The sequence below is a fragment of the Cryptomeria japonica genome, chromosome 4 (genome assembly GCF_030272615.1).
Source record: "Cryptomeria japonica chromosome 4, Sugi_1.0, whole genome shotgun sequence".
Lineage (NCBI taxonomy): Eukaryota > Viridiplantae > Streptophyta > Pinopsida > Cupressales > Cupressaceae > Cryptomeria > Cryptomeria japonica.
In genome coordinates, this window is record NC_081408.1 from 595,122,326 (window position 1) to 595,266,504 (window position 144,179).

General features: G+C 37.6%; 1 protein-coding gene across 7 annotated transcripts; it reads left to right on the forward strand.

Moving 5' to 3' along the window:
* Positions 1-15,571: 15,571 nt before the first annotated feature.
* On the forward strand, positions 15,572-106,994 carry LOC131042958 (UDP-N-acetylmuramoyl-L-alanyl-D-glutamate--2,6-diaminopimelate ligase MurE homolog, chloroplastic). Of its 7 annotated transcripts, none has more exons than XM_057976304.2 (8): positions 15,594-16,441; positions 23,221-24,388; positions 45,339-45,455; positions 45,653-45,828; positions 77,978-78,123; positions 105,740-106,006; positions 106,112-106,143; positions 106,678-106,994. In XM_057976304.2, the coding sequence occupies exons 1-6, from the start codon at positions 15,650-15,652 to the stop codon at positions 105,756-105,758; spliced, it is 2,418 nt and encodes an 805-aa protein (XP_057832287.1). In that variant the 5' UTR covers positions 15,594-15,649; the 3' UTR covers positions 105,759-106,006; positions 106,112-106,143; positions 106,678-106,994. The 7 variants fall into 7 exon arrangements, with proteins under 7 accessions (XP_057832288.1, XP_057832289.1, XP_057832287.1 ...); XM_057976301.2 differs by having other exon boundaries at positions 106,770-106,994; XM_057976300.2 differs by lacking the exon at positions 106,678-106,994 and adding an exon at positions 106,344-106,671.
* Positions 106,995-144,179: the final 37,185 nt, after the last annotated feature.

Consider the following 144,179-nt stretch of genomic DNA (forward strand, 5'->3'; position numbering starts at 1 on the left):
AAGTCAGTATGAATCAAATCAAGCACATCATTAAATTTATCATGTATGTTGTTACAAGAAGTTCTAACTTGCTTTCCCAATTGACATTCCTTACATACCGAATTATGAGGCTTTATAATCTTAGGTATATCTCTAACTGCCTTTGTTGAATTGATCTTAACAATACAATCAAAATTAACATGACACAACCTCTTATGCCATAACCAACTCTCATCAATATGAGAAACCAAACATGTCTTATTACCAGTGTTCAAGTGAAAGATATTACCTCCAGTCTGAGTACCGGTTGCAATCTCCAAACCAGTTCTGTTAATGATTTTGCATTTTCTATCTTTGAACTGAAGTTGGAATCCCTTATCCACCAATTGACCAACAATTAAAAGATTATGCTTTAAACCTTCTACATAATATACATTATCAGTATTATGCTTGCCATCCAGAGAAATAATACCTCTACCTTTGATCATACATGCTTTTTTCATTCCCAAATCTGACTTGACTGCCATTGTATTCTTGCAGGGACATAAATTTTCTTTTATCTCCAGTCATTTGATGTGAGCATCCACTATCAATTACCCATTCATCCTTGTCTTCAACTTTTGTTGTCAGGGCCTTTTCTTCATTCTTGATAGTCGGTTCTGGTTCATCTTACTTTAAATAATAGAACACCCATTCCTTTCCATTGTCGGATCCACTAGCAGAGTCTCCAATCGGTTCATCCTTTGAGTCATCACTTACTCCTTCCTCATCCGCTATGTATCACAGTTTGTTTTTCTTGAATCTATATTTGTTATGATTAGTCTTAAATGGTTTCTTAACTCTTTCTTCAAATCTTGCATTCATTTCAAGATATCTAGATGCAAAATGACCAATCATATTACATGCAAAACATTTAAAACATGCTTTTCCTTCATACTTACTTACTGTCGGTCATTTAGGTACTCTTCTAGCAAATAAGGCTTCAAGTTTCTCAAATTATTCATCCTCTTTCCTCATATCTTCCAATTCTTGTACATATGGGGCTTTCCAATCACTTTTGTCGATAGATGATGATGCATGAAAAGCAGGTTCAAACTTTGCAGCTCCAGAGGGTCCAAATTCTTCAAGCTCAAAAGCAGATAATTTCCCAATCAGAATGTCTTTGTTAACTAAAGTGTTTGCCATTGTTCTCAATTCATTAATTGTAGTAGCCTTCATCTTGTAAGTCGGTGGTAGGACTCTCAAAACTTTAGAAACTATTTCATCTTCACTCAGAGATCGTCCATAACATTGAATTCCCATGACAATCTCATTTACTCTTTCCATAGATGTAGTAATTCTTTCATTATCTTCCATCTTCAAGTTCTCATACCTTACCCGGTAACCATCAAGTTTAGCAATTTTGACAGTATGGTCACCTTCGTTTAGAGTTTGCAATTTATCCCACATAACCTTTGCAAATGATTTATCAGTCAATCCCATGATTTGTTGATCAATGAGTGCACACAGGAGGGCTTCTCTAGCTCTGCAATCATTTTCAATATTTTTGTCCAAGTCTGCAGGAGCAAGATTGCTAGATGCCGAATCATAAGGTGCATATCCTTTCTCAGTGATCTCCCAAATATCCCTGCCAAGACATCTAAGATGAGTCTCCATTCGAATTTTCCATATCCCATAGTTTGTTCCATCAAGCTTAGGGATTTCTCTTCTAAATATATTTGTCTGTGGATTTGAAGTATTAGTTGCCATAGGATCTACCTCAAGCGGCTAAGATTCTGCAAAAGAGGACCAAAGCTTTGATACCAATTATTAGAATAACCGGTGGACAACTGAGAGGGGGGGGTGAATCAGTTGTCAACAAATTATATTAATCAAACCACTTTATAACCTTTAACCGAAGCACATAAACATTGAATACCAGAATAGAAGAAACAGATACCGGTAAGCAATAAAACTTAAGAATGAAAAAAAGAATTAACACAATGCAACAATACCACATAACACCATGATTTGTATGTGGAAAACCTAGTAAAGGGAAAAACCACGGTGGAAAGCCTACCCACAATCAGATAATACTTCTGCAAAAAGTATGTGATACAATAAGGGGCTTGCACATGCAGGAAGGCACACTGCCTAGAGCATACTGCTCATTACAAAGGAGTCTCACTGACTACAGAGAGGTTATAACCACCTCAATATAAGTGGACAACAATCCAAAAGAATGAACTTTCAATGATAGCATCTACCACGCCTGATTACAGTCTTGGTTAAGCTCAATACTGGAGGCCTTTGATCTCTTACATAAACCCAATTCGATCACCTATGATTGACCAAATCTCCTTCACATATGATTTTTCATTCCATGACCATGATCATGATCTACAATGAGATCTTACATCAATATATACAAACCTTAAGGCCTAAACCAATTAGGTCGGCCACCTAAAAGATATTACAATAAGATCATTTCATACATTCATATTACAATGATATGCCATGTCGGCTTTAAACCAAAACAACATTAACCAATCTATAAATCATCTTGGTAATGTGTAGAGAACATGTTACATGATACCGGTCCATAACCTAGATAGGTATCGGACCTAATTAGATTCTCCATGCCAAAGAGATGTCTCCAATCAGTCAAGGCATGAACAAAGATCACCTTCTGCATCCTAAATTCCATCTAAAAGCCGCACCAACACCACTTATGCATCCTGTCAAAGATTCTCAGTAAAAGCTCTGTTGGTAAAACCTTAAACCCTTACCGATATAGGCTTACTAGAGTGTATGATAGAATCCAATCATCAATTCAATACCAACTGACCAAAACATACTCCAGAAACATCAAACCAAACATATTCCATTGATCCAAACATGTCGATAGTATCCAACTGATAGTCCCTTCTATCGGTAATACTAGTTCTTCTACCGGTAACCAAAATCTATTTGTAGGTAACCAATCATAACAGCTAGTGTTGACATCAATGACAAAACATCAATGCAACACATAATCAATTCCTTCATATTGACAACAATCACTTCTCCTAATTTTACTCTGGATTTATATGTAGTCAATGATGCTCCATTTGTGATTGAGTAGTGTGCTCTAGGCTGTAAGCCTTCCTGCAAGTGCATACCCCTTATATTTTGTAATATCTCTTCATATGGTCAGTGGATTAATATTGTGGGTCACAAATCCCATCGTGGTTTTTCCTCTTTGAGGTTTTCCACGTATAATTTTGTGTGTTATGATTCTCATTTATGTGATTGGCTTATTGGTTGCTTTACTTCTTTCAATTTTGTATGTACCGGTATACCGGTTGGTGTATGCATGTTTTAATAAGGCTAAAATTGATCCTTTCCGTATAATGTTGATTCACCCCCCCTCTCAATGTTATTGGATTCCAACACTGATCATACCAAATCAGAATCAAAGCCAAAACCAAGATAAACACCAATTCTAACCAAGATAGGTCCAACCGGGATAATAGAACCATATCCAATCGGGATACAATGTTGACATCAATGACAACACTTAACCAAATCTAGAAAATGCCAACAATCTCCCCCTTTGGAATTGATGGCAACATTGAATGTGAAAAACATCCAAGTGTCGAGGAATGCCAACAATCTCCCAAAAGTTGATCTCAAATGTATTTCCCCAGAGATTAACTGATTATCATATGAGCACCATCTCTCCCAAAGATTTGACTGTTTTTCACCTTAATACCATCTCTCACCCTTTGACATAAATGACAAAGGATGGATACCAAACCAAAAATACTGAACCAAACAGCTGACTACTCCCCCTGAGTAGTAGCATCATCTCATCAATCTGAATCAAAGAAAACATCTGATAAGCTTACTGGATTGATGCATTCATGCATCTCTAAGTCTCTTTCAGAGGGTTGGTAACCCCCAACTGATCTATGAGATATTCAAAATTATCTTTAGGCAATGGGTTTGTTAGAATATATGCAATCTGCTCCTTAGTAGGCACATAAACCAATCTGACTTCCTTTGCTTCAACATTTTCTTTCAAAAAATTATACCTTATAGAAATGTGTTTTGATTTGTAATGAAATACTGGATTCTTTGACATATCAATAGCAATAGTATTATCACAGTGAATAACAATAGGCTCATCATAACTTATCCTTATATCTTTCAACATTTGTTTTATCCATAAAATCTGAGTACAGTTGGTTGCGGCAGTTATATATTCTGCTTCAGTAGTAGATAATGAAGTACATGATCGTTTCTTACTAAGTCATAAAACAAATTTCTTTCCAAGAAAGAATGCACCACCGGTGATGCTCTTCCAGTCATCCACATCTCCTGCCCAATCAGAGTTTATATAGGCACATAGTCTAAAATCATCATTCTTTGGATACCATAACCCAAGGTCTGTTGTACCTGCCAAATATTTGAATATCATGTTGACAACAATATCATGACTTCCTCTAGGATCTGACTGAAATCTAGAAGAAATACAAACAATATTCATTATATCAGGTCTAGTCTGAGTTAAGTACAACAATCCACCAATCATTGATTTGTATCTACTTGGATTCACTTTAGGAGATTCATCATCCTTTGACAATTTGTAATCCGTGATCATAGGAGTACCGACAAGTTTAGAATTCTCAAGTCCAAATTTCTTAAGCAATTCCTTCACACACTTAGTTTGACAAATTAAAATACCTTTATCATTCTGTGTAATCTGCAAACCTAAGAAAAATTTCATCTCACTAATCATAGACATTTCAAATTCATTCTTCGTATCATCAGTAAATTTCATGCATAGGCTTTCTTCTCCTCCGAAAATGATATCATCCACAAAGATGTCAATAATCAATATGTCATCATGCTCAATTTTATAACATAGGTTACTGTCAGCATTACCTTTTCTAAAACCAAGCTTAGAAAGATATCTATCCAATCTAGCATACCATGCTCTAGGAGCCTGTTTTAATCCATATAAAGCTTTCTTCAATCTGCAAACCATGTCCTTGTCTTCTGATAAAGAAAATCCATCAGGTTGCTCAATGTAGACTTCCTCCTTAAGATCTCCATTCAGAAATTCACATTTGACATCCATCTGATATACTTTGTAGTTATTGTGTGCATCACAGGCAATTAATACTCTTTCCGTTTTAATTCTTGCAACTGGAGCATAAGTCTCACCATAATCAACTCCTTCTTCCCATGAATAACCTTTGCAAACCAATGTAGCCTTGTTTCTTACAACTTGACCTTCCTCATTCAATTTGTTCTTGAAAACCCATTTAGCTCCAATAATATTCTTATCTTTAGGTCTGGGAACTAATTCCCATGTCTTATTCTTTTCTATTTGATCTAATTGTTCTTCCATTGTTTTCATCCAATTTTCATCTTTACTTGCTTCAATAAATGATTTTGGTTCAATTTGAGAAATCAAACATACCTCTTCAGTAGCTAGCCTTCTTCTAGTCATCACACTTTTGCTTTTATCTCCAATGATTTGATCTTCAGAATGATTTAGTTTCACATACTTGGGAATCTTTGAATTTTATTAATTTACTGACTCTTTCTACTATTCAACAGGCACAGTAGAATTTTTTGATGTTGCCGGAGTCATTGATTCAATGCTTTGAACAAATTCTTGCATTATTGGTTCTGGTCTGATAAATTCATCTTCTGGTCCAAAGTCATATGATTTGATCTGATTACTGCCTTGTTCATCCACCTTAACATTTATGCTCTCCATTATCCTATTCAATATTTTGTTATAACATCTATATGCTTTACTCTTAGTATAATAACCTAAAAATATTCCTTCATCACTTCTAGGATCAAATTTTCCTGATGCATCATCTCTTCTAATGTAGCATTTACTTCCAAAAATTCTAAAATATCTAACAACAGGAGTATGACCAAACCATAATTCATAAGGAGTCTTACCGGTATCACCTTTTATGTGTACTTTGTTGAAAGTGTATATTGTTGTATTGACAACTTCTCTCCAATAGATATCAAACGATTTAACTTCAGTCGTCGTTGTCCTTGCCACATCCAATATGGTTCTATTTTTCCTTTCCACCAATCCATTCTGATGTGGAGTTCTAGGTGCAGAAAGTTGTCTTTTGATTCCATTCTTCTCACAAAATTTGTTGAACTCACCAGATGTAAACTCGCTGCCTTGATCCGATCTTAATCATTTTATCTTTAGTTTTGTCTCAGTCTCAACCATAGCTTTGAAGATTCTAAATTTCTCAAGAGCTTCTGATTTTTCTTTTAAAAATGCAACCCACGTCATTCTAGAGTAGTCATCAACAAGTAACATAAAATATCTATCACCTTGAAAACTTTTAGTCCTTGCCGATCCACACAAATCAATATGAATAAGATCAAGAATTTCATTAGATTTATCATGTATGCTTCTGAAAGAAGTTCTAACTTGCTTGCCCATTTGACATTCTCTACATACCGGATTATGAGGTTTGACAATCTTGGGAAAATCTCTGACAGCCTATGTTGAATTGATCTGTACTATGCAATCAAAATTTACATGACACATCCTCTTATGCCATAACCAACTTTCATCAATCTGAGCAATCAAAGAAGCTTTCTCACTAGAGTTCAAATGAAAAATGTTTCCTTTAGTATGGGTTCCAGAAGCAATTTCCAATCCAGATCTATTGATGTTCTTGCATTTTCCATCCTTGAATTGCAAATGAAATCCTCTATCCACCATCTGACCTACACTTAGATGATGCTTAGATCCTTCAACATAATAAACATTATCAGTATTAGTCTTACCATCCAATGATATTGTTCCTTTGCCTTTGATCCTACATGCCTTGTTGTCTCCAAATCTGACTAGTTCGCCATCAAATTCTTGTAGTGATAGAAATTTTCTCTTGTTATCGGTCATGTGATGTGAGCATCCACTGTCTATAACCCATTCATCCTTTTCTTCAATTTTAGCAGCCAAAGGCTTCTCCTCAATAGGAGTTGCTTCAATGACAGGTTCTGGAGAATCATCTTTGATAGCAATAAAGACTCAATCTTTACCATAGCTTCCATTGCCGATTCCACTTACAGGTTCATCATCATCATCAGAATACCAAAATCATCATCACCAACATAATAACATGATTTATCCTTATTCCTTCTAAATCTAGGTTTGTTCTAATATTTTAGATTAGGCTTATAACTCTTCACAAATCTTTCATGATTCCTAGCATCTCTTTCAGGGCATTTAGAAGCCAAATGACCAATCTTATTGCATGAAAAACATTTAAAAGTCACTTTTCCTTCATACTTACTTCCAATCGGTCCTTTAGGAATTCTTCTAGCAATCGGGGCTTCCACCTCTTCAAGTTCTCTATCTTCCCTTTCAATGTCCTCCAAATGTTTAACATACAATTCCTTCCAATCTATCTTCTTCTTACCGGAGGCAGATGTTTTAAATGCAGTTTCAATTTTAGTAGCACTCTAATCTCCAAGTTCCACAAGTTCAAAAGTAGTCAATTTCCCAAGTAATGTATCTTTGGTAATAGGGGTACTTGACATTGTCCGGAGTTCAATAATTGCAATAGCCTTCATCTTGTAAGTCGAAGGTAGAACTCTCAGAATCTTTGACACAACCTCATCCTCACTAACCAATTTGTCGCAACATTTGATTGCCATAACAATTTCATTCACTCTATCCTTGAAAGAATTGATCTTCTCATCTTCTTCCATCTTCAAAGTTTCATATCTTACCCAGAAACCTTCAAGTTTTGCAGTCTTTACTACTTGGTCACCTTCGTAAAGAGTTTCAAGCTTTGTCCAGATCTGCTTTGCATTCTCCAACTCTATGACATTCAATAGCTTTTCATCGCTTCTTTTGCTATAACATCATTTTCAGCTCTCTTTTGTTCATCAGTAAGTGTCGGTGTTCTAGAATTAAGATCATGAGGTATATACCCTTTCTCCACTATCTCCCAAACTTCAGCTCCAAGACATCTCAGATGAATCTTCATTCGCTCCTTCCATATTTTATAATTTGTACCATCAAATTTGTGACTCTCCTTCCAATAGAGGTTGAATGTAGAACTAGATGTAATTACCATCAGATCTCCCCAAGCAGTTAAGCTTCTGCAGAGAGGACCTCGCTCTAATACCAATTGTTAGACATATCTGATACCAGGAGTAAACTGGGGGGGTGAATCAGTTTACCATCAGAAATCAAAACTATTGCAGATCAAAACCTTTAAACTAGAGCACAAAGAAACCAACACAATTAAAGATAAAATAATGAAAGCACAATACACACAACACCAATATTTTTGACGTGGAAAACCCATTAAAGGGAAAAACCACGATGGAAAACCCTACCCACAATCAAAAAATACTTCTGTAGCGGTATGTGAAATAATTACAATGGGGATTGCACTTGCAATCAGGCCAACAACCTAGAGCTCATTGTTCATCACAAAAGAGAAGTCTCACTGACTTACAAAACATCAGACTACAATCTGGAGAAAATGAACTGTGAAAGTAGCATCCACTAATGCTTGATACAGTTCTAGTTAAGCATAAATGTCTGCCCTGCAATACCAAATCCTTCTGATCCCTTTGTTGAAAGATATGAATTTATTCGCACATAAACCTTTGTAGACATAACCTTCAATCCCAAAAACCATACCCAATTACATGAATAAGCTACCTATAAATACAAATCATCAACCTTAATGATAAGGTCGGCTAAACCCTAAACCCCAAAATCCATAATTACAAAAATTACATCACACGGTAGCACCAGACCAATATTATGATTTACATTACATAGCATGGACCTAATTCAAATATTAAAACAATTATATCTGTTGGAAATTCCGTTAAGACCAAAATCCAACACGTTTCACCAACTGGTAGAAACCCTTAATGCAATAACACAGAATGTCTAACCGGATCCAAATAGGACCACCATAACAGCACGCCAGCCAATGCAAAGTCACCAAACACTCAGGACATGATCAAGAAGCACCTTCAACATGATATAAATTGATTCCATAAGCCAAACCAAAATTATCTGATCAAAACATCAAATATCACTAACCGGTACTAAGAAATATCAACCAGGAACATAAGCGATAGTTACCAGAGCACCAAAACATGAACCAACAAAATATGGAAAGCATATAACCATCCATAATAAGCCTCCAAAACCACATGTAGGGATTTGATCATACCATATCAGATTCAAAGCCAAAACCAAGATAAACACCAAGTCTAATCGGGATAGGTCCAATCGGGATAGCAGAACCATATCCAACTGAGATACAGTGTTGACATTGATGACAACACTTAACCAAATCCAACAAAATCCAACAGACTTAGGCAAGCCCCTATTCCCAACCTATTTCCCTTTCTTTATGTGTGCAAGAAACAAGTATAGAGCTATGATCTTCAGAATAGGCATTATTTGCAAAGACAAATCAACCCTCTTTGGTGTGCGGAAAGTGAGGAGAACTAGAGTGACAAACGCTCCAATCCCAACATTTTTGGAGCTTTTTTGGGGATTGGGTCCAAATCTGCATATATTGTTCAGATCTAGCTACGTGCCTCAATTTGATGACTATAGCTCACTGTTTCCACATTTGTACCTTCATTTTCAACACCTTTCCCTAATTTCAACAATTCAAATCATAAAAGAGGGCAAAACAATTTCATCCCTTGAATCCAATTAGTATTTTAGTCCTTATCATTACTGGTTTGTGACAAAATCTATTGGATTCACCCCTCTTTTGAATGTAATGGTAAATTAGCAGTTTTCATCTCTCTCTGATGGTGGAAACCCTAATTTTCTACCCATTACAGACTCAAAAACCTAAAAGATATTTTCTCATTTGGTTCTTTGCAAATCTAAGGATTTATGTCCTTGGATCTAACTATTTGAACATTGATGCTCAAAATAATGTCAATTGGGGTTTTAACTTTAAAAAATAAATAATGCATAATAATCTTGAATAATGAACATCTTAAAAATATATCTTGTTTAGCATATTCAAATGACCTAGCGAAATAACTACTATTAAAAATTGAGACTCTTAACATTGATGGCGACTTCCTCTACTTTGTTGTGTACGCTAGGGCTTCGACTCTAGCCACATTTTCTCTATGCATGGAGTTTTGTTTAGGGGTGGTTGTCTGTGCAAGTGGCTTGTAGGGGCAATAGTGTTGGGGGAGTTCAGGTTGGGGTCTTTCTCTAAGGTGCTTGCCAGGGTTTTGGTAGTGGTCTTGCTACATGGGTAGATGTTGTGGACTGTGAACTCCTTTATTAGTAGAGTGCACTCACTCTAGTGGGTGCTTGGTCTTTTTGGAATGTTTAAGAGATATTTTGAGTGATATTTGTGGGAGCTTGCTTTGGTATGTGGAGGAGTTGTGAAGGGTTTTTGGTAGCTTTTTACTGTTTATTGAGAGCCTTTCTATGTTTTGACTCCACTTGTTCATGCATGTCTGGTTTGGGGATTGGTCTAGTCCAGGTTTGTATGAGAAGGTTTTGTGTTTTCTTTTTCCTTTTTGAGGCCTTGCATGACTTTGCACAAAGGTTCTTTGCTAATGCAAATGTCTTCGTTTAAAGATGTTGTGCTAGGAGGAGCCTCACTTCCAAGTATGAATGAAAATCTAGGCTTGGGGATGAATAAATCTAGCTTTTAGGACATCTCTTCCCAAAATGGAGGCTTTCATCCCTCAAAAGTGAACGGTTGTCTAGCAAGGAGTGAACACAAGCCCATGCTTGTGATTCAACAAGGCACTGTAGAGGAAGATGTCAAATACCTTACTAATCATGCTTTGACTTGTAAGTTTATGGGGATTTGTGTCTCACTTCCCTTTCTATAATTGTGGGCCCACCACACCTGGAGTCTAGAGGGTGAAATGAAGGTGATGTTGGTTGCAAATAGTTACTTTTTAGTGGTATTTTGAGTATGTCTGATCGAAATAAGGCTTTTGAAAGAAGGCCCTTATTTCTATAATCAAGAGAGCATTTGTATTAAACCACGACACATGGGATTTAACCCAATAGAGGATCTACCTTCTAGAGTTCCAGTGTGGGTGCGAGTCCCTTGGTTCCTGTTAGAGTTATGGAGACATTGATATCTTCCATTTGATCGCAATGCTGCTTGGTAAACTAGTGGGCCCATCACAACAAACTATATGCTCAAGTATATATTGAAATTGATTTAAGTAAGCCTTTTCTATAATCTATAGGAATTCAACTAGGATCCACTTCCTAGATCCAATATATTGGTTATGAAACCCTCCCTTGTCAATGTCAAATTTGTCATGAATATGGCCATTTGTAGAGAATATGTCACATTTCTAATCCTGTGGTCCTTCTAGTAATGCACAACCTTGACAACCACCCAAGTAGGACAAAGGGAGAGCTTCTATGGTGGAAGACAAGGAGGGTTTTATCCCAATCAAGGCCAAAAATAAAGGAAAAGGGCAAAAGGAAAATCTAAAAGATAGGCAGAATGATGAGATGTTTAATAGATTTGATGTTCTTGGAGAGTTAGATTGGTTTGATGAGGCCTTGTTGGGATGCCTATGGGTTAGTAACTATTGACTTTGGAACATATAGCTATTAAGAAGGATAAAATTTTCCCTATTGTCTCTTAGGGTGGAAACTTGAATGTTTAGATAGACACAAATACTCCCTTGCTGACCTCAAGTGAGGTGGAGACAAGTGAGTGCAAAGAGGTGATAAAAGCTCCAAGAATAGCTAGCTTAGTGAATAATCTTGAGAAGGACTCTCGAGAGGCTGGTAAAGGAAAGGGAGCCACATATGCTTTGGGGTTGCAACAAAAAATTCTCAAAAAGGGGGTTGTGAAGAAGTCTTCTAAGGTGGGAAGGAAAAAGTGAAACTAATTGGTGAGAGGTGGGTGGAGTTAGGTTTAGTAAAAACCATTGATTCCCATTCTCCCCATCTCAAAAATGATTCTTCTCTCATGGAATGTTAGGGGTATTAATAAAATTATTTGGCAAAAGGCTATTTGAGACTTAATTTGATTCCATTCTATAGACATTGTCTTCATCCAGGAAAGTAAGATTTATGTTGAAGGTATGTGGAGTCCGGGTTTTAAAATTTGGGCTAGAGGCCAGTGTTAGTGCATTGGGGCTCAAGGAAACTTAGGTGGTGTGGCTTGCCTCTGGGACCCACACAAGGTCATCTATTATGGTGGATTTTCAATAGATCCTCAATGTCTATGATTGCCTCAAGTTTAGAATCTAGTTAAGTAAAGCTCCTCACCAATGTGTATGCTTTGACTGACATGATAGGAAAGGCTCTGGTCTAGTGCGTATCAGGATGGTTAGGTCCCTTTCTCCATATCTCCCTTGGATCCTTGCTAAAGACTTTAATGTGGTGCTAAGCATGGATGAAAAAATGGGTGGTGTTGGAAGGCTTGAGCAATCTTCTAGGCTCTTGAAGGAGAATGTTGATCATTTGAATTTGATGGATATAAAGCCATATAATGGTATGCTCACTTGGAATAATGGAATGTAATAACCAATATTGTTGTTTCTTAATAAATTAGTTTAGAGTATGGAGACTATTTTTTTCTTTAAAGGGTTTTCCTAGGATACATCATTGTGTTACGATGAATGGTTTTATTGTGCTATTTCTTTAACTGACCAATTATTTTAGATTATATTTTATGTTCATTTTTTCTCTTAGATTAGTGTAGAATGTGTTTTTGCACTTTAACTGCCTTTCTTATATAACTTGTTCATTGCAACATAAGCCATCCTCCTAATAAAGGACGCTGTATGGACTACAAAAATGAACAACAATTAAAGGTAAGCTAGGAAATTCAACCCAAACCAATATATTAAGAGCTTGGTGGTCAAGGTCCCTAGTCCATTTAAAAAAAAAAAAACTAGTAATGATTTTCAGACATGGTAAGGACCAAGCCTAAGTGCATTGTCCTCATGGTTAACTTCTAGAAAATGAGCAAAAACCATGGTGAAATTTTGGATTATATTTAGTTTAGCTCCATAAGGGACCCTAGCCCTCGAGCATGATTTTAGATGAGATTCATCATACTAATAACCTATGAGTATAAGTTGTTCTAACTACTTGCAAGCATTGTCAAAATCTAGAACCAAATAAACAATATTTAGGGGAGGTTTAAATCCTCAAGATGTACCTTTGGTACACATTTCTAGAGTTTCTTTTTAGATGGCACCACAATTCACTCTAAAACATCCACTTCAATAATAAGAGTTGAATAAATAGGTTTTGGTGTTATATAAAGACAATTAACTACATAAAGAGTTTACAAGAAAAATTAACAGCTTCTACAATAAGTATAGAAATTAGATAAATATCCCACTACACTATTAATATGAGGTGTTATTGATAAAATTTTAATAAATAAAACATACATCAAAATCAAACCAATTCCCATATTTGGCTATTCTTCTTTCTTAAAGCAATTTATTTTCTCTACAACTATATATAACTTCTATATGAAACTTAATATACTTTTATGTAAATATATTTAACATTTAATAAATCTCCTCCAAATGATAATCACTAGTGTGATTTCCATTAAAAACACACATTTGATTCTAAAAGCAATCTAATAGTATATAATACATAAACTCTAGAAAACTAATGTCAACAATTCTAAATAAACTCCATAAGAATCAAATCTTGTTGAATGTAAGACTTCATTAAAAAAAAAACACCTTAATCCTTAACTTTGATTGCTAATGAAATGGTGACAAATTGAAAAAACGACCTCAGGTTAACATAAAACCCTTTTTGGAGAAAAAATTAATGGAAATCAGGAGAGTCGATTATTTCTAGAATATTTACGCCAAAGGCGTCTCTTATATGAAATGGATGGCCTGCTTTTTTCAAATCCACGGTGGAGAATTGCTTGGAGGTACTGCAAGACGATTGCAATAATATTGGCCCTTGATCGATCCTAATGAATGCAAGGTAAACGCTAGGTCTTTGACACAAAATTCATTTATGATCCACCCCCTGTCACACACAAGCTGCTTTGCCGCCTCCTTTGAACAGATAAAAGCCCCTTTGTAATTAATGTTGAAGGTTTTGTCCCAATCTTGTTCTGAAATCTAGCTAGGGATGAATATTTGGTGTCCATTACGATTACGTGAACTGGCCCAAATGCCTCCTCTGCCTTGTTAAGGAGGCCGATCACTCGAGCCAGATTTGAGATGTTAGCCCTGAAGGCAATTGCTTCTGTAACAGGGGCGCTAGAGTTTATTGTGGCCGCCACTTCCTATGCCTTTTGTGGATTTGAAGAGTAAACGAGCAGGATTTTGGCTCCTTTGAGGGCCAGGTGGATCACGATCTCTCTTCCTATGCCCCTTGATGCCCCTGTCACAATGGCTACGTGCCCTTGCAGAGGTTGGGGTTTCTGCTCTTCGTCGGCCATGGCTAATGAGGTCGATTGTTTGATCATTTCAATTGCAGTTTGATGTATAATTTATAATCGATTTGAGAGGAGGTGCAGATGTCACCGCTAACATTGATAGTGTAAATTTAATATATGAATTGATGCTTTGCTCTGGTCTTTGCCTAGGGAAAAGCTTTTCTTGATGGGCAAGAATATAAAGCATTTGGTTATTCAACTATATGAGGGAACAATTTTGATGGGTTAATTTGCTTGGCAGCTTGTTTGAATTAGAAGTCGGGTCAAATTGGCCTATCCAACGAACAAAATGGTCTTTATTAAACATTTATTTCTTATTTATTAATTAAATTAAAAACAAAACACAACTATTTGTGATTTTTACTTTAATTAACAAATACCAACTAAATGGGCATTGATTGGATAGCCATTTCAGAGAAGTTCCATGGTATCAAAAATTGTAATGAAAATTAGTTTTTCAATTAATTAAATAAACTCAATCACATATTGTCATGTTAAAAAGTGTATATCTAATAACAAATTGCATTTAGTTTTAGGTTCTTTTTGATGGAATATATTGATACAATTATATATTAATAAGTGACACATTCTTGTATTAAGTTTGATTTATAATTTGATGTATATCCATTTCACATTCATTTGTGGTTAGAGAGAGAGAAGGGAAGAAAAATATATAAAGAGCTCTCTCTCTCTCTCTCCTTACCTCTCATCACATCTCTCTCTCTCTTCACCCTCTATCTTTCCCAATACATATATCTCTCTATGTCTCTCTTTTAATCCCTCTCTCCATATCATTCCCTCTTTCTATATATCCACTTCTCCTTTATGCCCTTGACCCCCTCTCTCTCTCACCTTCTATTTATATCTCTCGATCTCTCCACCCATATCTATGTCTCATTGTCTCTCTCTTATTACCTTTATCTACCTATGCTATATTTCTATCTCTTTCTATCTATATCTTTCTCTACCTTTGTCACCTTATCTCTTTATCTCTCTCCCTCTATCTATATATTTCCCTCACTCTCCCACTCTACTTACATGGATTAAGATATGATTTGTTAAATGATCTATCAATCTACCTCATACAATGCACAAATGTATGAAAAAAAATCAGACCACTTTTTTTTAATTGACCTTCCACACCATTTCGACGTACCCATTGCACACCAAGGTGCAATTGCTAGTTTACTTACCGTTGTTTTTAAACGTTGCCTCATTACAAGCGTATGAAACACAGTTATACTCTAAATAAATGTTCGCTGGTTTCAATTTTTAAAAACCCAAAACCCAGGAAAATTTTTATCCATTCCTCTTCAATGGCATCTTCTTTTTCGTTTTCTGCGCCTTCCATTCTCTTCACGAATTCTTTGAAGCTAATCCCTCGCCAATGCTGTATGTGCTCCACGAGGGGTCGAATCCGCCTTTCGTCTGGTTCTCTCGGTTTTCATTCTAAAATCAAAGCTGCCGCGGGTTCGAATCGCAGGGAAAATGCGCTGCCGAACCCCGCCGACTTAGAACCCCCGGAAGCATCCGACGACGAGGAAGAGGAGCTCACTAAATTCGGCCGCGTGGAGGCCCAGGCCGCCAAGCTACGTAAGAAAGAAGCCGAAGAATACGAGCGCAAGAAACATATATTTCTTGCTGCTGTTGCCGATGAAGAACAGACCGCCGTGGTGGAAGGAAACGATCCCGAAATTATCAGACCCGAAAAGGAAGATTTTGGGGACGATTTCTTTGCTGAGGTGGACAAGGCCGTTGCGCTGCGAAGGAGCGAGCTCATCAAGGAGGGAGTCCTTAATGTGAAACAACCTCAACAGAATAAAGAAATCGATGACCTCGAAGAGGAGGAGGTAGGTGATGTCGAAGAAATTGAGGAACTGCAAGACTTGGCTGCCATTAATGAACTCACTGAGGAAGAAGGTCAAGAAGTGGAAGGATTGAGTCGCGATACAGCAAAAGTCATAAGCCAAGATGTTATCTTCAATGAAGATGAGTTTCTGGATCCGCCCGATCTTCAGGCAAGAATAAATTCATTACTAAGGTGTTTAGGTATCCGCAGGTCGAAATCTTTTTTTATTTGGTGTTTATTTTTTCTCTATAAATTTTTGTTTATGGGTAATCTTCACTTCACTTGTCAGCACTATGGGATATCACTTTAGTCAAATTCATTCTGAACTTACGCGGATTTGGGTTTTAATTTGAGATCACCGGAACTTGGCAGATCCGTTTCTGGCTCCGACTCAGGAAAGAGCAAAATTCCTGTAAGATTCGCAAATAAAAAACAATTAAAAACACTTATAAATATGTAAAGACAATTGAACACCCACCCTTAAAATATGTTTCTCATCTTAAATGTCATTTGTTGTGCACAGTTTTTCCTATATCTTTTTCCAGAAGCATCATCCTAATGATTAATTTGTTTTTTAAAGAGTTTTATATCAAACCCAAATTTGTTTGGCTATCTGATATTGGAGCATGAGTCATAGGCTGAACTTCTTCGGCTAAGAGTAAGGACTGAGGGGTATCTATTTTGCCAAAATTGTTTGGAGCACGATCCTCACTTCATCCCTTATGATGTCAGGGCCTTGCACTCAGCAAGACTTGATTCCTTGTGGGTTCATTCAGAACCATTCAACTTTACTAACAGATCAAGAACCCATTGACTATTGATAAATTTTGAATATTTTTTCACAAACTAAATGCCAATTTTATTAGTCTCAAACAAAAATAATAGCAATGACAAATATTGTCACCATAGGCATGCTATTACCAACATTCACTTAGAATGAAACAAAATTTTATTGAACCTTGGTTTCTACTTACTTAACATACATGATACAAATCCCTACAAATGGAGCAATATATTCTCTCACTGCACTGAGAGACATTTTACAGTAGTAGCAAAGAGTCTCATGTCATGTACATGAAAATCTTGCGATTTAAACTTGACAGCCACTTACACTTCAAATTATTAATATCTAATAATAAATATAATATTAATAATGTCATTTGATAGTAAACAAAATATTGTGATGACTTGGTCTTAAGCAAGTCTTAAAAGAATCTCAAAACTAAGTTGCTGGTTCCTGTACGGGCATGGGGTGCTGGTATGTTAGTAGATGGATTTTTTTCTTGGGCATGACATGGCTAGGTATGTCTATATATATATATATGCAAAACATTAAAAAAATATACAAAATTGTAAATACATTTGATACAGATATATCATATAATATTATATTTCAAATCCTTGATATTATGACATCTCATCATTGATCAGTGGTAGTGACAAAGATAAATTTCAACTGATAGTTCAAATTTCAATAATAAATATTATCTCATATATCATATATGTCCAAAACGATTCAAATGAAAATCACCACAATTACAATATTTGAAAATAATAAAAAAAAAATTGTATCTTGGTCTTCAATCTTCATCAAAAGCATCTAGATCAAAGTCATTGTTTGGTTCAACCTTATTTCAACCACAAGCAAATGGAGTGCCACTCCTTTGAGGTACATCATGTGTTATCATCCACATTAACTCTAGCAAGCTCTACAATAGATGCATCCAAGTTAGTACTCTCAGGGGTTATATCCTAATTCTTCATTGCCCCTTCCTTGTAGTCATCTTCCTTATGCGATAGGAGATGGAAATTGGAAAAAGTACATAGACCATGTCTTAACCTTTTTTTTGTAGCCAATTGGTTATGCTTCACTGAGTGGATAGAGAAATACGTACTTCAATTCTATTGAGTTGAAGAAGAACTTGAACCTATTGAAATTGGAAAGAAAGTTAATACAAATAAAAAATAAAGAATGCAAAAGAATGGTAAGCACTAAAGTCTACAAATGTTAAAAAAACTAAAATAAAAAATGCTTACTTGTGATAGAAACTTGATTGCAGGCGGTTGGAGGAACAAATAATTTTGCTTGTGGAGGTACTGTCATGTATGATCATCTTCATTATATTGGTAACCTGCCAAACTTTTTTCTAACATTATCAACCACTTGTGGATTTGAGAAGATTCCTCGGAATGTCAACTGTATCCATTAGCAACTTCACCATCTCTATATGGTGCAGTTCTCCTTGGCAAAGAAAGTATCTTTGTGTTATAATATTGGGGGGATAATGCACATGCAAGGAGATGCAATGGTGTGTTCATTTTTTTCCAGTGGTGATGAATGATTTTTTCCATACTTTGGACAAATGTTTCTTTGGTGTCCTCTTTTTGTGCTATTATGACCTTTATTTTCTCTACATGGAGTTGATGGTATCATAGATTTCCCCCAAACGTGGTTGATTTATATCAGAAAACATGATCATGAATGATCATGATAGGCTTAGTGAAATTCAAAACAATCCACATGAGTTCACCAATCATCATCTGGATTCATTGATTCAACCTTTTGGGCCCTCTCTAAATTTTATTGCTTCCAAATACTCCATTGATGGCTGATGACCATGGCACCCAATGCCTCTCCCATCTTCACAAGTCATCTCAAAATGATTGCATGTGATGCAAATCGAATCTCAACAACCTAATGTTGTGTAAAAAATAAGTTAATAACACAATGAAATGTAAGTAAACATGGCGTAAATTAAATAAAAAATTAAATTTACATTCAACAATTCGAAATTTGAGAAAGTTCAAAAAATACCTTGTGACATATGATTGGTTATCACACACATTTGGATCTCCTCACCCTTAAATGTATACAACTTTCAACCACTCTATTTGAGTGCCAATTGCTTGCATCACCAAATTAAGGGACACCATGGTCCCAAAAATGTGTTCATACCTTTCCTCAACCAAATCATTTGTTGTCCTACAATTTGTTGCATCATCCATAATGACTTGGATAACATGATTAGGACCCACCATCTTGATGGACTCACTAAGGATTTTAGAAATGAATTTTGTACTTTTGACTTGCCCCTCACAATCAACCGCCTTCAAAAACATTGCCCCTTTAGGGGACCCTACAATAGTATTTATTAAAGGTTGGTTTTGAAATCTTTCCATCCATCATAAACAATGGACACTCTTGTTTCAGTCCAAGAATACATTGCCCCTTTAGGGGACCGTACAATAGTATTTATTAAAGGTTGGTTTTGAAATCTTTCCATCCATCATAAACAATGGACACTCTTGTTTCAGTCCAAGAATCCTTGACTGATTTCTATACAATTTTTTTCTGCTCACCTTTTCATACCCAAAACTTGTGTATGCAGAGGTGCGTTATTGATTGCCATCAGCATTTTCTGCTAATATGGTGATTTAACCAAGTTGAAAGGAAGACTATTGGCATAAATGCAATGTGCAATTTTTTATTTGCAATGTTTCTTGTTTCATTTTAAAATGACTTAAGAAGGAGAGGGATCTTCTTTTTGGATAGAGGTCGTCTCCATGAAATGATGTTGGGAGGCCATTACTGAATTTGTAGGTGCCTTCAATGATGTTTCCCTTGCTGTAGGATGATATTAAATTAGATTTTTCATTCATAGCATGAACTTCTTCTTGTTTTTTAATGAATGCCATAATTTTTTGTTTTACCATCTCCTTTTTTGCCTCACATATTTTAATTGCATGCCAACTTATAGCACAAAGTGAGCTTTCACTTGACTCTATGAACTTTTAAACTGGACTCAGCATCCATTACGATCCAAATAAAAGCCCCACCTCTCGGAAGTTGTTCAAGCATCGTAACATGTTTCCACTAAAGACATGTTTGATCATATTAAATTGTTTATTTGTCTTAATGTCCACTGGATTTTAACTAGCGGCCATTTAAAATAGATTGCAATTTGCTGTTATAAGAAATTATAAAATTTTAAATAAAAAAATGCAACCTGACAATATTTATAAACTAATAAAGTTCAAAGGAAACAGCAAAAGTATTAAGAAAAATCTTTTAACTGATTTTTTTAAGCAAATTAACCATCCGCAAAACTTTATTTCAAGCAGGTAAGCTTATTCTTTGTTTTAGGGCTTTTTCATTCTGAAAAATGATGTTCAGCATTAGCCATCCTTCACAAAAGAGAATGATTAGACAAATTAACCATGAAGAAAAACTTCGCATTTGAGGGAAGTGAATCTAATCTTCATTTTTGGCGTTTTTTAATTTCACCTGAAAACAGTGGAATGGTAGCTGCCAGCACCAGTCATAATTCATAGAAGAGGAGTTATTTGAAAATACGACTACAAATAAGAACTTTATATACAGGGAAATGAGCGTAATCATTTGTAGGGGTTTTCAACCTGAATAATTGCTAGCTGCTGGATGTCTAGCACTCCCTGTATAGTCATTTTAATCATACACAATGACTTTGTATCATAGGGATGCGAGCCTAATCTTCACTTTTAGGGCCTTGAGAAGATAGCTGAAAGGTCATCACTATTTAGTATTTTTTAATTATGAATATGCTGCAAAGTGTTTAAACCTGTAGCCATGGGTTAATTTTGAAGAACTCCTTGCTGAACCCAGAAATTGCATTCGTACAGAGCTTCAATGTACATTTTGTCATATGCTCCGCAAAATATTGGACAAGTTGATACAAAAAGCATTCTTTTATAGGAAATGAGTTTAATCTTTATTTCAGGTTTTATTTCCCTGATGAAGAATGGAAAGTCAGGTGAGTGGCCAGAACTGGCCATAATTGGTCAACGAAGGAAGTATAAGGCTAATTAATCAACCTTTTTATATAGGGGAGTAGGACAAACTATTCGTTTGATGTTAAAAAAAAACACTATTTGTTTGAGGTTCCCTGTGCCCAATGAACAAAAATCTGAATGGATGGTTAGCAGTAGTACTACCTGTAAGTCATGAATATGCTATCAATTATTTTAAACTGGTAACTAGTGTCAAAAGTTTACTAAAAGCAAAAAATTAGAAAATGCTTCTTATAAATTACTTATGGTTGGCTCTCAATGTCCATTAACAAACCGGGAAAAGCTTTATTTTAAAGGAAATAAGTCTTATCTATATTTGAGGATTTTTTTTCCAGAAACAATGGAAAGGTAGCTGAATAATAATTTGCAAAAAACAGAATAGGTAGTTATGTTAATTTTGGTTTTTGGTAATATTTGGGCAAGTGTAAGGGCCACCTTTAAGCTGGCATGTATGTACTCTTCTAAAGCAAGGATTTCCTTTATAGACAACAAGTTGAGGCAGATCCAAATATTGTCTTACTAGAACTACGGAAACCATTCAATTCAACCCTTAGCCATTTTGTGAAGCCAGGTTTTTGCTCACTCTCTAATTTCTTATTTAGTTTTTGATCTCTGAATGTCTTGTAAAGTTGCATTCAGCTTAGATGCCATGACCTAGTAGTATCTCTTCTGTCAAAGTTTTCTACAACTTGCACCTGGTCTTGTATTTCATGATATGTCCTACCTAGAGTTGGATGCAGTAATTCACCTTGTTTTTACACTTATATGTGCTTTGCGATTTAAAATCGGGGTCTGTAATATGGTTAAGTACTTACCCTCAGCATCAATCTCCAGCTAACCCCCATAACAACACATAAGGGTGGCTTTAGGTTCATGTACTGTTTCGAGTTTAACTCCTACCTCTTTGTGTCCCCATGGCTACTTCAAGGTACCCTCCCCAAGAGCCCATGGGAGTAGAACCTGGGATTTTAGTGTGAAACAGTGAATCTCATTGTTCCTCAAAGCTTGCCTCAAATCCCATGGACCACTGAATTGTTTGTTTGCTAAAAGGAAATAACATTATTATCTTAAAGTTAAAGTTTTAGATTTCAAAGCTCCCTGTATTGCAGATTTTTAAACATGACTAAACTGCCATATAACATATTTCCCTGTTAGCTGCAAACTGATCTACTAGAGCAGGAATTTACTATGTAGTCAAAGTCAAGCTACCCAAAATATCCCTCGTTACAGATCACTTGAGAATCTGAGATCAACAATTTTTTTTGGCAAAGGTATCCACATTGTCATTCTAGAGGCATAGATCGAATCTGTTGTCTACCACAGATGAACTCTTGGTATAAGAAGAATTGTTACAGTAAGGTGTGTTAATGTCAAGTTGCCAAAATTTATAGGAAGCAGCTATAGGATTCCAGGATTTTTTCCCCTTATACCCATTTGCCAAATAGCTGAATGATGAGCATTAGCCTTAATATATTAACGAGCAATGGAATATTCAAATGGGGAACCATGTATTAGAATTTACTGTTTTTGATCCATTTTGGTGATGCTGGGTAGCCAAAATTAGGCCGTTTGTTTATGTGATGATTTATTGGGACTCAAATGTGTAGTTTCAAGTCAATCTCCAACACCCCTTAGTAGTGAACTGAGGTAGCTATTCTACTTTTCAAACATTGAAATCTGAGATTGAAGGCAAATACTCAAAATGAACAAAATTGCATCTTTGGAGAAAGATATAGTAGGCAGGGATGCATAACAGATCTACTATCTACGACTGTCCTCACATCACCACTGGAGGATTAGTGTAACACCTTTAACTGTGCATTGCCCATGCAAGACTCATCAACTAGAGGAGCAAAACGGTTGACATTGAGTAGCAAGTACAGTTGGGTGCAACTACTTAACCATCCCAGCTAACTTCATATCCTAAGGTCATGGACCTAAGCATGCAACATGGTACCTAGAACTGTTTGCACTTTGGTATATAACCCTATGTATCACTGATCTCCCCAGTACCTCTGATAATGTCATACTGTTCTGAACAGTGCCATCTGTTTAATGTTAAATATGTGTTGTATGTACTATCAAAAGAGTTAATAATCAGGTTTTTTTTTCAATATGCAGATTCTTGAGCCAGAATTTTCCATGACTCTTGCTGAGCTGCTGGATGAGGCCAAAATCATTCCAGTGTCTGTTGATGGAGATTTGGAAGTGGTGATCACAGGCATCCAGCATGATTCACAGGAGGTGAATCCGGGGGATTTGTTTGTATGCTGCACAGGTTCATCAACCAATGGACACATTTACCTGACTGAAGCAGTTAAGAGAGGAGCCTTGGCTATAATTGTTAGTGAAGAGATCTCCATACAAGAGATTGAGGGTGTTAAGGCTATAATAACGGTGGAAGATGGGAATGCTATTCTTCCAGCGCTTGCAGTGTCCTTTTACAAAAATCCATCACAGAAGTTGACTGTAATGGGACTAACGGGGACAAATGGGAAGACCACTACTACTTACCTGATTAAGAGCATCTATGAGACAATGGGTCTGAAAATTGGACTACTTGGTACCATTGATTACTACATTCATAGTAATCTTAAGCTTGACGCTTCTCTTACCACTCCTGATGCTTTAAATATACAAAAATTGATGGCAAAGATGGTTTATAATGGGGCTGAAGTATGTGTTATGGAGGCTTCCTCACAAGGCCTTGCACAGGGACGTTGTGATAAAGTGGATTTTGACATTGCCGTCTTTATGAATTTAACTAGGGATCATATGGATTATCACAAAACAGAGGATGAATATAAGAAGGCCAAAGGGAAGTTATTTGCAAACATGATAGATCCTGAACGGCATCGAAAAGTTGTCAACATCGATGATCCAAGTGCATCGTACTTTATTGCACAGGGCAATCCCGATGTACCTGTGATAACATTTTCAATGGGGAACAAAAATGCCTATGTTCATGCTTTGCAAGTGGACCTTTCTTTGTTTGAAACTCAGGTGCTAATCAGCACACCTGAGGGCAATTTGGAAATATCTTCTGGGCTTCTTGGGAGGCATAATGTGTATAACATACTTGCTGCTGTAGCCGTTGGAATTGCAGTGGGAGCACCATTACAGGATATAGTGAATGGAATTGAAGAAGTTGATGCAGTGCCTGGAAGAATGGAATTGATAGATGAGGAACAGGCATTTGCTGTTATTGTAGATTATGCACATACCCCAGATGCTTTAGGTAGGCTTCTTGACACAGTCAGGGAGTGTGGAGCAAAGAGGATAATAACTGGTATGTATTGGAACACTTTTACAAGAATACTGTAAAAGATAGAAGCAAGCTTATTTTCTTTTTAATATTGAAATCTGGTCAAAACTGTAAATGTTTTCAATTTTCTATTCAATGAGCAAGATATATAATGTTATTGTATCTTTCATGTAATTGTCAATTCACTATATAATAAATCTGATTATTATATTGTATGTTGCAGATGGAGAAAGAGCATTAATAAATTTTGATGATCTTCCAACATTCACCGATCGGTATATATACATGCAAGCAAAGGGGATCAAGTAATACCTTGACCGATCATGTCTATTAGACATGGCCGATCAAGATATTACTTGATCGTGCCTTTTCAAACCATAATCGTATTTAACCGATACCAATCGGTGTGTATGCATTGAATAAACACAACCGATACTAATCGGTATTTTGTGTATTACGATTTATAACCGATGTTAGTTGGTATTTAAGCATTGGTTAAGAACCCGATATTAATCGGGATTTGTTTGCAAGGTTATATATATATAAATCAAGGAATACGATCACATCAAGATTGTATATGTGAATATCAACATAAGTTTGAATGATCATGCATACGATTATCATTATTGGTATAAGAAAAACCGAAAAGCAGAGTAATTATAATAATCATCAGACAAAGGAATGATAAATGAAGTCTTATCATAGTCTATCGATGAGATAGATGATTGAATGAGAGACGTCATTTATCTCTCATTCAATCATTTATCTTACCGAGGCTATCATGTATCAACACTCCCTCTTTGCTAGGGAAGATAAATGAAAGACAACATATGTAGCATCACATTTCTCATGATGGTCAGTATTCCTTATGTCGTCTTATAATCTTACTCTCTAGGGGATCATATCACCTAGACATGTGACATGAAGTATCATCAATCATATGATACAAGAAGTCACATCACCTAAGCACGTGATATGAAGTATCACCTAAACGCATGATACAAAAGTTCATTACATCAATTTGTGATGACAAGATATCACCTAAGCACGTGATATCAGTATTGCAAAGTAAGCAATACCAAGGATAAATACATAAGAGTAATTAAATCCAAATTGTGGTATGTGCATTGACATTTCCAAATGTCTCTACCACAACATAATCATGGCACATCCATGATACACCAGGAATCACATGTGATATCTGGTTTGATCACTATAAGATCGTCACCTTATAATGTCTACATACAAGTGTTCATTATTTGAGAGATCGTCACCTCTTAGAAATGTACACAGGGGGTGGAGCCCATAAAAATCATATCATGACAAAGAAGTTCACACATTAAACATCTTAATGAGTATAGGAGTATAAAGCAAATTAAATTTCAATCATACCAAGACCTTTTCTGAAGTGCTCAACTTTCACCCTGGAAAGTGGTTTGGTAAGAATATCTGCTGTCCGATCTCTTGTACAAATGTATTCCAACTGGATCACATTCCTGTCTACCTTGTCTCGCACATAATGATATGGAATCTCAATATGTTTGGATCTGTCATGAAACACAGGATTCACTGAAAGTTTTATACAACTTTGGTTGTCGCAATGAATAACTGTAGGTTTCATTGGTTCACCGAATAAGCCTACAAGCAACTTCCTAAGCCATATTGCCTCTCGAGAAGCCATGGAGGCTGCAATGTATTCGGTCTCAGTGGAACTCTGTGCTATCGATGACTGTTTTCTGCTGATCCAGGATATCATGGCTGAACCTAAACTGAAACAGCATCCCGAGGTGCTTTTCCTGTTAGTTACACTTCCAGCCCAATCTGAATCTGTGAATCCGTGTAAATCTAGTTAAGCTCTCTCATATTTGAGACCAAGTTTTAGGGTACCTTGTAGATATCTCATGATATGTTTTACTGCTACTAGGTGTATCTCCTTTGGTTCACACATAAAGTGACTCAAGGCATTAACTGCATAATAGATATCTGGTCTCGTATTTACCAGATACATCAGGGACCCAATCATTTGCCTGTATAGAGTAGGATCTGAGGGTTGTGGTTCGGCTGCTGCTTCCTTAAGTTTATGAAGGTTTGTTTCCATTGGAGAGGTCATGGGTCCGCAGTTTAGCATTCCAAATCTCTTCAAAATGTCCAAGGTATACTTACCCTGGTTTAGTATAATGCCATTAGAATTCTGCCATACTTCCAAACCTTGGAAGTAATGAAGGAGTCCCAAGTTCTTCATGTCAAATTCCTTAGCAAGGTCTTTCTTACACTGATCTATGAGGTGATCTTTTCCTGTTGATTAACAAATCATCAACATATAAAATCAATATCAGCATATCACCTTTGTCTTGCTTATAGTAGAGATTTGGATCTGCATCATTCTTTGAGAAGCCTAGCCCTGAGAGATAAGTGTCAATTCTTTCATACCAGGCCCTAGGAGCTTGTTTAAGCCCATAAAGAGCTTTCTTGAGTTTACATACATGAGATTCTACATCATGAATCTCAAACCCTTCAGGTTGCTCTAGATATACTTCTTGTGCAATCTCTCCATTAAGAAATGCTGTCTTTACATCCATTTGATGTACTTTCCATCCTTTTGCTGCTGCAATGGCTAAGATTGCTCTTATTGAGGTATATCTAGCTACAGGTGCAAAGGTTTCTTCATAGTCAATTCCTTCCTCTTGTGAGAACCCTCTGGCTACAAATCTAGCCTTGTGTTTCTCAATGTTGCCATCTGCAGCATGTTTGATTTTGAAGAGCCATTTGGAGGAGACAACAGATTTTCCAGCTGGCCTAGGAACAATCTACCAAACATCATTTTTCATAATGGATTGGTATTCCTTAGACATGGCATTCTTCCATACTTGATGTTTAAATGCATCTGATACATTAGTAGGTTCAACTTTTGAAAGATCATTCATGAGGGCAACGTAGTTGGTAAGTTTGTTAGGCCGTTTGCTTTCTCTGAAGGTTCCTGAAGGGGCAGCATACTTTTGAGCTTCTTCTACAGTTTTGGTGGCCCATAGTGGTCTTTTCTTGAGATTTTCTCTAGGTGGGTTTTGAGTTTCACCTTCATTTTCCTCAAGATTCTCCCTCTGAAGCTCAGGAGCAGGTTCTTCATCTATGCTAGGGGTAGGGATATAGGCTTCAGGTTCTATTGAGCTTTGGGCTCTTTTGAAGGCTAAATCTTCTTCAAAGATTACATCCCTACTCAGTTCAATATTCCTTTGACCAGGTATATAGATTCTGTAGGCCTTGGAGGTTTCACTATATCCTACAAGTATTCCCCTTTTTCCAGAAGGCTCTAATTTTAATCTTTTCTCCTTAGGTACATGAATATAGACAAGGCACCCAAATATCCTAAGGTGGCTGATATCTGGCTTTGTTTTAGTAAAGACTTCCTCGGGGGTTTTATCTTCAAGATGGGAGTGAGGACATCTATTTTGTATATATACAGCAGTGCTGGTTGCTTCTGCCCAAAGATTGGTATTTAGATTTTGTTCAAGAATCATGGCTTTGGCAGCTTCTACAATTGTCCTATTTTTCCTCTCAGCTACCCCATTTTGTTGAGGATTATAAGGTATAGTAAGCTCCCTCTTAATCCCAGCATTTTTACAAAAATCTTCAAACAAATCTAAGGTGTATTCTCCCCATTGTCAGTTCTTAAGGTTTTAATTTTATTTCCTGAGTAGTTTTTTGTTAGTGATTTAAATTCCTTAAACCTATTAAGGATCTCTTCTGATTCTTTACATTTCAGAAAGTAGATCCAAGTTTTCCTAGAGTAGTCATCAACAAATATTACATAATACAAAAATCCCCCTAAAAAAGGTATGGACATAGGTCCACATGCATCAGAATGAACTAACTCTAAAACTTTGCTCGTTTTCCTAGTACTATTTTGAAAAACACCCTTAGTATTTTTACCTAGGGCACATCCCTTGCATGCCCTTGAATGATATTGTTTTAACTTAGATAGCCCTGTGACAAGGCTTCCCATTGATGATAAAGCTCTAAAATTCAGGTGACCTAGTCTTCTATGCCAAACTTCATTAGCATCTGTAGCTTCATGGATTAGGGCTAGGTTGGGCTCTGTGCACATCTCATACAAGTAGCTTTGTCTTTGATCGATGGTTTTAGCTTTCTTGATAGATGAATTCCTTGGCCAAGCCAACACTCTATTGTCCATGAAGGTCACTCTGTACCCATTGTCCTATAGTGCTGATATAGAGATTAGATTTCTCTTGATGCATGGGACATATAGTACTCCTTTAAGTTGCAATGATACGCTTGACTTCAGTTTGATGGTGCAGGTTCCAACTCCTCTGACTAGATGTGTGGAGTCATCTCTGATAGTCACTTCCTCATCATTCTCCTCTATCATGGAGTCTAGCACTTCTCTAAACCCTGTAATGTCTCTGGATGAGCCACTGCCGATCACCCAGGAGTTAACCTTGTTTGATGCTGGGTTTGTAAGTGCTGAGTAGAGTACATACTTCTCGGAGTCATCTTCCCCTTTAGATTTTCCTGCTTTGGCAAATGTGGCTTGTTGTTTGGCTCTTTCCGGACATTTGGCAACATAGTGTCGGAATTTGTCACACCTGTAACATTGAATATGAGAGAGATCCTTCTGGGAGGTATTCTTGCCTTGACGACCTTTCCTCTTCCTAAATTGTTTCTTCTTGCTTTTCTTATTGGAGTTTGTATTTAGGACTTGGAGATCTTCATCTATATTCTTTTGTTTGATCCCTTTCTTATTTAACCTTGATTCTTCTTGGAGACAGTCTGCCCTTAACCTTTCAAACTTTTTGATATTTAGCCCTTGCACTGATGCCTTGGACGAATGTTTCCCATATACTAGGCAACCCGTCTAGAGCAATGAGTGTTAATTCTTTGCTTTGGATCTCATATCCAAGGGTTGCTAGCTCATCCCTTAGGGCTGATATCCGCATGAAGTAGGCATTGATTGACTCCCCTTTGATCATAGCTATATGATTTATTCCTCTCTTTAAAGCCAAGGTTCTACTTGCATTGGATATCTCGAATGCATCTTCAAGTGCTTTGAACATGTTGTAGGCCATTTCATGTTTCCTTATGATGGGCATAATATTATTCCTCACCCCATCAACTATGATTTTGATGGCCTTTTCATTTCCCTCTATCCATGTCGCTTTGTCAGGTTCAATCTCAGGTTCTGTGGTTTCAGCTTTAACAAATGATTCAACTTCATTTTCTCTTAGAATCATCTTGATTCTAAACTTCCATGCTAAGAAATCATTGCCTTCTCCGAGTCTATCTTCGAATCTGATAGTGCTGGCCATTTGGAGAAATGTGATGTTGGATATATTCTTGACTTGAATTTAAATCAAAATCGAAAAGCCGCAGGTTCGATTTTACTATAGCTCTGATACCATGTAAATGTTTTCAATTTTCTATTCAATGAGCAAGATATATAATGTTATTGTATCTTTCATGTAATTGTCAATTCACTATATAATAAATCTGATTATTATATTGTATGTTGCAGATGGAGAAAGAGCATTAATAAATTTCGATGATCTTCCAACATTCACTGATCGGTATATATACATACATGCAAGCAAAGGGGATCAAGTAATACCTTGACCGGTCATGTCTGGCCGATCAAGATATTACTTGATCGTGCCTTTTCAAACCATAATCGTATTTAACCGATACCAATCGGTGTGTATGCATTTAATAAACACAATCGATACTAATCGGTATTTTGTGCATTACGATTTATAACCGATGTTAGTCGGTATTTAAGCATTGGTTAAGAACCCGATATTAATCGGGATTTGTTTGCAAGGTTATATATATACAAATCGAGGAATACGGTCATAGCAAGATCGTATATGTGAATATCAACATAAGTTTGAATGATCATGCTTACGATCATCATTATTGTTATAAGAAAAACCGAAAATAACATATAGCAGAGTAATTATAATAATCATCAGACAAAGGAGTGATAAATGAAGTCTTATCATAGTCTATCGATGAGATAGATGATTGAATGAGAGACTTCATTTATCTCTCATTCAATCATTTATCTTACCGAGGCTATCATGTATCCATAAAAACTAGTGATAACTTTAAGAAACCTCCCTTGAAAAAAGAAATAAAATCTTGGTGAATCTTTCCTTTTTTTTGGAAAAACATATTAATTTTTATAGGTGAATCTTGCCGTTAAAAAAAGATTAATTTTATTTGCAATTTTTTTTTAAATCTAAAGAAATTTATAGAAAATCTTGGTGAATCTTGACGAAAAATAGGCAAATGCATTAATTATGATGGGAAATCTTTACAAAAAAATAATTTCATATGAAAAAAGTAAGGGCTTGAGGGTGGCCTTAAGGTATTATGCTCTTGTCTATAATTTCTTAACATTTAAAATGAAATATTGAATATTTTAAACCCATGAAAATGAGACTCAGACTTGTCACGGACTTGGCGAGGGTGATTTGACATTGGACTCGGGACTGCAAATTTTTTTTGGCGCAAACTCGACAAGTGAAAAACCCAAGAAATTTAGAGATTTTTAAGGATTTAAAACTTGTTTCATGCACCTTTTATTAAATAAACCTTAAAGACGCAATAACATTATCAAGTAGAAGCTAATTTGATCACATACACAAATATACATCGATCACATACACAAATATACATTGATCACATAATTATAAACGCAAATTATAGTTGAAGGAAATAGCACACTTAGATATTTAAATATTGTCAAATGTATACAAAACCCATGGAATATGAAATCCATGACATCAAATGTTCCAAACAAATATCAAAACAATAAATAGAGTTATGTGGCTCAAAGGAGTAAGGTAGGTCCCACTAACTAGTGTGGGGGGGGTTAGGGTTTTTGGATGCAATTTTTTATTGAAAAAAACTTCAAAAAATGTTTGTATTTGTTTTTATTTCGAGATTGAAAAAAAAAAGTTGATTCTGGCTGAGTTTGGGCATCGAGACTTGCTAGATTTGAGCCAAGTTCGTGAGTCTCTCTCTGGACTTGGACGAGCCTGAGTTTGGATCCCTTTTGTTATTATTTGAGATTTTTTTTTAAATTTTGATTCTGGCTGAGTCTGGGCATTGGGACTCGTTGGGTCCAAGCCGAGTCTGCAAATCTCGCTCTGGACTCAGCCCTTGGGACCTGCCCAGGGTCACCCGGCTCGGGACTTGCTGAGTCCTGGTGAGTCCCCGAACTATGGTTAAACCAGCCCTAAATCCTTTCTCACTATTGTTGATTTTATTTATAATCTAACTGTAAGGGTTCTATTTCGAGTTCCATGGAATTTGAACTCCTCAAATACATTTTTTGTCCCATAGAATTTAACCCCAGCCATTAGATCATAGATCTTTAGTGACCCAAATACAATTTCGGGCTTGATGGGCATTGGAGCTTCGTGGGTACATTTTGACAATCCTAGACATTAAATTATAAATAAAATCAATGCTGGTGATAAAAAGTTGAGGATATGGCCCTAAAATAACCAATAATTGTATGATATTATTGGCAAATTTATTTGATTTTCTACTATAACTTATAATATTTAGGCAAATTTTTGAGTTTAAAAGTTTAATAAAATAAATGTTATGATGATTTAACAAGGACTAAAATAAAAATCTGTAAAAATGTGGTGATTCAAGTTGTCTTGCAGCTTGTACTATTGGCCAAATTTTGAATCCCCAATTTCAACTATTAGCCAATTGGTGAATATTCACCACTAAAAAGATCACTGGTTCAAAACTTACATAATTTGTGAACAAGTTGCTAATGAAGGACAAAGACACAAATCAGTCTGTCTAAAAATTACTGCTAGCTAAAATTTCTAAAACAGTATGTGAAAGTCTCAAATGTGACAAGCTGGCATACTGATTATTATATTATCTGCTCTAAATTTGTCAAAGATAGGTTGCAAACTGAATTTCAGAAACTGCTTGTACAACAGATCATGATCAGTTTTGGATTTTACTTGTTCTGTTATCACAATACATTTCCGGTATGTCCCCAAATTCATTGGAAATGTTTGGGGACGGCTAGCTGTTCATGAGATGAGCAGGGGACACCTGGACGTCCCCTAACTGTTCCAAGGATGGCTAGCCCTCCCCTATGGCACAAAAAGGAAAAAGTCTTTTTTAAATTGAAAAACTCATAAATAATAAAAATTAAAGGGGTTCAAGCTTCATGTTACAGGCAGTAATCAAAGCCCACAGGTGGTAATCAAAGCCCAAGCTGTGCAAATATGGTCTCTGGTTTGCAAAGAGCACATTAGTTTACATAAGATCTTACAGACCCTTGTAATGATGGCAAGCCTTTGGTCTGCAGATGGCACTTCAGTTGAAGTCAGATCTTACAGGCCTTACAGATGCCTCCAAACTAACCCAATTATGAAAATCTGGAGGCTGCTAGGTATGTGGTTCAAACTTCATGTTAGGCCCTAGTGGATATGTCTTCCATTGGCAGAGTTTCGTCTAGTGATAACAACTGCCTTGATATATCAGAACATTCTCTCTCCTTGAAGGCATTCTTATTTTTTGTATTCATGATCCAGCTAGGATGTAGATACCATTGAAAACATATAAGAGTGACGAAGAGAATAGTGTAGTTTGTTATGAATGCATATTCAGTCCTATATCAGCACATGTTAAGTCATATTTTTTCACTTAAGTGGCTCTTGTAGACAATATGGTAAAGTTTGTTGGATCTCTGCTCTGATGCACCTAAAACAGTTAATATCTATTCATTTTTTTGGGTTCCATTGGATGAGACAGCCTTTTGCAGTGGCAGTGACTCACAATGACTCACAATCTGATTTTGATTCAGTGTTAGGAGATGCTGATTAGGGACAGCTTCATATTGATATTTCTATATATTTGTTATTTTGTAGTTGAAATTTGCAGCCTTTGGGCATTTTGATGTAAATTTTATATGATATATTGTGCTTTTTGTCAATACATGCAATATTTTTTTGTTAAAACTTCATTTGATTGTCGCTTTCTATGCAATGAAAATATCAATTGAACTCCAATATTATGTATTATGGTTCTATGATATATGATGATTGCCTTGTGAATGCTATCATATGAATATCTGAGATTTTCTCTGTTTTTTAAATTTTCTTTATTTTTAAATAGCTGTCCCATAAAAATTATTTCCCTCCCATCCCCATCCTTGAAACATGTGCCCCCTCCCCACTCTACCCCATCCCCGAAACACGGGGTAACATATTTTTCCCAATAAATCATCTTTTTTGACTTTTTAAGTGATCCCCAAAGGTGATTGTTGCAAATCTAGAAATGTCTTAGTTAGGGAATACATAAGGCTTTTGAAACTATATAATTGCTTCCAGGAAATGAAATAAAGATTTTTTATAAGTTTGGAATGATGGTTAAGATCATCCTTGTTTTGACTCACATCCTGTGTGTGTGGTTGGCCCATTTTCTTTGATGATCAGGCAGTTTTTTGAAGTTGCAGTGATCATTGGTGGCCCATTTTTTTGCTTGGCCGTGCTGTATTTATTAGAATATTTAATTATATTTTAGTCACCTATATTTAGTTCCTTGTTTAATGGCCATTTAGCTTTTTAGTTAATTAGCTTTTAAGCTTTATTTAGCATTTAGCTTTTTCTTTTTAATTAATTAGCTTTTAAGCTTAATTTAGCATTTAGCTTTTTCTTTTTAGTTAATTAGCTTTTAAGCTTAATTTAGCTTTTAGCTCTTTAATCTTTTACTTTAACGTTATGTTCTAATTATAGAACATCGTCTTGTAACCTCTATATATACGTGTATATCGTTCAATGTAATCATCCGATTATTGAATCATTCATTCAATTTATTTTTCAGTATTGTGTGGTTTCTGCAATTTCTTTCCACATTAGCGGCTTCCTATTATCATGGTTCTCGGCTATTACCTAATTTGCAGACTTTGGTAAACTCTAATACTTCTGCAGAAACATTCATATGCTCTCAGCATTTAGGGTTTTCTTTTGTGCGCGGCTTGGTGGGCACGTTGCATTTTGGTCTGGGTGTTTTTTGGACTTTTTACTCCTACATTGCCTCTGCGAAAGATGTTTTAAAGGCTTTATATGGCCCATTCCTATTTATTGCCATGAGTATTGGTCATGTGGTCGTGATCTCTTGCGTGCATGTGAGGATTGTATGTGGCGGTCATGTGTGGTGGTTTGTGACTTTGGTGCTTTGGCTTGGTGTGATTATATGTGGAGTGATTGCTTTCATGCATTTTGTGTCCTATCGAAGTCAGAAGTGCTTTTTGGGCTCTCAAGCTCATATCTTTTTACCAATTTCTTTGTTTCTTGCGATTCTTGCAGCATTGGAAAGGTCTTTCCGAGCACTTTCAACCTTTCCCTGCACATTTTCTAAATTTTGCCCCATGTACAATTAATTCACGATTTTGTGTTTTGACACTTCGATTAATTGCTTGGTTGTTTGTGGCTTCTTTTTGGGCTGCATCATATGTATATACAGCTTTTTTTGTCCTTATGGATCATTTGAGCATCTTTTGTAAGCACTTTCCTTTGTAGATGCATTGAGATTTAGTGTCACATTCATGTCTTTTGGGGATTTTGCACAAACGATGTGCCATCTTCTTGTACTTGCATTATATTAAAAAGTGCCGTGGGGGGTTGTGTAGTGTCCTTGTTGTTTGCCAATCACAGCTTTGTCAAGTGAGCGTCCCTCCATGACAACAAAAGGATCTTTAGTATTCTTGCCTCGTGTGTGTGTAGTTTGGTGCACACCCTTTGTTCAGTTGTAGGTACTCTATTTTGGTCATTTCAGATGTTGTATCATCTCCTTAATGCATTACTTGGTGACATTGTTTCAGTGAACTGTTCGTGCTAATGCTTCTTTGGTTTCTCTTAGAGTGAGTTGAGACACTCTTGCATTCCTATTTTGTGGAGGCTACCTTCCTTAGTTGATCATGGCTCTTTAGACTATTGCACTTGTATTTTCAACTTGCAGTGGTTGAGTAGTGATGGTGAGATCACTCATGCAACTTGCATTGGTTGAGTAGTGTTGTTGGGGTCATTCATGCAGATTCATGTGCCATCTATATTTTTGATTGGATTGGTAGATGTTTTGCCATTGTTGCCATTTGATCATTGTTTGCGTAGGTGTTGTTTGGGCCACTCATGCAGATTGCTGTCTTCTTGATCCGGATCATCATCTAGGAGGTACTTCGGATACGACACCATATTAGTCTTCTTATGATAGTTGTCTATAACTTCTTTTGCTTCTTTGTTGTTCTTCATGGTCTTGTTTTGGGACATTGCTTTAGATGCTTCTTAGTCCTTCATGTTCTCCCTTTTGAAGAGGAGTTTTCTTCAACAGGGTTTTCCTCCTTTTCTTTGGTTGTGAGAGATTGTTTTGCATTGTAGTTGTACATGGGTACCTAATAAGGCGATGTGGTCGGGACCCATTATGCATCTCATATTGCATAGTTTTATTCCCTAAGTTAACACTTAAGGGGGAGGGGGGTTGTTGGAGCAAATTCTTATTTACTCTTGCTTAAGTTCCACTTAGGTAACTTTTGCATGTTTCCTAAGTGCATAGGTAGTTGTAGCTAGGTTGTTGGGTTGTTGCACTTACCCTCTACCTACTCTCTCACCTTATTGATGCTCTCATCTCACCTTTGCCTTTATAAGCAAGGCTCTTGTACATTTGTACTCACCTCAATACATTTGTTTATTGGTGAAATAGTATTCTATCAAGTTTCTCTTGTGTGTGAAGGATGGTTTGTAGATTGGTTCCTGGGTAAGGTGTAAACACCTATTCTAACATCAACAAGGAAGAAACTGAGGAAGAAATTGAAACTGGAGAAGTTGAGCGATGAAATCTGAAGACACCATCAAAAGCACCACCCAAGACACCATCTAGATTTGCTCAAAAGAATCATCTTGAAGATCTAATTATTGGAGACAAGGGCAAAAAAATTCAGATGAGAAGAAGACTTGCTAGTACATTAGAACATGTAAACTTGCGCTTGCTCTCCAAAGTTGAACCAAAGAATTTTACAGAAGCAAGTGAAGACAAGCATTGGAAAAAGGCTATGGAAGAGGAATTGGTTCAAATCGAGAAAAATGAAACTTGAGAACTTGTCCCTAGACTTAAGAATAAAAATGTGATTGGCACTAAGTGGGTTTTCATAAACAAATCAAATGAGGATTGCCAAGTTGTAAGGAACAAGGCAAGATTGGTATATAAGAGATACACTCAAGTTGAACGTGTTTTTTTTGAAGAAATATTTGCTCTTGTTGCTCGTATGGAAGCCATAAGGATCTTCTTAGCCCTTGCAAGTCTTAAGAACTCCAAAGTCTATGATGGATGTAAAATCAACCTTTCTAAATGGAAATGTGGAAGAGGAAGTGTACATTGAACAACTTGAAGGAGTCATTCTATTAGAGAATGAGGATTATGTTTGCAGATTGAAGAAGGCGCTTTACAGACTAAAGCAAGCCTTGAGGGCTTGGTATTCAAGGTTAGACAAGTATCTTTAGTAACAAGGTTTCAAAAGAGGAATTGCAGACAACGATCTCTACATAAAAAATGAAGGTCATCACCTATTGATAGTTGTGGTCTATGTGGATGATATCATATTAGGAATTAGTAGTGACAAGATGTGCCTAGAGTTTGCCTTGAACATGCAAAAGGAGTTTGAAATATCAATGCTTGGTGAGTTATATTTTTTTCTTGGTTTGCAAATTTCCCAATCTGATAAGGGAATTTTTATTTCACAAACCAATTATGTTAAGGAGATGTTGAAGAAGTTTAGGATTGAAGGTTGTAATCTAGTGGGCACTTCGAAGTGCACTCGAATATACTGAGAGGGGGGTGAATCAGTATATTAAGAAATTTTATTCTTTTAAAACTTGATTAAATAATTGCAATGCCTTTTTAAAACTTAATCAACACATATGCAAGCTTTAACAAATAAGGACACCAAAGAACACAAAATTACGTGGAAACCCTAATGGGAAAAACCACGGTAATAAATGCTTATATATGAATATATTTTACAATGTCTGTAGGCAGCAACCTACTATAGGCATCAACCCCTAACTTTTTTTGTGAGCACCAAACCACTGGAAACACCAACTCCAGTTTTGAATTTGTGAGCACCAATCCACTGGAGACACCAATCCCCACAATTTGTAGGCACCAACCTACTGGAGGCACCAACCCCCATTGCTAAGCACCAACTTAGCGAGAGACACCAATCTCTCCTTTAGTAAGCACCAACTTCCAAAATATGGTTCCACATTCAATATGTTGCTTCTTCAACTCTTCTCGCAAGTCTGATTATGATTATGCACAATCTTCTTTCACAAGATTATAAATATCACGCTGTCTTCCTTCAAAATCTACTCTTTACATATCACATATGTTCTTCATATATATCAGCATTTATCCTTTATACAAGGGCTGCATATATTCTTCAATATGACCCTGAATCACACTTAATATTTCTAACCCTTCTCTTAAAAACAAATCATTACTACACACACTCTTCTCTTCTTCATCTCCATTTATATCTTCTAAGATATGCATTCTCTTAAAAGACATGCCTCTTCCAACAGAAAGTGTAGCCTTAGAGACATCACTTTTCATTATCACTAAATAACCAAATCACAACTCTATTATAATGAGTCTTTTCTTTTGAACAAATTGCATTCCATAATAATCACACCATTGTTAATGCTTTGAATTGGCTTTGACCAAGAGTTATCTTGTTTATGAGTAATCACTTCAGATTGCATTCTTTCATGAGATCGCACAGCATTATGTAGATCGCACCCATCGATCATCAACCAACTTGCATTACTTAATGCTATTGCTGTCTGTATTAGATTGCTGCTGTGTATTTCTCTTGTAATAGTCGACCATCTTCAAAACATAAATAATGTTTTACGGTTAATAAAACATTAATCACTAAAACTTGCATTTTCTAATGAAGTTGTACCATTCCATGTAATGGTGAAGTCGCACCTTAACAACTAATTCAAATCACACCTTTTCTTTTTATCAGTTTGCTTCTTAACAAAACTTTAACGAGTTGCATTAACTCTGTCTTGGTAAAGTTGTTAATAAAACACATCGCTGTTGGTTTTATCATTAATAAACACAACTTCAATTACTGCTTATAGTATTGTCTTCGTTGTTTATAAAATTTCTTAATCTCTGCGATTTGAAGTAATAATCAGTCTCTTTCCTTTAATCTGATTGCTCCTTAATACTTCATAATATAGTTCTTAACTTCTTGTCTTTCTTTCTAAATTCAATCGCTGCTAATTAATGATTCTCATTGTAAATTGTAGTATCTTAGAGAATCGTTATCGTAGCATCTTAATGAATATGTTGTTCATTGTCGACTGCTTCTTCATATACATTAATTGCTGCTTTTCAATATATACATTGGTCACTCCTTTTGTTGTATTTGTTGTTTGCTTTTAACATAATTTATGTTACTTAAATGGTAGTAATAAACTTTGGTAAGTCGGCCAACATTATGGATCACTATATTATGAAGTAGGTTTGTTCATTTGTTGTTTATAATTTTGGCTATATTTAAGTTGCCCAGTTTGAGATTAATCACTGCCTTTACATGATACATTATCTCTTCTTTCTATCTTATTTATCTTGGTCATAATTCCGTTTAGACCAGTCTTGGTCGGCTAGAGCCATTATGAATGCTTCACTTCTATAGTTAAGAGTCTTCTATAATTGATCTTTCCCATATCTAATTGCTGCTTATTATATTTATTGCTCTCTCCCTTGATCAAAATAGGCCAGCCATATGTTTTAAGGAATTGCGCTCAATGCTGTCTTTACCTCTTAATAAATCATAGTTGTTTATCACTGCTGCCAGATAATAGTGATTACTGCATTTGATTATCTTATCTTAATTACCAATTGTAGGTAATCTTAAAGAGCCTCTATCCATGCAATTTTTAGTGTCTTGAATATGATCAATGTTGTTCATATCTTGTTGCAATTGTATCAGACTCATCTATAAAGATAATACAAGGAGCATTCTTGAAGCACAAACAAAAGTATTTTGTCTTTTAAACTTATCACTGCATATTGACATCAATGACAATTTTGTCTATAACATTGTCTTCTTACTTTCTTGACATCAATGATTACATGTCCAACACACTCCTATGATTATTGGTTGTAAATTGAGTAAAGATGATGAATCTCTTGTAGCAAATCAGACTATGTATAGATCTATGATCAGACTATGTATATATCTATGATTGGAAGTTTGGTATATCTAACAGCTACAAGGCCTGATATTATGCAAGCAGTTGGTTTGGTGGCTTGGTTTTAGGCAGCTTCAAAGAAAACCCATGTACATGTAGTCAAAAGAATATTGAAGGGGACTATGGATTTTGGATTGTTGTATCCAAGAGGTGAAGATTTCACCCTTAGCATATACGAATGCAGATTGGGTAGGCAGTGTTGATGACAAAAAAACACAAGTGGAGGAGCATTTATCCTTGGTAACAATCTTGTATCTTGGTTGAGTAAGAAACAAGCTTCAATTTCGTTGCCTACAATGGTAGAATATATTGCAACTATAGCTTGTTGCTCACATGTTCTATGGATGAAACATACATTGAAAGATATTAAAGTTGAGTACGAGCATCCTATCTCCATATTTGTGATAATTGAGTGTTATCAACATCTCAAAAAACCCAGTTATGCCCTCCAAGATGAAGCATATTCCGATCAAATATCACTTCTTGAGAGAACAAGTACTTGATCAACTAGAGAAGTTGGAGCATATTGCTTACAAAGGAACAAATAGTAGACATCCTCACGAAGCCTCTTCCAAAAGAGACTTTTGAGTAATTGAGGGAGAAATTGGGAGTGATTTCACTTTCATTCATTCACTAAGTTCTTCAAGGGAATCATGTGTTCAGGGGGAGCTATTCATTGTCTTATTCAATTAGCCCCAGATGCCTTTTGCCATTGATGTCAAAGAGGGAGAAGTAGAGTAAGGGGGAGCATTTCAGTTTGGGGGGTTGTATGACCTAGTTGCATTTAGAAGATTGTTTTTTGGGTTGGCATCAATGATGAAGGGGGAGATTGTTGGATTAATTGTCATTGATGTCAAAAGGCCACTCAGTGGTGTGTGGGTATTAATGTGTGCCAAAATTATGGCACCCTGATCGAGTTTCATATGGCAAGAAAAATTACAAACACCTACATGGGCTGACCCATGTCTTGTGCAAATGATGATGAAGAAAAAAATTAAATAAGATGCAAAATCAAATGTGGATGACCCCCTTTAGAGCCGCCCGTATTTAAGCGAAGTTAAATTAATTCATTTTTTTGATGTGTCCCAAAGAGGGACGACTTCATCGGAATGAGTGCCCACCTTTGGGCAATCAATTTGAGCAATAAAAAATACTTTAATTGCTGTTAGGTTGACCTCATTGAGGCGGCATGGCTGTTGGGTGAGGAGGTGTGCGTGAGTTGTATAAATAGAGGTCATTTGGTGGACAAAAAGTAATTCATTCAATCCTATCTTTTGTGTATGAAGGGCAGAATTAAAGAGCTATTACAGCAGATCCATATCATTTATTTTAGCAGATTTTATGAGATATATTTGATCTCATTCAAGGAAGACTTTAAGGCGAAATTATGCAAAATTGTGCGAAGAATTCATTGAAGATCTTTCCAATAATAAGAGCATATTGCAGATTTGAGTGCAGAATTTTTAAGGCAGATTTTGGTGAAATAGTGAGCAGATCTTTAAAGGTGATTTTGGGCAGATCCAAAAAGAAGTCACAAACAAATTGTTATTCGAATGTTGGTGCCTTTTATTCTAAGAGATCAGAAGGTTGGCGCCTCTCATTCACAGAGATTGGTGTCTCTTGCTGGATTGGAGTCTAGTTGTAGGGGATTGGTGTCTCTTGGGAGTTGGTGCCTACGAAGATTGTAAAATGTTTCCAATATAAGTAATATTTTGCTGTGGTTTTCTCCTACAAGGGTTTCCACGCAAGTCGTGTGTGCATCTTGTGTTCTAAATTGTCAAATCTTATTTTGTGTGGATGCTTTATAGTTGCTAAAGTTTGAAATAAGCAAAAAGTTGGTCTTATACTGATTCATCCCCCCTCTTAGTATAAGTGTGTGTGTTTTTTCATGGTTATAGTCTTCACCTATTTCTGTTCATAGATCTTTAATAATATTCTTTACAAGCATGCGATAATATTTCTTCACAGATCTGCAACAATATCTTTCAGAAGTCTGTTACAAATGACTTTATATATGCTTTTCCATATGAAGGATATTCAATGAATGCTTGATTAAATGAACCCCAAATGATCTTTCTTTTATACATGCTAATTACACCCCTTTACCAACAGTTACAACCCTTTATGTTGATCGGCCAAGGCAGCATATATATTTTTATTTGTTTGCCTAATGTTTGCACCCAAACCAAGGGGGTTGGCCACACCAAGAAAAATATTTTGCAAAAAATTAAAACATTGAGGGGTTAACCCTTTGCAACAACTAATTTTATTTTATTTTGATTAAAATTCCTCAAAGCATGGGCCGATCCATGGATAATTAGCTGTGCAATTTTAATATCTTAAATTGGTTCCTTTTTTGTCCAACAAAGTCTTGAAAGTGGTGCCATAACTTTGGCACAATCTATCCTCCTATCTTGGTCTTTGAATGCCTTTGACATCAATGACAACAATTTCCAACAAATCTTTCATGGTACTTGATTCATCTTATCGGTATTTTTTTTAGTTTGGCATTGGTTTGGAGATCCTTGAGAAACATATAGAGGATTCATCTTTGTTTTTTTATCTTGTTCTAGATCTGTTTCCACAAAGTTTTGATTCATCACCATTTTTTAGCTAAGCCCGAGACTCTTTATTGGATCAACATGGTGACATGTGAGCAGCTGCTCGCATGTTTTTTAGGAATGGAATACATCTTGCATACAACTTTATCTTTGTCTTTTTTGTAGTGGAGAAATTTTTTTAGGCGATTTTGGACCATCTTCAACAGTCAATGTTGAGAATCTACCATTGGTGTAAGAAATTACATATTGAGGGAGGATTGCAGGTTCTCTCTTCTTTTCTCTATTCGGGGAGGGAATTTGTCTTCACATGGGGTTTTATCTTTGTCACTTTTTTTGAGTTAGATTGAGTTAAATCACCTCTTTATTGAGTTAAATCAATGCCATCTTTGCTTGAGTTTGATTGAGCTAAATCATCTCTATATTGAGAGTAATTGAGAGTTAACTTTTACTTATTGGATATGTCATCTCCTTGATTCATGCACCTAAGAAGCGTATATTTTTTATATTATTTTTTGTAATTGGTCTCGTAATATTGAATATCGAATAGCATTATTTTGCTCATTTGGGTTTGTGATTAGCTAATGGGTATTTGGTCTTGGGTCGATTTGTTGTTCATAACAAATTCTATCAGGGATCTCAATATCCTAATCTTCCTTCTCTAACTACTTGACAACTAGCTAACTCTTTAGTGTTTCCCTCATGTCATATTGGGATTCTCCATTTATAGAAATGATGTTTGTTAGTTAGAAGCATGATACACCATCATTTGTGAACTCAACAAGAACTAATGGTCCCAAAGTTAAATTTTGAATTTCAGCCAACTTTGGAACTTACCGCATCACTCTTGGTAACTTGTAGCTTCATTATATCTTGGATCACCATTGTTGATGTACCTTGACCTAGAAGTCTCAAAATTTCACCAAGGCAAAGAGATGGTTCAAGATTCCAAAGTAGAGAATGGAAAGGTGGAGTAGGGACATCACAAGGTGAATTCCCAAACATGAGAATGAAATGCAAAACATCGCAAGAAGAAAGATTCTTGAACATGAAGATGTGAAAGCGAAATGTGGTCAAGGAAAGATAGTTTCAAAAGAGTCAATCAAAGTTAGAAACCTGATCAAGATGATGCAATTTGGGAATATGAACCATCACATCCAAGAATTGAAAGATGTTGATTATCAAAAGATATCTAAGCTGATGTGGTGCCTAATCATTCCCAACCAATCAAGTGGTACCACTTCAACATGTCCAAGTGCATTGAACTCGACTCATTCCAAGAGGAGCAAGTGACATGTGGAGTCATATTTAAATATTATTTAATATACCTCACCTCACTTCTGATTGGTTTGTTCTAGAAAGGGACATGCATCCAAAGTTGTGTAATCATATCATTGGTCAAATATTAAATCTACGTGTCAGTAGTTGTACCCCACATTAGGGTTTTGTTGTCCAAATCTTGGCCATTGATTTCAAATCAATCTGGGCCCTTGGTTGTAATTGGGAAGTTTGTATAAGGCTTTCTCTTCTCATTTGTAAAGACTAGAGGAGAATAATAGAATAGTAGGAATTAGAATAGTAGTAGGAGGAGACAGAGATTGTTGCCAAGGCTATCTTGGAATAAACATATGATTTCATTTGAAGATATGGTGGATCTTTATGTGTTGTTTCTACATGTTGCATGGTTTCTACTTCTTCAAATTCAGTTAAAGTTCATTGATTTTGATAGAGAAATGTGATGAATTCCTTGGTGTTCAAACCATTTGTAATTTGTTGATTGCAAATTGCAGTGCATGGTTAGTCTGAACCTCATTGTTGCAATAGTTCGATTGTGGATGGTCATTTGGATTGCACCAACATTGGGTATTTGAATGGATGTTTGGAATATGAAAATCATTTACTTCCTTTGGAGATCACATCAGTTTTGTGTGGTTATCATGGCAAAGCAAAGCTTCATTTAAGGAGTTTGTCTATCTGAGCATCATTCATTATCATCATTGTTCATAGGTCTAATTTAGTTTAGATTCTCTATCCCTTTCTGTTTGATTTTTGTTTGGTAGAAATAAAGTTAGTTTCAAGTTTCAATGTTCCAGTTAAGCATAAGTCCCTTTGTGATACTAGCATATCACATCATTTCTGTGAGACGATCCAATTTGCATGTCAAGATGTGACTATAGAAACCTTGGGGTTGCCTTTTTTGATCACAAAGTTTAGCATATAAGGTTTCCTTGTTCAAGGGAGGATAGAATACTTAGTATTTTATTCTGTGTTTGAGTTGTCATAAAAAACACATCAAGAATTACTAGTTACAGCTGAAATCTGTTTAACTTGATTAATTTTAAGGGTTAAGTGATATGCTTATTTGAAATATTCATATCTTATATTCAAACAGTATTATTGATCAGGGTTTTTGGCAAAAGGTAGTTTAGTTTTAGAGGTAGGCATCCAATCCTCCAAGTAAAAAATGGTTTAGTTGAATTTTAATTTTTTTTGTTTTCTGAAAACTCATAAGACACTTATTAGAGGCTGATTAGAACAGGTCACAATGAAACTTTTGCCTTTGGAAAAGGCAACGAAGTTTAAAGCTAAACCCAATTCTGCAATTTTTTTGAATTGAATTTAAATTTAAATTTAAATAAGAAAGGATCTAAACTTATAATTCCAATGCCCATCCATGTATTTTTGAATTGAATTTAAATTTAAATAAGAAAGGATGTAAACTTTTAATTAACTCTGTGTTTCTACATACATATATAGAGATTCTACACATGCGTGTTCAGCTTCTTTAACCTTAATTTATCCTCTCTCTCTGCTCTTGGATTAAGACCATGGATTAAGACCATGTGGTACTTATAACTGCTAAGTTTTAGTTTTCTATTTAAGCATGTAAAATTTCCTTTTATTTCATGTGCTAAAAAATATGGCTTCTGTTTCTATGTGGGTTTCACATCCTAGTTCCCTTTTTGCCCCATTAAACTAGAGTTTTACAGAGAGAAATTAATTAGTTTGGCCTAGTGATGTTAGAAAATTACTTAGACAAAGGTTAACAGTCAATTGATTTTACTGCAACTGATGTAATCATTTTCATGTCTTAATGTGAAGTTTTTGGCTGTGGAGGAGACAGAGATAGAGGCAAGAGACCATTAATGACAAAAATTGCAACGGACAAAAGTGATGTTTGCATTTTAACATCCGATAATCCAAGAACTGAAGATCCATGTACGTTTTGTAGTAAACTAGGTTACTGGTCCAATTACACTTTGTTCATATGTAAGGGCTGTCATTTATCCTTGCAGATTAGTGTGGCCTTATTTTTCTGATGCTACATTACTTATCAGAAGATGCATCTTTAGTTATGATATTTAGATTTTAATTAGTTTTTTGATACTGGTTTTGGATTCTCCACAAAATGCCAGTGGACATTTTGGATGATATGCTGGCTGGTGTAGGCTGGACAATGGAGGAGTATTTAAAGTACAATGCAGATGATTGTTATCCACCACTTCCAAATGGGCACAGACTTTTTGTATATGATATCAGATCTGTAGCAGTTAGAGCTGGGGTTGCTATGGGTGAGGAAGGTGATGCTGTGGTAAGTAATTCCTTAATCTAGGCTGCTTTTCCCATATTATAAACATATTTTGGTCTGAGATGTTTTTGTAAATTTGTGTACATCCTACTACTCTCTTGTATGAAACATAACTTACAGTTGCAAGGATTCAATATTTTTGTTTTCTGCAGCAGATTCATTAAATATGCACTCAGCATATGGGTAAGGGAAGTGTTGATTTTTGCATATTGAAACCAGATTGATGACATATGTAACAAATCTAACCTTAGCAGATATGCTCTTCCATAACAAATTTAGAGCTATAATACTGTAAATGATAAGCAATAATGTAAAAGTCATCTACTCTTCTCAATCAGTAGTTTACACGATAAATAAATATATTAAAACTTGCATTAGAGAACCTCTTTTGTTTAATTAACAATTGTCACTCTACAGATTGTAGTGAAATATAACAACATTTAAACAGTTATAACTTTTGCGTTGCTTGACCAAATTTAAAATTTCAAAATGTTCTTGAAAGGTGGAATAGCAAAGAACAAATCCTAGAAAGCATTTCACAAGAGTCCTAACAACATAAGAACAGTTTGTTTTGCAATACAGCTAACTAGTTTTCTATGCAGAACAACAATTGGACAAAATGACAATCTTAAATTATGTTTATATTCACATGTAATTTAGCATTGGTCCTAGAGGGTCAGCTATTTGAGTAGGCAAACTAGAACAAAACCATATATTTTACTTGAAGTCTCTACTTATGAAACATACATTGTAGATCATATTTCATACACCAAGGGCATGAAGATCTCCAAGTATACTTCTTGCTGCTTTAAGATACTTATCCTAAAATTGCAAATACAAATACAAATCAATAACAACTAAATTACTAACAGAGTTTCTATAGCAGTCAAATTCATGCTTCATGGTAAAATAATATGGGCTTATGATGTAGGAGACAATTCTAACACACCCAAAACACATGCTCTGTTACACTATATGAGGGTTACTCCACCCAAGATTCATGCACAGCATAACAAATAAAATTGCATAGAAATTGCAAGAATAGAAAACACTGATTTTCTGTAATGTCCCCATTTCAGACTTACCATAATTTAGTCCTGAGACATCAATTTCAAATTAAAATGAGAATGGTAATATATTAATAAACATAACTTTATTAAAACTGAACACATTTCATTAAAATATTGAATTTAAAAAGAGTAGAACTTATCTTGGCACTCTCTTTGATTTACCCAAACAAAATTCTTCAGCATGTTGTTGACTCCTCTTAAATATTTGTTAACCCTTTGGTAATATTGATTGCTCAAATCACAAACAAAAATTCCCAAATTCCTTGTAAAAGCTTAAGTGGTGTTGAAATTAAAAATACAATCAATATCTCCAAATATTACAAGTGGGCCCCATTCCCTATAGTGGAGCTCCTGCTAAAAACACAACAAAAGTTGTGAAATCTTCAACCTTTTCTGCAAATACTGTTGGAATATTCTTTAATTATAATATTCTGAATAATTATTGGGTGGGCCCACAAAACACTTTGGCAAGCTTCTTCTAATATTAATAAACCTGAATTTCTGTTGAAGTCTTTTTCCTTAAATTCTGATATCTCTGTTAGATCAGAGGCCCCCACGTGGTATTTCTTCCTTTATAATAAGATATGGTGTCCTCCCTGACTGGTGACTTTGTTCCTTATGCAACTGATAGTATGCCCAAGGTAATTGCTCACAAGGAGCAATCTAAAATAGATTCCTCATAAGAGACAAACTTCCACGATCACATATAACTTCTTCCTTGAATGGTCGCACCTCTTCGAGATCAAGGAGACATGTCTCCTTCCAATGTCTTTCTACATAATAATCGGTTTGGTCATAACTGCCGATGCTTGTAATGACTCCTGTAATTTGTTGTTTTGATGCTTATTGATTTAATTCATATTCATAGTTATACTGACTTCATCGAATTGTTAGTATTAGGAATATATCGTATGTCCTACGGTGATCTCATGATTCCATTGAGGAATCTTGTTAGATGGAATCGTTAATAAATAATTCTGACGCATTCTTGTCAACCACGTTCATACATTCGCAGACATAGATACTTCCCTTAAAATGTTTGTGATCAATATTGTCATCGGTATCATTAACACCTACAGTATCCATGTTGCTTAATCACTCCGAACGGTAGTGTTGTGAGGTATTCACACATCGCCCCATTGCAAATGGGGACCCCCACTTTTTTTTTTGCTTTCTAGGTTGTGTAGTCTTTTGCTATTAGCCTTTGCATTAGAGAAGCATAGGCGCTTAAAATGGCCAGGAGTCAGGTGAATAGCCTTGTGTGAAATGTGAAGTAAGTGAGTAAGTTTATAGGGTTTGCATGTCATGCCGGTTAATCAGTAGTCTAGCTAAAGAGTTGAATAAAATTGCTAATAGCGTCAATCCAAGAGTTCAAGGTTGTAGGTAAGCTCCCATTGTTTTAATTTTCCCTTGAGTCTTTTGCTTAAGAATTGGTGTAAGTATGAGTTTGAGCAATTGAATGAATTATTCCAAGGATTGAAATCTTGTGCAATGGAGTGATTAATAAGCCCATTTGTAATCTGCCTCATCTCTAAGTCTTCTCTAGGTTTTAACTTCATGACTCACACTTTTGAAGCGAACTTCATGTTTGAAGGATATGGAGTGAACTTCATGAGTGAGACTTTTGGAGCGAACTTCATGCTTGGGAGATTTGGAGTGAGCTTCTTCATGTTGGAAGTGGAGGAATGAAGGAAATTGCCTACTTCATGATCAAACACTCAAGAGCAAGCTTCATGAGTTCACCATTTGAATCAAAATTCCTACTTCATGACTTGAGCAAGTGGAGCGAAATTCACACTTCATGACTTCACCTTTTGGAGCGAATTCTTAACTTCATGAGTAGGTGATCTCAAGCTAACTTCATGAGGTGGGGTATTGGAGCGAATTTGACCTTCAAGGCTTCACAAGCGAAACGGAAGAAAGGGGATGAAAAAAATTTGGAATCACTCACTTCATGTTCAAGCAGTTGCAAGCGAACTTCATGACTTCATGTTTTGGAGCGAAATTTACAACTTCATGACTTGCCTTCTTGGAGCAAACTTCATGACTTGCCTCCTTGGAGCGAATTTCATCAATGAGCATACACAAGCAAGCCTACATGAGCGAAGTTGAATGAGAAAGGAAGGATGATTGCCTTGAATTGATTCAATCCCAAGCGAACTTCATGACTTTGTGTTTTGGAGCGAACTTCATGACTTTCTAGTTTGGAGCGAACTTCATGATTTCACTTCTTGGAGCGAAATTCCTACTTCACGAGATGGAGTTTTGGAGCGAAATTCATGAATAAGGAACTTGGAGCGAATTAAATCTTCAAGTCTTCATGAGCAAAGTTGGGAATAAATGAATGAAACAAATTTGAGAATATGAACTTCATGAATTCAACCTTTAGAGTGAACTTCATGAGTTACTAAGCTAGAGCAAAATTCTTACTTCATGAGTTGCTAAGTTGGAGCGAAATTCCCTACTTTATGAGTTGCAAAAGTGGAGCAAAATTCTTACTTCATGAGTTGCTAAGTTGGAGCGAAATCCTTACTTCATGAGTTGCTAAGGTGGAGCGAAATCCTTACTTCATGAGTTGCAAAAATGAAGCGAAATCCTTATTTCATGAGTTGAGCAACCCAAGCGAATTTTCTACTTCATGACCTTGCAATTTGGAGCGAAATTTCACATTTGAAGCAACTTCATGAGTTGAAGTATTGGAGCGAACTTTAGGTTTGATACTTTTGGAGCGAATTTCACATTTAAGACAACTTAATGAGTTGATGTATTGGAACGAACTTCAGGTTTGAGACTTTTGGAGTGAATTTCACATATAAGGCAATTTCATGAGTTGTCACTTTGGAGCAGATTATGCAACTTCATGAGTTGCCACTTTGGAGCAAATTTTGCAACTTCATGAGTTGCCATCTTGGAGCGAATTTCATGTTTGGGACATTTGGAGCGAAGTTCATACAAGTCTACTTCATGAGTTGATGATTGGGAGCGAATTCCATTCAAATGAATTTCATGAATCAATAAAAGGGAGCGAACTTTATACAAAATGCACTTCATGACTTAGAAGATTAGAGCGAATTTCATGATTTGAGAAAATGGAGTGAATTCCCTATGAAGGTGAACTTCATGTTTGAAGGATCTAGAGCGAACTTCATGTTTTGAAGAGATGAAGTGAATTTCAGGAGCTGAGAAAGATAAGAGAACTTAATAAACAGGGTGATTGAAACAAGCTTCACGTGCACACCATCTAGAGCAATCTTCATGTTCAAACCTACATGAGTAAATCTCAACTTCATGAATTAGCATGTATGAGCGAATTTCATATCGAACTTCACAAACTCAACATGCAAAGAGTGAACTTCATGAATGGATAGAGGGAAGCGAACTTTATGTTTTGAGCTGCAAAAGCAAATTTCAAGAATTAAAAGCAACTTCAAAGTGCTCCTCCATGAAGGTGAATTCTCTCTATATGCTCTTATTAAACCTATATATCAAGTGTATTTGATACTTGCTTGTTTTTTTTGCAGGGAACGAAGCAGGATACAAGGAGAACATCTTCATGAAGCTTCATCAGCAAACACAAGAACATCAAGGAGGAGAGGATCTCAAAGTGTTTAAAGCCTCTCACTACCTCAATTGCATGAAGAAGACTCAAAATGCTACCAGATCGCAAGAGTGCAAAGGAGAAATCATCCAACTACCTCAAGGCACTAGAGCATAAAGGAAGGGCAACTTACATGATGGAAGGATGTTTTACAATCTTGAATTCCCTTCGGGAATCCAAGAATCAAAGTCAGTACGATGAAGAGATACATTTAACCAGCTGCATCACTCACAAGTATGTCGAAACGAAGAAAGATCAACCAAAGTCATCACAAGACCTACATCGAGCACGATTGAAGAAGCAGATATTTCAGAAGATTTAATCAAAGTTTGCTTCTCATCATCATCATCCCTTTAAGAAAGATGGATAATGTTGAGTATCAAGAAATATCTTCATGATGATGATCTATCAAGCCTACAAAGTGCGAGTTGAGGTGGAATCCTAGTCATCGTCCCAATCACTACCTCCACCAATCAGAGAAGTTCCACATCAGCTCGTCTTGATTCAATGAACTTGACTCACCAGTGATGGCACAAACTCCGAGGCACCTACCCTTGTTATCTATTGGTCCACACTCATTGAATGTAATTTTCTTATTGGCTAAGGAGAGTTTGTTGTAACAAACTCTAATTAGGGTTTTCATTGTAAAATCTTAGCCGTTGATAGAGATTTGATCCTAGCTGTTAATTGTAAATGAGCTCTCTATATAAAGCTCAAGCTCTTCATTTGTAAAGGTTAATAGCTAATAGTGGATAGTTAGTAGCAAAGAAATAGGAGAAGAATAGAATAGCAATTATTGTAGAGTACGAGGAAAAGGCAAAAAATGCTGCCTAAGTTGTAAATGAACTCCATTTTCATTGAAGTTATGGTGAAGTGTGTTGTTTCTTTACAATGTGCATGGTTTCTTGTTGGATCTTCATGTTAGATGATAAATAAATTAGATTGAATGGAGGAATTTGTTGAATGTATTCATGTGGAATCCGCCTAGTCCATACCACTAGCCTCTTACTGATTGTAAGCGTGCCTTGTGTGGTCAACTGGAATGATATGAGCTTAACTACGAATCGTTCTACATTCTTTGCTTATGCATTAACTTGAATGGTGATTGATGTTTGATGGTATTGATTCGAATATCTTTGAAATATCCTTAGAAGATTGCACTGAGCTTGTGTCAAATTGTTCAAGTTGATGGTGAGACCTCGCTCAGTAAGATTCCATCTAATCACTCACTCATCTTCCTACATTCTTAGGATTAGAATAGACTCTCTCAACCCCTCATCTTTTGCCATTTTTTAAAACTCTAGCTAGTTTAGGATCAAAAGCATCACCATATTGTAACATCAAATGATCTAAGTTCTAGTGAATCAAGCATTCAGGCATTCAAATGTAAGTCCCCTTGTGATTCTAGCATAATCACATCAACCAACGGAGCTTATCCACACATAGTGATCCTACATTCATGAACCTTGGAGTCTTCTCAAGTGATCCTTAAGCTAATCTTCAGGATTTGAGAGATTTTGTTCAAGAGAGGATAAGATACTTAAGGTATTTTATTCTGTGTTCGCATGTGCCTAAAAAACACATCAACAGGTCGGATTGCCTTAGTGCTTCGATTTCTAGTGGTCATCTTAAATAATTACGACTAATTGACTAGTCAACTTCATTCTAAATCACCCTTGGATGATATCGATATTAGTTGATGCTTTGATCAATGCTTAGTATTAGTATTCTGACCACTGTTGAATTCTCTTTGTAATATCCTTTGACACACCTTTGCAAAATTGACTCTCCAAGGGACTTAACAAAATTGAGTTATGTTGGTTAATAAGGATTGCCTCAGTGCTTCGATTTCTACTGGTCATCTTAAATAATTATGACTAATCGACTAGTCAACTTCATTTTAAATCACCCTTGGATGATATCGATATTAGTTGATGCTTTGATCGATGCTTAGTATTAGTATTCTGACCACTGTTGAGTTCTCTTTGTAATATCCTTTGACACACCTTTGCAAAATTGACTCTCCAAGGGACTTAACAAAATTGAGTTATGTTGGTTAATAGGACGGGGACATCACATTTTCTATTACTTCAATATAAAGAAATACAAATATTCAAAAATTACAATGCTTAGCCTCATGGGGGCTTTACCAATCTTGCAAGCAAAACTACAACTCCACTCTCACATGAAGGAGAGCTCTTCTCAACTTCAAATTATCACTCCACTTTGTATGATCCACACCACTCTAGATGATCCACTCAACCTTGGATCAACTTTGAATGATCCGCTCAACTTTGGATCAACTCTCAATGATCCTCTCAACTCTGGAAGCTTAAACCTCAATCCTAAGCCCCTACTTGTAGTTCTCTTATGCCTCTTGCAATTCTCATGCCCCCTCTAAGAGAGAAACGCATGGCAATTGAGAAATGCAATAGATAGCCAGTAGATGACCTTTCAACTTCCCAAGGAGGCCACATAAAGAGGTGTCTTTTCAATTTTCCTAAGTGGGTGTCTAAAAATGTGTTTTTTCCAATTTCTATGTAACCATTCAATAAATATGAGTGCATGACTCTTCCTGTTCCTTGTTCCCACATCCAAAAGGGTATTTTTATGATTTTAGCATTATAAATGATAGAAAAAGGTGTCCCTTCTTGAAAAGTATAATTGCTTTTATGGCTTTACACATAGGCCACAAATATTGAATATTTTCAACCCCCTATGCCCCCTTGGACACTTCCCTAGGTACTTGGAGACCCATAGAAGCTTGCATTTAAAAAAAAACAATTTTTTTTTTGGATGATGCAGGATTGCCTTACACTCCTAGATGCTCCTACATCAGCTTATAGGCCTTGGGCAGCATTTATATGCCTAGACAACAACCAATAAGATCATATAGCTACTACATATTGAAGCCACATTCAACAAAAAATAAACTTAGATCAAAGGGCTTGACACAACGGAATGGCTGTAAATTGCCAAACAATTCACAAAGACCAAGAAAAGGTAAACAATTTAGTATTTTATGAATACTTGATGTGATCAAATTTCTGTTTGTTCAACCGATACAAAGAGGTATGATTAGTAGGGTTTAGACCCTTTATAGAAGGGCATTCTGAAATATCCTTTGGCAATAAAAAACAAACAAAAATCTCTACACTAGATGCAGCAAAGAAATTTTTATTGATTTTCAGATTTCTGGAAATAAACTGAAAACAGATTAAACAGATGCATAAAGAAATTTACTGTCTGAAGACATGTTCCACCTTATTACAAATTCACAAAAGCACTCACAAAACATAGTATCCGCTGAAATCTTCATGAAACTTTGAGAACTCGATGACTTCTGGCAGTCTGAAATGAGTTGCAGACTTTCTAAACCCTGAACTTCATGGCTGATTAAGCTACTGTGACCCTCAACAGATGCTGAATGCTGATCCCACGTAGTTATACTAACAAATAGACCTTGGGTGGCCGTCCAAGCTGCCTTTTCCTTGGGGTTGTCGTCCCAGAATTGCAGAGAGAAAGATAAATAAAATGATAACATAAGACAATCCCCCACCTCCCTCTTGCTGGCCGACTTTTAAAGGCAAATAACCCTAAAAAGACTTTCGCCCTAAACTCCTACAAATCAGGCAATTTTCTTAATAAATCAGGCGATGATATTTATGTTTTGCCACTAACAAATATCCAATAGTGAATATTCAGCGCCCCTTCATATGAGTTAGGAATAATTAAATGTCAAAAGTGACCCCAACCGATGACTGAAAAATAGGAATTCACTTAAGTGAAAAGGGCCCCACGTTGTTGTCTCCTTCTAATTCACAAAATGGCTAAGTCTGGGAGACGTACAACTACATGCAGACTTAGCAAAGTAACTTTTAGAGCTTCAACTGAGAGGGGACATTACAGTCCTCCCTTCCCAAGATTGTTGGTCCGCTAGCAATCGTAAATTAGGATGTTGGAGTATCTCCTCACCTTCCCATGAAGCATCATCTAAAGGCAAACCCTTCCACTTTATGAGATACTCCCGCACAATCTTATTCCTCAACTACCTTTCCCTCCAATCTGCAATACCCTCAGGTTTAAGAATCAACTTTCCCTCTTCGTCCAATTGTGGCAATTCAGGAGAGATAACTGTCTGCTGTCCCAATGCTTTCTTTAGGCAAGACACATGGAAAATATTATGGATCCTACTGCTGGCTGGTAGTTCAAGTTCATGTGCAACTTTTCCAATTGTCCTCAGTACCTTGTATGGCCCATAAAACCGTGGTTTAAACTTTTCCGCTCCATTGCTTTTCAAAGAAGGCTGCCTGTAGGGCTGCAAGCGTAGGAAAACCAAGTCTCCTACCTGAAATGTCCTCTCGACTCTATGTCTATTTGCATACATTTTTTGTTGGTTCTGAGCTTGTGAGATATTGTCTTTTAATACTTTGAGAATGTCTTGGTAACCTTGTATGGTTTCTTTTGCTTGGGGTACTTTGCTATCATCAAGAGCTAAATCTATAAATGACAAAGCTTCATACCCATACAAAGCCTTAAACGGAGACATCCCAATAGTCATGTGGTAGGTAGTATTGTAACAATACTGTTGTGACCATTTCACACATCGCCCCATTAAAATGGGCACCCCCTCTTTTTGCTTCTGTTTTGCCTGTTCTTCTCTCTGCTTTTAGGGTTTTGAGTAAGTGAATTGTTTGTCTGGGCTAGGGCTAAATCCTGGGAGTTCCTTTTGAGTGTTTTTTTAAGCCGAGTCCAGTCAAATTTTGAAGGTTATTAAGCATCCTCCCGAAGATTGAGATTTTTGAAATAAGATGAGTCTGTCAAGAAGTTAGAGATGTCTCAGGTTAGGTCTAGTCAGGGTTTTTTTTGAGGGAAAATTCAAATTTTGTCTAAGTGTTAGCATTTTGAAGATGGAATTGTATATTCTTGCCTAGGTAAGTTTTGATCAAATTTTGGAGGCGAGATGATGCCTGAAATAGAGAAATCGCTCCTGTCCTTCACTGGAGGCTCAGGGCGAATTTCATTCTAAGTGCAAGTTCTTGTTTTGGGAAGGCTTGCTAACTGGTTCCCGGCCTTGAAGATGACCTAACCCTGCCTGGTGAAATGATTGAAGATCTAAATTGTGGATATTTTAGCTTAGAAAGGTGAAATCGCTCCTGTCCCTCTCTCAAGGACCAAGGCGAAAATGTTTTTTAGTGCATTTTGGTCTCTGACTTTTTTAATTTGTTTTGTGCAGGGTCTCCAGGGGAGATAATTGGACATGACTGGATGATTTTAAGGATTTTGAAGACTTGAAAATGATAAAATTTGAAGGTTTAAGAAGAATTCGCTCCTGTCCCTCCCTGAGGAACCAAGGTGAAAAGACTTATTTAATTGATTCCTGGCCTTGGTTGATCAAATTGAAGCATCAAAGATATGGTGAAAGATGAAGTGCGGATGTTAGAGCATCCAAGCTTAATTAAAAGCAATGAAAGGTTGGAGCTTTTGGTCTAGAAAGATAAATTCGCCCCTGTCCTTCCCTAAAGGACCAGAGCGATTTTCTTTATACATACCTTTTTGGACCTTTCTCGGACTTGAGCTCTCGTTCATGGCTTGTAAAAGGATGATATCTTCCCCAGCAAAGGATTTTCGAGATGAAAAGTGAAACGATTTGGCCTAGAGGGCAAAATTCGCCCCTGTCCCTCACTGAAGGACCGGAGCTTGAATTTAAAAATTTGCATTATCCTTGCAAGATTAAAGTGATTTTACGATTTGAAGAGGCCAAGGGAAGTGTGTTCTGTCCGTTGAATATAACTTGAGTGGGCCACAAAGGAGGGAATCAACCCAAAAGACAATAGGCGCTCCTGTACCTCACCAAAGAACCAGAGTGATTTTCTAACAAGGCAAATTTCTTGCAAAGGTAAGGCAAGTTTCGTGTTTGAAATGAATGAAAGAGGGCGTAATTGGTCCATTGAAGATAATTTCGAAGGCTAGCAAAGCACAGGTAAGTTCATAATTGCAAAATCGCTCCTGTCCCTCTCCAGGGGACCAAGGCGAAAAACCTAAAGGACTATCTCTTCTCTCTAAATTGGGACGAACCTAGGCCAAGGCACAAGTCTGGAATGATACTTGAAGTGCTTCGGAGTGAAATGGAGTTGCAAGGACCACAAACTTCGACGACAATTGGCTAAAATCGCTCCTGTCCTTCACTGGAGGACCAGGGCGAAATCTCCAAATATGCCTATTTGCCTAACATTTTGAAATGCTATCTCTTGTTTCCAGGGCTCAAGAAGGAGTGGGGAATGATGTTTTATGCCTTGAGGGTAATTGAAGGTTGATGAGGTCAAGAGTTGGTGTAACGAATTAGAAGGCGCTCCTGTCCTTCACTGGAGGACCAGGGCGATTTTATAAAACCAATAATTTCCCTCCAAAACCACGCCAAGACAAGGTGATGCAAGATGAGAAATGTCTTTTAAAAAAATGGTGAACAAGGAATTGCTTCCAAAAAATTGACAATCCTAGGCTCAAGAACAAAAATCGCTCCTGTCCTTCATTGGAGAACCAGGGCGAAAATCTTGGGAGAGTCTATTTTGCCTTGAAGAAACGAATTAAGCATGCATAGAATGGGCGAAGGAGATCATTGCTTACCCCACAACATGAATTGGCAATTTGGAAGATAAAGATCAAGGACAAAAGACAAAAATCGCGCCTGTCCCTCACCAAGGGACCAGGGCGAAAATGTCCTAAGGTACGCTCCTCCTAAAGATCGAGTAAATTAAACTCAAAGTTCCGAATGAAAATCCCATTTTGGACGCCAAGGAGGAGATTTTGAACATGAAAGCAAGGAATGCAAGGCTTAAAATGAAAGAGCGCTCCTGTCCCTCTCCAAGGGACCAGAGCGAGGTTATTAACATTCATTGTTTTACCATGCTTGGGCGCCAATATCCTCCCAATCGCATTAGATGCCAAATTCGCTAATAACTTCAAAATATTTTAAAAATTTCAATTAAATTGGCATTTAATAAAAGCGCATAGCATTTAATAATTAATTTTAAGCCTTGGAAAATCGTTTTTTTTTCTCTTTTATTATTAAGGCATTCGAAATTAATTATTATTAAATTAAAATTTAAAAGGAGAGCGCTTGAGGTATCATTTTCATTGCTTAATTAAGTCGGCCTCTTCTTTTATTTTTATTTTTTTGGCCTATTTTACCAAGTCGGCCTATGGAAAATGAAGTGGTGAGCGCCTATATAATAGGGGTGTGGTGAGCGATTTTAATCAATCATTCATTCATTGTTTCAAGCGCGATTTGGAGAAGCAAGGAAGAAGTGCAAAATCTGGTCTAGTTGGAGCGAACTTTGTTGGAGGCTAGAGGTGGTGGAATTGATGCTCGTGAGGACTAGAGGAAGTACATTTTGCTAAAGGGAGGGCTTCGACCTACTTTTTCCCTAGCAAATTCTCCTATTTTTTGCATCATTTCTTAAAAATTAATTCTCAAGTGGAGGTATGGCGTGATCATCCTAGTCCCAATGTTGAAATTTTGAATTTTGAGCTTCAAGTTTTTGAAAATTGCGTAGTTAAATTAGGAAATGATAACTTAAAAATTTATCATGAAGTTTCCTAATTAAAAGCTTAAATCTTCCTTTCTACTCTATATTCCTACGTTGCAAAATATATTGCTCATTATGAAATGTTGTGTAGGTGACAAGATGGCGACCCCAAAAGCAAGAGCATCCACTAGTCGTCCAGCTCTCATGAAGGAAGATCAAAGGAATGAAGAATTGGAGACCAAGATCGTGTCAAAGTGGAGCAACATTGGAGATACCAACTTAGGAAACTTCAGTATGAAGAAGTTTCGAGAGGTCCCTTACATTGGAAAGCCATCCCTGTCGCAAAGAGAATAATTGAAAGTGGCATCATCAAGGCGGCCGGTTTCCCTCCAGCAGTCCAGTGCCATGAGCTGATGATCGAGTGTGCTCGCCATTATGACCCACAATCAAGATTGATTGTGTCCAAGGAGGGGAACACTTTGGCTTACCTTTCAGAGGAGGCTATAAGTGAGGCTTTTCATCTTCCAGAGCACAGGGATATGATTTACAAAAGCTTAGAAGGAGCCAGGTCCATGTATGAAGATGATCCAGACACTTGCTTGAGCATCATTAATAAGAATTGGTTACTCAAAAGTCGTCCTCGCCTGAGCAAGATTCCCAACACACCACATAGGATCGACTTCCAGGAGTACAGAGATTTGATAACTTTGCTCAATCGAGTTACAGGGGCTCCTCAAGCCTTCTATTTTGAGAAGTGGATGTTTTACTTCATCCAAGTGATAGTTCAAGGAAAAGAAACAATTCATTGGGCTAGAATTATTAGCCATTGCTTGGACGTGCAGTTGAGAAGACTAAAGGCTACCAAGTCATTCCACATGAGCTCATACATCATATATGCCTTGATTAGGAGTTTCGAATATGCAGGACTACCTCACAGAGGAATGATCGGAAGAGGGCCCGGGGAAGTCAGAGTTTGTGACTCTTATGTTCATTTGCATCATCCACCTGGAAGTGACTACAAGTTAGTCAATGATACCTTTACGATGAATATCACCAGGATATTGCAAGGCGGGATTCACAATCGGCTATCTCAAGATGCACAAGAGCTTGTAAAGAGGTATGGTGCTTGGTTCATCCAATTCCAAAAGTTTACATATATTAGAGTTTGTGGGTGTCCTTCACCTCCTTATATGTTGCCGAGATATCCGACAGACAGGATAGTGCTACTTGAGGTGACTAGGCAGTTGGCGGCTTATGCAAAGGCATTCAGACACAGGCATGGAAATGGAATTCTTGTGCCTATCATACTAGGGAATTCAGTTGAGGTATGTCCTAATGCTTTAGCCTTGGATGATGCAGAAAGGGAGTTGGCCTTATATTCATTTTCATTCTTTGCCTTGAGGGAGAATTTTGATCCTTATGGGTATATAGAAGAGACAGTGGGTAGGAAGTACAGGCATGAATTTCAGATAGAGGACTTTTGGGTGAATCTCTCGAGTGATTTAGAAGTAAAAAGAAAGATGCATTCCAGATTGCCTTTAGATTTCATCAGGAGATGCAAAGTTTACAGAGTGGCCGATCAAGCTCAGGACAGTGGCAGACATCTCCAATCATCTTATGACCGAGAAGACAAAGCAGTGAGGATAGATTGGAACGAGCCTGAGGTTTTGGACCTAGATGCTTTGATGGCTCCAGTTTTGTCATGTACTGCAACATCAAAAGTTGAGAGAACAGAACATACCAATGACTTTTACCTTGCAGAATGAACCAGGAGAAGGAGGAGCAAGCGTAAGTGAAGGCAATCCTCATCCTAGAAATGCAAGTGAAGGCAATCTTCGAAACACAAGTGAAGGCAATCCTCATCCTATAGGCACGAAGAGGAAAGAAAGACCTGAGAAAAGGGAACCCTCCAAGAAGAAGCAAGAGGCCAATTGAGATCGCTCATCCGACACATCCTCTCGACATGAAAAAAGGACAAGTCAAGTTGTAAGACAAGAGAAGAGGGCACTTGAAGTTGAGGAATCTATGGAATCAATGGTACAAAATGATAAACACGAGGAAGGGCAGGTACCTCAACGTTCATCAAGTCAATCTCCCCAAGTCGATGAGCTACATGAAGACAAGAATGATGATGAAGTGACATCTCCTCTCCGAGAAGAAGAACCATTGCCTAAAGAGATACAAGTTAGGGAGACGAGATCTGCCATTCCAGATTGGTTGAAGGAGAGGCTAACAAGGGTGATTGTGATCGAAGATGAAGATAATGTGATTGACTTAGAGAGCCTTGTAGGAAATTCTCAGGAAGTAACGGAGAAAAGGAAGGCCACTAAGATGTCCAAGATGATCAGAGATGAGACAGGATCCAGGAAATTGCAGATAGCTACACCAACAGTGGACAAGTATGAAGGTGAAATCCTTGCAGAGGAGTATGATGTAGAAACCTTTGAACTTGGTCCACTCACCGTTGAGCAGACACTGGATGAGGCAACCGATTCATTTGAGGCACTTAAAGACAAGCTTAAGGAAGAGATGGAAAAAAATAGAAAGCTTGAGAGAGAGGTCGGTGCTTGGAGAGGCTATTTTAGCCATCTCAATCAGCCTTTGGGACGTCAGGATCCCGCAGTGTCTCCTGTGCAAGCTCTTCCCCTTGAATCAGTTGGCGAGGCAGAAAGAGTCAAGAGCTTGGTTCAACTTATGAGCTCTTGGATTGACAAGTCCCACACAGTAGCCGTTGAATTCGCAACAAGAATGATGCAGACAATCCATTGAGCTATCCAGGTCCTTGAGATCATCCACAACCTAATGATAACAGTAGCCGCCTTTGCCCACACTAGAGATGTTATCATTCTTGTTCTACAAGTAATCAGGCAAACACCGAGGAAGATCCTAGCACAAGAAAAGATAATGGATGGAGGAGCTCATAATTTACTCCAGTGGTCAACTCTACTCGAAATGAAGGAAGTTCTTTTCGAAGACATCAGTACCAAATGCAATCAAGTTGAAGAAGTCATCCATCCAATTCAGGACAAGGTGTTTGAGGTGTTATGTACTATTCTTGGTAGGAGGATTGAAGTTGAGACAGATGTGGATCTTCAAGAGTTGGAAGAAAAGGTCAAGGTTATCTTTTGCAAGGATGAAAGTGTTATCACAGATGAGCAACGGGATCAAATGTTCGCTACTATGCTCCTGATTGAGAAAATCAAAGAACTCGAACCTGGATGGGATGCGGCTCTTCTCAAGGCCTTTGATCAGGTTATCCATTTGGAGGAACGAATGAGGAATCTTCCTAAGATTCCTATTGCTGAGATTGAAGGAATTGTGTCCAGATTCATTGCATATGCTAAGAAAGAGCATTGGAAAGGGAATAAGGTTCTAGAAGAGAGGTTGTTGTAGATGATGTGGCACCTTAATTATCATTGGTCTATGTTTCCTAGATTTTTGTGCCAATTAAATATTTGGCTATACATTTAATATTGTTCAGTAAAAAGGGGAACTTTTGTAACAAACCCTAATTAGGGTTTAGGTGTCAAAATCTCAGCCGTTGATCTTCTTTTGATCTGGGCCGTTCATTGTAATTGAGGATGCTATATATACCCTCACTCTTTTTCATTTTGTCATTAGATATTAGATAGTCAGATAGTTAGAAGTTAGAAGATTAGAGCTTTTGGAGAGAAGAAAGTTATTTTGTAGCAAGATTGAGCATTGAAGAAAGAATTTCAAGCAATTATTGTCTATTTTGGCTTTGAGATCAATAAAATATTGAAGTTATGGCGTTTTATTGCAATTCTTATAGCTATCTTCATGGTTGTTTACTTTCTTGAATCATTCTCAGTCGAAGTAGTATTTAAAGTTTGAAGGACTAAGTGTTGAGCTTGATCTTTGGTGAGATTCACGTTCCAAACCACTAGCTTCTTACTGATTGTAAAGACGCCTTGTGTGGTCAATTGGAAATATTTGGATTGCTTGAACCTTCAATCATTGTTGAATTATTGATATGTACCTTCATGGTAGTGTCTATAGTTCTTGATGGTTTAAAAAAAAAAATCATTAATCACCTTAGAAGATCGCATCAATTTCAGTGGAGTTGTAATTGCTTGGCAATACTGAAATTTGGTAGAATCTTACCAAGCCAAGCCCACATTGAGTCATTCTTAGGATTAGATTAGAATCTATTTCCTGCAAATCCTTACCTTTTGATCTTTTTTGAATCTATTAGTATTAGGAAAATCATGTTCCTGCAGTCAAACGAGAGCAACACGGACCAACTTTCCCAGAAAGTGCGTAAGACCCCTTGAAGAAACAGCATTTACAACGACCACTGGTGCTTATCCACACGTAGAGATCCTACAACGAAGAACATTGTAGTCACCCTGATTGATCCTTTCTCGTGATATCTTCAGCATTCAGAGGCTTTATTCAAGAGAGGATAAGGTACCCTTGGGTATTTTATTCTGTGTTAGGCTGTGTACAAAATACACGTCAACAAATACTCACTTAAATGCAACTATTTGACCCAAGCACGTTGCTGTCCTGAAATGCAGTTTCTAAGATAGCCTTCAACCCATTTGTTTACAATTTCAGTTTGCCCATCTGTTTGAGGATGATAACTGGTACTAGGTGTCAGTTCTGTCCATGCCAATCGGAATAACTCCTGCCAAAATATACTGATAAATCTGCTATCCCTATCGCTAACAATGGTTTTAGGGAGATCGTGCATTCTGAACACTTCCCAGAAAAATAAATCAGCAACCTGAGAAGTTGAGTAATTTGTAGCAAAGGCGAAGAAATAGGAATATTTTGTCAGTCTACCCACCACTACAAAAATGCAATCCTTTCCCTGTACTCGTGGAAGTCCTGTGATGAAATCCATAGATATCCCTTCCCACTTCTATTCTGGAATGGGTAATGGTTGCAAAAGTCTTGCTGGAAAAGTGTGCTCTGCCTTATTCTGTTGGCATGTCAAACATTCACGGACGTGTTGTAGCACATCATATTTAAGTCCCGTCCAAGAGAATCTCTCTCTTACCTGCCTATAAGTTTTGAAAAACCCCTGATGTCCAGCCAGAGGTACAAGGTAGATCTTGATTTTGTAATATATTACCTCCCCCACTACGATATATCTATCATCATGTACCTTTCCATCCACTATATCACAAGCAAAGGAGTCTTTAGTGTATTCGGCCAGCAGCTGCAATTTCCAATCAGCGGAAATTTCTGAAAGCGAACATAGAGTGGGTCTTCTAGAAAGGGTATTAGCAACCACATTCTTCTTTCCTTTGATATATTCAACATCAAAGTCATATGCTTGAATCTTATTACCCACTTCTGTTGACGTTCATTGAGATCCTTTTGTTCTAAAAAATATTTCAGACTATTATGATCAGTCCTAACAGTGAATTTTGCACCCGCCAAATACTGTCTAAACTTGGCTAGTGCATGCATGATAGCCAACATCTCTTTGTCATACGTGGAGTACAATTTCTTTGGATCTATGAGTTTTTTGCTCTCAAACACAATAGGATGTCTTTCCTGCATTAGTACCGCTCCAATTCCCCGTCCTGAAGCATCACATTCCACAATGAAAAGCTTCGTGAAGTTAGGGAGGGCTAATACAGGACATGTGCTCATGATGTCTTTGAGCTTTTCAAAGATAACTTGAGCCTCTATGGACCACTGAAAAGCCCCCTTCTTTGTAAGATCAGTCAAGGGAGAAGCTAACTGGGAAAAGCCTCATACAAATCTTCTGTAAGAACTAATAGCAACATAAACCCAAGAAGCCTCTCAAATTAGAAATGTTCTCAGGAGGTGGCTAATCCACGATTGCTTGTATCTTCTCCTGATGAACCTTTACCCCTTCAACACCAATCACGTGTCCTAGATAAAGAATCTCTGACATTCCGAACTCACACTTGGAAGCTTTAGCAAACAATGACTGCTGTCCCATGATACTTAGAACAGTATCTAAATGCTGCAAATGTTCTTCCCAAGTTTTACTTTATACTAGTATATCATCAAAAAATACTAATAGAAACTTCCTCAACTGCTCATGGAAAACGTGATTCATACAAGATTGAAAAGTTGCTGGTGCATTTGTGAGTCCAAAGGGCATAACAAGGAATTCAATGTGCCCATAATGACACCGGAATGCTGTTTTCTGAATGTCTTCTTCCCTCACACTTATTTGATGATAACCTAACTGTAGGTCAATTTTGGAAAAGAAAACTGAACCATGCAGCTCATTCAAAAGTTCGTCTATCCTGGGTATAGGATATCTATTCTTAATAGTTCTTTTGTTCAGTGCCTTGTAATCAATACACATACGTAATGTGCCATCTTTTTTCTTGACCAGCACTACTGAAGATGCAAAAGGGTTAGAACTTGGGCGCATGTGTCCCATCTTCAGCAACTCCTTAATTGTCTTTTCAATCTCTTCTTTGAAGTGACGAGGATGCCTGTAAGGAGTGGTTGTTACTGGTTTTGAACCTTCTTGCATCTCAAATCACATGCTCAAATCCCCTCTCAGGAGGACGTCCTGGAGGAATATCTCCAAACACAACACCATGTTTATCTAACATAGATTGTATATCAACATGGTAAGAGGGTTCCTTATTTGTGGCAGCATTGTTAGAAACAAAGTAGTGGGCTGCCCACTCAATATCATCATGGCGGAAGAGGGCTTCCATTTGTTTTGCTGAGACCACTCTTGGTCCTCCATCTGCCATAGCCTTCAGTATGGTTTTCTTACCTTCAACCATAAACTCTAACTGCATCTGTTTGAAGTCTTGAACATACCTCTCTAATGATTCAAGCCACTGTAGACCCAAAATAGCATCTACATTACTGAGACCAAGAACATAGAAGTCTCCTGTTAAGGTATAGTCTCCCATTTGAATTTTCAGCTGTGGTATGACACGGGTACAACTCAAGGGAAAACCATCTGCCGCAATCACATTAAATCCCGGAAATTCTTTTGCTTGTAGTCCTCGTCTACTGACTAAGCCCTCATCAATAAAGTTATGAGTGGCACCGCTGTCCACTAAACATACCATTTGCAGCCCCTTAAGAACTCCTTTCAGCCGGAAAGGTCTACCTCTGGGAATGCCTGAAAGAGTAGCTATGTGTGGGTTTTCTCTAACAACAGTGTCTTCCAACTCAATCTGTTTTGGCTGATCTCCTTGTGTGTTATTTACCTTATAACTATCCTCTACTTCATCTTGACTTTCCTCCTCTGAATGTACTTCAATCAAATGAAGTTTACCTTTTCCAAGGCAGCGGTGTCCTAGTTCCCAAGGCTCTTTATAGGAGAAACATAGTTTCTTCCTCCGTAGTTCATTTCGTGACTCTTGGTCAGCCTTTGAAGGTGTGCTTCTGGGCTGATTAAAACTTGTGTTTTTTTGTTGACTTGGGCCCTTTCTATCATTTTTCCAAGAGATGAACTCTTTCTTTGGAGGCTGATATGGTGCTGTAACCTCCAAATCCATTGCTATTACAATAGCATCATCAAGCGAACCAGGTCTATGAGATTTCACTAGGCCTTTTAGTTTGTCACTGAGACCTTCCACAAAGAGCATTGTGACCCTCTTCTGAGGCATATTAGGAAACATTACTGCAATCTTCTGGAATTCATTGATATATGTTTCAAGCTATTCGGTTTGCTTCTACTGGGCTAACTCCCGGTAATATACCTCTGTATCCTTCCTGTCAAAACTGGTGATCAGCCTATTAACAAATTCTTCATATGATTGAATCATGGCATGGTCCTGGGAAATGAGTCCATGATGGCACCAGTCATATGCTACCCCTTCCAAGTGCATGGTAGCAAACTGGATTGCTTTTTTCTCTTCCATAGGCTTAAGTGTCAGGAAGGTATCCAACTTTTGAACCCATGATCTTACTGATAATTCTCCAGTTCCATCAAAAGTTGGTATATTTATCTTATTTAGGGTATCTTTGTATTCCAACAGTTGGAAGGCTTGCCTCACTGGTCCTTTAGGCCTCCTGTCTAGTCTTTCCAAACTGTTAGTCCTCCCTTCTTTTCTTTTGAGTCTCAATTCAAAGACGTCCTTTAATTATTATTTTCCTTTTCGGTTGTGTGTTTCCTTCCTTTGAACTTAAGTGATTGAACCTTGCCTTAGTTCAAAGTTCAAGTTCAATGCCCACTTTAAAGTTAGTTGTCTTCGCGACCTTGTTTCATGGTAAAAGGCGAGCGCTATTGTTGAAGTTCATGTTGAGCTTGAACCTTTGAACCTCTTGGTTCAAAGTTCAAGGTTCAAAGTTGGTTGTATATCTTTTCTCGTTCTTTGTCTTTAGTTTTTATGCCGTGAAGACCGTTTTGTGTTGTGTTCTATGTTCCTTCTCGAAGTTGAACTTAAACCCTTGAACCTTTGGGTTCTTGGTTCTTGGTTCAAAGTTCAAAATTCATAGTCCGAGGCCTCATTTAGAAGTGGTGCACATATCATGGAGGGAAAATGACAACGGGAAAGGGAATATTCCGGGTAGTTTGAGATGTTAGTTTCTAATTATGGCAAATAATCATGGTAATTCGTGTGACATGTAATGGAGTGACCCGAAATTAAATGCATGCCGGATATCCATCAAATCAGGTGTCAATTCACACGAACTTAATTAGTACAACTAGTTAGGATTTGAGTGAGATTTTATTCATTTTTTGTTGCAAAAGCTAGTAATCTCTCAAGTATTTTCTCAGTAGCCGTGAAAGCGAAGGAGGCCGGAGGTATTGTATATGAACTCGGAAGGTTTCAGGAATTTGCTGTCAGAATCAGGTTAGTTTCAATTGTTTCTTCTGTTGTTGTATTTTCTTGCTCAAAAGCTAGCTGTTGCCCATTTCCTTTGCTGTAATAGTGGAATTCATTTTATTCTCGAAGTTGTTTGATAAGTATGAGAGGGGCTATCATGAGGCCAACTTTGCCGAAATTGGGTCGTACTTCCTGTTTGATTAAGTCATTTCCGGAGATGGGTGACACTTCATTGCTGCAAGCAAATCTCATTGACTTCCTAGAAAGAGCTAAGAATCCAGCTCAAAATTCCATGATGGAGAAAATCATAAGAAGTGGTCTGATTGAAGCTGCTGCATTTCTTGTTGCGGCACCGTGCCCAGAGTTGGTTTCAGAATGCATGAACCGGTATGACACAGAACAAAGGTGTATTAGGGCTATCAATGGAGAGGTGTTGTTGAAAATTGATAGGGAGACTCTAATGGCAGCCATGGGAATTCCCCATAAGGAGCCGTATGAAGATTGGACCATTGGTACCTCATACTCTTTCTTCTCCAAGAAGAAGATTACCTACAGAAGCGTAATTGCTAGAAACTGGTTGCTGAAAATCCAAAAAGGAGGTTCAAGGTTGCCGAGGCCACTCACCAGAGAACATTTTATAATAAAGTGCGGGATATTGTTATTTTGTTGAACAGATTGAAGGAAAATGCTCATGCCTTCTATTGGGAAGACTGGATGCATTTCTACATTCAAGTTATGTTCAATGGAAGCGCTTATCTAGATTAGGGGCAAGATATTGCAGAGAGATTACATGAGGGCTTAAACAAATTTGCAGGGATGTGCGGTTTTTATATGTCCTCGCACCTGTTTTATATGCTCGCCTGCACTCGAGACTGGAATGGTTTACACCATGAACCCTGGGTTGATGGGATAAGGGTTTACGAATACTACCCTCACCTGCAGCAACAAAAATATGCTGAAAACTTCATGAGGTGGAACGATATTTTGCAAGTAGATTGGTTCATGAGTTGCAAGGTAATATAAATATAATATTATCAACAAAAGCGATGGAATTTGTAGGTATCTATGGTAGTTTCTTCATTCAGTTTGCTCAGTTCACTTATGTTAGAGCTGGCGGCTTTCAGGGTGAACCTTTCAGGTTACTCAGGTATGTTCTAGATAGTTATATTTTGATTGAGGTCAGTCAACAACTCGCTTACATTGATAAAAGAAATGAAGGGAAGTCTGGAGTTGTTTTTCCAGTGGAGCTGGGTTATAATAGCCTGTAGATCTATTCAAATGCCTTAAATCTTGAACTTGAATTCATGAAGTTCCATTTGCAGTCATATGTCGCTAGACGCAAATTTGATTGCCGAAGGTTTTCCATAGAAAACTTGAATGTTGATATTGATTTTTGATTTTTGTCATGAACCTCAGCTAGAAGACTATTGGGAGAACTGTAATGATGAGTTTGAAGTCAGAAAGAGATTGTGGTCTAGGTTCACAGTTTAACAGATTGTGACGATGGGTCTATCTATGAATGTTTCCGATGTACAAGAGGATGAGGGCGAAAAGGTTGTTGATCCCGAGTTCAAGGAGAAGACACAGGGGCAACCTATTCCAGAAGTTGATTGGGATAGATAAGGAGATGACAACATTCAAGCTATAGCCTTCAATGTTATTAGACGGACTGAAAGATGGCTAAAGGACTGCCGTTTTGGACAGCAGCCCATTTCTGCACCTAAGAGTAGAAAAGTTGGCCGAACTCTTGCAACTTCACAAGTATCTTTTCCCTCTTCTAACATTGCTATTGATGTTGCAGGTAATGAAAAACAGAGGACCGAGAAAATCAAAACTACAAACTTAGGAGAATCTTCTCTGAGTTCCTACCTTGTTCGTGTCACACAATCCCGTAGCAAGAAGAACAATTAGAAACTCCCTACAAATCCACTTGTTGTAGGTTTGGACTCTGAAGAAGAAATTCAAGGATGATGGATGCCCAGGTGCAGGACAAGCTCACTGCTGGTGCTACTGACAAAGGAAAGGAAACTCAAGAAACTGGGGATTTTGCAAATACCATGGTTGTTGTTATCACTAACCAGCAATCGCCTCCACCCAAGGAAATGTCTATTGTCCCCAAATGGTTAAGCACTTCACTTAGCAAGAAAATAAATGTAATTCCAATCTCTATTCCAATGGACGATATGGCTAGTAAATGTTTGGGGAGAACGTCAAAATCCAAGAGACTTGAAACTGAAGCAATGATAGATGTAGATGATCAAACAAGGCATTGGATTGTAGAAGTAGCTAGACCCCCAATGGATAAAGACGCTGAGACCATCACTGAAAAAGACTTTGTTATTGAAAAGGTTGATTTAGGGGTGGCCTCTCGAGCTGCAAATGCTAAACACCTGGAAACCTCCACCAAGAGAATTCGGACTTGGAAGGACGAAAAAGATAAGAATGAAATGAAACAAAATATAATGCAGATGGCTTAGTACATCAATGCCATACAAGATCCCAATCCACAACTGCTTTCCTAGGTACCTTTGTCATTTGATCCAAAGTCACCAATGAACTAGAGATTGCTTGATCAGGTTCAGAGAAGTCGGATGGTAACAGACGTCTTTGGTGAGTGGTTGGAATCAATTGCTCAACAAGGTACAAACTACATCTCTGATCTGATTAAGGTATTTGGAAGTGCAGAGTCTGTGGGCAAGGAATTAGAAACAAAAATAATCACGTGGGAAAAAGAGAAAAGCAAATGGGTAGCTATGCTGGAACAAATGAGAGATACCCAAAGGTATGGAGTCATGAACTTCCTGGTAGAAAAACCAGTGCATGGTCTAGATGACTATGTGCTTTTTGTATGCAAAGAAAATATTGAATGGAGGAACTCAATTATTGAACAGGGGCATGAAGAATCAATCAAACGTTTGAAGGAGTTAAAAGAATTGATTAATATTATGCAAAAAGATATGAAGTGCATAGATATTCAACTCCTGAAAGATGATAGGCAGACACTTGAAGATTCAGCTAATATGATTCAAGCCTTCAAGGATCGAGTTCAACAAATCCAGGAAGCAAAATCCTTAACAATAGAAGATTTCTCAAAAATTGCACGAATTGAATCCATGCTAGTTGTTTGCTTTGATCATCTTGAGACACATAAGGGCAAAGTTGTACAGATGAGCAAGAAGGAGGAGGTCTGGAAGCAACAAATACTTCATATTGGTCTTCCGCATTATCAGCTCATCCTCAACTTCTCTACAACTCATTTGGAATGGGGCAATATCCGTAGCACTCCTTCGCCTCAGGAGAAACAGGTGGAAGCCACGTCGACTGCTGGAGTTGGATCACATAGCCGTTGCTCGCGGTTTATGCCGCTTTTCTTGTTTAGTAGTTGCTTTTTTGTTATAGGGATAGACTTCTTTGACTCTCGGGGAGGGTTAAACATTTTACTGTGGTTTTAATTGTAACAAATTTTCATGGCCTGGTGGCTATATATACTTGGTTATGAGCTTTGTAAAAGGTCCAAGAATTTTTGGTTGAGATAGGACATAAGCTTTATATTATTTTTGCAGTGTTATGTATCTTGAAGGAAAGATAATTTGATTTGTGAATGAAATTGCAGCATTTTCTGTCTTATAAATTTATGTATTAATGAATTGAAGTGTGAATCCTTGTGAAGATTCGATTCAATTGCGGAATTTGTTATCTTTCTGATATAGCATATGTGAATGTGCAGAGAGAAAAACTTTTGAAATGTCTGTCTTGCCGATTAGAGGAATGAAAGTCTGTGAGCTTTTAAAAGAAATCTGTGCTTAAAAACATTTGCAGTATTCATTTTGTGTTGACTTATGAATGCTTAAATACCTTCAATGCTTTTTGGTAAAAAGTGTGCATAGAAATTGTTGTAACTTAAGCTTATTGAAAATCATTGTTGGGGAGCTGTACCCCTATACAGAGGTTAACTGTTTAAGCAGTTATCCAACTGTTGGTGTGTTTTGTCTTTTGTTTATGGGTATGCAGAAGTTAAAGAATTAAAATGTGTAAAAGACAAATCTATTAACCAACAAATTTTTGGCGACTCAGCTGGGGAGTCGAATAGTAGATTAGATACAATCATAAGGTGCATAGGGCTGTCTTGTGATTAGCTTAAGTATTCATCCTGTGTGCATATTGAAGGGACATTTATAAACAGGCTGGAGTCAAGAAGATATTCAAGGTCCCAGAGGTGTGAAGGAGTGTTTGATTCTGTATTTCAAGAATTACAAAATTTAAATTTTTCCGCGTCCTTTACACCCAGAAGAAGAGCAAGAAGTAGACCTCCAAGCTCGTCTCCTATTTTACCTATATCTTCAATTTGTCACGCCCTAACTTTGCATGGTGTTGCCCTTCCTACTGTAATCAATCCTACACCTTTGAATATTGTTTTACCCATGGCTGCTAATAACTCTTGGGGGCCAGCTGTAGGGCCACTTGCTCTTGGAGCAAATTTAAATCCTTTATCGAAAGGATCAAGAGATCATTTATGCGAGTTTAGTGGTGATGGGAAGGTCACAACTGACGACCATTTGAATGCCTTTAATATGGCTTGTGGTGTGTTAGCAATCTAGCATGAAGATGTGGCTCTACGATTATTTGTTCAAACATTGACTGAAGTTGCCGTAGATTGGTTTTACCATTTACCTAACAGTGATATTACAAATTGGCAAGATCTCAAGACAAAATTCGAATCTAGATTTAAATTAGCTGAGGATGAACACTCACTTTTGGCTCAATTAGCACAATTGAAAAAGGAGATCCCTGAAACAATGAGAGATTTTGTGGCTAAGTTTGATAAGATAGTCCATAAGATCCCAGCTACTCAAAGGCCCTCTAATAATAAGTTTTTTGATCCATAGGCAAAGAGTGCAAAATTTAGCAGCCGCCAAGACTTTAGTTGTAGAATTGGAGGATGATTTAATCACTGCAGGAAAGTGGAAGAGGGAAATTCAAACTGTTGGCCTGCAGGCATCAACTTCAACAACTTCATCAGACCCTGTGATTCTGAGGTTGATGAATGATGCGATAACACTCAAGAGACAATTGCCTAAATCCAATACAACTTATCCATAGACCTATCAAGATATCCCAAGGAAATTTCCAAATCAGTTAGCAGGAACTGGAGGTAAAGCACTACAATTACCTCCCTTACAGCAAAGGCTAGCTATTGAAGCGCCTCCACCAAAAGCTAACATGTGTATTTTTCATCTCACCGATGACCATGATGGAAGTTCTTGCCTAGAGATGGTGCGTTATGCTCAATTGATTGGTTCTAAGGAGGTGCTGAGTGAACTGAGTGAACTGAGTGAAGAAGAGTCTTTTAGGCAGCCTGGCGACTCTGAAATCCACTTCCTGGAGTATGAGTCAGATTCAGAAAGAGGAGGTGATATTTTGGTTACCTTGGAAGATCCTTCCTGTGCTGTGCTGACCATAAATCAACAGAATGTCAAACCTCAAGGTGCTCCTTCGTCTTTTGTTGTCAATCCCAAAGGTAAGGAGATTATTTCCCGGTTTCATAATAATAATTTCAGACCTCAAGAACCTCAGTTATTGAAATTTGTAGAGATTGAGGGTTCGTTTGATATCGTAGAATTTTGTAAATCCTCTCGGATTCAAATCACACCAGCAGAATATCTTAAATCAAACCCCAAAGAACTGGATAGGTTAGTTAAGTTTGTGAAAGGAAATAATGCATATGTACAAGCCGACATGATACAACAATCAATTAATGCTGCATTGTCCTCCCAAGGAGATGTGTCAACTCATCCTGCTGCCCATGAAGCTTTCCCTGAAATAGTTGCCCATCAAGCTGATGATATGTTGTCCGTCCTTGAATCAAAACCTGAGCCTTTTTATATATCCTTGTTCATAAATGGTCATAAACTGAATAACTGTATTATAGACTCAGGTGCCTCAGATAACATCATGCCATCTGCAGTAGCCAAGGCCTTGGGATTATCCTTAACAAAAACCTTTGGTAGATGTTACTTGATGGACTCCAAGTAAATACCCTTGTTGGGATAGATCAAAGATGCTCAAGTGGTCCTTGCTGCTCATCTAGATAAAAGAATAAAGTTAACCATTTTGATAGCTGATATTCCCGCGAGTTACGACATGTTGTTAAGTCGTACATTTTGTAGAGACCTAGGGGGTGAGATTAAGATGGACTGGTCTCAGGCCACCATTCCCATAGGGAAATCGTGAGTCATTTCGCAACCCAAGCCCAAATCTAAGTTCTCTGTTTTTCTTTCTGACGATCCAAAAGCACAAATACTGTATCATGAATGTCAATTTGGGAATTATATGATCTTATCTGATAATGAAGCTGTAGGAAATCTGTTACAACCTGAGGCACCAGAGGATTTATGGTTGATGGAATTTGATGGAAGTTGTGCAGCATCAGGTTCTGGAGCCGGGGTAGTTCTTATTCCTTCCTCTAGCAAATATATTCCTTTCTCTTTCAAGTTGGAGTTCAAGAACACAAATAATATTGCCGAGTATGAGGCCCTGCTGTTGGGATTAGCCGAAGCGAAGAAGCTGGGAGTGAAGCTGTTGCAAGTTAAGGGAGATATGGAGTTGATTGTGAAACAAGTCAGAGGGTTGTTCAATGTAAAGAATGAGAGGTTGAGGCATTACCGAAATAGAGTGTGGGATGAAATTGAGGGTTTTGATCCATTTTCTATCGAGGCCATTCCCAGAGAACATAATTCTAAAGCTGATTCCTTGACAGTATCAACTTCCCTTTTGATTCCTCATCCCGAGTTTACAAATGATAACTACCGAGTGGAATTGATATACCGATCGAGTGTACCTGATAATTTAGAATTTTGGCAGGTCTTTGAAAATGACAAGCAAATCAAAAACTTTTTGCATTGCACAAAAATGTTCACTACTACTTTCTTTGAAGGATCAAACGGTGAGTGCAAGGACTTTTCACCGGAACCGGGTCAAGAAATAAATGATGGAGTAATACAATTAAAAGGAAATAAGATTCCTAAAGGGTTAATCTCTTTAGAACGTCTCTTTGATCGTCATGATGCCTTTAGTAAGAAAAAGGATGAGCGAATTCCTACAATCCAGGATGTTGGTGGTTATGAAAGAGTTAATATTGGAACTGAGAAGGATCCTAAGTATGTTAACCTACGAAAATGTTGCACACTTGTAGAGGAGGATAGGTTCGTAAGTCTCCTGTTGGAATATAGAGACGTTTTTGCTTGGTGCTATGATGACTTGAAAAACTTCAGGGACGGAAACTTTCAACAACATATTCCTTTGAAGCCCAGAACAAGTCCTTTCTGATAGAAATTAAGAAATTTTAACCCCAAAGTTGCTGAAGCTATATTTAACGAGGTAGACAAAATGTTGAATGCTAGAATCATATATCCTATTCATCATTCCACTTGGATAGCCAACATAGTCCCAGTTCGTAAGAAAAACGGGGAGATAAGAATTTGTGTGGACTTTAGGAATTTAAATCAAGCTAGCCTAAAAGATAATTATCCACTGCTTGCTATGGATCATATTCTGCAAACGGTTTTGGGTTCATAAATGATGTCTATGCTTGATGGCTTTTCTGGTTATAACCAGATTAGTGTCTCCGAGAAGGACCAGCACAAAACAACTTTCATCACTCCCTGGACCTTCGCATATAACAAGATGCTGTTTGGTCTGATAAACGCTGAAGCAACCTTCCAAAGGGCTATGGACTTGTCTTTTGGTCATCTGAAAGATAAAATAATTGTTATATACCTTGATAATTTAACTGTCTTTTCGAAGAAGAGAAAACATCACCTAAGAGACTTAAGGCAAGTATTGCAGAGATGCCGGGAGCATGGAGTGTCTTTGAATCCGAAGAAGTCAGTGTTTGGGGTCACTGAAGGCAAATTACTTGGTCAGATTGTTTCCAAAGAGGGTGTTAAAGTGGATCTTGAAAGGGTAAATGCAATTCAGCAGCTAAGTCTACCATCTAATAGAAATGCAGTCAGGTCCTTCTTTGGACAAGTGAATTTTTTGAGAAGATTTGTTCTGGATTTTGCAGAGACCACAAGATATATTGTGAACTTAATGAGTGAAAAGCAGGTATTCAAGTGGAGTGATGAGGGGAAGAAGGCATTTGAAGCGATAAAAGAAGCTATAGCTCAAGCACCTACCCTTGTCAATCCAAATTTTAAGAAAGATTTTATTATCTATTGTTATGCCTCAGAACATACCGTGTCGGGAATTTTGTTGCAGAAGAATGAAGAAAACGAAGAAGTTCCAATGTCCTTCATGAGTGTTCCTCTCAAGAAACATGAATTGAAATATTCACTGATGGAGAAACAAGCATTTGTTGTTGTGAAAGCTGTAAAACAATTCAGGGACCATATTCTTCATTCCCATGCGATGGTGTATATACCGCACTCTACTGTTAAGAGCATTTTAACACAATAGGATATCAGGATGAACAATAGAGCCTCATGGGTGTCTAAGATACAGGAGTTCAATCTAGACATCAAGCCAACTAAACTGGTGAGAGGACAAGGCTTGTGTAAATTAATTGCAGAAAGCAAGAGTGAAGTGAATGAGGAACTGCCTTTAGTCTTATTTGTTGGACTTCAAGACACTTGGTTTGCAGACGTTGCTTATTACCTGACTTATGGAGACTGTCCAGCGTACCTCTCTCCGAGAGAAAAAACGGAACCTAAGATTAAAGGCTGCTAAATATGTCATTTTTGATGATGTGCTATACAAGAAGGGGTTGGATGGGACTTTCTTGCGCTGCGTAGATAAGTCACTTCAAGAGTCATTGTTGAAAACTTTTCATGATGAAGCCCGTGGTGGTCATTTTTCATTAACAGTAACTGTTTCTAAAATCTTGAAAAATTGTTATTATTGGCCGGGTATGTTCAAGGACGCTTATGCTTGGGTAGCTAAGTGTGAAAAGTGTAAGTTATTCACTGGGAAGCCACAACTTGCAGCATTGCCTCTCAGACCCGTAGTTATTGATGAACTGTATAAACAGTGGGGTTTAGATTTTATAGGTCCATTGTCACCTACTTCAAGTGCTGGACATCTGCACATATTGACTGCCACTGATTACTTCACCAAATGGGTTGAAGCCATTCCGGTGCGGAAGACAACTTTTGAGATAGTTTGTAATTTTTTTAAAGAAAATATTCTGGCTCGTTTTGGGGTCCCTCAGATGATTGTGGCTGATAACGCAACCAATTTGTCTTCTACTGAGATCTCATTGTTTTGCTATGATCATGGGATTTTGAATCCTTTGGAGTGCATAGAACCCTAAAACAAGGACATGCAATGAAAAAGCACGAAAAATCAAATCAAAACCCCATAGGCAGGCAGGGTTTGTGGCTCTGATACCATTGTAATATCCTTTGGCAATAAAAAACAAACAGAAACTCTACACTAGATGCAGCAAAGAAATTTTTATTGATTTTCAGATTTCTGGAAATAAACTGAAAACAGAATAAACAGAACCATAAAGAAATTTACTGTCTGAAGGCATGTTCTACCTTATTACAAATTCACAAAAGCACTCACAAACATAGTATCCGCTGTTAGCTGTTTGTATCCCTGAAATCTTCATGAATTTTTGAGAACTCGATGACTTCTGGCAGTCTGACATGAGTTGCATACTTTCTAAACCCTGAACTTCATGGCTGATTAAACTACTGCGACCCTCTACAGATGCTGAATGCTGATCCCACGCAGTTATACTAACATGCAGACCTTGGGTGTCCGTCCAAGCTACATTTTCCTTGGGGTTGTCATCCCAGAATTGCAGAGAGAAAGATAAATGAAATGATAACATAAGACAATCCCCCGCCTCCCTCTTGCTGTCCGACTTTTAAAGGCAAATAACCCTAAAAAGACTTTCGCCCTAAACTCCTACAAACCAGGCGATTTTCTTAATAAATCAGGTGATGATATTTATGTTTTGCCACTAACAAATATCCAATATTGAAAATTCAGTGCCCCCACTTCATATGAGTTGGGAATAATTAAATGTCAAAAGTGACCCCAACCGATGACTAAAAAATAGGAATTCACTTAAGTGAAAAGGGCCCCATGTTGTCGTCTCCTTCTAATTCACAAAATGGCTAAGTCTGGGAGACGTACAACTACAGGCAGACTTAGCAAAGTAACTTTTAGAGCTTCAGCTGAGAGGGGACATTATACATTCACATAGAAATGCTAACAAAGACAAGATTGATGACAGATTTGTAACAACATTTTAATCCATGAACAGAAAAAAATGGCTTATGTGACACTAAGAATAGAAAAACTTTAGTTTCTACCTCTCTTTTTAACAACGTGCAACAAGATCATACAAAATACAAATGGACAGGCTGATGGTTAGTGTCAGAACCTTTTGACTGTGAAGATCAACTCATGGCCTCACTCTGTCCTGACATAATTGTTCTCTGATTTAGAAGGGAGAGACTGCTTGCAAAATATTCTAGGTGAACTGACTTGTAGTCAACCTCTGTGATGTTTTATTAAGATTCAGCTGAATAATTTTTGAGCTAATCTTGTTGATACAATTTTCAGAACTGAAACATTGACCCTAATTTCAGGGGTCAATGAGATTGACTAAAACATTACATAGTTGAATCTTGATAAAACATCACATAATTTGAGATATTGTGAACAACACGACCTACTTGCAGTCAACCTCTTATTCTGATATACATTCAAAATTGCAATTGGATGCCTTCATGCAAATGTGGAATTCTTTGATCCAATTTGGATGGTGTTGTAAGGGTACTGAGTCTTATCTTGAACAATTCATTGAGATCTGTGATTGTAGAAATAAAGTCATAATCTAGATTGAGAATTCAAGAAAAGTTCCATTTCTGAGATGCACATGAATAAATAGCATATGCTTTAAGTTCCTAGCTGTTGAATTTGACATCAGCCAGTCCAACAAATTGAATCTGAGCTTAGTGCTGCTAGATATCAAGTGATAACTGTTATAGAGCCAAATTTTACTTCAATTATCTGAAAATATGGGGTGTAGAATTGTTAGCTTTCTGGCTTTATTCTGTTCTGTTCATTTTAAGTTTTTTTATAGTGATATGGACTTTACTGTTGGCATATCAGTATGTTTTGAAAGTTGCTATAAATTCATTCATATATGATACTGAGTCCTGACCAATGGATTTATGACAGGTTATTGCAGGGAAAGGCCATGAGACATATCAAATAGTTGGTGAAGAAAAGAAATTTTTAGATGACAGAAATGAGTGCCGAGAAGCACTACAATATGTTGATGCCATTCACGCTGCTGGTATTGATACAAGTGAATTTCCATGGCGGTAAGTTAACTCTTTTTTTGATATATGTGGAGAATAAAACACTATAATGGATTGCGTACAATAAACTTGACTATTTGAGGGTGAAGCCAGAAATACTAAATAGTCTAAATTGTTGTGTTTTTGTGTTATTAATGAATCAGTTGTTAATTCCTTTTGTACTTGTAACTGTTTCAAAATTTATGCAACTTGGTGTACTAGACTTGGAGTATGTACAGCCGCAAAGAAGCAACAATTTGGAAAAAATTGCGATTATACCTGATTAATTGACAATTGGTGCTGCAGGCGATTAATTCCCCCCCAAAATCAGGAAAAACCGGTCAATGTTTTTTTCCCGATTTTCAACGATTTATTCTCGTCTAAATCGCGTCTATTTCGTGTGTAAAATTGCGAATATAATCGGACCCCTAAAAACTGCAAGAAAACCCTAAAACTACTATAAAACAATAAAAATTGCCGCGAAAGTTCTATGAATCATGTCATGCAATGTGTTCACAGTATCACTGATCACAAAACGCAGTATCCCTGATCACGAAAGAGGAGAATCGACAAATCGCAAGGGTTTCTGCGGGGAGCTACGCAATGTCGAATAGGGTTTCTGCAATTGAAATTTGGAGGAAGAATGTGCGGCATTCTAAGAAATCATTTCATAAATTCAATAATCGTTTGAAACCTTTAGTTTGTTTCAGATTTTTTATTTGGCTTTGGAAATCTTTGTTTTGTTTCATAAATTTATGGAATTTTTTAATTATTTTTTTTAATCAAAAAATATTTTATTAAGAAATTATTTTTAAATGATATTTTTGTATTAAAAATACAAATGAATTTGTTGATATTAATTAAAATTTTTATTTTATTTTATTTTATTTAATATTTTTTATTAGTATTCTTTATAGAACACCCATTTTTGTGTTTTTATAATACAAAACAGTATTTAATATTTGATTTGAACTTCAATCAATTTCATTTATAATTTTAATATATATTATTTAATAATAATTTATTACACAAAAATGTGTATTTTTTTAAACAATCTATAAAGGATAATAAGAAAATATATTAAATAAATAAAAAAATTCTTAATTAATATCAACAAAGTTTTATCTTTTTAATACAAAAATTTCATTTAAAAACATGCTTCATCCTCTATAAATAGTCTATTAAATTTACCTTTGAATTTTTTGGAAGTTTTTACTTAGTTTATTGGTTAACTTTGTACAAAGTCACAAACAATTACATCACAAACTATATGACAATTGTGATGTGCATATAAACAACGAAAATCTGTATGAATTGTATTGTAAGTGACATTTTGACAACTATGATGTGCATATAAACAATGAAAATCTATATGAATTGTATTGTAAGTGACATTTTAACAACTATGATGTGCATATAAACCAAAGAAACGGGACTCGGACTCAGCAAGGCCGACTCGGATTGGGGACTTGGAGTCAGACTCAGTTTCATACTCGGTTGGACTCGGGGAAAGTGAAAAACTCAAGAACTTTAGAGATTTTTAGAGATTTAAAACTTGTTTCATGCACCCTTTATTGAATACACCTTAAAGACACAATAACATCATCAAACTCGGCTCATTTGATTACATACACAAGTATACATCAATTAAATAAGCATAAACGAAAACTGTAGCTGAAGGAAATAACAAACATAGATATATAAATATTGTCAAATGTATAAAATATTACAAAACTCCTGGAATAAAAAATCCATGTCATCATATGATCATCATCAAATGTTCCATACAAATACCAAAGGTAATTTCAATTACAAGACTATGGCTCAGAGGAGCGTGCACCCTCTGGCCCCGGCCCCCTGCGAAGGCGTCTAAAGTAGGTCCTAGATGATTCGACAGCCATAGCCGCTCCTCATGACACCATGCCATGCTCACCAACAGCAGGAATATCTGTGTCACTATCTGCCTTTGAATCTCCTGTCTTTGCTCGTGCTCTCCGCTCCTTTGCCATGGCTACAACCTCAGCCTCTATCTCTACCTGGTCGATCCAATCAGTGTCATCATCACTAAAGACGGCCATAGGGTCTGTCTCAGTGGCCCACTCTGCATCAGGATCAACCTCATCTAGAATGATAGGAGAGATGTCAGCTAATGCATTCTTTCTCATTCTCAGGTGGAGGTTGTAGTGAACAAAGACGAGATCATTCATCTTCTCCACGATTAATCTATTGCGCCTCTTGGAGTGTATGTGCTCAAACATACTCCAATTGCGCTCACAACTAGATGCGTTGCATGGTTGGCTCAAGATGCGAATGGCCAACTTCTGAAGATTTGGTGTCATTCGGCCAAAAAAGCACCACCAATTATCTGAGTTTGAAATGAGAAAAATAAATAAAATCAGTCTCACTCATAAACTCATTTAACAATTGTGTGGGAGAAAAAGTGACACTAAGCAAACATGCCCTAATCTCACTTTCAACCACACACTTGTGGAATACGAAAGAGCCTAGAGGTATCACACAATTGGCTACTTCTTCTTGTGGAAGAGAGAGCCACGGGCTACCTATTAGGATTTCTATTCCTTTGTTGTAATTGAAAGATGAAATGATGCAAGTTCAATCCCTAACCCCAAAGTGCAAGTGTGAACTAATAACAAGATTACAGAATTGAACTTGAATGATGGAAAGCTGTAAACACAAGGACAAGACAAGAATGCAAATGCATACCCGGAGTTAAAATCTGACTGAAAATGTTCGGGATGGAGGCGCGAGCACCACTGTCCTGATTCTGCCCCTGAAACTGCTCCGAAAACTGCTGTTTTGCAAAGCTGTCAAAAATGCTGAAAACTGCTGTCAAAAGGACCAGGGCGCCCAATGCCCCTGTCCCAGGGACCAGGGCGCCCCACGCCCCTGTCCTGGTCTTTTGCTCTGAGATTTGGTGTGAAGTTCGGTCTCCGTCTGCTTCTTCCGGATCTGTAACTTGCGGCGTCGTCCGAGTCCCGAAACCTGCACTTATATCTGAAAAGGTGTTTGGGCGGCTATATAGGGTTTTGCCTTAGTCAAACCCCCGCTTTGGTGATTTCCACCTCCACGAATGGCCAAGTTGTATTGTAAAATGTATTGTGTGTGCAGACCTAGTGTGTGTGTAAGGTCCTTAAATGCAAGAAAGCAAACTAGAGCAACCTAGAAAGTAAACCCTAATTGCTTGTAAATGATAATGTGAATGCTCTAAATCAAGATGCAAAGTGATCTAAAGCATGAATAAAGGATATATTGAAGCTTATGCAAAGACATGAAAACAACATGAAATCATACCCAACCCCAAGGGAGGGGTACAAGCCAATCTTCAGTCGGTAATCTCCTATTGTTCTTCAATGTCTTCCAAGCCCTAAATGGATGAATGAAATTGATAAATGCTTGATAGAAAGATGTTGAATGTTGTTGAAGTCTTCAAAGATCTGCTCTTTCGCTGCATATGAGGTCCTGAAAACCAAAATTCGGATCCTTTCAAATGAAGAAAGAGAGCTCTTATGTATGAAACCCTAGGTCTTAATTTCAACTTTAGGCCGACTTAGAGATTGAATCTCCCGCCAATTTCTTGGGGTTAAGCTTTATTTTATGATTGGATCGCGCTCCTAAAATTTCGGGAAAAATGTCCGGGACCATGTTGCACTCCGGGCGCCATGGTCCCGACAACTTTTCACCAAATTTTCAGGACTGTCGGATATGATGATTTTAGAGAGAATCCCGAAGTTACAGGTGATTTCGAGATGTTTTGACCCCCAAAATCAAGCCCCCAAGTTCAAAATAGGACCTAATTAGGGTTTTTGATTAAATGATGTATAGGAGGAATAAAATGAAAAGGGCACACTTTAATGAAAGGGCCCAACTTTATGATATGGGAGATGATAAAATAGGACCTTAGACCTAATTAATTTAATTAATTAAGTGCTAAAGGGGAAATGCAATGCAAAATACAAAATGCGCCAAGGCGGGTGCTAAACTAGGTGTGAAATTGTACCACCCTAGCAAGTGCGTACAATTTACGACGCTACAACAATATACAATAAAATTAAAATTAAGCCTTACAATTTATTTTTACCTGGCATCATAGTTGTCCTACTTTCTTTGGCGATAGGACGAGAGGTGGTCTCCCCTTGTGCATTTGAGAACAACTGTAGCTCTCGAATAAGCTTTGTCTGAGTAGAACCAATAGGTGCCATCTTCTCCATAATTGAGTATAGCCCATTAAGGACCTCCACATTAGCCTTGAAAGTAGGGCTAAAATGGAATGTCGGATTTGGATAATAGGCTGCTGCATGGATGGGCCTATGAAGCTCATGATGCCATCTCCTATCAATGATCTCCCAAATGGGACCAATTAACAAACTGCAAAATTGAAAATATTGTGTAATTTAGAAAAATGAGCAAATAAGAGAATATGATGAATAAGTTATAAAACAAAAAGTTAAATTGTAGAATTTATAAACAAATTACCTTCACTGTCTCATCACAAGGGATCCAAAAGTCTCGCTCATCAAAAATGTAGTTTGCCATATCTTTCGTTGCAGGGGTGGCAGCATAAGATGAGGAAGACCACTCCTCACCAATAATCATACGTCTCAAGGCCAACTTACAGCAAAGCATGGACTGCAATGTGATGAAGTTTGTGGCAAATCTTGTGATTCTTGGACGAGCTAACTCCTTTTGCTCTGTGTATTGTCTCGTAAGAGCCAACACCCATGAATGATTATATACAAATTTGCACACATTTCTTGCCCTTTCTACACATCTCTTGACCCATGGGAGTTTTCCAATATCCTCCAACATGAGATCAATGCAATGGGTGGCACATGGAGTCCAAACTATAGATGGGTGCCTCTCCATCAATAGTCTACCTGCAGCAACATAATTTGTTGCATTGTAATTAATGAAGTTACAAAATAGTAATTAATTTGCAAACAAAATTAGTTTGTAATCAAAAGTTTACCTGCAGCAACATAATTTGCTGCATTGTCGGTCACCACCTGTACCACGTTTTCCTCACCCACCTCATCAATCACCTCCTCTATCTGCTCACATAGGTAGGTGGCATTCTTGCAATGGGCGGAGGCATCAATGGACTTGATGAAAACGGTGCCCCCTGAAATAAAAAAATAAAGCAAGATAAATGATCATTCAATAAATCATTAAATGAAAAATAAAAAATTAATGACTAAATGAAACTAAAATTAATCAATCACCTGCGGAAGAAACAAGAAAATTAATGAGTTCTTTTTCTCCTATCCATCCAACCATTAGTCATGATGGTGCAACCTTTAGTGCTCCATATCTGGCATTGTTCACCTAATTCCTTCTTCACATCATTCACCAATTGAGTCAAAATGGGTCTCCTCAAATCAGACTCAAAAGGGGCTTTGAACCCCGCCCCGCATATGGTAAGGGCATCAGCCTGTTGTCATTTTATGACACCCTTGGTCCATCCATAAGAACCGATCAGAGATACGATCCATGGATCAGCATTGCCCTAGTTGATCAAGGAGAAAAGCAGAAGAATCATGAAGTGTGAGGTGTTGCCTTGCCCGGAGGAAGTTCCTTCCTTGGCCTTTTCTTCCTTCCCCGGAACTCCGGAACCCTGAGTTTCCGAAGTTCCTTCCCTTTGCCGCCTCTCCTTTCTCTTTCCTGGAACCCCGAAACCCCGAGGTTCCGAAGTTCCTCCCTTTCTTTCCCCCCTCCTCTTCTGTTCCCCGGAATTTTAGAACCCCGAGGTTTCGAATTTCCTTTCTCTTCTTCTTCCCTTCCCCGAAACTCTGGAACCGAAGTTCCTTTGCTAAGTCTCGCCTTTTCCTTACCTCCTTTTCAGTTCTCCAGAACTCCGGAACCTCAAGGTTCCGAAGTTCCTTTCCCTTGCCTTCTCTGGAACTCCGGAACCCTGAGTTTTCGAAGTTCCCTGCTAGCCTTTCTTCCTTTCTTTCTTTGGAACTCCAGAACCCTGAGGTTCCGAAGTTCTCTTTTTTTCCCGAAACTTCAGAACCCCGAGGTTTTGAAGTTCCTTGCTGTTCTCTTTTTTCCTTCCTGGAACACCCGGAACCCCGAGGTTTCGAAATTCTTTGCTTGTCTTCCCCACTTCGGGAACCTGAGTTTCCGAAGTCCTCGGACTTCTTTCCGGCTGGTAACACTTCCGGATGGTGTGATCATCACTCAAAGCTTTAAGTGCTCCGACGACTTTTGTGACTTGTGCACCTTCATTTGTGGAGCCACAGGGGTGCATTTAATGTTTCTGGCATGATTTCCATTAAGAGAGGTACAAGGCCATGCTTGTTGTAGTGACTTATGTCATGTCTGCATGCTCCGACTTTGGAAGGTCAGTCAATCCACCCTTCTTAGGATTGCATTTTTAGGGTATGGCTAGGTTGCTTGCATGTACAGAAGTCAAGTGCACGCACTTCCTTGCACTCCCAGGCTGACATTTCCCCGCACGCACAAGGGTCATGATCACTCTTGTAACCATTTTTCTATATAAAGGCTATTAAGCCTCATTGTAAAGGGTTCTCTCCCTCCTGGCTTGAGTTATTCCATGCTCTTTCACTTCTCTTGTATTTATCTTGCATTTATGCAACTGTAAGTTTGGCCATTGGCCTTATAATGAATTGAAAATCACCATTCTTGCCTTCCTTCAAACTTATGTATGATGTGTATGTTTCCTTACCTTCATCATAGGTGAATGTTTTGTGGCTCTTCTCTCTTATATGCTGTGTTAACTTATTTCTGAGTGTGACTTGTGGTAAACCTTCTCCCCTCTTGACATTGAGCGATTTCTAACCTCCATATATGCATTGGGGTCACTCATACAACTAAAGTTTGTGCATCTCTTGGGTGTTTCAGTTGATTCTTTGTGTCATTTCGGGTAGGGAGAGAAACAATCTCTTCTTGGCGCATCACCTCCTTTTATTTTAAGCATTTCTCTCTTCCCTTTACCTCTGTAAGTTGTTAGAATAGGCTTAAGAGTAAGTTTTGAAGTGTTGAGTTGGTTTAACACCTGCACCTGGATTGAGAAGGAAGCCGACCTTCTCCGAAGATTCAACCCCCTTGTGCAAGGTCTCACATTTCGGGGTTATTTCCATGTTTCACAAGGTTGCTGAGTTGATAGCTCAGCAAGGGTGCGAGCTTTTGTGATAACACAACCATTTCTTGCCAATAAGGAGACCTGTCACAAATAAATTAAATGAGATAAGTTAAGTATGTACTATGTAGTATGTATGGGAAAAAATAAAACGAAGAATCAAAGTATAAAAGTTAAAACAATCAAACATAAAACATTCACCTAGCTGTAAAGAATGGAACACTGCCGTAGACCCAAAACCTGCCAACTGCCATTTTAGTGGCATGATGGACCTCCTTGCTCCAACCCATGCTCTCAAGCGACTATTGGGACCCAGGAGTAGTGCGAGGTGCAAAGAAGGTATCCAACCTAGATTTATGAATTCTAGGTCCAATGCTGACACTCCCACTTCCACTGGCAGTGCTAGGAACATGAGCAGTGGCACTTGCAGAAGCAGAAGCACTAGCACCAGCAGTAGCATGGTGAGTGGGACGATATGGAGGCATGGAAGAAGGCCCTCCAACACAACCTAAAGCTGTCCCACTTCCAACGGCCGCGAGATCATCCTTGTGCTTCTTTTTGTTTTCAATTGCTTCAACCATTATATAGCACTCGCGTATGGCCTCAGTCGTTGCTTCAATGCATCGGTTGGCATCATGCCCACGCACACCAGCAATATGGTATTTCACTCTATATATGCCTCCATGGAATGTTGTTTTGCAAAAAAAACACTTTGTCTGCCCCTTTTTTTGCCTTGGAAAATCCTCATGAAATTTCCAAGTAGGGTCCTTTCTAATGGGGGGTCTAGAAGAACTAGAAGACAGTGTATGATAGTTTTGTGAAACTTGAGGCAAATAAGAAAGTGAAGGTTGCTGCAGTAAAACATTACAAATACAAAAATAAATTAATACATTCATTCTTTCTTGTGCATTCATTGTGCATTCATTTTCATTGAACATTTTTTTCAAAAAAACTAAGGTAGGGCTTGTAAATTTAAAAAATAAATAAATTGTAGGGTTTGTCAAACCCTACTTAAATTTTTTTTTTTTACAAACCCTACATACAACCCTACATAGTAACATACAAAAGATTTTGGAAGAAAATGTTAAATTTTCAAAATAAATGAATAGAAAATGGAATTTTTGCATACAAGAAACAAAAAAAACTTCAAAAAAAACAATCTTACCTCTTACAACAAGCTTGAAATGAGCTACAAACTACGATCAAGCGGGCACCCCACGAGTTCATGGGAGATTTCAATTTTAGATTCCATAAGACATGGAATAGAATTCCTGCTCTGGTGAAGCTATCTCCAAATCATGCCTTCATGTATTATCTTAGAGCTCTCAACAACGATATAGCTATCATGGTACATCAATGGGTGGAGCCTCTTTACCGGGTGCATATGGCATAGCCATAAGGGCAGAAAATTGTTTGATTCAGGCTGGGAAGATAGCTCCAAGGCCTCCAATGCCTCTCTTCCGAGAAGCTCCTACTCAACAACCCACCTTGGCTCCTATCCCCATGGCGCTCGCAGGACAATCATCCACACCATCTACATCCTCCAATGAGCTCCATGAGGTCAAGGTTCTATTGCAAAATTTTAGCAATGAGTTGGTGACACTAAAGAGGCAACAAGCCCAACATAGCAGACCTTATTAGGCACAAAATCAAAACTATCAACAGAATAGGCCACCCTTTCAAGGGCAAAACCAATGGAGCAACGGTAGGCCTTTGAATAGTGTGAACCCCACAACTGCAAGCAACTCGAAAGCGACAGTTCCAATGCAAAATAACCTCGCCCAAGAGCAAGATTGGTGTCAACCATGCAATCAGCCACACAACCAAGGTGCATGCCAAAATGGAGGGTTTGTCCAAGCCTTAGTGGTGTAGGATGAGCCGGCCACTTTTGGCCAGCAATATGACCCAAATCAGCCTAGTGTTAGCACTCAAGCTTACTTGCAAGGGGATTCTAACTTTGTCAATTGGTAGGAGGTAGAATTCTGTGGTTTGAACCAAACAAATGATGAGTCTATGTTGCAGTATACAAGGTCAAAGAAGAGAGCCATGGAGGCTGCCTCACCATCAACATCAGCCAAAGCTCCAACGCCCAACATAGTTGTCCATGATACAAGCCAAAATATCTTGCAAGGGAGCAAGAGGCAGGAAGAGGCCCAAGTCGTCCAAAGAGCAAAAGTAGACCTTGTAGCCTCAAAGGGGCCTCTAAAATCAGCTAGTGTGCCTTTCAACATAGTTGATCAGATGAAGAGGGCCAACCTCAACGTCACTATGTGGGAGGCCCTTTCAATCCCATCTCAAAGGGATTTGGTTAAAGAGGCACCGAAGGATGTCGATCAATCAGGTGATGAGACAACAGTCAGTAGAAAGATAGTCTCCACCAGTTTGGTGCAACCCAAGGAGGAAGAGGATTCAAGCAAGGTCAGCAAGCCTCCCCCCTTCTATCTCTCATTAATCATAGGAGATAACTTGGTTCACAATTGCATGATAGATTCAGGAGCTCGTAGCTTAGTCATACCTAAGAAGGTAGCTGATCTTCTTGGCATAGAATACGAACTTGTGGCAAAAGGGGTGGTCCAACTAGATGGCACTTCTATTAAGACAGTTGGGGTTGTTAAAAATTTGAAGTTAACCTTGCATGCATGCCCTGGTTGCACTGTCTTGCAAGACGTATCGATCATTGACCTCCCTGCCTTTGCCATCTACCTGTCTAGAGACTTCACTGCCAAGATAGGTGGGTACCTGTCTTTGGATTGGTCTTACATGCTATTTCGAACAAGGTATGGTACCAAGGTTACCATAAGGGCAGAGCCCATTGCCCAAAACCACATTGACCCCTACACCCCGACCCTATAAATATGAATTGCACTTTGCATGAAGAGGGGGAGGAGTGTGCTGTCCGTGAGCCTACTACTCTTTTGCAAGAGGTTCCCGATTGCTTGCTGGACAAATGGGCCAATGCTTTTCAATTTGATCCATTAGCTGAGACTGAAGAGACTGGGCTTGGCACCTATTGTATCCATGAAGAGGATACTCCTATCTCTAACCTCATCAAGACACAAGGAGACTCAGAGGGGTTATGGAGTATGTTTTTTGATGGTTCAAGAAACAAGAATGGTGTAGGTGTTGGTGTGATGCTTGTTTCTTGTAAGCAAGAGAAATATTTCTTCTCTTTTAGGCTTCAGTTTGGTTGCACCAACAATGTCGCTGAGTATGAAACCTTGATCCAAGGCCTCCAACTTGCACAAAGCAAAAATATCAGATCTTTGCAAGTATGTGGAGATAGTGAGTTGGTTGTTAATTACGTTCGAGCTCAAAGCGTAACAAAGAACAACCTGCTCAAATCATACAAACATAGGGTTTGGGATTTGATTGAAGGATTCGATGCCTTCAATATCCAGAGCATTCGTAGAAGTTAGAACAAGCATGCTGATAGGCTTGCAATGGTTGGTGCTCAATTTGACATACCAACGCATGTTGCAAGTGAGAAGGAGCAACACATCAGGTTTGTTGTGAGGCCTGCTGTCCCAGACAATCAAGTAAATTGGCAAGTGTTCGAAATCGATCGAGAGATCGTCAACTTCTTGCAAAATGAAGCAGAATTTTCTGCTAAAAATCAGTCTAAGCTACAAGACCAGTATGGAGATCAAATCATGCAGCTCAACTCGAACAAGTTGCCTAAAGGTCTAGTTACCTTGGAAGCCATTTTCAACTCGGATGATTAGTTGAAGAAGAAGATGAACTTGGCCGCAAAGAAGGGGGATTACAAGCCAGTTGTTGTCGCCGAAGGTAGGTCTCTAAACTTGGGCAAGGTGTGTTCCTCAACCGAACAAGAGGCCTTTGTTGAGCTTTGCCAAAAATACGATGACATAGTTGCTTGGACCTATGAAGACTTGAAGGGTTTTGACCCTAGCTTAGCCCAACATACCATAGAGCTAAACCTGGATGCAAAGCCAATTAGACAGAAACAAAGGCCAATAAACCCCAAGATCAAACCACTAATGAGGAAGGAGTTGACCAAGCTCATAGAAGCCAATATCATCTTCCCCATCAAGCACTCGTCTTGGGTGGCCAACCTCGTCCCTGTAAGGAAGAAGAATGGGGAAATCAGATTGTGTTGACTTCAGGGATCTCAATAGAGCCTCCCTCAAGGATCACTGTCCCCTTCCCTCTAAGGAGCAGATCCTCCAAAAGGTCAGTGGCTCAGAAAGATTTTCATTCTTGGATGGGTATTCGGGCTACAATCAAATCTTGGTCCAAGAGTCAGACCAATACAAGACTGCATTTACTACTAAGTGGGGTACCCATGCTTATTGCAAAATGCCCTTTGGGCTAACCAATGCAGGTGACATGTTTCAAAGAGCAATGGACATGGCTTTCAAGGGGGTATTAGCAAAGTTTGTGCTTGTATACCTTGATGACATAACTGTTTATTCGAAGCATGCAGCTGACCATCTTGGTCATCTTGAGCAGGTGTTCATGAAATGCAGGGAGTATGGTGTGTCCTTGAACCCTAGCAAGTGTGTAATTGCTACTGATCAAGGAAGATTGCTAGGGCACATTGTATCCAAGGAGGCCTTGACTATTGATCCAGAGCGAGTGGAGGCTATTCTTTCTCTTCCACTCCCCAGTCACAAGAAAGGATTGCAAAGTTTCCTTGGTAGGATCAACTTTGTGAGGAGGTTCATTCCCAACCTTGCCACCATGGTAAAACCCCTCACTTCCATGTTGAAGAAAAACTTGGCTTTCAGTTGGACCAAGGAGGGAAGGGTCGGTTTCGAAGAAACCAAACAAGCAATTGCTCAAGCCCCTACCCTCGTCAATCCTAACTATGAAAGGGATTTTATCCTCTATACCTTCGGAGGAGAATGCCGCATCTCAGCTGTCCTAACACAACTGAACGATGATAATTTGGAGCAACCTATTGCTTTCTTTAGTGAGGGGCTAAAGGACTATAAGCTTAAGTATAGCTATGCAGAAAAGCAAGTCCTCACTGTTGTAAGGGCATTAAAAAAGTTTAGACACATGTTGTATAACAACAGGATCTAGCTCTTAGTGCCACATGCAAGTGTCAAGGATTTCCTTCTAAACAAGGACATTAGTGAGAAGAGGGCTGGGTGGATAACCAAGGTCATGGAGTACGACATCAACATCAAGATCACCAAGTTTGTAAGGGGCAGGGGCCTATGCGAACAACTTGTCTCATCTTCTGAGACTACTTTAGAGGTCGCCCTTGTGTTACAAGAGGATCAACCAACTAGCAACAACACTCAATTCAGCTGGGTAAGTGACATGACCACCTTAATGGAAGGTAGATACCCCTAAGGTCTGGACAGGACCAAAAGAAGGCATTTCAGGTTTCTGTCCATTCCCTATGTCTTAGTGAATGACACTCTTTTTCAAAAAGACTCCAATGGAGTCTTACTAAGATGTATTGAGCAAAACCAAGTCAACAGATTGTTAGAGGAATTTCATGATGGCCCTATTCAGGTCTTGGAGAGCCCTATTCAGATTTGGGGTCTATTGTTCCAGAGTTTTTTACTAGTTACACAAGATATTGTCTGAAGCAATTTTTTTGGCTCTTGCTTTTCTTTCTGTCTCTCAGATTGTACTCGGGTTTGGTTTTTCATCTTGTTTGGGGTGTTATTTTCTATTTTTTGTAATTTACTTCAGAAAATCAGAACACCTAAAACTAAAACAAAAACCCCCCTTCTACATCCTTTGTCTAGTTTGAGAGATCACTTAATTAAAAAACACAAGAGCAGGGACAGGTACAACTTCTTACATCACAGAACTATCACCTCTGGAAAGCTCGTATGACGAAGCTTCCCAGATCAAGAGGGTTGTGGTCCTGTTTAGATGAGGCTTAGCCTCTGTTGCAACATCCTTTTGAGATTCTTCAGCACAAGATTAAGATGGATGAGGCTATGGGTGTGTTGACGTGTATTTTATACACAATCATACACAGAATAAAATACCAATAGGCATCTTATCCTCTCTTGAGAAAATAGTCTCTAACTGCTGAAGATACGCATAAAGGATCAGTTAGGTAGACTCCAAGGTTCTTTTAGTGGGGTCTCCACGTGTGGACAAGCTTTTTTAGTGGTATGATGTGATTTGCTATTTCCTCCAAGGGGTCTTACGCTTTCGAAGCTCGAAGATTTTACTAAACTAAAGGAACTTTCAAAAAAAGCAAAAGATAGGGTTTAAAGAGGTCTAATCTAGCCTAACCCTATGAATGACTTAGCATGGACGAGATTTGGCAAGACTCAACCAACTTCAATTTTGCCATAAGATAACAACTCAATTGAAATTAGTGCGATCTTCTAAGGTAATATAATGATGTTCAATGCATCAAAGACCAAGGAGACTACTACGAAGGTACATATCCAAGACACAATGATAATTGAAGATTAAGGACTCAAAGTGTTCTCCAGTCGACCACACAAGGCGTTCCTACAATCAGCAAGAAGCTAGTGGTTTGGATTACGAATCCTACCAAATATCAAATCTCACACTTAGTCTTTCAAATTAACAAACTACTTCGATTGAGCACGATTCAAGTGTATCAAACAACCATGAAGATAACTCAAGAAATTTACAACAAAATACCATAACTTCAATATTTTATTGATTTCCAAGTCATCATGTACAACAATTGTTTGAAGTTCTCTCTTCAAGACTCAATCTTGCTACAAAATAAAATTGCTTCTAACTATAATCTCTCTTCTCTATTACATCAACTATTACTATTACTCAATGAAATGAAAAATGGGGGTATATATAGCATCCCCAGTTACAATGAAAGGTCCAGATTGAAAGTAAATCAATGGACAAGATCATGACACCTAAACCCTAATTAGGGTTTGTTACAAATGACCTCTTTTTTACTGAACAATATTAAATACATAGCCAAATATTAAATTCGGCACAAAAACCTAGGAGGTATCAACCAATGAGAAATAAGATGTCATGTCATCTGCAACAACCTTTCATCTAGAATCTTATTCCCTTTCCAATTTTCTTTCTTAGCATATGCAATGAATTTTGTCACGATTCCTTCGATTTCTGTGATTGGAATCTCGGGAAGATTCTTGATACTCTCTTCTAAGTGGATGACCTGATTGAATGCATCTAGAAGAGCTGCGTCCCAAGTAGGTTCAAGTTCCTTCGTTCTATCAATCAGGAGCATGGTGGCATACATCTGATTATACTGCTCATCTGTAACATCTGCGTCCTTGCGAAAGATGATCTTGATCCTATCCTCAAATTCCTGCATATCCACATCTGTCTCGACCTCGATCCTTCTGCCAAGAATGATACGAAGTACCTCAAATACTCTGTCCTGGATCGGATTGATCACCTCCTCAACTTGACCACATCTAACACTGATGTCCTCGAAGAGAACACTCTTTATATGGAGTAAGGTTGACCACTGGAACAAACTGTGAGAATCACCTTCCAAGATCCTCTCCTGCGCTAAAATTCTTCTGGATGTATGTCTTATTACTTTCAAGACAGGGATGACAACGTCCTTGGTATGGGCAAATGCAGCTACTGTTGCCATCAATCTGTGGATAATCTCAAGAACTTGGATAGCCTGATGAATGATCTTCGTCATCCTTGTAACAAACTCTATGGCCACTGTATGAGATCTATCCATCCAACTACATGTACGCTGGACCAGGTTCCTGAATCTTTCTGCTTCATTGATCGATTGAAGGGGCAATGCCTGCACTGGTGATCTAACTGGATCCTGACGTCCCAAAGGCTCGTTGATGTGACTGAAATATGTCCTCCATGCACCTCTCTCTCTCTCAAGCTTTCTATTCTTTTCCACTTCTTCTCTAAGCTTGTCCTTCAATGCCTCAAATGTGTCGGTGGCATCATCTAAAGTCTGCTCTGCTGTGGATGGTCCTAACTCAAAAGTCTGTATATCATAATCCTCTGCTAGGATCTCACCCTCATATTTATCTGCTGCCGGTGTAGCTATCTGCAGTTTTCTGGATCCAGTCTCATCTCGAATCATCTTGGACATCCTTGTAGCCTTCTTCCTCTCTGTTACTTCATGTGAACGTCCAACAAGGCTCTCTAAATCAATTGCATTGTCCTCGTCCTCAACTACGATCACCCTAGTCAATCTTTCCTTCAACCAATCTGGGATATTCGATCTTGTCTCTTGAACTTGAATTTCTTTATGTACTATTTCTTCTTGTCTGGGAGGAGATGTTATTTCATTATCTTCTTCTAAATCATAGTCTTGGAGAGATCCATCTGACGAAACATGCTGTGCCTGTCCTTCCTCCTGCCTGTCATTCTGTACCATCGACTCCATGGACTCTTCCACTCGAATTGTTCTATCCTCAGGTCTGGAAGAAGTACCTGGTGTTTGATCTTTGTTGGCACCTTGCTTTTTCTTGGAAGGCTCTTTCTTTTCTGATCTTTCCTTTCTCTTCGAACCTCTCGAATGGAGATTGCCCTCACTGGCACATCGAAGGTTACCTTCACCTGAATTCCTAGGATTAGGATTGCCTTCACTCACGCTTGCTCCACCTTCGGCTGGTTTCTCTTCCAAAGTAAAAGACATAGCTATGCCTTGTTCTCTCAACTTCTGATGCTGAACGTCTACCCATCTGCGAGTACAAGACAAAATTGGTGCCATCAAATCATCTAAATCCACGGCCTCGGGCTCATTCCAATCCAACCTTATTGTTTTGCTTTCTCTATCATAGGAAGACTGGATGTGCCTGCCATTGTCCTGAGCTTGGTCGGCCACTCTGTAAATCCTGCATTTCCTGATGAAATCCAAAGGCAATCTAGAATGTATCTTTCGCTTCACTTCAAGATCATCTAGGAGGTTCATCATAAAATCTTCAATTTGGTGCTCATGTCTAAATCTTCTACCGACCGTCTCCTCTAAATGTCCATGTGGATCAAAACTATTTCTCCAAGCAAAAGATGAAAAAGAATACAAGGCTAACTCCTTCTCTGCGTCATCCATGGCTAAGACATTAGGACATACCTCAACTGAATTACCCAAAATAATAGGTACCTGAACTCCATTCTGATGTCTGTGTCTGAATGCCTTCACATATGCTGCCAACTGCCTTGTTACTTCAAGTAACACAATTCTGTCTGTCGGATACCTCGGCAACATGTATGGAGGTAAAGGACATACATGCACTCTAATGTAAGTGAACTTGGGAAACTGAATGAACCAAGCACCGTACCTCTTGATGAATTCCTGGGCATCCTGAGATAATCTGTTGTGAATCCCTCCTTGCAACGTCCTTGTGATGTTCATCGTGAAAGTATCATTAACTAACTTGTAGTTTTTCCCTGGCGGATGATGCAAGTAGGCATAGGAATCACAAGCTCTGACCTCGCCGGGTCCTCTTCCAATCATTCCTCTGTGAGGTAGTCCTGCGTACTCAACACTCTTGATCAAAGCATAGATGATGTATGAACTCATGTGGAAGGACTTAGTAGCCCTGAGTCTCCTCAACTGTACGTCTAAGCAACGGTTAATTATCCTAGCCCAATGTATCGTACCCTTACCTTGAACAATCACCTGGATGAAGTAAAACATCCACTTCTCAAAATAGAAGGCATGAGGTGCTCCTGTAACTCGGTTGAGCATGGTAATCAAATCTCTGTACTCCTCCTGGAAATCAATCCTGTGCGGTGTGTTCGGGACCTTGCTCAGACGGGGACGGCTTTTGAGTAGCTAGTTCTTATTAATAATGCTTAGACAAGCATCTGGATCATCTTCGTACATTGATCTGGCTCCTTCAATGCTCTTATATATCATGTCCCTGTGCTCTGGAAGATGGAAAGCTTCACTTATAGCTTCCTCTGAAAGGTACGCCAAAGTGTTTCCCTCATTGGACACAATTGTCCTGGACTGTGGATTGTAGTGACGGGCACACTCGATCATCAATTCGTGGCACTGAATAGCTGGAGGAAAACCAGCCGCCTTAATGATGCCACTCTCTATTATTCTCCGGGCGACAGGTGATGGCTTGCCAATGTAGGGGACCTCTCGAAACTTCTTCGTACTAAAAGTTCCCCTAGTTTTTATCTCCAATGTTGCTCCACTTCGACACGATCTTGGTCTCCACTTCTTCGGTCTTCTGATCTTCTTTCATGAGAGCTGAGCGACTGGTGGATGCTCCCGTCTTTGGGGTCGCCATACCTACACAACATTTCAATATAAGGACTAGATTTTGCAACGAATAACGTTGATTAGAGAGATAAAGTTTTTAGGAAACCTCATGATAAGTCTTTAGAGTTATCATTTCCTAAAAAACAACGATTGAGCAATGAAATTCAAAATTCAAAACTTCAAAATTTAAAATATGACGATGAATAAATAAAGCAATAAAAATCAAATCGCCATACCTCAATAGAGAGCTAACTCTAGAATGCAAAAAGGAAAAGATCGCCTAGGCAAAATTGAGGTATAAATAGTCTTCAATGTTATCTCCTCAAGAAAATCCACTTCGCCACCCTTGGATTAAACGCGATCCTCAATTGCACCTCTGACAATTCGCTCAAATGGACCTTCAAGTTCGCCCAATCAAATCTTCCAAGTTTCGCTCCTTTGACGTGGTCTTCGATCCTTGGCAAATTCGCTCCAATGAAGTCTTCAAATATCGCACCACCCTTTGATAGACTAGCGCCACCTTTGGTTTAAATTCGCACCACACATGAAATACTTCGCACTATCTTCGCTTCTCCTTAATTCGCATGAAGGATAAAAATAATGATATGACAATAATAGTTCTCACCCTCCATATATAGCGCTTGCATTGCATTCATCCCTTAGGCCGACTTGAGGATATAAAACAATTTTTAAATGATTTTAAATAAAATAACAAGGCCGACTTCCAGTTATAGCGCTTGCAATCGATTTTAATAATTGAATTCATTATTAATTAAATGCCTTTCGTTTTTTAATTTGTAAACTTCGATTTTAATAAAGGCAAAATAATTAATAAATGACTAACGCCATATTAAATGCTAATTAAATAGGATTTTCAAAACTCATCGATCTTAGCATTTAAAATAAATTTAAAAAGGTTTATTTGGCGCCAAAAATTTGAAAATGAAGAGGACGTACCTCATCGCTCTGGTCCCTTGGAGAGGGACAAGAGCGATCCAAGATTTGGTCGTGATTTTTGCATTTTTTTACGTTCAACTCCTTCATCTCCACGTTCAATATCGATCATTTTAATGGGTCCTCCGAATTAGATCATCTTGCATGCGTTCATGGGTGCCTTTTGGATGTTTATCGCCTTGGTCCCTTGGAGAGGGACAGGAGCGATCTCCATATTTTCACGCTCACTATGCATCTTCGACCTTTGATCTTTCATTGTAGAGTGAATAACATCCTTGCTTGTTTCTTCTAAGCTTGTTCCATTTGTTTTCATGACGTGTTTGGACGTTTAAAGGGATCATCGCCCTTGTCCCTTGGAGAGGGACAGGAGCGATCCATGTTTTCTTCTTGACCTTGGCAACTTCTAACTTCGATCTTCGTTGTGATGTCTTCCAAACGCCGTCCTTTGCCTTGCTTATCCTCGCCTTGCCTCGTTTTGAAGGAACATGAGTGTTTTGATGGGATCGCCCTGGTCCTTGTCCAAAGGACAGGAGCGATGTGAGTCTTAACTTAGTTTGAACTTGAAGCAAAATAAAGAGTCCAAAGCAAATCGCCCTGGTCCCTTGGAGAGGGACAAGAGCGATATGGTCTCCATGTTCAAAATGATGATCATTTTACGTTCAAAATCTCCATATACCATCTTCAAAAGGCACCATGGACCTTCTAAGACCCTGCAAAATCTTGTCCTTACGTAAAACTTGCATGAAGTGGCCAATATATCCAACATCGCTATAGTCCCTTCCTGAGGGACAGGAGCGATCTAGGTCTTAGAGTGCAAATCTCTCCATTATAACGACCTTCGAGTGCCTGTGCTTGATGAAGACGCCTTGAAATGTCCTTTGCCACCTTGTCTTGACTTGGATCGGCTTCAAACTTGAGTGAAAAGCAATATATTCACTATATCGCCCTTGTCCCTTGGAGAGGGACAGGAGCGATCCTCCTTTTGTGGCTCTTATTTCACTTTGTCAGGTTCTAAATTTATATTCAACGGACTCGTCATACTCCACTCCATTCGTCCATGCCTTAACATTGCTTGTAACTTAGCCAGAAAATCATTTATACCAAAAATCGCTCTGGTCCCTTCCTGAGGGACAAGAGCGAACTAGGCCTTTTGGGACCCCTGTGGACGTTTTAAAATCTTCAATTTGTATTCAATGAGTTCATCTCATGCTTTCTCTTGCTTTTGAACGTAAACTTGCCTTGGTTTTTGCCTGGATTTTGCCTAATGAAGGACATCGCTCTGGTCCCTGGGAGAGGGACAGGAGCGAACTTTGCATTCTGGACCATTCTCCTCCATTTTTGCATCTCAAATTATATTCATTTGGTAAAGCATCTCCCTTTGGACGTCTTCAAATCATCGAGTCGTCGAAATCTCGCAAGGACAAGGCAAAATTTGATTTGTAGCTCCGGTCCTTCACTGAGGGACAGGAGCGATTTTCCTCCTGGAGGCATTTCTGTGCTCATGAAAATCTTCAATTTATATTCAATGGAAAGATCTCGTTGTTCTCCATCACTTCCAACTCGAAACTTGTCTGGACCCTGCAGGAATAATGAGATATTTGAAAACGAGCTCCCGTCCTTCACTGAGGGACAGGAGCGATTTTGCTCCTACAGGCCAAAATAACATGATTTTACACATTTTAACACTTCACAAGGCAAAAACAAATCATTTCCAATGCCCAGGATCAAAAATCAAAAAGGTCAAAATTTGGTCAAAATATTCAATCGGACAAAAATTCACATTTGGCTCTCAACACTTAGACAAATTTAAGCTCTGCATCAACATTCCAATTGAAAATTAGACCATTCTGGCGAATTCATTGCATTCAAAATTTGCATCCTAGAAAAGGAAGCTCAAAAGATCTCAAAAACGACTGGATTTTGGCTTGAAAAGACAAAAATAAAAACCCTAAGGCTTGACCCTAAATCCAGACAACCGACAGACTAACAAAATCCTAAAAACGAAAGCAAAAACGAACGAAAACAAGCGAAAAGAGGGGGTCCCCATTTGCGATGGGGCGATGTGTGAAATGGTCACAACAGGGTGTCATCTCCTTACATGTTCCAGATAGCTTGCTTTTTCACCTTGATGGTTTACTCACTCCTCGGGCTATGTGGTCGAAGTTTGCTGATCTTTTTGGTACCATCAATGAGTTCAGAGCATTACAGATTGAGGCGGAACTCTCTTCTTTGTTACCCGAGTCTTTTCCTCACAATGAGGACTTTTTGAACAAGTTTAAAACCACCAGATCTATCCTACACAGTTGTGGTAAAAATAAGACAGACACAGAGTGTATCTACCTGATTCTCTCTAAGCTTCGAGGTCCCTATCAGATATTTGCTTCTACATTTTATTCTACTATGGATGCCTTGGGTGCACGTTTCACCATGCCTACATTTGATGTGTTCTGTGATCGCTTGACTCGTGAGCAGGCTCACCTATCTTAGTTGGACTCTCTCATAGGATCAAAGAACAAAGCGTTGGTTGCATAGACATCTAAGGAGAACAAGAAGTAGAAACCGAAGCCTAAGAAGGATTCGGCTGGTAGTGAGAGTCCCTCCAAGCCATCACCTAAGTCTAATTCTAAACCGAAGTCCTATCCCAAATGGGAGAAATCTTCTATGTCTGGTGAGTCGTCCTCCAAGACTAAGAAGAAATTAGAAGAACTTTGCATTTTCTGTGGCAAAGAAGGACATCCAGTTTCCCAGTGTTGGAAACGATTAGAGGCTTTGGAAGAAGCGATGCAGCAACATCATATTTCTTCTCTTTAACCTCCTTCCTCTTCTACAGGGAAACAAGAAGTAGAAACCGAAGCCTAAGAAGGATTCGGCTGGTAGTGAGAGTCCCTCCAAGCCATCACCTAAGTCTAATTCTAAACCGAAGTCCTATCCCAAATGGGAGAAATCTTCTATGTCTGGTGAGTCGTCCTCCAAGACTAAGAAGAAATTAGAAGAACTTTGCATTTTCTGTGGCAAAGAAGGACATCCAGTTTCCCAGTGTTGGAAACGATTAGAGGCTTTGGAAGAAGCCATGCAGCAACATCATATTTCTTCTCTTTAACCTCCTTCCTCTTCTACAGGGAAAGGACATGCTCTTTGTGCACGAGCTATTACTTTTGCATCCACTTGGATTATTGATTTAGGGGTTTCTCACCTAATGACACACTCTTAGTAGCTTGTTACCTCACTTGCTCATAGTGATACTTTACAGATTGCAGTTGGTGACTTAGCACAACTTTCAGTTTCAGGTTCAGGTACTGTTCCATTGACAAGTGGTTGTATTCAGGATGTTCTTCTGGTTCTTGACATTTCGTCCTCTCTGTTTGTCAGATTTGCCATTCTGGCTCTAGTAAAACAATTGAGTTCTCACGACATGATGTGGTTATTAGAGAGCTCCATGATCCTAATTTCGCTGTGGCTATTGGCAGTGTTGATCCTGATTCTCGTTATACAGGTTTGATGGCTTTGAGAGTCCAGATGGTTTAGGTGTTTCTCTTGTAGCACATGCAAATTTAGTGAGCAGACTTTGGCATGAGTGTTTTGGCCATGTCAATCACAAATACTTGCAGCAGATGAGCACATAGGCACTTGTGATTGACCTCCCTCATATATCCTGTACTGATGGTGTATGTCGAGGTTGTGCTCTTGGCAAACATCACTGGGATCCTTTTCCTACAGGTAGAGCCACACGTGCTAAGGCACCCTTGGATTTGGTACACAGTGATCTTATGCCATTTCCGACTCCATCTTTTTCAGGGGCCAAGTATGTGCTCACATTCATTGATGACTTCTCCAGACGTACATGGGTGTACTTTCTTAAGTACAAGTTTGATGTCTTTGATTCATTTTGAGTTTTTAAGGCATTTGTAGAGAAGCAGTCCGGTCTTTCTATCCGGAAGATACACACAGATAATGGGAGAAAGTATGTGAATCAGGCTTTTACAGATTTCTGCACAGAGCATGGTTTGCAGCATCAGCTATCAGTTCCTCACACCCCTCAGCAGAATGGTGTTGCTGAGAGAAAGAACAAAACATTACGAGAGACGGCCAATTGTATGCTTCAGTCACGTTCTATGCAGCTTGCTTTTCGGGTTGAGGCAGTTAATTGTGCCACTTATATTCGGAATTGGATGCCTCATAAGGCATTGTGCTAGATGACTCCTAAGGAGGCTTGGTCCCATGTCAAGCCTGGTGTTTCATCATTCCGAGTTTTTGGTGGTGAGGCTTGGGCATTTATTCCAGATGCTCAGAGGAAAGCCATGGAGAAGAAGATTCGATCACTCATATTTGTTGGCTACTGTGAGGATGTTAAGGCGTACAGGCTGTTTGATCCTGATTCCCGAGAGGTCTTATTTAGGCAGGATATCTAGTTTGATGAGCGCCTTCCTTAGATGGATTCTCCATCACCAGCTTCTCCTTCACTGCCTCCTCTCTCTTCATTTTTTGAGGATTCTTTATTCCTTGAGGATGATGCAGATGATGGTCCACCATCTCCACCACCACCACCACCCGCAACTTAGCCTTTGCCCAAGTGGGCCCGGTTTACAATTGATGCCGTTGCTTCTATGGCAGGTGATCCTTCAGATTCTTGTCATACTTGTGCACAAACATCTAGTTCTAGTCTTCTGAGTCATGCCATTTCGGATGATCCTCAAAAATTTTCACAGGCGACTGGTCACCCAGAGTGGGATAGGGCCATGGATGAGGAGTATTCTTCTTTGATGAAGAATCATACTTGGGATCTTTGTACTCTTCTGAAAGGAAGAAAGTTGTTTCGGTGCAAGTGGGTGTACCGTACCAAGTATGCTGCAAATGGTTCTATTAATAAGTATAAGGCTTGTCTTGTTGCCAAGGGGTTTTCTCAGTTGGAGGTTATTGATTACTCTAAGACCTTTGCTCCTGTCGCTGAGATGAATTCTATTCGCTTTGTACTTTCGCTTGCAGCTTCACAGGGATGGACAATTTTTCAGATGGATGTGAAGAGTGCCTTCTTGCATGGAGACCTTCATGAGGAGATCTATATGGAGCAGCCTCAGGGATTTGTGCAGGATTCTTCTTTGGTTTGTAGACTTCGGCGTTCATTATATGGTCTCAAATGAGAAGATGGACTCTTTGTTGCTCTCCACACTCTTTACACGTCATTTTGATACCATCGTTTATATTTAGCGTCATGGGGATGAAATAGTTATCCTTGTGCTATATGTTGATGATCTCATCATTACAGGTAGCTCGCCCTCCTTGATTCAGGATATTCAGAAAGCTTTGATGGAGCAGTTTGATATGACAAATCTTGGACTTCTGCACTATTTTTTGGGCCTACAGGTTATTAAGTGTTATGTTGGGATTTCCGTACTTCAGCAGAAGTATGCTCTTGATATGCTTCACAGAGTTGACATGCTTTCTTGCAAGCCTGCACCCACACCATTTTAGTCAGGTGTTGTTTTGTCTGCCACTTGTTCTACACCTTCTGTGGATCCTACCTTATACCGGCAGTTGGTTGGCAGTTTGTTGTACCTGACACATACACGCCCGAATCTTTCCTTTGCGGTTGGTCTTGTCTCTAGGTTCTCCCATGATCCCCATGAGAGCCATTGGCAAGCTGCCAAATGTATTTTGAGGTACATTCGGGGCACTACACAGTTTGGCATTCACTATACTTCAGGATCCCCTCACATTGTTGGCTTCATTGACTCAGATTGGGCTGGTGATGCTCATGATCGGAAGTCTACTTCTGACTTTGTTTTTTGCCTTGGTTCTGGCCTTATCACATGGTCTTGCAAGAAGCAGTCTGCTATTGCATTATCATCTACAGAGGCTGAGTATCGAGCAGCAGTGTTAGCTAGTCATGAGGTTTTATGGCTTCGACAGTTGATGACTGAGTTTGGGTTTCCTCCTGATAGTCCCACTATTCTATGGTGTGACAATCAGAGTGCCATTCACATTTCGCGCAACCCAGTGGAGCACTAGAGGACTAAACACATTGAGCTTCACATGCACTTCATCAGACAGTTGATTCAGGATGGTTTTCTCGTCTTGGAGTACATTCCTACAAAGGAGCAGGTTGCAGACATCTTCACTAAACCTTTCGCATCTCCGCGCTACCTTTAGTTGCGCTCTATGCTTGGGGTGAAGGAAGTTGCCCTTGGGGGGTCTCATTGAGGTCTTCCTTCCTTCATGCTTTTTTAGCATGCTTTTTCCATCTCTTTTTGGAGTAGAGTTTTTTCCCACGTGGTTTTCTCTATTTCTTCGATTTATAGAGATTTGGTTGTGATTGGGTACCTCATCGGGCTTTGTTGCTGGGACCCAAATTTGCCTTCTTCATGTAGTTGCATTTGCTTGATGCGTTTAGTTTTTAGCTACTCCCTAAGTTCATCTTAAGGGGGGGGTGTTAGAGTTATCATGTATTAGCTAATAATTATTTATTTAATTATTAGTTTATTATCCTCTACACTTAAGCTAAACTTAGGCATTTAATAATATTGTAGGTATTTAATAATTAAATACACATTATCCCTTTAGGGTTGCTTTAGGGTTGCATAATCTCCTTTTAGAAGGATTGTATTGTATTTCTTTATTCAGTCCCTCTTTGAATGATAATCTTTTTCTTCAAAGCCATTATTGCCTTTTTGTCTCCATTATTCTCTTGTGACAGGTATTTTGCTTGCAGGTGTTCTTGGGATCTCTGAAGTTGTATTTCTCAACCTCTTCACTTATGATTGATTAGAAAAATTAGCTAGGCTATCTAAGAACATAGAAAATGTGTAGTCTATGAAAGTCTGAATGCTATATATAATTTGCAAGAAGCAAAGTACTAATCAATTTTAGGTAACATAAGACTGATAATGAGATTGGAAGTTCAATCTATAGAATAATAGAATTATGGGTGACTTATAGAAGGATTGTTGCCTTGATATATGAAAAATCTAAAAGTGTTCAGCGGATGTGTTTGAGAAAATACATGATGTTCACATTCAAAAGAATTGAAGGTGGAAAAGGGGAAGGACTATAAAGGTGTTAGAAGGTTACTCTCAATATGAATTATTCCAAAAGAAGACTCTCTAAGTTCATCTTAAGGGGGGGTTCACATTCAAAAGAATTGAAGGTGGAAAAGGGGAAGTACTATAAAGGTGTCAGAAGGTTACTCTCAATATGAATTATTCCAAAAGAAGACTAAAAACAAAGAAACATGTGAAGAGCCACTATGGAGGATATAAAAAACCTTGATTACGTAATGCAAGACAAACATGGTTGCAATCTTTATGGAGCATTGAATATGATTCTTCACATAGGATCAAGGATTCAATGTGGACCTGCAGATGATGGTGGTACCTATCTCATATTTGGTACCAATTAGATTTGAGGAGATAAGTTGTGTTACAAGACTGGATGTGGCAGTTTATGATTGTAAAACTTTGCCATTTAGAAGTTGAAATCCATATTTTGCCTTAGAAGACATTCTTATGGCATGAATTCAAGCAAAGAAAAGATGTGGCACATGCAATTGTTGAGGGATGTGTCGTAGTAAATATTCTTCAAAGAGGATATTTTGAAAAATTTAACTGGATGTTGTTTCATCAAAGTTGAAATTTACGATAATGAATTAGAAAAGCATGGAGGCTAGACATGCTCTAGCTTAAAAGATTCAAGTGGGTGGTGTTTGCAGGTTGAGGTGTGGCTTGCCTCATTCTTGTCCATCTTTGGTGTAAGGTGTCATTTATAACTTATGGTGTTTATTTTAGGTACATGAGATTGAGACTGTAATTTTTTGTTGTAGTTATTTGTTCCGTCCACCTTCATTGCCCTTTAACGTTCCTAGTGATGCCAATCTTAATGTTGACCTCTCTATCTTGAAATTTCTCAATGCTCCTCATTGAGTGTTACCATTCTTTGTTGGAAATTAGGGTGTCTCAACCTTTGCAAGTTCCTAGTGTTGTTATTTTTATTTTAAATGGTCTAATATGAGGTCTGGGGGCATTTCACCCAATGAGGTCGAGGAGTATTGCCCCATGTTGGGGGTCTGAATTGAGGAGTAGTGCCCCTAGCAGGGTTTGGGATACAACACAAACTATTAAGGCATATGCCATTTTTCATAATTTTATTGATTTTAAGTATAGTGGTGTGTCCTTGTTCATAGGATTGAACAAAAAAGAAAAGTTGTAAATGAAGAAAAAAACCAAGACAATGCAGCCACGCTTTGTGATGCAAACTTGAATCAAACTTGGCTGACAGATTTCCATTTAAAAGGGCTCTTGCAATTCTTGACTGTTAATTGTAAAAAAATTGCAAATGTACCACCACAATTGAAGTTACAACGTAAAGAAATAGTTATAGTATTTAGTTAAAATGCTAGGGCTGATTCCAAACGTGAAGCAAATGAAATAGAGTCCCATCAAACAAACAATCAGGATGTCTGTAAAACCCTAACCCCCCAAAAAATCTCGAGTCATGTTAAAATCGGCAATTGTTTTTTTTGAAAATTGGTCAAAAATGTTTACACTACAATTCTAATATAATTCAGACAATTCAAACATGATTTATTCACGTTCAAACATTGTTGACCCCGAATTCTAAAAAAAGATGGTTTTTGCTTAAAAAAATTGAGGAATTGCTGCATTTCACAATTAATTGCGATTTTTTTCCAGATTAGTTCTTCTACGGCCAGCCTTTATTACTCCAATGAATCAGCTGAATTCTCTTTTATTTTGATCAATATAACATTTTATTGCCCTACCGTGCGTGAAACATACTTCCTGACCTCTTTGTTATTGCTGTTTGTGCTGGAGCATCCCTATTGGGTTCTTGAAGAATCCCCTAGAAGCTGGAAGTAGAAAAATCGCTTTTTCCATTTCAAATTCTGTTTTGCACATTTGGGGGTTGATTGCAGCTGTAGGTTCAACCTGGGTCATTTTTGCAAGTGCAGGTTCAACTTGGGTCATTACGAATTGAATTCATTGTTCACAAATCTATTTACTATTTACCTTTTTCATGATCCTTATGGATCATATATACTTTCAGCAAACAACATAATTTGCATTATATTTGATTTTTAGCTTCAAATTATACACTTTATACAGCCTCAAATGCATGTTGTGGCTTTGATTCTTTTAATTAATTAATCTATACACTTTATATTTGATTTTTAGCTTCAAATTATACACGTTATACAGCCTCAAATGCATGTTGTGGCTTTGATTTTTTTATTTAATTAATCTATACACTTAATATTTCATTTTTAGCTTCAAATTATACACTTTATACAGCCTCAAATGCATGTTGTGGCTTTGATTCTCTTAATTAATCTATGCAGTAGATTGTAACTGTAATCTCCTTCCCCTAATGTGCAAGAGGTGTTATATTTCTTGCAGGTTCCCTGAAAGCTATTAATACGAGATTATTACACACGTCTGATATCATAAAGATAACAAGGTTTTCTCAAGAGAGATTACCTCATCCCTCTTCCAGTACATCTGAAGGGATAGCTGCTGGTTAATGATTTGGATAAACCTTCTTGTTATGGAAACCATTTGAAGTGGGTATCATGTCAATGGAATGTCAATTTAGAATCCATTGTCTCGACTAATTGCAGATCATGGGTGGGATTTTCTGAAGCAGAAATTATTGGAGCCCTCCAGGTTATCCTTGTTTCATAAGGTTACACTTTTATGCTGCTTATATTTTTTACTACATATTCTATCCTTTAATCCTAACTACCAAAATTTGTGTGAACCTGTTTCCAGTTGATGATGGGGCTAATTATCATTAATTCCAGGTATGTACAGCATCTAATGGAGGTCTGTTTCATTATTTATTTTTTTAAACGCATTTTCTTAGATTTTCAAGCTTGAGGAGCTAGTGAAGGTTGAAATCAGTGTAATTTGTTATGAAATATTAAATGATAAGGCTATTTTTGTTCTTTAAATGATCTTTGTTTCCTTTAATCTCACTTATGTTTGTTATGATGGTTTCAAGACATCGAATTCAATAGGAATGAAATTTTACAAAAGATGACAATGCCAATATCTAACAACCGCCAGTTTAAGGAATTGAATTGATTTTATCTGTGAAAGGGAATAATGAGATATTATAGTGCAGGAGGTAACAAATGTTCTTTGCTGAGGAGCAACTACTGACACCTAAGTTTTAGGTTGAATATCACTTGTGTTTTCAGCCAAATAACTGAACTTAGGATCCAATACTTTTAAAATAAAAGAATGATATACTTTGTATGTACACGTAAGAAATGAAGTTTGAGTATATAGCAATTGAATGTGGAATACTTGAGTAAGAAATAAAGTCTTTGCAGGTGATTCTGCAGTGTACTTGCTAAAGACGTATGAGCATGATTCTATTTGCAATAACCTATGTAATCTTATATGGTAGTTAGTATAAATGCAGAGAAACTCCCATTGGAACCTGTTAAGATGCTGCTGGTAGGATGTCTGCTTTTTCTCCTAAAAAAGGGCATGCTTTTACCCTGCACTATTTCCATCCAATGTGTTGGTCACATATACAAAACTATCGCAACTAATGAGGTAAAAGAAAACCTATTTTACCTTGGATTGAACTAATATGTGTAGAAAAGATTTTGCTTATTCACAATCTGATTGATGTTTCAACTAACATGGATATTTGGATTTGCATTCTGATCCTTATGGTAAGTACAGAAATTTTTGGATTATTGACAAGAAGATTGAATTTAAGCAGCAATTCTGTATGAGATGAATGTTCAATATCCACTTCTTTAAAAGATTTTGTTTGATATTGTTTTTGTGAATAATAAGGGCTGACTTAATTATTCCTTTTCTATGCATGACATATTTTGCAGTTGACCAATCTATCTAATTTTGCCTCGGGCCATGGAGGCAAGGATAGTTTGTAGAATAATTGATACCTGATATTGTATAATTAATGCTGGCATGAATTTTGGAAATTTTTCTCATTTGGGTTCTTGTCTATCAAATTTTGCATGCATAAATTTGATGGGGTTTGGCTTGATGTTTTATTCTTGATATATCTTTTTATTGAAAACAAGGTATATTATGAATAAGTTAGAATAGAAAATTGAAAAATGTTAAGGGTTAAAAGAAGAGCTCTTTTAACAAATTAAAAAATTGAGATCACATTGTAAATTATTAACATGTGTTATATTAAAACAAGGTAGATTATTTACATGTGTTATATTTTTGGAAAACGTATATTTTGCTTGGTCGGGAAATGCTGTTGCAGTCATGTCAACATTGTTAAATATTATGTTCTTTAATTATGTATTCTCTGTTTGTATCTGCATAAGGGATACCTCCGTACCCTCCGAACATAATGTACAAGCAAATATAATTTGGTGCTTGGATAGATAGCCTGATCCGGCTATCCATATAATCTGTAATTAGTTTGAGGTACTTGCAGATCACTCCTCAGCACATTCTGGTTTTGATCCCTGTTCTGTTCTCAGAATGCAAAGGATGAACTGCCACCATCTGGTCGGGCACAGACATCAGGGAATTTAGGTTTTGTTTAGGAGGGGTGATCATATGGTCTGAGATATGGGCTGCCATGATAAATCTTGTAAAATTTCAAATGATACTCTTTATGTACGAAATTATACTATATGGAAAGCTATGTAATTTCACAAACCTATATTAATTTAAGTTCAGGCTTATGGCCTTTTATCTCAAAAAAAATTAAAATAAAATAAAATAATATAAAGAGCAAATGAAGTATATTCTGGTTTTGATCCCTGCTCAGCACATTCTGGTTTTGATCCCTGTTCTGTTCTCAGAATGCAAAGGATGAACTGCCACCATCTGGTCGGGCACAGACATCAGGGAATTTAGGTTTTGTTTAGGAGGGGTGATCATATGGTCTGAGATATGGGCTGCCATGATAAATCTTGTAAAATTTCAAATGATACTCTTTATGTACGAAATTATACTATATGGAAAGCTATGTAATTTCACAAACCTATATTAATTTAAGTTCAGGCTTATGGCCTTTTGTCTCAAAAAAAATTAAAATAAAATAAAATAATATAAAGAGCAAATGAAGTATATTTATGTATGTATGTATATGGGACTATTTTAACAAAGTATGTGTATGTATCTATGTATATGGGACTATTTTAACAAAGTATATGTATGTATGTATCTATATGGGACTATTTTAACAAAGTATATGTATGTATGTATGTATGTATGTGGGGACTATTTTAACAAGTATAAAATTGAGATAACATTCAATTATTATTTTTTTTTACTTTGTTTGGCTTGTTTCAAGAATGGATTGTTAACTTGTTACCTTCTTTTAATTTTTTTAGATAAAACAAGCCACAATATCATGTATTTATTGTCCAATTTTATTTTTCATGACTCTCATTGCAATTATTGTAGAAGTTGATGATACAATCATAAGAGACAAGAATGATATGCAAGCAAACCACTTGCCACACAAAAGAGATCAAACAAACATAAAATGTTTCATGACAAGTTGAAAATTTTGTATTATTGAACACAAAATTATGAATTCAATGCATAAATGTTTTCTTTATAGAAAGCAAGAGATGCCTTAATCCAAAAATTAGAATAACTAAAGAAAATCAAAGAGGAGCTAAATATTCAACTATATCTAAACTAAAGTATCACTAAGTGAACTTAAGCTAGAAAAACAAAACTCTAGATAAATTGAAGTTAAGAGTATCATGATCCAAGGTTATGGTAGACATGCTAGAATGCTCTAGAGAAGAGAACTCAATTTGCGACAAACATGTGTGAAACACCAAAAATAATAGTCCAAGATGGTGACGATGTCAACATTGTAGTAACTAGAGCCATGCCCTTAGATTTCTCTTTATCTTTTTTCTTTGTTATTTTGTGGTTTGATGATAATGGTTTGATGGACTTAGGGACCCCTAAATTAATCTTCTTAAGTAGATGAAAAAGGTGGTCAATTTGTTTCTTCATACAATTGTGCTCATCATGTCCAATTTTTTACAATGGGCATACTTAACTCTTTCTTTCTTAGGCTTCTCTTGATTTAATTTCTTAGGCTTCTCTTGATTTGAAGAGATTGTCATTTAGGGTGGGAGCATTCAAATTTTTGTTCTTTTATAGCCTCTATTGGTGTGAAATAGGTATTTTTCTTATCTAGTTCATTAGTAGGTCCCATTCACATTCTTAAGTTTACTTAGGTCCTAAGAAATCTTTTTAGGGAGTTGTCATGCAATCTTATTGTTTTGAATTTAATTCTTGAGACGTAGGCCATTTAATAATTATCATGCTAGTTGTCTCATTGTATAGGATCAAGGGACATGCCATAATCTCTTCTAATCCTATCTCTCAATATTGCCTTCATAAGCAAGGCATCTTATGTAAATTTCATATTCAATCAATTCAATTTTGCATCAATAATCAAGCAAGCAAGCTTCTCTTGTCATTCTCTCTTGTGGAAGGATATTTTTGTTTTGTAGGTGATCTTGGGGTCTAGGGAGTTCACAATTAACTTCAACATGCTATCAGAGCTCCAAATTTGCAAACTCCTTACATCTAAGGATGATTTGGGCATGAGTAAAATGGACTTCATAGTTGAGTCCAAAAGGCACAAAAACCTTGATTCTCACATAGAACACTTAATATGTTTTCAATTGAAACTTTTGGCAATTTTTGGAGGGTTGGAGCATATCCTACATAATCTTTCTATATATTTGTACAAATCATATAGTTGTATTTTGTTGGCACCATTGATGTACTTTGTAGGAATCAATAAAATTGTTAAAAAACATATTATTTGTTAGGTGAATATTCCATTATTTATGCTTGTGTCTACAACATCTTTGCACAAATAGTACAAGTCTACAATAATGACATTGCATCAACATGATAAGGGTATGATTGAGGTTCTTTTAATTTTTTTTTCGAAAGTATTTGGTTGGTTTTTAGCCCTTGCTCTTTTAGTGCCTAATGCTAGGTGCTACTATAATAATGGGCTAAAGCTCGAGTGGTGTGTATTTTTCATGTTGGCCAAAATTCCATCGCTACATCGCTAGTGGTGTGTGGGAGCTTTCTTTGTAATTAGCCAATGTAGGGTGTGGTTGTATGGTTGATGAGGGGCTTATGACCTAGTGTCCCAAATTTGCCCTATAATGCCTTAAGTAGGCAAATTTTTTCTTTTCCAAATTGCTATAATTTATTACCATGATGTCTTTTTTTCATAAATAAGATGTCATTGAAAAGCTATCTCAGTTTACATTGCAATATTGTTGATTATTTTTTTAGGTTATGCTCTTTAGTGCCATTTTTTGTTGTTTGAAGTCAAACCACTACTATGGATCCCAAGCTCATTATATTTTCCGTAATCTTTGATTTTTGTGATTCTTGTAGTGTTGGAAAGGTACTAAGAAGACCTTTCAAGCCAACTATGCACTTTTTGCATATTTAGTCTCAGGTGCATTTTATTTTAGTTGTTTCCTTAGGGGTATCGTAGATGATTACTTGGACTTGGGAAGGTGCTATTTTGGTCAAATCATTTCATTTCAATGGTGAAACATACATTTGGATTCTTCTTCGTACCAATTCTTATAGAAAACGGGAAGCATTCCTGCATTTGTACTTGGTCAATCTTCTTCGCAAAGGGAGTAGTGTTGTTTGTAGGCATTGATCATGTTTTTATCATCAAGCATTGAAAGATATTATGCATTGTGGGGAAGTTATATAGATTCTCATTTTCCTTCGCATGGAGGGATAATTGATTGTATATTTGTGATGGTTGTAGTCCTTGATGGGTATTATTGAGCCATCCATTTGTCACTTTTTCATCTCTTGTATTTGTTTGAATCTTTTCTCTTTTGGAGAGATTTTGTCCCAATGAGTTTTCTTCTTTTCTCTGCTTTTGATAGATGACATTGCTAATGTGTAGTTAACATGACCTAAGAGTTGGATCCCATAATAATATTCATGTTTTGCATCATTTGCAAATGTCTACTACTCCCTAAGTTGCACTTAAGTGCGAGGGTTGGGGACGGGTGGAGGAGAGGAAGGGGTGTTGGCATGAATAAGATATATTACCTATCTAGTTCACAAGAAGGTCCTCTTCACATGCATAAGTAAACTTAGGTTGTAGGAATCTTTCTAGAAGTTCTTAGCTTTCACGAGATCTTATATTATCTTTTGACATTTAATTCTTGAGTCTTAGGTTATTTAATAATTATGATGTTAGTTGTCTCATTGTTTTTGATTATGACATGTCATAATCTTGTTTAATCATATCTCTCAACCTTGCCTTTATTAGCAACTTGCATCTTATGTACATTTCATATAAAATGAAGTCAATTCTGCATTCATAATCAATTAAGGTTCTCTTGCCATTCTCGTTTGTGGAAAGATATTTTTGTTTTGCAAGTGATCCTGGGGTGTGGGGAGTTCACAATCAACTCCTACACTCTCCTTATCCTTCTATTGTGATTATTTCTTCCCTAGTTTGAAGCCTATTGTTTCCCATTCCTAGAAATAAGGGCTTGAGGTTTTGTAGACTTCAATGTCCCCATTTTAATTATCGTGCTCACTAGTAAAGTTGGTAAAAAAGTCACGTAAAGAGAGCATTTTCCAAGTGGCACCCATAACACTCTTGGTGGAGGAGAAGGTGAAAAGAAAAATTGTGTAATTAGGCCCTAGCTTGAAGGGTATAAAAAGAACTAACTAATCATCCTTTTTCTCTATTCGACATTCTTTAAGCTACAACCTTAGTGATTTAATTATGGTGAAGAAGTCTTCTAACATGTCAAAAGAGCTAACAATTAGATCACCAAAAAAAACTAGTAGCGATGACTCAATGTCTCTTGCTCCCGCCTAGGTATTTTCAAATTCCTCCTCTCCTGCTCGCAACGGCTCCCCTGCACTGGCCCCTTCTGTTGCGATTGGTGGTGCTGGTGTTGGCAATGTTGTTGGTGTTGGCGTCGCTGCTTTTGTGGGTTGTGGTGGGAGCTGCTTCTCGATGCCCTTTCCCATGGCCTTCCCTCCCCTTTGTGCTGCTGGGTCTGTGCGCGTTGCTCCCCGGGTTGAGGGTTCTGGTTCCCCCACGACTGGTGTTTTGGTTTTGGTTTTGGATTTGGATGCCCTAGCTGCTGCTGATGATGCTATTAGGGAGTCTCCCAGGATTGGTGTTGCTCCTGACGACCCTCCTGCTCTGCCCAAACCTCCTTTTGCTTGGATTTATAGCTTTGCTCGTGTGGCCAGTTTTGCTGCCCATCCTTCCAAGGGGGTTCGACCTCTTCCTTGTGCCAAGACTTCCCCTATTGTGGTCTGTGGCCGGGAGGTAGGTTGTGGAGAATGTTGATTTCTATCAATGAAGTGCTTTGGTCTGCAGATTTGCTAGGTTTTGGCCTTCTCTTCCGAACCTTCATCGTTGGGTGAGTGATTCTTGGAAGCCTTTAGTTGCTCATGGCATTGAGATTTTCCCTTGTGCTAAAGGCTTTTTCGTTGCTTCTTTTACCTCTATTCTTGATCGTGATTTGGTTTTGGGAAAGTTGTGGACTTGGGGGGATCTCTCCCTCTTTATTAAGCCTTGGACTTCTTCCTTCAACCCCCTTACTGAATCTCTCTCTGTTTGGCCGGTTTGGGTTCGCCTCCCCAATCTCCCTCTCCTTTTTTGGGAGCCTTCTTGTTTCGAGGCCATCGGTAATTCCATTGGCGGCTTCTTGAAGGTTGATGATGCCATGTTCTCCATGGGTCATTCTACCTTTGCTCGTCTGTTAATTGATATCGACACATCTCTGGCCCTCCCTAGGGATGTAGTTCTTATGGTTGGGGAGAGGCCTTGGACTTAGCCGCTGGATTATGAGGGCCTCCCCTTTCGCTGTCGAAGGTGCTTCTCAACGGGTCACTTAGCTTCAGACTGTTCTCTCTCTTGATGCAAAGGTGTTGCTTCTTGGTGGAAAGGTGCTACTGAAGATCACTTGACTATTAATGCTTGAGACTCTTCGGTTGAATCCTCTCGTGATGAGGTGCCCCTTATTGCTGATGAAGCCTTTGTTGATATTACCGCTACCGTGGACTCTCCTGCCCCCTTGTCTCCTACATTTGTTGCTCCCGCGCCTCTGCTTCCTCTTCTCTTGGCGGTTCTGCTCTTGCTGTTGTTCTACAACATCATTCTGCTGTTGTTCTACAACAGTCTGGCAGTGTCTCTGTGGGGTCTTCCTCGCCTGATTGTTCTTTGATTCCTAATGATAGTGGCTTTCTTGATGATTTACAAGCGGGATCCTTTCCGCTTGGTCTTTCCCTTGATGGCCCCGAGAGTAGTATCACCTGGACTGTTGTTTATCGCAGGTGGAAGGGGAAGTCCTCCCTGCCTTCCCTTGGATTGGGTGTCAACTCCCCTCCCCGAGTCGGGTTTGAGTTGTTGAAGGTTGGACAAGTTCCCTTTGTCCGACCTTGTTGGTCCCGGGCTTGCTCCAATGTGCTGTTTTTCCTGCCAGCGGGCTTTTCTTTTTTCGATAGTCTCTTTCTTTGTTAAGGGTCAACGCCCTAGTTAACGTTGCTTTTCTAATAAAAAACATGTCAAAAGAACTTAGTCTTAAATTGATGAGCTCGTTCTCCAAATTAAGGCTTCTCATTTCTTCTTACTTCCTAAAGAGTTTTTCTAAAGCCATGTAAACTTCATTAGGTCTATTTAAAGCTTCATCATAGAAGAGAAGTTGCGGAGATACAATTAGACACAATAATTCAAAAACTTGAGGTCACACTTGTTGAACCACTTAATTATAACACTCTTATTAGAAGGTTCTTTTTCCTTAGTTAAAGGGGTAACAAGTGGATTTGTATCCATGATTTAAGTTCAAAATTTGAAAAAAAGGACAAACAACACAATAACAACCCCTTAGATTTAGTAGAAAATTTATAATTTTAATTTGTAGACAAGTTTCAATGGGAACAGAAAATGACACTTCGTAATTTTAGTGTGTAATCATGTCCAAAAGACCAGCCATTTAAAAAATCTATTCTATAAAGAAATGACACTCAATTTTGAGTTATTAAAAAACCCGAAAGATGATAGAGATGAAATTTATGCTCCCTCCGGTTGGTTAATATGACTTTAGTCCTTTGGAGGCTCTGTCCGCTCTCCTCCTTTTGGTGACATAAGCCATAGCGTCTTTGCTAAGGTAAGTAAATCTGCCTTTGAGTGTGCTACAAATAATTTGATGTTCACACACCCTTCATAAATGACCAAAATACCTTAAACGCTCTCTAGAAAATTCAAACACTCCATAAAAATACCTTTGCAGATAGATTTAAAATATAAATGACCAAAACACCTTTGCAAAAGGATTGAGATGGGTTAATTTGAATGCAATCTGCATGGTTTTCCACACGTCTAAGGTCTACTCACCGAAGCGGAGAGTTAACTATGTTATAAATATGGCATTATAATTTCCATGTAGATGACTTTAAAACAATGACTCGGAATAGTTTATAATCGATTCTTGTGTGAGTAATTTTCTATTGAGGGAAATCCATATTGCTTCTTGTAACTAATTTTGGTAATAGGAATTTTGTGGAAAATGCTATAAATAACATATTTTTAATGTAATTAGGGTTGGAAGGATTTCCAAATAATTTTAAAAAGGATATATAGGAACAAGATTGCACACTTCTAACATCATTCTTCAATTTTGTATTTTTGTAATTAACTATTTTACAATGAGTTTTATTCATGTTCATTCTTGTGGATTGATAAATAATTAGAGACATATTTTTACTTTTCTTGAAAGATGCATCGATTATAATCTAGATTGTGTGAGACTGATTATGTTAGAATATGGTTAAAGAGAATTAGTTCATGTTAGTAATTAATATTTTAGATTGGTTGACATATATAGTACGCTTCTCCAACATTCTTTTTCTCTGTTTCCTTTTCTTCCACTTTTTTCCATTTCAATAAAATTCCATAAGGTAGATTAAAATTTGATTTGAAGGAATATCTTTTATAGGAAATATATCTATTCTTTAATTGATTTAATCATTAAATTAGAACTTTCAATTATTATCTATAAATAAAGAATAGATCAAGTAATTTATTTATTTGTTAATTTGACAATAAACAAGGATAAGAAATTTCCCACTCCATTTCTTTGCTATGAACATAATTCTTTGGCTAGAGGCTTAAACTTAGTGATAGTTCTTTGCCCTAAATCATTTTTCTGAAGACTACACTATGGAAGTGTTGGACATTGGGGAGATTGTTGGACATTGCTGCTGCTAGGATATGTGGTTGTCATTGATGTCAACATATTCCTACTCTAGTGATTGCAGATTGGTTCATTGTGATTATGTTTTGGTGTATCTTTAGTTTTGGTGATTCGGGAAACTTAATTGATTATATCATATGATCCGGTTTTGCAGTTTGTTTATCTGATTAGTGCTTTGCAGAGTTGAATATTTCCTCTGGTATATTCTGGTGTGATTAGCTCTTGATATGAGATTTTGGGATATTGTTTGGGATGGTCTTGTGATATCTTCATTTCAGATGGTTTATGATTTGGTGCTTTGCAAGCTATCTTTTTTTTTGATAGTTGCTGCTGTTTGAGTGTTCTTGAGTTTCAGATGTTGATCGATGAAGATTTGATAAGTGGTGTTGGTATAGTTGTTACTGATGATTCTAACATGTTTGATGGTGTTTCCTAGTTGTGTCCTATTTATTTTAATTATCCGCATTGATTGTTGTGCGATTTTTTTGGTGGTTTCTATGAACCGGTGATGTTCTTCGTATTATGCGGTATTTCTGGTGGTGTAGTGTGTTGCAGTTGATCTTGACTTGATTTTTGGTGGAGTTAAGAGTTTGGGAATTTGAATTAGGTTCCATGTTATGTCATGTAAATCATTATATTGGTTCGGTGGTCGATCTTTGTATCGTGTGATGTAATTTTGTAATTATGAGTTGAAGGTTTAAGTGACCTTGTTATCAAGGTTGATGATTTGTATATATAGATGGTATTGTCATGTAATCTTGTAGTAGAAGTTGTGTTTGCATTATCAAAAAGTTGTGTCCAAATCTTGTTGTAAGTTAGTGAGACTTCCTTGAGAGTTGTAGCCTTTTGGGTCATTATCTTTTGAGCAGAGAGCTCTAGGTGGTGTGCTTGAATGTATGTGCATTCCCCATTGTAATATTTTCACATAGTATTGCAGAGTATCATCTTATTAGTGGGTAGGTTTCCATCGTGGTTTTTCTTTTAACCGAGTTTTCTACGTCAAAATCTTGGTGTTGTGTTATCATCTTGCTTATCTTCGTTATTGCTGCAATTTATCAGATTTGTTTTTGTGGTTAAGATTGTCGATCCGATGAAAACTGATTCACCCCCACCCCCCTCTCAATTTTCCCTCATTGTTGTTGCCAACATGAAAGTGCATGCATGTCCATATTTAGGAGATGAGAATGTAACCAACTTGAATCCCACCTTAGACTTTTGGCGTATGATCTGCGAGGAAACATTGATCCTAGGGGATCATTTTAAGTATTCAAAGAATATATTTTATCATATGTTCAATTATTTTTTTGCAAACTCCTTCGTTGAAATGATTTTTTAATATTAATTATCTTATGACCTTAAAACCCAATCCTTGATTGCTTGCATACTAGGGACATACTTTATCTCTAGATTGTTTACACACATCGCTTCCAACTAGGATAAAGGCCTATATATTAATGTTTTCTCTCTATGTTTGATGTAAACTATATAATGGGCGCATAATCTTTTATAGGGTCCTTGTCTTAGATATATTCTCTGTGATTTCTATCCACAAAGGGAATCACATAAATGTTTAGATTGTGTTGTCATTGACATCAACCTTATGTATGCCAGTATATGTTGTCCTTGATGATTGTTGATGTTGTTACTCATATGGTCATTGATGTCGTGGAGATTGTGTTGTATGGTTTGATGAAGGTGATGTTATGTTTGAGGTAGATGTTATACAATATATATGGTTGATGGTTGTAGTTGCTTTGCTATGTGGACGTCTGCATTCTATGTTAAGTGTTGATGTGTTAATAATGATATGTGGTGGATTTGTAGCACAAGTATGATGATGGGGTCGATGTGCTTTCCTTGGCCCTAGCACTTCTGCTTAGGTTAATGTTGTTTTTGGAATGTTTTTAGTATGATGAGATGTGATATGCAAGAAAGAGTATTTAAAGTTTGGTTGGAAGAATGTTTCACAATCCTTCGCATTTGAGGATTTGGTTTTGCAGATTTGGACATAAAGTTTATGCTCTGTCAAAATTGAACGACTATCTTTTCAAGTTCCTGTTGTTGCAATTTATGTGGCTAGTGATTGTTGTTTGCTGATAGTTTGGCTATTTGTCAAAAGTGGGTTTGATTGATCAGAAAAATGCTCCGCATATCTCTACATTGATGATTTAGGTGTTGCGACTTGGAGGACTTGCTTGTAATGTTTGTGCTTTGCCTCAGTTCCAGTTTTAGGTGTTGAAATGTTTCACAAGAAGTTTTATGGATGTTTTATTCAGGGTCGCGTTCTTGGCATTCTGAGAATGAAGTGTTTTGTGTCTATTTATGTTGCGCCATCATGTATAGATGTGACAATGAGAATGTAGTATTTGGAAATGATGTTGGATGTTCGAGGAATGTTCTAATGTGCTTTGCATCATGTTGAATGTTTTGGTTGTTGCTACATTGTGATTGATGTTACTTTCTAGGTAATTGATGTGATTTGGTTGACAAACTTTTGTTCTTCAGCTTGTGCTATGATTTAAATGATATCTGTTGACCTTAGAGAATGCGTTGTTATATTTTGGTCCTACCTTTGGCATGTGGGGATCCACATTGAGTTTATTCATTTGGATACTATGTTGATGGGTTGATTGGTTATGTGCTACCTTGTTCATCTACACGTAACCTAGTTGTCATCCTTGGATGATGTGCACCAGCGTGTATATCTTTTGGAGCTACTTAGAGAAGTGTAAGGTGATGTTTTTGGTCCTCTATTTCTTGAATTGGACCGCATTCACCAAAATTATGTGTCGGTGGCCAATTGAATAGGACCTATGCCTGTCATATGTGTTGGCTAACCTAATTGATTTTTGTAATGAAGAAGATGGTATATATAGATCAATTTGGTGTTGTAAGGTGTAGGTGTTATGATGTAAGAGAATAAATTAGAGTGTGTGCGGATGTTCTTTCATGATCATATCACTTGTAGATTTGTGTGATGATAGTGATAGTGTGGTGGTGATTGTTGTTGGAGTTGGCTACTTGTGACAATGGTTTAAGTGCAACTTCTTACTTGAAGAAGACTTTATCTTATTAATTCAAGTGTTCGGGTATTGTATCTTGCCCTAGAGAAGTGATCTTCAATCTGTAGGTCTTTGTATCTTGCCCTGGAGTAGTGAACTTTAGTTTGCAAGTCTTTTTGTATCTTGCTCTGGAGTAGTGAACTTCAGTCAACAAGTCATTTTGTATCTCTCCTTGGAACAGTGAGCTTTAGTTTGTAAGTCTTTGTGTATCTTGCCTTGAGATAGTGCATTTCAGCTTGCACACCCTATTTGTGGCAGTGTGCTTCCTTGGCAGCGAGTCTAAAATAAATTTGCAATCATTTCATATATTATGAGTTGACTCATTAGTTTTTCTCGGTTTGGGTTTTCCACATAAATTTGGTTTTCTTTTGTGCATTGTGTTTCTTTGCTCTATTCTTCATTACCACTGATAAAGTGAAAGATAAGTTGATTGTGTTTTGGAAAGACAAAGTTAAGGTTAAATATTTTAAGATCTGAATTGATTCGTCTTAAGGTGTGTTCAATAATAAAGAAAATCAGCCTTCATGAATCTTTGGTTGTTTTCTTATTTTAATCTAAGTCCTACCCTTGACCCATCTATTAGATTAAAGAAACATTTCATATAAATAGAAATGAATCGAACTATTATACATATCTAAGAATCCTATTGGGGTTTCTATGTTTTCACTAACGTAGGTAAGTTCATTAAAAATTATCTTATTAATTATTGATCCATGGGGTATTTTTGTTGACTTGGTGGTCAACACCTCCTTGGGGACTCGTGACATGGCTTAATCACCTTCCATGGGTCGGGTTAAATTTGTTTTTTGTATCGGGTGTTGACAGTTTGAGCTTTTGGTGCGACGACAAACGATTCCAACAATTGGTATCAAAGCCTCGGGTCACGGGTTCAAGTCTCCCTTTAGTGGGTGTTGAAGGCCTAGTTGGTGTTGAGGGGGAGATTGATGACTTGGTGGTCAACACCTCCTTGGGGACTCGTGACATGGCTTGACCACCTCCCATGGGTCAGGCTAAATCTGGCATTTGTATTGAGCGTTGATAGTTCCAGCTTTTGGCGCAACGACAAATAGTTCCAACAATTTTCTACCCCTTCAATTTATCATTTAGATGTTTCCTTCCTGATAGTTTATAGGGACAATGCCGCACACGTCGTCGTTGTAGTTGTATTAGGCTATATCAAGTGCAACAACATCACTCATATGTGAGATAGAGGCATTGTTGATACCAAACACTTCTAGTTCTCTAAGTTTTGTATCTTGTTTAGGTTTTCTAATTATACTAGAAAATAAGCAATTCAAGAACTTAACATCATAATTACATATCAATGAAATAGATATAATGAATTCTTTAGCATGTACTAAGTAAAAACTTTATTATTAGAAAACAAAGAAAATGGAAGAAATTTCCCAATATATTCCCGTGTTCCTAAATTTCCTTGTGGATTTTATAATTTTATCTTAAGATCCATAATACTTCTTTCTATTGTTTCCTTATAGCCTCGATGGCATCTATCGTTTTTTGTTAAAAAATAAGTAAAACAAGGGCATTGACCTTATAAAAAGATAGGCCAAAAAGACAACTTACAATAAGTTAAAAATAAACCACTGACAACATAGACCATACGACCATTTACAACACACTAGCAAAACAAATAGCAACCCACATCAAGGGTGGGTAGAAATTTCACTCACAACTCAAGGCAAGAGTTTGGGAAGAGGAGGAAGAACGATCTTTCTTCCATCAATGAACCGCAATCTAGGCAATACTATCATTTGGAACACCATCAGAAAGGGGACAAGAGGGGAAGTCCTATTAGTGAGACTGTTAGCATAAGGAGTAGAATGTTGACTAGGCAACACATCAAGCACCAAAGGTTGGAGCAAATCAAGAGCTATAGGTGGAGTAGGGTCCATAGGGTGTGAGGGGGCCACACTAGCAACAAGAGGCAGAGTTGTATACATACGACTTGAAGAGGCCACACAAGTAGAGGAAGGCAAAACATCATCTTGGGAATAATCATCAATAGCCTTTGAAGATTCATTAGAGGAAAAATTAGAAGCCAAGACAGTTAGGTGATTACCATTAATGTCCTTCCACCAAGTGGTCGTGCCTTTGCGATGTGAGAGAGAGCAATCTATGACCCAATGACCAATAGAGAAGTCTCATAATATAGCGATTGAGTCCATGGTCCATCCCTAACCATGAGAACCACATCCCCAAGAAGAGGTATGTAGATGTCAACATCAAACAGAATGCGTGCAAAGGTAGAAAGACCCATGGAGGAGGTGGTATCATCAATCTTCAAGAAGCGACTTATAGAGTTACCAATGGCCTCAAAACAAGAATTCTCCCAAAAGTGAAGGGGGAGATTAAAAAGATGAACCCACATTAGATGGACATTGAGTTGTTCAATAAGAGGGTTAAAGGAGGTTGTCCAAGGTTTGAGCGAGAGGGAGTGAACACCCCAAGTGCATAGCTTGCTCAACATGAAATCATGGTCATAAGAACAAATAAAAGTAGCAACAAAAAAATCCCTTAGCACAAGGGAAAAGCTCAATGTTACTTGCAACTAAGGGCTTCCAAGAATCCATCACTAGTCAATGAAGATCTGAGAGAGAAGGGTAAAGACCAAAAAATATACACACCGACACACAATGCTAGTAGCAATCCATATTTTCCACATCTTGACCACAAACCACAACAAGGGTGGTCTTGGCACAAACAAGAGGATGAGATTTCCCTTTGAGAGGACGAGCAACAATTGACCTGGCAACACAAGCAAAGCTTTTCCCACCAATAGAAGAAAAAGGCCTTGGAGGGGGACCACGACACCCACATCAGGAGGCAAATCCTCCTCATGAGAAGTAGTAACACTGAGGAGAGAAGGAGCCACCACCAAATCTGCAAGAGTCTTAGGCACCATGGTCACAGGGGAAATGACAGGGCCAGATGTAAAGAGAGCTACAACAGAGCAAGGGGCAAGAGGAGCAAGACGAACATCCACAACAACATGTTTTAGACCACCACCAACAACCCCAATACTAGTGCCAATATTAGACTCAATGACAACCTACAAGGTGAGAGCATCTGTAGAAGAAATCCCCAAAGGCACTATAGGAGGAGGGGTAGGAACCTCCCAACCAATGCACTACAGGTTTGCAATAGGGTGAGGGTTTGAATTTGCACTGAGTGTGAGAACCATTGTAGGTGCTATTTTCTCTGGTTGAACCACTTGCAAACTAATTTCATCTATTGTTATCTACAAGATTTAGCTAATAGTATTCATTGCTTGCAAAACATTATAGTTGAGGTTCCAATTATATTAATCCTTTATTCAAACTCATAACTTAACATAAATTTTCATTAAAAATTATGAAGAAAAAATATCTTAATCTATTTTCCTTAAATTATGTACAATCAATATAAGATGGTCAACTACTCATAAGATGAGATAAGATCTTTTAATGCTAAAGAGTAATCCAATAATAATAAAGTGTTGAATTAAAAAAATTCCTAACAAATAACACAACTTTAAGAAATATAGAATTATCTAGTGATATCTTAATAAGAATACTTTTATGATAATCATCATGCTCACTAATGCTCAATTTACTCGTTATTTGTTACCCCTTTACCCCATTAGGTTAATTAGTCTAGATTCTCAAAATAGGTTTTATATGTGTTATATATGTAATTTATATAATATATATTATTAATTTATATGACTAAATATTGTATGTTATATAGTAATCATAAATTACACACATATAGTATATTTATAATATTATTATTACATAATTATAATCATTATATTATTATTATTATTATTTTTTAAAAATCTATATCTAAAAATTTCAATTAATGTAATTTAATATAAATTTTGCATTAACATATATATTAATAAGTGTATATTCTTTTCACACGTTAAATATTCTTTTCTTGCTTTTGCTTCTAGATTGGCGTTGGGGTGGGGTGATTGCTATGTGTTGGAGCATGGTCTCTTATTTTGATTTTTTGTGAACATTTTTGTAGTTTGGTGCAATGCTTGGTGTTTGGGTTCGAGCCTGGGGTTTGGGTGGAAGCTCTTAAACACTTGAGTGGGGGGTTTGTGTGGGGTTTTCTATCATTCTTTTTGTGTGTGAAAAAGTGAAATAAGTCTGATAGCTGTAGGCACAACACTTCAATTACGTAATTACATGTATGATTAGTAAATCAATAATCAATAAATAATAAACCATAACAAAGCAACTAATTGCCTTCTAAAAGATGCGAGTATAAGATTGCTCTCAGATTTTTATAAGCAATACCAGTTACTAGACTACACCAAGATGAATGATTTAATCTATATGAACATGATATTAAACTATATGGATGCAAGATGAATGGATAATTCAAGCAATAGCAAATTCAAGCAAAAAATGAATAAACTAAATATGGAAAAAGCTAAACTAAGATGCAATAATCTCATAAAGAAAGCACAATATATTTAATGACTCCAGAGCAAAATCAACATAATAATAATTTCCAAGGTGTTTCTCAAATATCTCTGGGGGTGATTTGAGTGAGAGCTGAAGGCTGAATTTATAGAGAATTATAAGAGAGATCAAGAAAAAACACAATTTAGAATTAATTGAAATAATTGAGAAATCAAGTTCAGTTAACTTTGAGATAGATTCCAATTATAGTTTAGTTGAAATGCATTCAGATAAGAAGTTCAAGTTGCATTAGAAATAAAATTAATTAATTCCATGCATTCGTGATAAAAATAGATAATTCTTTGATTTATTCAAGAAAAGAGTCTTTTTAATGCAACTGAACTTTTTTTTTTTCTCAAAAGCTTTGAGGTCTAATTTTAGAGAATAACTCAATTTAATTGCTTTTTTAATTTCAAGTTCTTAATTTAGAAAAAGAAATAATATCTCAAGTTTGATTTCTCTCTCAATTCTTTTATTCTATTTTCAGATTAATTCCTCTTTTGCATGATTAAATGACAAATTTATTAATTAATTAAATATGCTAGGATATTTAATAAATTAAACAGAATAATTGATCAAAATGATATTCTTGGAATGATTCAATTAATTAAATAAATATTTAATTAATGTTGAGTAATTGATTTGCCACGTAATATTTGATGATTTAAAGAATTAATTAATGTGCTCAAGATTGATTTAATTGCCTTGGGTTAGGACCTTGGTGATGTTGTCGACATTAGGGGCCCATGGTTTAGATGACCATTTTTAGGGTATTACATTTGCCCCTCTTTGAATTAATGTGCGAGTAGCGCGTTGGTTCAAAGAATATTTGATGTCTAGGAGATGCCAGTTCTGATCTTGATTGATCATGAACTAGATGAAAAGTGAGGTGTTTAGCTTGATTTGAAGCGATGAAGCTGAACAAAGTTTGATTAAAGTGATACTGATCCCGAACTTGATTGAACTAGGAACAATAGACAACAAAGATATAGAACTTGAACTTGATTGATTAAGAAGTGGATCTTACTGATCTAGAACTTGATTGAACTAGACACAACGAACGAAGATAAAATCGATCTTGAACTTGATGGATCAAGACACGATGAGCGAAGATAAATTGTCCAGCTTGATTTGATGCGATGAAACTGAACACCTTCTTAGATTGAGCGTGTGATCGAAGATACTCTTTAAACCCTTGATTGAGTTTAAACAAATAATCAGTTTGATGAAAAGCGATGAAACTGATTAACGTTAAGAGATTGATTCAGATGAAGACAAATATCAGCTTGATTTGAAGCGATGAAATTGATATGCCCTTAGCGATTGATTCGATTCAAATGATCGAAAGATCTCAACTTGATGTGACGCGATGAAGCTGAGATGCCCCTTAGCAATAAGAATTTGATTTTTTTTTTGCTCGACTTTGATGAAGATTTGAAAATTTTCTCGACTTTGAAGATGCGAGGTCATGAGTATGCCCCCTCGGGAGCAAAATCGAAAGATAGCGAGGGTACAAGATTTTAGGCAATTGTTGGCGATGATAATTATTTGAGCACAAATTGATTCAAAGGAATTTTTGTAGATTCAACGTTGATTGATGAGAAATTGAGTGCAAAGTGATATGTAGAATTGAAATTGAGATTCAACATTGATTCATGAGAAATTGAGCGCAAAGCTGAAGCGAGAAAGAGCATTAGATGGAAAAGCGCTAAGTGGTTCAAATTGTGAAATTGACTAGGAAAATGATCTTGTATTTCAATTTCGATCCCAAAAATGGAATAAGAATGGGCAAATTAGCTAAGGGTACAATTTTCATGTCCATCGGAGCAAGTTGAAAAATTAGGGTTTTGGCTATATATGGGGTAAAAGTGTCATTTTCAATTCATTTAAACCCTCCACGTTTGAAAATTCAAAAAGCTTCTGCGAAGAAAAATGGTGGTTCCCACTTATATGCATCGATTTGAGCGCTAGAGACGACATAATCGACCTCAGAACTATGAACCATCGGTAAGTGATCAATCTTAAGCCTGGTTACTGTTTCAATTTTGAATTTTTTTGTTGAATTTTTCAATTTTTGGCACGTTGAAGTCGGGTTTTCTCATTTTGTCGTGCGAGGTAGGATTCTGTCTCGTACGACAAACTGATGAAGTCTGTTTTTTCATTTTAGCCCACCAGTTTTGTCGTTCTAGGCCTACCCTTGTGTTGTACGAAAACATTCAAAAGAGCCCTTTTTGTCGTCCTAAGGCTAGTCTTTTGTCATATGGGAGTCTTTTGTCGTACTAGACCTATTCTTAACTCGTATGAATTTCTGCCCCTACTGTATTTTGTCATTTGGAAAATAGTGAGCATTTTTGAATGTGCAAACTTGAAATTTTGGTTTTGCAGTTGATTTAGTTGGATTTGCGTGATGTTTTGCTTCTCTTATATGCTTATTTGAAATGTTTCTTGATGCTTTGTTGTTTGATTTTTGCAGGTTCGATTGCCTCACGTTATTTTCAGATGTGTCTATCCACCGACAGTGACATTAGTGCATCAGTTGTAAGAGGTTGACCGGGCACATATTGATTTGTGTGGATTGACCCACCTTCTTGATTTACCTGATATCCATGTGAACCATAGAATGCTGACTGCACTTGTAGAGAGATTCCATTCTGAGCATAACACATTCCATTTGCCCTTTTGCTGGGGATAAGGTGGATTATGATGCAGCACAACTCCTTGGGTTCCTTGCTGTTAGACATGTTTTCAAAGATCCTGACATTTTGACACGTTCTATCAGTTGGGATGTGATGATGACTATGTACAGTGAGGACTTCCCACTTGCTTGCATCTTGACAGGTTTTATGCTGTTTTCTGATGCCAAACAGGGGGCAACAGGGATTTTTTGTTTGGATGGGGCAGGATGCTAGAGAGGCTTATTGAGACCCCTCGGAGATTAGGCTGGGGCTCTTGTTTATTAGCACACATGTTTTGCGATATGCACAAGATTGTATATAGGGAGGGGAAGAGTATGGATGCAGGAATTTTGATTTTACAGGTATGGGCCTAGGAGCATCTCCCAGTTTGCAGGCTGATTGTAAATGACGATAGAGATCCTGGTCAGCCCATTGTATATAGATATTCACAATATGTTACTCATCCCCATCTGGGCAAGACAAATTTTTGGAGATGACAGCTGGATGATTTGATAGTCGTGACATGGAGACCATACAGGGGTCTAGAGCCATGGTATGATTGGAGGGTTGTACATAGGGATTTGTTCATGACTCGCCCACTCATTGACAGATCACAGACTGTAGTTGAGCGATTTGTTGTTTCTCGAGTGATGAGGCAATATGGTAGACCTCAGGGGATCTCGCAGGAGTACACTGCATTTGCGCATTATGCAGATGAGGAGAAGCAGGGATGGGCACCAAGATTATCTTATGCCTTGAGTATGCAGGAGTTGACTGGATTACATCGTCTCAGATTTGACTATATGGATGATATTAGAGATGGAGGGGTCTTGCCCCAGTACAGGGATTGGCTCCAGCAACATCCATTCCCAAGATTTACGGATCCAATAGAGCAGGTACCTCGTATAGAGGAGATAGAGGATGATGCCCCCACATAGGGACAGGGACAGGGAGAGAGACAGGGATAGAGAGCCGAGGCTCTAAGGCGGGTAGGTGGTGATCCTGGTGCTAGCAGCAGCGGGGTACCCAATGGTGGTAGACAATAGAGAGGAGAGGGCAGATCCCTAGGTACAGTTGGAGTGAGACTTAGTGGAGTGAGAGTGCTGAAGGGTGGAGGAGAGGAGGAGAGAGCAACACCGAGATAGGTTCGGTAGAGGAGAGAGGAGCAGGGGGTTGACACTACACGATCGATGAGAGTACGCATAGCAGGTTTGCAGTCACAACTGATAGTGACACAAACTCAGTTGGCAGAGCGAGACCGACAGCTAGCGAATCTTAGAGTGGTGAGAGATCATCAGCTAGCGGATCTTAGAGCAGAGAGTGATCATCAGGTTGCAACGATGAGGGTAGAACGAGACACTCTTTAGTAGGAGGTTCTCCATCAGACGAGTTGAGTAGCTTATTATGTTGCGGTTTACGACGTAGTTGTTCTAGTAGCGCAGTAGGTTGCACCCTACTCGCAGTACATGGCACGGTCTGAGGGAGCGCGAGCACCTCGTCAGGATCCGAGTTAGCAGGCTCCACCTTCTCCACCACGCGATGAGGGAGAGGCCGAGAGATAGATATATATTTTTTGTAGCTCTGAGATATTTTGTAGACACACCCATTTTTTGTAGCACTTACGATTCTTGCTCCGATGGGAGTTTGTACATGTTAGTTGACATTATTTGTACTCTGAGACATTGATGATTCTATATATACGAGATCTGATTGGACTTCATAGTACTTGTGTTGATTGATTATGAGATGTCTTCTATATGCTTTATTCTATATGTATGCATTTTTTTTTCAGTATGGATGTATGCAAATGCAAATGAATATGAATGTTTGTTTTTGTTTCTTTTCATATGCAAATAAATGATGAAAATGAGTAATGAGTACTTCAAATTTTCTTTTTTTCTATGTAATAAGATGAATGTGAATGAGTGATAATGAAATGTATGAATCAATATAAGATGCTTATGTATGCAGCTAACATCTCAATACACAAGTACTCGATCGGTGAAATGATGAAAAAGAGACCACTTAGCTAAGAAATGATGATGCTTACAACTCTCATTCAAAATATAAAGAGGTTATTACCATATCGAAATCACTCTAAATTCACAAAATACAGAATGAAATGAAAAATGAGATGCAACCTAAACTTAGTCACTAGATTTAAAATACTTAATTTTCATCACTGAGCATAAAAAACATAACAGGCAGATTAGAGTTCCTTTCTTTTCATATGCAATATTAATTATCTTGTCCGCAATGACCCTTTTTTTCGTTCATATCCTTGGACATATTACGCAGGGACCCAGATTGCATGAAAAAGAAATTCGCTCAAAACAGACAAAGAAATGTTGGGAACCTCCCTGTAGCATACAAATAAGCGGAGTCGAGGTATGTGTGACGATTTCACCTTGATGTGAAGGCTCTTATCATAGACACCCAACTTATTAAATGTTTCCAGATCATCAGAATCATTCCTACAAGCAGAAAACAAAGAAAATATTATGCCCCCAATCCTTGCTTCTCTTAGTCAAATAGACTTCCTCAAATTACTCAGAGGCATAATAATAAAAAATCATTATAAAAGACAACATACAAAGAAAATTTTCATTCATAGCTCAAACTGTTTAGTGATTGTTTTCTGTTATTTTGTTTTGCTTGTGTACTCAATGATAAAACTCTTCAGTAGTTAGGAGACAAGTGATTGACTCAGAGTGGACGACCAGGTTTCACTGACGGAAAGATGACTTGGTTGATACTGCTTAGGACATGTAATGTGCTCTATCGATTAACCTAAGACCAGGACATTGATCAGTTTCGAGCCATGAGGGTTCCAACAAACCAGGATGTCACAAATGTGACTAAAATATGTACAGGCGATAATAAAGATACATGAAAGTGGGAATGCCAACGTTGTGTTGATAGATGGAGCATTGAGTACAAGAGGCGCCTCTTTACCAGGTTTTCACCTACTTGGTAGAGATTCATTTTTTTTTTACCAAGGTGCCTGTTTACTAGGTTTTCACCAAAGCATTTTTTTTCTGGACTTTTTCAGCTGTACAGGTTGCTTGGAGCAGAGAATTCTAAGTGAAAAATTTCTTCAAATGGATGGTGTTAATTGGTTCATGGAGCTGTTCTCCTTCCGATGTTGAGAGCTGATACGCACCAGAGCCAAATACTGTAGTAACGATGTAGGGACCCAACTAGTTGGGTTCAAACTTCCCTTTGTTGTCTCGAAACTGTTGATTTTTAGGATCTCTCAGAACTAGGTCACCAACTTGAAATTCTCTTTGTCAAACCTTCTTGTTATATCCTCTGGACATTCTCTTTTGATACACTCTAAGATGATCAAACACCACTTGCCGACGTTCATCCGAAAATTCGAGTTCTTGCAATCTAGATATTCTATAGTCTTCATCAGTAACAAGACATTGCAAAGAAAGTCTTAGAGATGATATTTCTACTTCAATAGGTAATACTACTTCGGACCCCTACACCAAAGAGAAAGGTGTAGCCCCAGTAGGTGCTCTGATACTTGTTTTGTAAGCCCATAATGCAGGATTGAGCTGCAGATGCCAATCCTTCCCAGATTTGTTTACTATTCTGTGTGAGATAGTCAACAGGTTTTTGTTAGATGCCTCAACTTGTCCATTACCTTGAGGGTAATATACTGATGACCAGTGTTGTTTAATTTTTAATTTCTCATAGAGCTCGTCCATATCTTTATTCTTGAATTGTCCTCCATTGTCAGTCACGATGGATGAAGGTATCCCATACCTGCAAATGATATGGTTTAGAATGAATAGAGCTACTTGTTTACTGGCTGCTTTGATGAGCGGAACCGCTTCTACCCACTTAGTGAAGTATTCAGTGGCAGTTATAATAAACTTGTGTCAGTTAGATGATGCATGATAGATCTAACCAATGAGATCAAATGCCCATTGCTGAAAAGGCCAATGTGTGATGAAGGGTATGAGATCCCTTGCTGGAGCATGTATGAGATTTCCATGTAGCTGAGATTTCTCACAAGTTTTAGAAAACTTTATAGCGTCCTTCTCCATGTCTGGCTAGTAGTAGCCAACTCTTAGTAGTTTCCGAGCTAAAGTAAGACCATTTGAATGAGATCCACAAATACCTTCATGGACTTCTGATAATGCATGTTTAGACTCTTTAGTTTCTAGACACCTAAGCAATGTACTGTCCAAACTTTGTCTAAACAAATTGTTAGCAATGATGACATACCGTAAAGCGTTTCAAGTTAGGTTCCTTTTCTCATTACGGGTAAGATTTTTTAGGATAATTTGGTCACGCAGATAAGAGTAAATGTGGTTATATCGAGATGAGTCATGTCCAATAATATAACAGACTATCTGGGACTCAAGAGAATCATAGGCAGGGTAATGTAACTCTTTTACCAGGAATTCAAAGCAAAAATTAGATTCTTGTAGCTCAGGTATAAATGCCAAGGTGGCCATAGCATTTGCTGCTCTGTTTGCTGATCTGGGAATCTGCTGGAATGATACAAAAGTAAAATACTTCTTGAGATCATCAACCATTCTCTTATAAGGCATCAGTTTTTCATCTCGAGTCTGATATGTATCATTGATTTGATTGATAATTAGTTGAGAATCTCCATAGATATGTAGCTTCAGAACCTTCCATTCAATAGCTAGCTTGATCCTATTTACCAAAGCTTCATACTCTGCAATATTGTTTGTGCAAGGGAAAAGAATCTTGTAAGCCTTTGGGATTGAGTATTTCTAAAGAGTGATAAATAGTATTCTAGCGTCAGAACCATTTTGGGTGAAAGATCCATCAAAGAACATCTTCCATAATTGTTGAGTAAGGTGCATTATTGATTCATCTCGAAACTCTATATGCAGTGGTTGAGTATCTTCAAGTGGAGATTCAACGAGTTGATCTGCAATTACCTATCCTTTGATGGCTTTGCGTTCCACATATTCAATATCAAACTCTGTAAGTACCATGACCCATTTTGCCAATCTTTCAGTGAGTGTTGCTTTGTTGAGAAGATACTTGAGCGGATCAATTTTAGCTACTAGCTTGATGGAATGTGCCAACATGTAGTGTCTCAATTTTTGTGATGCAAAGACTAATGCCAAGCATTTTTTTTCTATTATAGTGTAGTTCATTTCATAAGACACCAATGTTCTGCTGATGTAATATATAGCTCTTTTTTTTTTTCATCGTGTTGTGCAAGAATTGCCCCCAATGATGAATTAGTGGCTGATATGTATAAGATCAATGGTTTTCCCTGAATTGGTGGCATCGATATTGGTGGATTGGACATGTACTCTTTGATTTGCTGAAGGTGCTATTCACATTCTCGATCGTAGTTGTATATTACTCCTTTCCTCAATACTTTTGTGAAAGGTTGAGCTTTGCCTGCCAATTGAGAAATGAAGCGTCTGATTGATTGGAGACATCCCTGTAGACTTCTCATTTGACTGATGTTCTTCGGAGGTGGCATTTCCATTATAGCTTGGACCTTCTCAGGATCAACCTTGATCCCCTTCTTTGAAATGATGTAGCCAAGTAGTTTACCAGATGTCACTCTGAATGCACACTTTTTTGGATTTAGCCGGAGTTTGAATTTTTCCATTCTATCTAGTATAGGGCCTAGCTCTTGAATATGCGTGGATCTCTTCATAGTCTACTCTAAAGTGTCATCAACATAATCTTCTATATTCTTGTGCATCATGTCATGAAAGATAGTAGTTACTGCTCTTTGGTAAGTTGCTCCTGCGTTCTTCAGCCCGAATGGCATGACATTCCAGCAAAAGGTTCCCCTTGCACAGGTGAAAGCTGTCTTTTGTTGATCTCCAGGAGCTATTTTGATCTGATTATATCTGGAGAATCCATCCATTAGTGAGTACATCTCATACCCAACAGTCATATCGACTATCATATCAATGTTTGGCAATAGAAAGTCATCCTTCGGACAAGCTTTGTTGAGATCTCTGAAGTCTGTGCAAACCCTAATATATTTGTTTGCCTTTGACATAGGTACTATGTTTGAAATCCATTCCACATAGTCTATAGCTCTGATAAATCCATCTTTTAGAAGTTTTTCTAACTCATCTTTGACTAGTAGTGCCGCATGAGGATGCATCTTACAGAGTTTTTGCTTGACTGGTTTAACTCCTAGTGTGATAGAAAGATGATGCATGATAAGATCAGGATCCAGGCCTGGCATATCAGATTATGTCCATGCAAAATTGATCTTCTTTTCTGAAAAGAGATAAGTGAAATCTTTCAATTCTTCTGTTGATAGTGATTGAGCTACATGAATGATGTGTGGTTTCTCTTGACTCCCAATGTTCACTGGCTGAGTTGGCTCGATCAATATAGAAGATCTCTCCTGGAAGTGACTTGGCAGTATATCAAGTATCTCACCTTCAGGTGCCTCAGAGAGGTTTTCACTTTTAGGTACGTCCTTTATTTTCTCTTTTTTAGATTCTGACAATGCCACAATGTGGTTTTCGCCATCAGATCTTTTATTTTTATTTTTTCGATTTTTGTGACTAAGATACTTGATATCTGTTTCAGTCATGTTTTCACTCTGTTTGCTCGCGGAAGAGTACATGGGTTCAATTGCGTTTAGGTAATAGGCTAGTGTGTAGTCTTTGGAAAAAGTAGGTACATTCATGGGTTGGTCTTATAGACTGTAGTCAATTAATTTAAGATGTACCAAGGATAAAGTGTGGACAAGTTCGAGGGAGTTCACGATATTGTCAACACAACCGCGGATTGAAAAGTTGAGTTCCAGAAGGATACCTTACGTAAATGTCTCGAGACTAGGAAAAGTCAGAACATGATTATTAAAGTGCACGTTAATATTTAGTTGACCTAATCCAATAGACCTACTTGTAGCATCGTTCTCTACGCCAGGTTGAACTTCATATCAAGGTTCGACAGTAACAAGATCAGTAGATAGATTCTTGCCATTTATATCAGAGGATTCAGAGCTTGATGCTGAGTAGATATTGTCATAAACATGACTATTGTCAGAGTCCTGAGAGTCGTTGGATGAAGTTTTCGAGTCTTCATCAAGTGCTTGAGTGAATGTATGTATGGTATCAACACAAACATCTTTAATGCTATAAGTTCCTTCAAGATTTGTCTCATTTAGCATTTGTATCTGAAACACCTGTTGACATGATCTTGATGGTTCTGTGACTTCTTGTTATCTACTCCATTCAACTTCATTTGGATTGATGAACAGTTCTGCTTTTGTAGCTTCCAATTCTTCTTGTGTAAACCCATACCTAATTTATGTGTAAACCCATACCTAATTTATTTTGTTTCATTAGAGGGGTATATAATAGATGAAAAACTTTCTGGTATTCTTCCTTCCTCCAACGCTTGTTCATAGTTTGCTTGTCTTCTTAGTCTGATTTCCTGTATCTCCTTTTCTAGCTTTAAGCGCATAATCTCTTGAGTATCACCTATGATATCGTTAGACTCTTTTGGAGTTTCTGTACTGGATGTATTTGAGAGGTGGTCTCAACCCCATTCATACTCGTTTGAGTCAATCTCTCTATCGTCTACTTGCTGCCTACCAGTGTATGTGATTGGAACTTTTAGTGGTGCAAACAATTCTCCGATTCTTTCTACTTCATCTCTCATATCTTCTGGGACTTCAACTCCTTGTATTGTTGTAGCCAACACCGTCAGAGCTTGAGTGGTGATTTTTTCTTCTTTCTTGATTGCTGGTTCCTCTTTTTCTTTTACACACTCTACTTGAGTTTGTTGAGTGTTTGTTTTCTGTAATGTTGAAGGCAATATCCTTTTCTGCCACTTAGACTTAGAAGCATGTTTTTGGTCTGATGTCTTTCTTGGATTGTACCACAGTCCAGCCTTATCATTTGTTGATTTTGTTTGCAGCTGAATCGGTTGAATAATACCCTCTTGATGTTTGCGCAGGGGACCTGTACCTAAATATCCCATGTGTTGAGGAAATCTCAGAATGCCGTACTTCTTTGTTTTCACTATCTTCCTTAAAAAGCCATTTTAGAGCAACATCCTCTTCTATTTCATCTGCCTAGGAAGTAGAAGATTGTACAAAAGACCATCTTATATGATATTTGGTGTTGAAGTCTATGTTTTCATAGCCTCTGATGGTTTTCCCAATTGTTTCAGTGATGGAGGAAGAGAGACTAATGAAAGTATTGGTTCTATCTTGTATCCATCCATGCTAATATTGGTAATTTTCAATTTCTTTTCCAAGTCTTTCATCAGGGCTTCTGAACTTTCATTTTTAGAGGCTGCTCTATTATGAGGAACAAAGGTATCAACACCTTTTGTCAATACATTACAGGGGACATTTGTATCAACAGGAATACTGACCTCAATTACGTTATAAGGAAATTTTAAGCATTGATGGTATATAGATGGAACTGCCTTCATTTCATGAATCCATGGCCTGCCCAGTAAGATATTGTATGATAGAGGAAGATCAAGTACTTGGAAAATGACATCTCTTTCTACAAGTCCCACTCTGATTGGTAATGAAACCAGACCTTTAGAGGTCCGTTCCTCTTCATCATAGGCTTTAATTGTTATTTTCTTGCCCAGATCAATGACATTTTCAGAAAATCCTAGTTGTGTAAGCAGACTGTAAGTACAAATATTCAACCCCGCGCCTCCATCTATTAAAACATGTTTGACTCTGTGTTTATGGATCATGGCTTCAATGTGCAATGGCTTGTTATGTGGATGATTTAGCGAGTTGTCATCTTCTTCAGAGAAGGTTAGATAGTGAGGTGAAGTCAGATGACCCACCATGGATTGAAACTGATCAATGTCTAAATATTTTGGAACATTAGTGGTGAGCAAGGCGTTGTCCAAGATTGCTTTGTGAGTAGGAGAGATTTTTAGTAATTCAAAGGTGGAAATTTGAGTGTTTGTCTTTTTCAACTATTCAACAATTCTACATCCAGAGGATGATGATGAAGTTAGCCTTTTAAATTTATCAAATGTTGATTCTTTTTGTTTGTTTGACAAGGCTGGTAGATTTGACGTTGTTTGAGCAAAAGTTGAAGAACTAGCTCCTTGGAGAGTTACTTTCTTTTGAGAATGGGTCATAGCCTTTGCATATCGTGATTCATTTTGTTTCTCTTGGATTATGATCACATTGCAATATTCAGATTGGGAAGGCTCAATCATGTTGATGACGTTGTCATTGCTGGTATAAGTATAATTTACTTTGGCACCTCCTTTGGTCTTTGAGGAATCGCCTTGTTCGTAAACATGTAAGGGTTCCTTAAAATATTTATGATCAACATTTGTCGGTTGATTCCCGAAAACAATTTTACCAGCGTCTATGAGATCTTGGATCTCATGCTTGAGCTTCATGCAGTTGTTTGTGTTATGACCTTTATTCCGATGGAAGTCGCAATATTCATTTTCTCTCCACCATTTTGGTTTGACTTCCAGATCATATGGCCTAGAATTATCTGGTAACATTATCAAGTTGTTTGCCAATAGAGTTTTGAAAGCAGATTCGTATGATTCTTCAAGAGGAGTGAATTCGCGTCTAGGTTTCGAAAGCCAAGGTTTCTCTTTGAACCACTCTTTTGCTTTCTTTAGAGGATTTTCTGCTGCGGTTTCAATTGCTTTGAGTTCTTGTGTGCCACTAGCCAAGTTGAATATCGTGGGATTTGAGTTGGTTTTAATAGTGTCTACTACTCCGTAATTAACAACGTTCTTATTGTTGTCTTTGCCATACTTCCAATATTTGTTCTTCTCTTTAGAGCTAGATCCTGGTTGTGTTTCTTTCCAAGGCGTGATATCTCCTTTCTTTATAAGCACATCTTCATTCGGATAGCATTATCTACCATTTTGTTAAATGATGGGTGTACTTGAATTTGGATACTATATTTCAATTCAAGGACTAGATTATTGACAAATGTATCCATTTTCTCAGCATCTGGGATAGGCCATGAATACCTAGAGAACATCTTTCTCCAACGTTGGAGGAAAGTGAGAAAATGCTCCCCTGTTTTCTGTTTGGTGTTGCAAAGTTCGATCATAGTAACACGATGTCAAATGTTGTAGGCGTATTGTTGTAAAAATAGTTGGATTAGTTCTTCAAAAGTTTTTATCCCTTTAGGTAGACTTGAGAACCATTCCATAGCTTGTCCTCCCAAACTCCTCAGAAAAAGGCGCATGAGGTACATTTGATCGTGCATGAACTCCATGCAGGCAACACAAAATTCTCTAACATGATCTTGAGGATCTGAGGTACCATCATATTTGTCAAATTTTGGAATCTCCACTTGTGAAGGGAATGGAGGCATGTGTAGGTTTTTGTCAAATGGAAATGGGCATATTGTCTCCAGAGAATATTGTTTTGGGGACTTATCCTTCTTTTTGAGTTCTGCGAGCTCAGTCCGTAAAGCTAGTAATTGTCTGTGGACCATCATTATAGGTGATTCTTCCTTTTTAGTGACAAGAGTCTAAACGTCATATCCAGTGGGAAGTTTGGCGCCTTGTTTTTCTAGTTCTAGAAAATAATCTTCTTTTTCTCTAGCCATGATAGCCTTCATCATTTTTCAGAAATCTTTATCCTCTTGACATTTATGGATATCTTTTTCTGGAGGTTCAGAATCTTTAGCTTCACTTGATGAGGAATCATTATCGGTTTCATGAATACTGAGGTTGTCTTCGTCATTTTGTTCTGTTGTAGATATAGTGGGAGATAAAGGTTGATTGTAAACTAGTATCTTTGATGATGAAGGTTTATCAGTCAATGGATCCTCTTCGTAAAATGGATTATCTTTATATGATAAGGGTTTCTCTTTTCCTTTGGCATCTTTCTTATGAGAACTCCTGGTTTGAATAGGCATTTTTATTGATTGGTGTGACCTAAAACTGTTTGTGATGCAGGAGTCAAGATCAAATTCAGAGCTAGTTGTTTAGTTAATGTATTGTTTGAGAGAAGCAACTAAGATTTAGTCTGGTTTCAGGAACGATCTATCCTGTATAAGACGTTTATCTAAGTTGATCCGAGAGAAGTGAGTAAGACTCAGTTTGGTTTCAAGAAAGATCTATCCTGTATAAGATATTTTATCTAAGTGACTTAGATTTGATATGTAGTTGATTGAACTAGCTGAAAGACAATCGACAAATCGTGCAACAGAAATGATAGAGGTACACTGTTTTGATCTGTTTATGCTCAAGATGATGATAACCAGTTTTATGCTCACTGTAGACTGTTTTAGGCAAGTTTGACTGTTCTAGACTGACAAAATCAGAGATTCGTACTATAGGTTTCTCAGGACTAGACGACAATTCAAAAGCTTCAGGATGACAACCAACAGTGTTTCGTACGAGTTGCTGCCTTATACCGTACGAGAGATGGGTATGTCTAGAATGACAGACTGATCAATGCAATGCTTTATCGTATGATACAAAATTCAGGATGAAACGACAATTCTTAGAACCAGACGACAGACAACCAGGACTCGTATGATACAGGATGTAGGCTCAAACGATAGACTGTTAGGACTGATGGAATTTTGTACGATACATAATGTGAAACTAGATGATAAATCAGAGGAATCATACAACTGTTTGCTGGACAAAGGTAAATTTCTGAGTTTTCAATGACTGAGTATGACTAGATTTGAGATGGACTGGGTTTTGATCGCTGACTGACGATGAGAAGTTTAGGGCTAGACTGATTTCTAACAGCTAAGGTATACTAGTTTGTGACATGGGTAGAGTTTTTGATCATTGAGTTGTTTCTTGTTTTCTCTAGTTTGGTATTTCAGTTTCAGTTTCAGGGATGAAAAACATAGAAAACACGTAGTATGAATAATAAATCCAATCACAACATGCAAACCCTACGGAATTTGGTGAGAGAAGAAAACCTTTGCTTGTAGACTCAGGTACACACCCAATACATAATCAAAATACAACTGCTGAGTCTCACACAATGGATTCTCAATGTCGTATTAACTGACTCCAAATGCTAATGGGGGCACGAAATGACAAGTATCTTGGGAGAGTTACTATCTCTCTCGCACAAAGATTATCCCCCCCTTTTAGAGGTGAACCGGGTAGCTTCCATTTTGAATTGGAACTAGTAAGGGGTCCGTTCGGGGCGTCGAGGTGTAAACTCAATTAAGAGGTCTCCCAGCCTTGAAAACCAAGGTTTAATATACCCGAAGGTACAAAGGAGAGCTAATCTCGAGCACTGCCGTTGACTTGATTTTCATCAAATCACGTTTATTTTATAGTGGGTTGGAGTACTTGGTGTTTAGCCATTCCCACTTGGGTTGTTCCCCTCACATCGGTCATAAAGGCTTTAAGAGTTATTAGCTCTCGGGAGGGCAGGCCCGCTAAAAATGTACAAATCTCAAACTTAAAGAAAATACCTCAAGGGTCTGGATTTCTAATTGTCTATACAGACAAGAGGATACTCCCCTACCTCTCAAAATTTACATAAAATATGAAATACAGATTTTTTCTTTAACCAGATATCAAGTTAGGTGCCTAAAAATGAATTTAAAGAATACACGATGTTTGCTTGAATCTCCTCAGGCAACCTGCAAAGACAACAAATTAGTAGTCATATTGTCTTTGTGCGACAAGCATATTCTTTGACAAGCGTTCTGCAAAAGTTGATTAGGCTGTGAAAAATTCTCAGATAGACAGATAAACAGCCAGGGTCAATTGTCATTATAATCAAAATTGAATGAGAAAATTGAAGAATGAAATCTGCTTTTTAACCAGAAAAATACAGAATCGTACGACAATTATTACCAGATCGTACAACACATGCAGTTTGTCATTTGGGTGTATGGGAAATGTCGTATGACAAATCGCGGAACCTGTACAAACGAAAATCTGAAAAGTCAAAAAATTTGAAAAAAAAAAAAAAGCAGTCAGTCTTGGAGGCCGAAAACTATAGTCTTCTGCCCCACGGTGGGCGCCAGAAATGTGTGTGTGAAAAAGTGAAATAAGTCTGATAGCTGCAGGCGCAACACTTCAATTAAGTCATTACATGTATGGTTAGTAAATCAATAATCAATAAATAATAAACCATAATAAAGCGACTAATTGCCTTCTAAAAGATGTGAGTATAAGATTGCTCTCAGATTTTTATAAGCAATACCAGTGACTAGACTACACCAAGATGAAGGATTTAATCTATATGAGCATGATATTAAACTATATGGATGCAAGATGGATAAATAATTCAAGCAATAGCGAATTCAAGCAATATGGATTCAAGCAAATAATGAATAAACTAAATATGGAAAAAGCTAAATTAAGATGCAATAATCTCAAAAAGAAAGCACAATATCTTCAATGACACTCTAGAGAAAAATCAGCATAATAATAATCTCCAAGGTGTTTCTCAAATATCTCTGGGGTGATTTGAATGAGAGCCAAAGGCTGAATTTATAGAGAATTGCAAGAGAGATCAAGAAAAAGCACAATTTAGAATTAATTGAAATAATTGAGAAATCAAGTTCAGTTAACTTTGAGATAGATTCTATTTATAGTTTAATTGAAATGCATTTAGATAAGAAGTTCAAGTTGCATTAGAAATAAGAATTAATTAATTCCATGCATTCGTGATAAAAATAGACAATTCTTTGATTTATTCAAGAAAAGAGTCTTTTTAATGCAACTGAACTTTTTTTTTCTCAAAAGCTTTGAGTTCTGATTTTAGAGAATAATTTAATTTAATTGCTTTTCTGATTTCAAGTTCTTAATTTAGAAAAAAAAAAAATATCTCAAGTTTGATTTCTCTCTCAATTCTTTTATTCTATTTTTAGATTAATTCCTCTTTTGCATGATTAAATGACAAATTAATTAATTAATTAAATATGCTAGGATATTTAATGAATTAAAGAGGACAATTGATCAAAATGATTTCTTGGAATGATTCAATTAATTAAATAAATATTTAATTAATATTGAGTAATTGATTTGCCATGTAATATTTGATGATTTAAAGAATTAATTAATGTGCTCAAGATTGATTTTATTGCCTTTGGTTAGGACCTTGGTGATGTTGTCGAGATTATGGGCCCATGGTTTAGATGACCATTTTTAGGGTATTACTCTTTCTTGCGTTCCTTGTACATGAAACTGCAAGAATTTTTTTGAGTAGCAGTTTGGTGTAGGGTTTGTGTTTTTATTTTCTATGTTGGGGGCTTGGTATGACATTGCTTGGAGGGTCCTTGATAATGCAAAATATGCCATTTAGAGATGCTATGATGGAGGTACTACATCCTCATAAATGCATCAAAATCATGTATTTGGATTGAATAGCTTTGATATTGATGAAATTTCTTCTCAAAATGAGGATTTTTGGCCTACGAAGATGGACAATTGTTTGGCAAGGAGTGAGGACATGTCTATTCTCATGATTCATCCCGATTCTATTGAGGAAGATGCAACTTATTTTTTCAATCATGCATTGATTTGTAAATTCATGAGGATTCAAGTTTCATTACCTTTCTTGGAATCTTGGGCACGACACATGTGGAATTTGGAAGTGGGAATAGAGGTGTTGCTAGCTACTAATAGCTATTTTTTGGTGCATATTAGACAAAATAAGGCTTTTGAGGGGGGGGGGTCATTTTTATAATCAAGTTGGAATCTTCATTAAGCCTTGGCATGTTGGGTTTAATCCTATAGAGGAGCTTTCGTTGACGGTTCTAGTTTGGGTGCAACTAGTGTGGTTTCCACTAGAATTTTGGAGAAATGGTATCTTTCATCATGTTGCTCTACTACTTCACAAGCCCATGGGCCCTTCATGACAAACTACAAAAAAATGTAATTACTTATGCATATGTCTGTACTGAAATTGATTTGAGCAAGCCTTTTCCAAACTCCTCAAAAATTCATTTGGGATCTAATTCTTGGATCTAACAACTTGATTATGAAACACTTTGATTCCGTTGTCAAATTTCCCTTGAATATGGTAACCTGCAGCGAATGTTTCCTAAATTTAAGTTTGCAAGTGTTTCTAGTAATGGAACAAATTTTCCACCACCTAAAAAAGATAAAGGGAAAGCATCTATGGTGGAAGATAAAGAGGGATTTATTCCAGCCAAAGCCAAGAACAAGGGGAGAGGACATAAGAGAACTTTGAAAGATAGACAAAATGCTGAAGTGTTTAAAAAATTTGATGTGTTAGAGGATTTAGATCAATTTGATGAAGTCCTTGTAGGTATGCCCATTGAGTAGGTATCTATGAGAATCAAGGAAATAGTTATTGACCAAGACAATTCACTTCATGTTGGTTCACTGAATGGAGGCTTAGATGCCTAGATGGATATAAATACTCCTTTTTTGAATTTTGAGAAGTTGGAGATAAGTGGGTGTAAAGAAGGAAGAGATTATTTTGTTTTAACCAGCTCATTGATAACGTTAGAGAAAGACTGTGAAGACTTTAATAAAAGCAAGGGAAGCCAAGCTATTTTTGGGATTACAACAGATGAATCTAAAAAATGGTGCTCTTCAGAAACCTTTGATGGTGGGCAAAAAGAAAGATTAGAAAAAATGTGAAGTTAATTGGTGAGATGTTGGTTGAGTTTGGTTTGTGAGGACTAAATTGATTCTCACTTCTCTCCTAAAAACTGATTATGCTTTGAGGGAATGTAAGGGGGCTCAATAACATCCCAAGGCAAAAGGCTATTGGTAAGCTGATTGGGTTTCACTCTCTTGATATGTTTTTTTATTCAAGAAACTAAATTATTAGTTGATGGTATGCTTAATAAGGCCTCTAAAATTTGGGCTCATAGACATTGTTAGTGCATTAGGGCTCAAGAAAGTTCAAGGGGTATGACTTGTATTTGGGACCCACATAAGCCGATGCTTCTTTGGTGGGTTTCTAGTAGGTCTTCTACTTCTATGGTTTATGCTCCAACTGACCTTCTAGGAAAATCTCTACTTTGGTCTCATACCAGATATGTTCACTCTCTTGCCCCTTTTCACCCTTGGATTCTGGTTGGATATTTTAACACGGTTTCTAATCTTGGTGAGAAAAGAGGAGATAATATTAGGCTTGGTACTTCTACTGGGATTTACTGGGCTTCTCAGTGGTAATATTGAGTTCTTGAAGGTAGTTGACAAGAAGCCTTGTAATGATTTATTTAATTGGAATAATAGGAGATGTGGTGAGGAGGCTATAGCTGAGAGATTAGATATATTTTTGGTCTCCTACTATTGGATGGGTGATAGCTGGGTGTAAGGACTTCCCCAACCAAGGTTTTATTATCTTAGTTGACCATGTTTGACCCTACTAATAAATGCTATAATTCAATAGGATGGGCTATGTTAGACAGATAGATTGGTGAGAAAAGTAATTGAACCAGGTTACGAAATCATTTCACCTTGAGGTGTACATTTTTATGCATTATGGATTTAGAACTTATAAGATTCCATGATTTGGATAACATTAATGTATGTTGATGCTTCATTTATATGTGTTATGATATAGAACTCTATATGGTTCTAGAATAAGATAAATTTGAGATGATATATGTCATTATTGGATTTGCAGGACTTCACTATGACGATAGAAATAGGATGTATGTTTTATGTTTGGATTAAAATTATGAGGATTATGGTAACTGCTTATGTGGATTTATTTGGATGTAAGATGTATTGATTTGTTTAAATGTTTATTGTATGCAGAGTGTTTGACGTGTATTCTTATTCATGTGTTTAAATGCAATATGAGGTTATTTGGAAGTACTAATGTGTAATTGAGATGCGCAGGAAAATTACCCATGTGACCATGGAAATATTATGGATAACCAAACCTAGACCTATGCACATTCGTAAAACCAGGGTTTGTCTATTTGGAGAGACAACACCCCGTTTGTATAGTATTTTATTTGTAAAAGTGGATGTTGCATGTGTGTTAGATTGAATTTATTTATTTGTGTAAATCCAACAAGAGACAAGATTTCATGTATAATTTGGTAAAAGTATTTTTATTGTGTCACTTGACACGTGTTGATTTATGTTTTGGTTTTTTTAAAATTGTCTCTTGGAGGGAGTTGTTTAACCATAGCTTTTTCAATTAATTTAATGTGATTCCATAATTGCCTTGGGAAGAGAATCTTTGGGGTGGTCAACTTAAGTTTGACCCGAAAATTAACTTCAAAGGGGTTTAAAAGGGGTTAAATGGACACCTAGGGGTAGTTTAAGAGTGTTTCCTAAAGCCCATAAGGTATACCTAAGGGTTAGGAGTGATTTTAGGCATGTTTCAACTCCCATGTGACCATTTAGACACCCTACAAGTGGGTTTCCTAAGTTGAGCGAAAATTGAAAATTAGAAGGCATCACCTAAGTTGTTAACTTTCCTTTTTGATGAGAGATCCTTTTGGATCTTTTTCTGACCTTTCCTTTTTCAATTTTAGAAACCTGTGAGAACTCTCACTGAGGCCTTTTTAGGCAAGAATGAGAGATTTTGCAGGCGATCACCCACTCTCCATTTTTGGAGACAAGAATTTGAAAGAAGGAGAGATTTGGTTTTAGAAAATTTGGCTAAGTGTAGAGAGGCAAGGGTTTGTGGAATTGGGCTGCTTATCTTCAACCAATCTAGCATATCTTTGGGCAGTTGAAGGTTGGTCATATTTTCTCCTTGTATTGTTTAATATTGCATGTTGTGTTGAAAGGATTTGCTTGTGTAAAAAGGCTAGTTTCTTGCATGTTTTCCTTGGAAAATTATTGTGTTCTATGTTTTAATTTTTGTATGTATTTTATGTGCTTTGGGAGTAATCAAGGCCTCCTAATCTTGGGAGAGAGGATGGTCTTGTGGTTGGTAGAAGTGACAACCCTCGAGTGAGAGGCTCTCGTTAGGAGAGTGATCACAAGGGATTTTATGTGACCCTTGCTGCATGGCTTGTTTATGCATTTGTGGGTCATAAGGAGGGAAATAAGGCATGAATACCTTGGGGGGCATAAGGATGAGGGGTTGTTATACTTATGAGGTATTTGGGTTTCCATGAGGTGGCTATATGTTTTACCATGCTTGTAGTCTCCTCAGGGTACTTGGTCCACTACCACCCTTGAAAAGACATCACAATGTGTGGTGTAGTGTAGCCTGGGTTGGGAATGTGTATGTGATTGTTTTTCCTATGATTGTTTGAGTTTCATGTGTGTTACCTATCTAGGGCTTGGTTCTCCAAGCTCGGGGGTGGCTAGTAGTTAGCCTAGGCTGGTGATGGGATGGGGTTTGGGATAGACTAGCCTAGTCTATGCTCTTGGATCCTTTCCTTGGATCACTTGGTGTTCTCCTCACACCCTAGGGTCTCTAGGACTTCCTTTGCTTGAGGAATCCCCTGAACTTGCCCAATCCACCCACCAAT

Bases quoted from the DNA above. Each gene is read 5' to 3' on its own strand.
- LOC131042958 (XM_057976304.2), top strand. From the start codon at position 15,650: ATGAAACACAGTTATACTCTAAATAAATGTTCGCTGGTTTCAATTTTT. The intron at 16,442-23,220 runs GCAAGAATAAAT...TTCAATATGCAG, and splicing joins TGGATCCGCCCGATCTTCAG to ATTCTTGAGCCAGAATTTTC. The intron at 24,389-45,338 runs GTATGTATTGGA...CTTAATGTGAAG, and splicing joins AGCAAAGAGGATAATAACTG to TTTTTGGCTGTGGAGGAGAC.